This window comes from Leptosomus discolor, chromosome 8 (assembly GCF_034619465.1).
Source record: "Leptosomus discolor isolate bLepDis1 chromosome 8, bLepDis1.hap2, whole genome shotgun sequence".
Classification (NCBI taxonomy): domain Eukaryota; kingdom Metazoa; phylum Chordata; class Aves; order Leptosomiformes; family Leptosomidae; genus Leptosomus; species Leptosomus discolor.
The window spans coordinates 27,278,902-27,423,080 of record NC_141398.1 but is presented as its reverse complement, the minus strand read 5'-3'; the positions used below and the strand labels follow the sequence as shown (position 1 = coordinate 27,423,080).

General features: G+C 40.8%; 2 protein-coding genes across 2 annotated transcripts; both read right to left on the bottom strand.

The window, feature by feature from the left end:
* Window positions 1-23,161: 23,161 nt before the first annotated feature.
* TNFRSF11A (TNF receptor superfamily member 11a) lies at window positions 23,162-49,577 on the bottom strand. Its single transcript, XM_086469424.1, has 10 exons — window positions 49,518-49,577; window positions 36,859-36,940; window positions 36,295-36,420; window positions 35,602-35,745; window positions 33,694-33,787; window positions 33,229-33,323; window positions 32,243-32,350; window positions 30,293-30,345; window positions 27,780-28,623; window positions 23,162-23,541 (listed from the first exon to the last, which is right to left on the bottom strand). Exons 1-10 carry the CDS (start codon window positions 49,575-49,577, stop codon window positions 23,162-23,164), a joined length of 1,986 nt encoding a protein of 661 aa, XP_086325550.1.
* Window positions 49,578-58,596: 9,019 nt separating this feature from the next.
* Window positions 58,597-143,816, bottom strand: RELCH (RAB11 binding and LisH domain, coiled-coil and HEAT repeat containing). Its single transcript, XM_086469576.1, has 29 exons — window positions 143,306-143,816; window positions 125,771-125,860; window positions 116,263-116,334; window positions 116,099-116,154; window positions 115,875-115,988; window positions 113,793-113,996; window positions 113,610-113,701; window positions 112,330-112,638; window positions 107,875-107,950; window positions 107,382-107,477; window positions 99,298-99,410; window positions 94,744-94,834; window positions 89,894-89,965; window positions 88,957-89,097; window positions 88,069-88,233; window positions 87,071-87,218; window positions 84,633-84,789; window positions 83,941-84,064; window positions 82,838-82,886; window positions 82,321-82,400; window positions 81,371-81,477; window positions 80,674-80,773; window positions 76,542-76,624; window positions 75,567-75,630; window positions 73,877-74,015; window positions 72,847-72,963; window positions 71,732-71,820; window positions 67,151-67,221; window positions 58,597-60,385 (listed from the first exon to the last, which is right to left on the bottom strand). Exons 1-29 carry the CDS (start codon window positions 143,814-143,816, stop codon window positions 60,265-60,267), a joined length of 3,651 nt encoding a protein of 1,216 aa, XP_086325702.1. The 3' UTR covers window positions 58,597-60,264.
* Between the last annotated feature and the right edge of the window lie 363 nt (window positions 143,817-144,179).

Here is a 144,179-nt window from a genome sequence, read left to right as displayed (position 1 = left end):
AATTAAACTTCCTGCTGTTACAGAAATTCAATTTTAATGTACTGGTGAAAACTCAGCTAGAAAAGCAGTACAATTATTATTAACAGGTTAGTAAAAAATTCCTATGATACCACTAAATGTTTCACTTTTAGGTCAGAAACATGTTCAACTCACAACTTGACTGTCTGCTTCTGCTTGTTTAACACCAGCAATCTAATATCCTCTGACCTGGCTAATGAGGCTTTTTGTATGCAAATTCCCACGGTTCAAGTAAGAATGTGAAAGTGATGTGTAGTACACAGAGCCGGGCACACTTGAGCATAATGCATCATTGGGGAGAGTTGAAGCCGGAAGCCTCAGCACTAGCAGAGTTGGGTGTGGAAGGGGTCCATTGCCCCTTGGCTAGTGGGGCCGATAAGCAGGGTGCCTCGATCCCGGCCTCATGGCGAGTGGTGGGAGGGCCGCTGCTCCCAAGAAGGAGAAGGACGTGGGACCAGATGGCGGTTGTCTAGCTTGGCCATCCTCACCTCCCACAGCGGCTGCTCTCTCTGGCAGCATCCAGTCATTCCCATAGCAAGCCTGCTCTTAGCCTGGGATGCTTGTGTTCAGTTATTACATTGGATGTAGCTGAAGTTTTCCTGAGGAGCCCAAGCCACGGCACGGGAAGCACATATTTCACTTTGCAGTCCGGGCCAGAGTGGAGCAGGATTTCTCTGGCAGGAGAAGGCGGCAGTCATTTTGCCTCGGCCCGTCTGCTGGCTGGATGGCGAGGGGCGGTGGGAGAGCTCTGCAGAGAAACCCACAGGAATCTCCTCATGGAAAGCCTTTGGCCGCCTGAGACACTGAGCTCGAGCCCAGTCCCCTGGAAGTGAAAACAACTTCCTAACAGTTTCATAGCTGCCTTTGTGTTTATTTGTAAAGCACTTTGTGACAGGTGAGTTAACATTAACCCTGTTCCACAGACAGCAGAAGCAGACAGAGGTGTCCAAAAGCACCTGGCAAATTAATGGCAAAAATGTAAAGAGAAGCCAGGGCTTCTCATTCACAGGCCACATTAAAAAAAAAAAAAAAATTAGTGAAATCCATGGAAAGTAAGAAAAGTGCATTTGACTGTAGAAATGTTTTTGTAGGATCATTGTTTGAGCTGTGACTCCAGCTGATGTTAAGTCTGTGCACAGTCAGCAGCTTTGCAGTGAGCTCTATTTCCCTGAGGAACCACATCAAGAAGAGCCTTTTGGACAGAAGGAAATGTGGCTTAGATGCTGACAACCTGACTTTATTTCTTATTTCTGGGTCACTTAAGCTTTCAGAGGTCTATAACAATTAGCTTATAGGTTTCTAATGGCGTGGCAAGTCACTACATCTTCATTTTATCTAAGAGATGTAGAAGACAAGTTAATGGTCTGCTTTATTGTTCCTTGAAAAAAGGAGGAAAAAAGTATTTTATTCCATTTAAAAATACGAAGAGTCTCTTAAAATAGTATTTTATACAGTTTAAATAAGAGGTGGATTTATATCCTTGCTCAAAACCCCATAGCAAACAGCATGTACACACATACACACACCAAAACACCTGCATGATGATGCAGCAACCAACTCAACCCAAAATATCATCACCAATGGCTCTGAATTGTTCAGGGAAATCCTTTTCAGAATCACTTCTAGAAAAAGAGTCTGTGGCTGCTCTGCTTCTTTTATCATCACAGAAGAGTTTCGCTGTAGAGCGAACCACGCTTTATTATTTGTTGCACAGGTCCCCTGTGGCATCTCTTTACGTAGCCATCCTTGTTAATTTATATGAAGAGATACCACATTGCTCAACTTAACGGCACCCTCGCAGTATCAGAAATACGCCTGTAGAACTGAAGGAATAACTTCATTAGCTCAGCCAGCAGAGGGAACTGCTAATCAGCACTAATTGCTCACACAGGCCTAGTGTATATCCTACCAAGTTCCATAAATACCCAGTAAGTTACGATACTTCACGTTGCCTACTTTGTGTCAGACTGCAAATCACCCAGCCTATTTCAGCTCCATGATCTCCCCTCACAGCACTCGCCCAGGCCTTCATCTCCTCTCACCTAGACCGTATGGCTTTCTCCTGGAAGGAGGGCGAGCTCTGAAGCCAGTTTTGCACAATGGCATTTTTCTGTCTTTCTGATCAATTGAGTTCTCTGCTAAGTTCAAATACTGGCTAAAACACATGAAGTCTTTTTCCCCCCCATCTCCCAGGTATATTCTGCCAAAAAGCCATTGTACAAAGAGAGGGTTAAATCAGGCAGCTCATATTTAGCCACAGCTCAGCAAAGCCAGAGGCAAGTTTGACCCACACTGACTGGCTGTGTAACTGGGCTTCCAGCTTATACCAAAGTGCCACTGCTGGTGCCCCAGCAGGTACTGCTCGCAGCTTCCCACAGAGGAAACACACACACAAGGTGCAAAATACCCTTTGCTGTTATTGCTGCCCCTTCAGAAGCACTGTGGTTAACAGCTAATCAAGGTATCGTTTGTTTGCACCCCCTTCCCTGCCTCGCTCCAGGCTGAGCCAACGCACTTCACATCTTCCAACATAAAACACTTCCCAGTGATACCACTTTGCTTCCAAGAGGGCAAACCAGAGCAATTCCTTATGCCATTTGTGATAACAGTCCAACTTGCTTTATCCAGCGCTCATCCTGGATATGATGTTTCCACCACCACCAAAACATCCCATTTTCCCTGCAAAAGGTAAAATAAAAGGTGCTTGCAATACCTCCTCCCTGCTGACGGCTGTAGCTCCTGTGCTGACAGGAGCAGCCCCGGCAGCATACAGTCGCACCAGCTAGAGCAGGAAATGAAAAATCCTCTATCAAACTCAGGCAGTCCAAAGGGGATCCACCAGCTCAAGAGCAAGGAAGGTATGCGGCAGAAACCTCATTAAGCAGCTTCTGATGATCTCAGATCTTGGAGTTCGCTGGGTAATGAGAGGAGCTAAAGGCAGCTCTCTTATACCAGCCAGCTACCAGCCACCAGCGTCACCTTAATGGCCAGCGAGCAGCCCGAATGCGAGCTGTGTCAGCCACATCTCAGTTACAGAGGCCATACAGAAGCCCATATGGCAGCTCCCTGACACCTCATTTCCTGCACCTCAAACAGCATAAGAAAAGGCTTGGGTAGCTGAAGACCTGGCCTGCTGCATTCACATAAAGTCAGCAGGGGAGTCTCATTTGGAAGAATATAATGAATTAAACTGGAAGAGGTCCAGGATTCAAGTTACACTAATTATGGGTTTAAAATTAATGTAACACTAAACACCTGCTTCCTTCAATCCTGAGAAAGGTGCCTTAGAAGGGTGTTATGTCTAATTTATGCTTTTACAACCTTGAGGGGAAAGTGCTTTTACCATGTGAAATTAATTGCTTAGGAGCCCTCCCTGGGCCCTCCAATGGAAATTGGAGCCTTTGAAAAAAATGAGTGAAAAGACAACAACCATAAGATGAAAATCATGGTGGAATAAAGGCAGCACCTTTCAGAATTAATTTTACTTTTCCCTATAATACATCCATGGTTAGCTTAGTAGTTCTCCATCTGTTTAACCCCTCCTTTTCCATTACAATCTATTTTTAAAAAAACCCAAAACGTTACATGGCTCAGCTATTCCTTTTCCAGACTGGATTATTTCTCTTTTCTGTGTTTAAAACAAAACTAATGTAGGCACCCAAAAAGCTGTCAAAGCTCAGAGCTGATGAACCTCACCCAGCCTGCCCCATCTCGCACTCTTCAAGGGAGTCTCTCTCTCCCCTGGGGTCCCCGTGCAGCACAGCAGCCGCTCTCCTCCTCCAGGAACTTCCTAGCCAGGCACGGCTGGCATCAGCCAAGCACAGCCCTGCCTGTGCGTGCTACCTGGGAGCAGAAGCAAAGCCACCCGTACAGCGCTGCAGCTGGAGGAAAACTGTTTAGGGGGCCACATGCTCCAAAAAGCCCTTTGAGGGTTTCTGGGGACACCTCTGATTGCAGTCTGGTGATGCAGCTCCCACCCGTCGTGTAGCAAAGCGCACGTTCTTCTCCTGTGTGACCTGGCACGCAGGTGCCCCTCCGTCCATCACGTGGCTTCGTGGAAGGGCACGGAGGGGAGACATAACCATTCCTGCACACCCACCTTTGAAAGTTTTGTGACTTGTACACAGCCATGACACCTGGGAAATCAATTCCCTGAGGGACTGCCTTACAGCTTGTAAATATTAGTCACCCAGAGTAGTTATCCTAGAACAGTTGTGTTCATGTGTAGTCACTGTCATTCTCATTTCTTGCAGCAGCTTGTGCTTCCCACATTTCTGATGCCTCCCATGTGCTGTACCACACCTGCAGGGAGACTTATCCTGGTCTTCCAACTTTTTGGGCAACTTGGAGCAGCTGCTGCAAGAAACATTTTGCTTTTCTCTTTGCCAGCTCAGCAGGAGCCTTAATCAGGTGGGAACAGGGATTATCTGCCTAGTATTTTGAGTTTGACAATCTTAGCCCAGAAAATAGCAATACTGTTGATGTCTTAGAAGTCACCAGTACTTAGAAAGTGGCAACCACTCGGCTAACTTGCAAGCATTTTCTTACTCCACAAAAACAAAAAATGAGAAATCCTCCTTATTCTGTATGTGGATTTTTCTCAAACTGAATAAAATCAGGCCATTGCTTCTGGCTCTGCACTAATTGTAAACACCCCTTGCTCCCCACAGCTGCATCTCAATACGTTGTGGCCCCAGAAGTACACCCTTGATAAAGGGCCAAGTGGTCCCACAGCCATCACTCCAGGGGAAGGGGAGTGGGGAATCCCTCCCTTCCACCCCAGATGCCAGGATGTAGACAGCGCCAAACAGCTGAGGGAGTAGGGTGGGAACATACCAGCAGGTTTGATCAGAGGAGGCAGCAAATTACAGAGCCAAAAGGGAAACAGCCCTGAGTGGCTTATCTCAGGCAAAGTAGTTAAAACACTTAATTTTTGCACTAGATGCTATTTCAGTACCTTCGTCTGTAACATCTGGTTGCCTTAGATACATGAGGTAACTACGGCAACCAGATATAACAGGGAGAAGGATAAGAAATAGATCAATGTTACCGAATTTGGCAGCCTCTAAAATAGTAGAGTACTCTGTAAAGTAGAGGCACATGCAGAAGGTACAACAGCATTGTGGGGCAGCAAATGGCAAAGGTGGCCATTGCAGGAGGCTACCCTAGTGTTAGGCTGTATAGGCAGCGGGGTGCATTACCCTTTACATGTGCTTGCAGCAGGATTACTGGCCAGAAAGTACTAGCGATATTTGTGGTGCCCAAAGGAGGATGCCCAGTATTTGTACTGGAGCTATTTTCACAGTAAGCCATCCCATCCCCACCTCCATACCCACTCTGCCCCCGCCCAAAGAAAAAGGAAGGAACTGGAACATACAAGTTGTCCTCCCCAGTTTTCCAACTAGAGTGGGGATATATGAGGTGAAAAGATTGTGGTGAACAGAACCACTGTGAGCCTGAACACACTCACATCCTAAATATCACCACTTTAATGGCACAAGTGACACCATGCCTTGGTGATGTAATGTACTGTAGTGCCACAAAACCAATCAGACAATGATGCAGTTGTAATTTACTGATTATTTTGGTGCTTTTCAGAATAATTAATCTGTTAGAAGGGAAGCAGCTTTCAGGCTGTGTATGGTGAGTTGTCATACCTGTAGAAAGTCAAAGTGCACTGAAACATCCCAGTGACCTCTTTACTCTAGACAGTAGGGAGGAATGGGTGTTCCCAGATTTGAAAGTGAACTACCCAAGACTGCCAGAAAGACACGCTTATGCCCAGAATGTCAGTCTGACTTTTTCTGGCTTGCAGGAAAGGCTGTGTTAGTAAATCCTCATGAAAAGGTGGATCCGCATGCTGTCTTGAATATTTTTCACCAAGATTATTCCTACACAGAAATTTTCCCTACATAGCTAGGACAAAGCCTTCATTTCTTCAGCCTACTTTTTTGACTCAAAACTGCAGACATTTACAGAAGGAACCCAACATCACTGCTCCATCGGATGAATTTCATTAAAAATACCTGTAAGAGCAGGGTGTTACATAGCTAACCAGCCCCAGGTCTGCAAATGAAAGGCATTGTTCATTAATCCTGGCAACGCTGTCTTCCAAACCACAAAGGACGCTGCCTTATTATATTGCTTACATATGAAAACTGAGTGTCTAAACCAGAAGGTCCCCACCTTTTCACCTCAGCATGCTCCGTGAGTGAAGCCCACAGAGTTTCATTTTCCTTAGGCTGTTTCCCTCATTAAACAGGCTAGTTGGTAACTAACGTAAGGCTGTATTTTTTCCAGCAAATTGCCCTCCTGGAATTCTTTACCATTTATCTTCAGAGACATGAACTAGTTAGATGAACAGAAATTAAATTCGGTCTCAGTAAATGTAAACTAATACACACTAGAGGAGTAGTGGGAGCATTTTCAAGCACCTTAAGGGCTGTAAATTGACTACCTCAATTTCATAAAGCAACCCAAGTGGCAAAGGCTCAGTGAAAATTGTTGCTCAATAGGCAAAGATGCTGACAAGATACTAGGAAGTTTAAAGAAGGGCTGCAAGTTTAAAAAAAGAAAGTATTTTAAGACCATTTCAAATGGCCAAGCACTGGGTAAATTCAGGTATAATATTGTGTATTCACTGGCCAAAAGATTTCAGAAAAGGTATCACAAGGGTTTGGAGGAATTTAATAAAAAATAGCAAATAAACCTTTACAATCAAAGAGAGATTTGAAGGAGCAAGACTGTATTCTTTAAGAAGCAGAAAACTAGGATGTTACCTGAGGGCAAGCATGGGAAATGAGAAGTTGTCTGGAGAAGAGAGATCAGGAGCTTCTCCTTTTCCTTCTTTGTAATACAAATAGGGAATATTCAGCAAATTTAAAGATGCGAAGTGCGCAACATAAAAAGGGAAATACTTTTACACAGACCATGCAGTATAGATCCCTGAAGATTGCTGTGAAAGCAGGCTGGGAGGTTACTGCCTGGACACCCTTTCCTCTTCTGTACCTGCGCTGCAGTCCCTTGAAGGACCACACACTGGCTCCTTGGTCACCCCACATCACTGGCTGAAACCTGAATGCAAGCAGCCATGCAGCAAGATGTATGAGGTCTGGCAGCCAGGAGTTGGGGTACGTGCTCCACTCCGCTTCATTATGGAGTTGAAAGCCACCAACAAAGGGGTAGAAACAACTACGTCAGGATAAAGAGCTGCAGCTGCTGGCTCAGTGAACATAGGCAAGAGCTGCAAAACCTTAATCTACGGAGGAAGTATGAATGTCAAAACCAATCAGATTCAAGCAGCATTGCAAGTTGGGTGGGTAACCAGAACCCTCAGGGTTCACCTAAAGTAACTGATAGCAAATTTCTCTCTCTCTCCATGTAAATGCAAATAGGACTAAGCAGCAGGACCTCCTGAAAACACAGTAGCTTTGTCAGATACTTTCAAAAAAATTACGAACTTTTCCCACCCAATGGGCAACATACAGCCAGGACCTTTCAACAGCAGTGCAGCAAGCTCACCTCCACTGTCTGCTGTTCAGACACTATTACCTGGGCAGGGTTTCAAATGAGAGGGCAGGTAGAAGAGTGGGATCACACCACAAAGTGGAGCAAAGTCATTGTTTTGGGGGACACAATCCACCAGAACAGTGGTGTATCGCTGTGTTAAACAGTGATGTACATATGTTAAACCATGAGCATCACTATGTGTTAAATAGAAAACAGAGAAGCAACCTTAAGCCAGACAGAAATTTCTCAGAAGTGAATTAGCTTTTTACCTGTGTAGAAGTTCCTTTGTGAAAATTCAAACCCATCTTTAAATCTTTCTTCCCTGTAAAGCTGTTGGAGGCTATTCCCGCACCATCACCAGATTGCTATGTTAATGTAGTAGCCACTGAGGCAGCTGCAGACGACAGGTGAGGGCATGATGCCCACCATGGGCAGGAAGGGTAGAAGGGCTGTTAGCAAAGCATTTGTTTGGTGGAGGAACAACAGTTTCAGGTGAGGAAACTTTATGACTTTTACTCAGAAAGTAAAGTGCAGGCTTCAAATTTGTAAGACCTTTACAAGAGCATTTTTCTTGACATGTGCCAAAATTCATGTGATCCAGTCACATAAGCAGCGCTGCTAGGTGCAGAGCACCTAATGAATGGGAACATCATATTTGGGCTGCTTGCAGAATCCAGGAGCTCTGCACTGCACATATCTATGTTACTGTGTCAGCCTTAATACAGGATAAGCTGTTCTAATTGGACATTTGTGTAGGGAGGGAAAAGAGAGCATTCAAGTCTTGCTCTTTGCAGACACCTATCTTTCTCACTGGTAATCTGAAAAGCGACATTGATTCTTTTCTCTGTAGCAGAGCTATACAATTACTTCCTATTTACTGAGGGCTATGGCAAAAACTTTTGTGAAAAGAACCATAATTTTCACAGCTAATTTTAAAACAAGCATGAGGACAGACAGAAGACCCAAGTCTACTCAAAACTCAGTGAGCACAGTAGTATCCTACTGGGATGAGGATTTAAACCCTCTGTATGAGCTGTCTCTCAAGAAGCAGGGTGAAGTACAGCTATACCTCAGAGATTAGGGTTTTTTCTTTATAATGTCTGTCTACACTTAGCCTCTACTCAGGGCTAAAATATAACAGTCGCTTTATCACCCAACAACCCCCCACCAGCCAGGGAGGGGAATCAGGAAAAAGGAGAGCAGACCCACAGGTAGAAATGAAACAGATTTAATGGAACACCACCAATACCAACAGAGATATACAAAGTTATACTCAGCCAAATGAAAACAGTTATCACAACCAAGAGGAAAGCAGTTGTCAGGAGAAGCTAGAAGAGGAGCCAGAAGAACACCAGTAGAAATCCCACAGGAGCTCCCCCTCCTCAGCAAACCTTCCCCCTTTATAAAGACCATGACATGATGGGATGGGCTACACCTGTAGCTCACTCAGGTCAGCTGCCCTGGCTGACAAACTGCTGACAGCCTGCCTGGCATGGCTAGGCTGGGATTCTGTCCCAGCCAAACCAGGCCAGTGCCATACGCAGAGGTTTGAACACTGTGCCCACCTTTGGTCATTCCCTGATATTTGGGACATTAAACCCTGCTTTAGTCTACAGAGGCAAAAAAGCAGCCTGGACTTTGTGTGATGGGACCCCATTTTTACTAAACTGGATTAATGAGACTGGTTTGAACAGGAAGAAGCCAACTGATTTATTTTTTTTAAGTTACTAGGCATCAGAAACAGAATTGAAAAACCTCCTGTGGTGGTCTGCAGTGATAGCTGCATGGTCTCTGCACAAAACAGCCAGTGCATCAGAGCACGAGCGTGGTGGTATCTCTGGCAGTGCCCATGTGGACATGCCCCCTCTGCCCTTGCCAGAACAAGGGAGCCCCTAAATGCTGCAAGATGTGGCTGGTTCAGTGAGTGATTTAGGTGCTGTTGTTTGGTTTAACGGTGGCTTGCTGTAGAGAAAAAAAAGAGATAATGTGCTCTGAAACCAAGTGTGATGTAACCAAGTTGCACCTTTATGAGTGCTGCCCAATGCACTCCTGCCTCTTGGAGGACACACCTGAAGACCCAGTGCTGGGCACAACCACAACTATTGCTCCCTCCAGTGAAGTTTCTCCTCTTTTGGCAGACAGACTTCAGAAATGCTTGTCTTTCTGCAGGAGCACTGATCCTGTAGGCCATGCCAAACAGGGGCCTGCACAACTGCCAAAGGATGTGACAGCTTCACTCGCGCCAGAGAACCCCCTCTGGCCACCCCCCTGGCTCTCCACCTTCCTGAGCTAGGTCTCTTTGCCCTTTCTGACTTTAAAGCGTGCCACTGCACATGGTCATCTAAACCACTGTGTTTGGGTTGACTTCCCTGTTTGCTGCTTCTTGCTCCCAATAACTAATTCCTTGTCCTCTATAGTTAGTGGTCCTCAGCCTTTCATCTCCTCATCCATCAGGTACCTCACCTCTTCCTCTGCTTCCCCTGGTGCACCTGATGCCTCTCCCTCTGTCTCACTGTTTCTCCTGTTCTGTCAGACTCCTCCACAGCCACCAAGCACTTGAGGCTCACCAGCCTCCCATGAGACATCAAACACCTCACCCTCGGACGTCAAGGAGTTAGAAAGTGAGAAAAGATCCTCAGCAAGGAAATATTTCTGGTGCCTTTGTCTTTAAATCTATATGCATGTAACTTTGGTGAAAACAGAGAAAAAATTATTTCAGAATGAATGCATTTTTTTTTTAGGGTTTACTACAGGTATTTTATACATACTATTAATATTATTTATCAGCATTGCATTACAATATTCACTCTTTAATCAACAGCATGTAAAGCCTCTGCTTTGTTAAAAGCTATTGTAGGCAAAGCCAAGTCCTGTTGTGTTTCAATGAAGCTTGAATCTAAACACAAATATCCTATTATTTTTTAACACTGTGTGTGGTAGCTACTAGTGCAATGAAAGTCTACCAGTATATTACTAAGCTGCCAATATTTGTTTTAAAAATGTAAATTTTTACAGCAGCTGTGTTTACATTTCCATACTATTTTTTTTTGCGTCAATATGTAGTCTTTGCTCACAAATCAGAAATCTTATATTAATGCTTTCCTTTTTAGGATACATGTATACTCCTCATGTATAAGCTAAATTTTATCCGTACTTCGTATTTTATAGAAATGGCAATGGGAAAATGCACACAAGGGTATTCCATCTTTAATACTATAAATGTCATCATTCAGACTCAAAGATGCAGAGGTTATAGTAGATATTTCATAAATTGAATTTTTTTCTTGAGTTTATTATACAGAATACAGTTCTCACTTCAGGGAGTTATGTCCAGGTTAGACTCAACAAGCAAAAGGTAATTCCATATTGTAATTTTCAATACAGTGAATTTCAGGAATACATTTTCTCTTTTAAGGAAAGTTTTTTTCCAGAATGTCTAGTCTCAAAGGCAGCTCAGAAATGAGAAGACTTCTAGGAAGGGATTTCAAATAGAGGCAACTCTTGCCCCTGTATGACACAAGTCAGATAAGAAAGCTTTAATACTAGCACAAAACCGTCTTTGACTTCAAAGGTTTAATTTCTAGCTGGCACAGGACCGATAAAACCAATCATTTCCTCTTCAGACTTTATTTTCTGCTAATTGAATGTCTGTTCTTGTAAAGCATATTAGTGAGTGGCACACAGCGCTGGCTGCAGCCCAGCTCGCCAAGCTCATGAATTTATCCATTTGGTAAAATACATAATTATGCGCATTGTGTGCGCACAGCCCAAGGTCCTACTGACTCTGATGGCTGGTAAGATCTCATTTTAAGACCATCAGCCTTTGTAAGTTATTATTCCTCCTATTCCAATTTCAGTTATGTTACTTGTTGCAGCTGTTTATCCTCATTGGCTAAGTATTTCAAAGCAGCTTCAGGGATTTAGATACACGTTCTGGTTTATGCCTGTATTCTTTACATTTCCTTGAAGAATCATGGTTACCCTATTTATAGACCTTGTTAAACTCCGTGACAGCAACCTCTTGGGCTTTTGGCACAAAATCTATACATGTCACTTAAGGATTGGTCAATGGGTGAAATAGATTAAAAGATGTATTTGAAGAGCACGAGAATAATATATTCTTTATGTATGTAGTGGCCTGAAAAAAAGAATGCGGGCTTGAACTGTGGCAGTGGTGACTTAATTTAGACATTAGGAAGAATTATTTAGCAGTAGAGATAGTACCGTGTAGGACTACGTTGCTGTAGGATTCTGCACCGTTTGCATCTTCAGATTATTTTTAAGAGCAAGCTGGGTGACACAGTGTTTTACGCCCCGCTATGCCTCCCTTCAGGTTGGCTCTTCAGGACCCCTCCGCGGCCCTGCAGGTTCACACAGCCCGCAGAGAAGACGTCCGGTGCTGCGGTGAGGCGGGCTGAGGCGGTCATGGCCGAAGGCGGGCGGGAGGAGGTACAGCTTCAGACCAGCGGGCTGCTGGGCTCAGCCGGCTGGGCCCGGTTCCGCTCGCCCGTCAGGAAGCAAGCTCTCCCTCCCGCCCGCTGGCCGAGGCGATACCAACGGTGCTGCCCAGCGGCAAGGGCACAAGGCGCCGCAAGAGCTCGGCTGCCCCTCGGGACAGGCGCTTCCCGCCAAACCGACCGCCCCCCCCCCCCCCCCGCTCCTCTCGCCCTCTCTCCTCCCAGCGGGACCCGCAGCCACCGCCCTCACCACCGCGCACGCGCTGCCCTGGGGCCCCACCTAGCGGCTCCGCGCGCCGCGGGCGGCCCCCGGGAGGGACGGGGACGGAGCGCGGGGCAGGGACAGGGGATAGGGACACGGGCAGGGGCAGGGACCGGAAGCTCCCCAGGCCGGCCGGGGCAGCGGGCAGGGCGTTGGGGAGGGCGTGTGCGTGCGTGTTGGGGTGTGTGTGTATCTGACGCGGTGAACCTCACAGCCGCACAGAGTGCGCGTGTTGTGCTGACGTCAGAGGAGATGGAGTTTTTCTGTGGGTTTTTTTCCTTCTTGACGCAGCTTTCCTGCCTCCCAAACCCTGTTTTACGGGTGGAGGCTGGGGAAACAGAAGGGGGCCAGGGCCAGCAGAGCAACCTGTCATGGCAGAGTGGGAGGGCAGGCTGGACCCAGCACCGCTGGTGGCAGCAGCGACTCCAGGTTTGGGTCATTTTCAAATGACTGGCTCCCAGGTGGGCTGAGGGAGGTTGCAAAGGCTGGGGCTCAGTGAGCCGACCACAAGGTGCTGCCTTGTCTGCCCCTGGGCTGTAAGAGTCAGTCCCCTTCACACATTACAAGGATGGCCAAAGCAGTAGCTATCACCACAGGGCCTCAGGAGGGATTGCTTGGTTGATCCCAGCCTTGAGGAGTTACCCAAGTACTAAGCACAGTCTAATCTCCCGTGCATATGCATATACCTGGCTGCTAAAGGTGTTAGATACATCTACCCAATGGCAAAAAGCAATCAGCTTATTTCTGTACAGCACTATCAGCTGTATAGAAGCGTTTTCTTTGATCTTGCACACAGTCAGAAGTCCACAAGCAATTGTACACGATACTGGCAGTGCTCAGGATAGCTGGCATCCGCAGAGGCATTTTTCACGCACGCTGGCTGCAGGGAATACACACCACACCGGGACTTCTAAGTTTCCATTTTGATCACATCGCCTAAACATGAGAATGAGTCACGCACCATACTGAAAACCATGACCTTTGTATTTACACCAAAAAAGGAATGATAAGCTTAGGAGAGGGAAAGAAAAGTAGAGAGAAAAAAAGCCCAACACAACAACAAACCCAAGCATGTCTGTGCTGTTTGAAACGTAGTCAGCTGCTGTTACTCAGACACGAGCTGAAGTTGTTGCTGTGATTTGGTTTGCTTAGTGTGTCTGCATGAACTCCAAGGGACTCAAGTCAGTGGCACTGCAGTCGCTGCAGCAGGCATATTCTGGTCACAATAAAGCAGTGCAAAGCTATGTGTGTCCGTCCATCCAGTAAAGGAACCACTTGCATGTTTTATTTAGAAATACACTCCATCTTTACTTTAGGGCAATCCTGGCCTTTAGCCATCTCTAGCAAAAAAACCTGTGCTGTGAGGGAACAAAATGGTGGCATGGAAAAGTGCTTATTCTCAGAGTAACTGCTCAGCAAAACATGGAGATCCAAAAGCAAACGAGTCTCCAAGACTTTTAAAAATGGTTCACAGGACAGAATTCTTGAGTCTGTTTTTCCTCGTGTTCAGTCTTTTCCTAAAGAAGAACAAAAATACTTAACCAATTTCCCGTGTTTTTCATCAACAAAGCACCAGCTGCAAAATTTACTGCAGAGCAGATAAAAGTATATAGTGTGGTGGGCCTGAATGGGACCTGACAAAGAACATGCCTTTGAAGAGAATAAGACTGAAAGCGCATCAACATTTAAATATAGCAGGCTGGCCTGACTGACAAAACCTAAGCATTGAAGTGCGTTTATTTTTATGTGCTTCTCTTTATCATACTTGGAGCATCCTTTCAGACAAAGGGGACAAAATCCTTGCAATGATTATTTGTATAAGGGAAGATGATGAACTGGACAGGTTTCTAAGGTATCCACGAAGTGTTGCCCATCCAGCAGACAACTTGGATCCATGAGGTGAGAACGAAAAGAACTGAGGTTGCAGGAAACATTTATGAGCAGCCTGCTGAGACAATCATTAGAGCCACTTACATCCATCCCATCCTCTGCTACATTCAAAGGGTGTTCTCAGTAGGAAATTTGGCTGTGCACCAGCCAGCAGCTGCATTTTTAAGTGGACACTCCTGTTAAAGAAACATTTTCTGTGTTATAGCATGAGCTCCACCATCTGTTGTCTATCTCATTTATCACCAGCTAAGCTTGCAAGAAACCCAAGGAGAAACTGAAATGATGCCAAAAGCAAACATCCTTGGGGAAACAGTGTTTTGTATTTCCCACAGGGAGCAAGAACTTCTGTGCTTTAGAATGGCCTGCAATACTGAAAGAGAGAGAAATAAATGCTAGAACTCATCAAAGCAAAGAGAAGAAAGAAAGCAAGCTGCTTCAAAAAGGCTAAGTAATTGAGATCTGTACTGGCAGGCCTGCATGCTGAAAAACACCTTCTAAATCCTCATTTAAGGTGCTTCAAATAATTGAGACTTTGTTTAAATAGCCTGCCATGAAAATCCAGTGAAGATCAGTAGGAACAGCCTATTAGGGCAGCTGTTTCTGCATTTGAAATGGTTGGTCCTTATGTGCTGCCTTCTGATTTGTCTTCTGTGGCTGCCTATGGCAAAGTTAACTTCATTTGGTATACACTGGGGTTTTTTTTGAGAGAGAAACACACGGGGCTGATTTTGTCTGACAGAAAGCCTGGATCACTTGCCAGCTGTTTCTTGACCTGTGGGAGAGAGGGGACCCAGGTCTCACTAGGTGTGGTCGGTTTGACCCTGGCTGGATGCCAGGTGCCCATCAAAGCCACTCTGTCACTCTTTCTGCTCAACTGGACAGGGAAGAGGAAAATATAACAACAGGCTTGCGGGTCGAGATGAGGACATGGAGATCATTCAGCATTTACCATCATGGGCAAAACAGACTCGACTTGGGAAAAAAAAAAAGTATTTTATTACCAATCAACTCAGAGAGGAGTAATGAGAAATAAAACCAAATCTTAAAACACCTTCCTCCCCACCCTTCCCTTCTTTCCTGGGCTTACCTTTAGTCTTGATTTCTCTCCCTCCTCCCCCACAGTGGCACAGGGGGACAGGGAATGGGGGTTGTGGTCAGTTCATCACTCTATTGTTTCTGTCACTCCTTCCTCCTCAGGGAGAGGACTCCTCACACCCTTCCCCTGCTCCTGTGTGGGGTCCCTCTCACAGGAGACAGCCCTCCATGACTTTTCCAGCGTGAGTCCTTCCCACAGGTTCAGTTCTTCATGAACTGCTCCAATGTGGGTCTCCCTCATGGGGTGCAGTCCTTCAGGAACCGACTGCTCCAGCGTGAGCCTCCCCTCACAGGGTCTCTAGCAGCAAACCTGCTCCAAGGTGGGCTTCTCTCTCTCCATGGGCCACAGGTCCTGGCAGGAGCCTGCTCTGGTGCAGGCTTCCCATGGGTTCACAGCTTCCTTCAGGTGTCCACCTACTCCAGTGTGGGGTCCCTCCACGGGGAGTAGGCAGTCATCTGCTCCACCGCCCATGGGCTGCAGTGGGACAGCCTGCTTCACCGTGGTCTTCACCACAGGCCGCAGGGGAATCGCTGCTCCGGTGCCTGGAGCTTCTCCTCCCCCTCCTTCTTCACTGACCTTGGTGTCTGCAGAATGTTTCTCTCACATACTCTCACTTGTCTCTCCCGCTGCAATTACTGCTGCGCAACAGCTTTTTTCACTCTCTTAAATACATTATCACAGAAGCGAAAAATGCTGTCACTGATTGGCTCAGCCTTGGCCAGCGGCGGGTCCGTCTTAAAGCCGGCTGGCATTGGCTATATCAGACATAGGGGAAGCTTCTGGCAGCTTCTCACAGAAACCACCCCTGTAACCTCCCCGCTACCAAAACCTTGCCATGCAAACCCTTTATACTGAATTACACCTGGTGCTAAGTACTGGGCATGGCAAAGCCTCTGAGATGCTGCTGCCCACCTGGCCTCTGCTGGAGGGGCAGGGGTCCTCTCCAGCAGCAGCAGGTTGCTGTCTTCTCCCTGCCATCCCCTCAGGGCTGTGAGAAGAGGGAGCACGGCTCTTTCAACCTCTCTTCTTTGCACTGGCTCCAGCCCTTGCCTCTCACCCTCCCCTTCCTACAGATGGGAAACTTGAAGGCCCATCCCCAGCCATAAGGCAAAGGTTTCAGACCTATAACCAGACAAAGGCACAACAGTGGGAAACTTGCTGAAATGTTGGGTTTTTTCTGTCATTTTAGAGACTGGTTGAGGAAATAAGCTGTATTAGAACAAAAGCAACAGCTTGTAAGCTTTTGAGGAAAGACAGAAAAGGTGGAAGAGGAGAGGTTATGCTGTCTGTAAAAGTGTGTTTGAGGACATGGGTGAGAGGACAGGTCATCTGAGTGCCTTTGTGTCAAAATCAGAGGTGTCACCATCAAGGGAGTGCTTGTAGTGGGTGTCCTGGATGGATGACCTGATAGACAAAGAGAAACAGATGAAGTCTTCTTTGGACCACCATTGACAATGGCAGCCTTGGCTGCAGTGATAAGATCATAGAGTTTAACATCCTAAGGGGTGAGAAGAAAGTAAGTAGCAGAATAAAAGCCCAGAATTTCCTAAGAGCAGATTTTAACTTGGCCAGGGAGCTGTTAGGAGATGTCCCAGAAGAGTCTGCCTTGGAAGCCAAAGGGGTTCAGGAGTATTGGGAGACTTTCAGAGACAGTCTTCTCCAAGTATGAGAGCAGTCCATCCACCTAAGCAGGAAAAGGAGCCAGCACAGCAAGAAACCAGCCTGGTTGAAAAGTTAGCTACTGAGAGAACCGAGATGCAAAAAAGGAACATGAGAGAGATGGAAAAGGGAGCAGGCTTCCAAAGGGGAATGTATAAATACTGCTTGAGCATGCAGAGATGCAGAGAGAAAGGCTAAAGCCCAGCTGGAGCCCAAATTGGCAAGAAATGTCAAGACTAGCAAGAAAGTGCTAACACGCTGTATGTATGTATGTTAGAAAGGAGAAGGACAAGGAAAAGGTAGGTCCATGGCTGAGTGGGGTTGGCAAGTTAGTTACAAATAATAGAGAGAAACCTAAGATGTTGCTTCATGCCTTCTTTGCCTTGGTCTTCACAAGTAAGGTCAGCCTCCCAAGCCCCTACAGAAGCAATGGCGAAGCAAACAATGAACTGCTGACAGTGGGAGAGGGTTGACTTAGCCGAAGTATGTGTTGGCTTCTCCCAGTTGCATTCTTCTCCTTAATGCCTGGAAACAGCTTCCATGAGGACCCATTCCATAATTTTTCAAGGGACTCAAGTGAGGCTGATTCATCTGAAATTTCCCAGATCTTTTTTTCCCTTTTTGTAGATGAGTACAGTATTTGCCCTCTTCTAGTCAGCTGGGACTTCCCCTGTACGCCATGACCTGTCAAAGATGTTAAAGTGTGGCTTTGCAGTGACATTGGCCAACCCTCTTGGCAGCCTTGGATGCATTCTGCCAAGTCCCATTGACTTGATATGTCCAGCTTGTACAGGTGGTCCCCAATGCTCCTGAGCTCCTTTGCCCTCCATGGGAACCTTTCTAACAGTTTCCTGGGAAGTTGAAATCAGGAGCAATTTTGTGGATGATCATCTGCATATAATGTATAGAAATCTGAGACTGCCAATAGAAACATGATGCAATAGACCTGTCAACTTTGAGGCAAGTAAAAGCTAGTGCAATGCCCAAGGGCTGATCAAGTGGTCAGGCGGGCTAAGAAATGAGCCTGAAGAGCTGTGGTAATCCTCAGCCAAAACAAAGAAACCATAAGCCAGCTAGCTGAAAGAAGAAGAAAAAAAACAGAGTTAAAACACATCCAAGTGGACACTCTGGTATACTCATCTACTGCAACATGGTTCCTTAATGTTATGTTGTCATTGCCTGGTTCATAAGGCAGAGAGAATTGTAATAATGCATTTTTCTGTATGTTCGTGCTCACGTATTTTCACAAAAAACCCACAACAAGAGCGCTGGAGGGCCTGAAGGCAAGACCAGAGGGCTAGCAAACCTTGCTGTGGAGATGACACAGTCACTTAGCAGCCACAACCAGCTTTGATGCCTTGTAGAAGGAAAAACTGGGCAACCAGACAACCAGACTTACTGAAGTGAGAGTGATGGGAAAGGGAGGTATATGCTAGGCTCTGTCAAGAGGCGGGATCCTCATGGGGACCCCCTAGGGTACAAACACTGGATGACAGCTGAGGCCTTCAAAGGTACATGCAAAAACTGCACATTGCCAATCAAGGAGTGCAGCCTCAATTGCTGGGTAGAATGAGTTTGAAGGCATAACAAAGACTGAAAATAACATCTATTCAGCTCAAGTAAATCATCCCATACATGGTGAAAATGGGAAGGAAATAAGGTATAAAAACCGCTACAAGAACAAGAAAAAAGAAAGAAGAGAGAGGAATTTCTCCTGCACCATCTCCTCAGGTAAGGACACCATGCGTGATCAGCAACACCACTTAAACAACAGCAGTTCCTCTTCTGGATTTGGGGCGAGGAATGCTGCTTTTTGATTTGCTTCTTACAACTCTTTGCTAACATGGATTCAGCAATCATATGTAAAGTAGTACCTTTTATCATGGAATTGGGTTAAATAAACTGCTCTTTGTATTGTTTTCTGCTTCAGCCTTCCCACTCAACAAGGTGATTGGCACCGCAGCACAAAGGCAGAGTAAACTCATATGGCAGAGCTCCGAGGGAAATAATTTCTTGTATAGCAACAATTCACTCTTCATTCTGGAAATTAGGATTAGCACCAGGCAAGAAGAGAGAAGAAACACACTTTGTGACAATCTTCAGTCTGAAATGGGTCTTATTCCCATCAGCACTTGGGATCGCATGCCCCTTGCTTCAGCAGTGACTACGACTGCCACAAAATTACCTGTTTGATTTTTCTAGAGATACCACTGAGACTCAGCCAAGGTGAATGCAAATTGTTGACATATATCATTGTGGGCAACAGGGAGTGGGAATCCTCCCAGGCTGAAGGCTGCCAGGCAGAGGTCTCTGGTGCCTGCATCTCCAAGCGAGGGTGCTGTGAAGCAGTGCTGTGGGCAGGTTGCCCTAGCGTATGCCTTTCAGGTCAACATCAAAGTATTCCTGATGGACTGAAAAGGGCAACAGCTTTTCAGAAGGAGGTTTGAAAAACTAGCTTATACAGTTTGGAGTGGTTCAGCATTCCTTGCAAGAAACCTCAGACAACTTGGTCAAATATACTTCAATTTTCCAATGACTATTATTAAGTGTCTATTAATAATATATATTTCATACTCCAGGTGCAATACCGATACTTCCACACAAAGAATTTGCAGCCATTTTACAGTATCATGTGCTAGCAGAAGTGAATTCTGCAGTCATTGTAGATGGTATTTAAGGGTGGTGGTGAGGGGGCACTTCTGCCTAATTTGCATGGAGGTATATCTGATAAAACTATAGCTCTGTTAAATACCTGGTGACATCCTTCAGCAGGGTTCTGTTTTATAATAGACATGGGGGTGTCATTGCTGAGATACCATCAATATGATAAAAGGAAGGGAACCTGAATGGACAAGTAGAAATTACAACATTTTAGTGATGCTACTGCCAGGTATGCTGTAAGCCTTGCAGAGTGATTTCCAATCTCTGTGTGAACACATCGCAAAGTACACAGATTAACAGCAGTTATTGTCTATATTGATCTTGTATGCCACATTGTTTCCCATGGGGATAAGAAGGGCTCCTCCAGTGCCCTTGAGCAAAAGGTTGCTACTTGTTTTCCCATGGTTATATGCAAAATTACTGCTGCCCTTCCAGGCCTGAAGTGGCTGAGTTTCAAGAGCACCTAGTATATTTTTCATGGATAATACATGTTGTATTTCCTCAGACTGAAAGACTCGTAAAAGCGCATGCTGTGCAGGAGGAGACTTCAGGAATGAGTTGGAATTGGTGCCCAGGTCTCAGCAGTAAAGCATTACCACGCCAGATCTACGAAAGCTGTTGTTGCAGCGCATACTGGGGAAGGGAAGCACTTTTTGTTAAAACAATTCTACATACAAAAAATGTTACAAATGCCTATTTGTATTTTATATTCACATCTGATTATTATTTTGTCAAAATAAGCATAGGCATATAATAATGTATTTTTCTCCATTAATCTGAATTAAATCGTCACTTTTTCTCAAGTAGATCTTTAAGATTTTTATTATCATTAATTATGTGTATTACAGTAGCAGCCAGAAGCCTCCATATTAGTGCCCAATACATGGGGCCCTGTTGTACAAACAGTTGTTAAAAACCAGCCCCAGCTCCAAACTGATGACGAACGAAATCATGAGAATAAAGTAGTCCCTTTAGGGCCCATGTCTAAGCAGCCAGGCAGAGACCCAGGGAACATGCAGCATGCTGATGAGCGTGATATGGTTTCTTCACTTTTGGGTAGACTCTGGAGGAAGAAAAAGAATTGGATCTGTTGATGCATTGCGTTTCCTCTAAGGGAGCGCTGAGATCATTATGACCCATTTCTTCACGCTTGCTGATCATCCTAGTTTCAATCCTTGCTCAGTAGGATCCTGAAATTCAGCAAGTGAAAAGCGTGTCCTCACTGAGGACACATAGTAAAGCTCCCATTGTCTTCTCTGAAATCAGGATTTTGAGCCTGTGCTCTGGTGGCAGATACAAACCACAGGAAGAAAGAAGCTGCAGAGGGAGCATGAGGAGACAGACTTGCAGGCAGGTAGTTTACCCAGAGCTGAGCACAAGAATTCAGTCCCTCCTACCCTGTAAGAGGGGCTGGTTGAATGCTTTCCAGTGGGGCTGACATCCTGGATGAATGATTTCCAGGAAAATACAACTGAAAAAAAGAAGATGAAAATATCTGCACCACCTTGCATGAAGGTGATGGTGGCTCTGCTTCCTTGTCCTTATTGCACCAATGCCTAGGGGATACAGAATTAGGCCAGAAGAGGCTAGAAAGAGGTTGTAAAGGATCCAGCAGGAAAGACAAAAGAATACCACAGATGGGAGAGCCTCAGTTACATACCTTCGAAGGGGCAGAGGTAGCTTAGGCCATCACTGAATGGGACAACCTACCTGCCTAGCCAAGTCTGGGCTAGGATGGGCTGGTTTTCTGAAGGCCATGCAGAGGTGAAAGGGAGACTGGTTGTTCATGTGCCCTTTTTGCCAGCCACCCAAGAGAGAGTCTTGCACCTTTGTACTAAACTTTACATCCCACATATATAAATAATGCAGAATTATTCTCCTGAGAGGTGAAGGTGGCTGAGCCCATCCCTTTGTTTTATGGATGAGAAGCTCATCATGACACAGTGGCCACCCTGTCAGCTTTATAGGTGCTTCTCACCCGTAGAGCAGTACTATTGCAAACAGAGCAGCTACACAGTAAACCTCTCAGCTTTAAAAGCTCTCCAGGAAGGAACCCTCTCTACAAGAGACCTTTTCCATCAGGGCAGATAAGATCACACTAGCTAAGAGATCCCTTTGCTGTCTGGCAGGAAACAGAGCACTGACCCTCCTGAAGGCTCAAGTCTGAAGACAGCCTCCTGCAGCACTCACATGTGCAGGAGAATGTCAGAAAATTACCCCTTGTCAGGAAACAATTAAAAATGTTATCTTTTACCCTTGGGAGTTCCTTGAGGCTCTATTCCCTTCACCTTTCTCTCTGCAGTGGCTGCTGGAAGAGGCTGCAGGATATGGGACCTGAACCAAAGCCAACCGAGTAGCTGAGACTCCCTTCTAACTACAACTACTATTATTCTTTAAATCTGAACCTTTGATCCCCCTGTTTATCAGCTCTTAGTGTGACAGTGGCTACACTGATTTCATCTCAGACAGGCCGAGCTCTGGAAATAACTTCATGCTACCTAAGTAAAGCTCTGCTTACTGATGAAAATATCAGAGGGAATGACAAAATTTTTGGGGCAGATGAAGGAACGTGTGTTTGACCCTGATCAAATTCTTCATCTTTGGGTAAACTCTCCCTGCCCTGTCACTCAGGAAATGTCTGCAGCTGGTTATCATAGACCCTTCCTCCACCTGCTAGCAGCTCTGTGTCTTATGCTTCAGTGACATTATTCATGCAGCAGTGTGCTGGGCACATGTCACTCATCTTCAAGGGTTTGAATTCCTCTGGAGACATGCAGTAAGGCAGAGGTGAATCAGGGTCCAAACTATAAATGGTCTTTGCTCGGGATTAATCTGATATGCTTTTAACACATATCAGCTTTATTTTACCTGTTATCTTGTGCTTGAGGCAGCATTACACCTATCCATACCACAAGTTACTAAGGGGCTGACCAGGATCTTGGCCCTGGTGCTGGTTTGAGGCTGGAGTGTCTGATCCCTTGGGGAAAGACGGGAAGGGCTGACACCAGCTGCCGGATCACCACAGCGAGGCAAAGGTCAGCACCATACTCAGCATCAGAGGTGGCCGCTGCTTCCTTCCACCACCAGAGGCATCGAGGAGGCCCAAGACCCAGCAAAATGGGTGCAGCCTAGTTGCAAAAATGGGCAAAGCTCAGGGGACCCTTTCAGTGCGGTCCTCCGCTGTGTCAACCCTTCTTCAGGAGGACCCCGCGCGCCCAGCCAGCAATGCTCTCCTCCTTGCAAACTCCCCAACCCAAAGGATCTCCTCAATTCTGCTGCTTGCACGGGAGAGGTGACAGGGAGTGGGGGGCAGGCAGGGTCCTGCCACCCAGTGAGGAAGAGGAGAAAACCGTGCTGCTGCTTCTGCAATGGGGGCACAGCATGCCTGGCTTCACATGCGTATCTGTCCCCACTGGTAACCTCCTCAGCAAGAGCACCATCACTGGCGTGTGCACCACAAGGGTCCTTTCCAGCTGTTAAATTTCCCAGGAGACTCCAGGGGCAGCAACAGTCTCCGAATCTGTTGCAACACCCGGGATTGTGGCAGCCCCGTGGCAGCCCCACGCCCCCAGCATGGGCTGCCCATTGCAGCAAGGACACCGGCTCGCCTCAGTTCAACACTTTCTCTGAAAAGTGTCCCAGCTTGCCCTCCTCCTGCACGGGTTGCGAGGCCTGGCTGTGGCAGGGTGGGCCCCGCTCCTGGGCCAGGGGTCTGGCGGGCCACCGTGGCCCCCCGCTCGCCGGCGCCGGGCAGCCGCCCTGCAGCTCGGCACACTTCTCCTTGTAGTGCTGGGCGTTGCCGGCAAAAGTCTCGCAGCGGCTGAGGTTTTCCTCCTGCACGGGGCTGCCCACGTTCTCCTCGCTCGGCCCTGAGGCCGCTGCCCCCTCCTGGGAGTTTTGGCTAAGGTAGACAACAATGATGTCACCCTTGAAATTCATTACTTGTCCACTTGAGATAAAGGTGGAGTTGCTGTTTCCAGTTACATTTCCTGGGGAAGGAGGGAGGAGAAAAGAAGACACACGTGATTAATATTTTCCCCTCACGAGATGGATGCTTTATGGAGTGAACTTAATCCGCTGTGGTGGCTTTACTCTTGTTCCATTTTTTTTCCCCCCGTGACACGAGGATGATCTTATAAATCAATGCCTTCCACTGGACCTTTTCATTATTTCCATTTTTGCCTCCTCAGGATGAAGCCTGTCATCCACAGGGAGCCTGTCTGGAAGGCCTGGAAACATTTTCTCTCTCAATTGTGCTCTGGGAAGCAAGAGAGAGCACGACGATCTCATGCTCCCCATGCTGCCCGATGCACAAGCTGTGTCCAAATGCACAGCTGCCTCTGACCATGATTTGTGAGGAAATAGTTATTATTTCTAATTATGAGGGGGTTTTGAGTCGCAGGCATCACATTGTAGTTCTTTCCCCTTTGGTAAACAATCAGTCCTACTATGCGGGCTAGGTAGCAGGCATATTGAGTAAATACTGAAAGACTTAATGTCAGAGCATACAGTCACACAGTGTCCAAATGACATGGAGCTTATGCAATTATCTTATATTGTCCTGATCCTCCATGTAGGTACACTCTGATACTCACCTAGTGCACTCAGGGATTTACCTGGATAGAGGCTGACTCCAGTGAAGAGAGAGAGTCATAGCAACCTAATGGAGTTACAGTTTCAGTCAGTTTGCCTGCGGTTAAAGATTTTTCAGTATAAATTCAATCTTTCTGCCATTCAAGGACTGGGTCGCTGACTCAAGTGACAGAAGGACCAGGCTCTGGGAGTTAATAAACTTCCCTCAAAGCAGAAAGAAAATAACTGAGAGAAAACTTTCAACAACAAACTAACACACTTGTTAAAGTTTGAAAAATAAACAAACCGAAGTAACCAAGTTAAAAAAAAGTCTTCCTAGCCTCTCAACATTCTTCCTAAGAAATGTTTTTCCTGCTGTGCTTCACTTAATCATTACTTGCAGACTGATCTGACACCTTTGAGACATTTTGTGCCTTTCCTCATTGTGTTCCTCAACACTTAAGATATTCCCATTTTTCATTGCAGCTAAGCATGGCCCAGCCCAGATAAATGAATGCTGTTTTTCTAGTGGCCATGGGTGATGATTGCACATCAGCAACGGACACTGGGCTCCAGCTGTGCTGAGTTAGGACCTCTGCCATCTCATAACCAGGTCTGGGTAGCACTTGAGCATCTCTCTAATAGCCCCCTCAAGCAATCCTATTTATTTTAGCTAAACCACTGCATTGCTAGCTCTTTGCTTTCCTTCCAAGAGTTGTTGATTAACACGAGGTGTCAATAAGAGTTTTCTCTCTGGGATTTTTTTTCCCTGTCAGTTGCTTCTCCTGTGTTTGATTCTGTTCAGCTGTTTGCCATCAACAAAACTGTTAGGCATAATGGGAATACAAAAATAACTGTTTGCCTTTATACAGATTGCCCGTCACTTGCAAAAGGTACTGCAGAAAAGTTTTCCAGTGCTCAATATGAGATCAAGAATTTAGAAATATATGTGACAGTGGGGAGGGAGAAAAAAAAAAAAAAGGCAGGTTAACATGTTTACAATGTTTAGTTGAATGTGTCTGGCAAATCTTCACTGCTTTCCGAAGACACCGTGCTGAAAAAAAGGATATTTCAGGCCCAAAAGCACAGAAAATGGACACAACAGCTTCCTGGACCGCACTAAGCGATGTGCTTCCAATGTGGAAATTATAAGGGACACCTTCAAAGGATAAGGGAAGGCATCATTTTCTGCAACATTTCAGCCTTTTGATCTCTTCAGACTACCTGATGATATCAATTACAATGACAGATTAATTTTTGTGGCGATTATTCACTAAGAACTGGAACAGTGCAGGTGATTAGTTTTCTCTGAGCCATCTAATGGCCTCTAGGTGGTACAACTGTCTCTGCTGAACTGGGCTGGGTGGGAATCTGGAAGTGGAAGGCTCTGCAAAACTATTCCTATTTGTGAGTTACCTAAGTCTTCCTCACTCATGCTTTATGCTGTAGCCCTACACATGACTTGAGGTGATGATGAACCGACACTTCCTGTCCTGACTGCCTCCAGGCTTGAGGGGTTTGACACGAGTGCTTGAAGGCTTACCTCTGTCTCTGGTGGTGACCCCTGTAAGTGCCACCTGTACAAAGGTTTACTTTGGTCCTCTAGGGTTGTTTCACAGGGTGGACAGAGTTTGCAATTTCTGTTGTAATTTTGAATGTCAGGGAACTAAACCCAAAACTTCATGGAATTATCTATGGCCTTTTTCTTCCTATTTTCTCATCTACCCTCTTTTGTACCATTCTGTCCTAGCATGACTGTGTGCAAAGCCTCATGGCTTCAGTTGCTTTGAGAAGCTTTACAGAAAGTTGTTTTGCATGCATGTCTCTTCCGTCTGGGTGTTTCACAAGGCCCAGCAAAATGATCGATGCTGTTGCAGCTTCACGTGCAGCCCCAGTGTGGCTGGGGTGCTTCAATGTGGAAGCTATGGCTAAGCCCTGTCCCACTCCTTGTGCAACGAGGTGGTGCCAGCAGGCCACGGCCATTCTGCGGACAGAAAAACACCTCTGCCAGCAAGCCACATTACCTACAGATTAACTAACCCACACTCTCATACTGCCCACAGCTCAGTCAGTACCTTCTGAGTACCTTAGTTGTGTCTAAAAAATAGAAAATTAGGAACACAGTCTCTGTGCTCAGGTTTCACCAGATGGCACTATAGCATGTAGATACCTGTAGGCACAGACACAATTAAATAAACAATTATGCTGCAGATCTAAGATGGCAGTTTCTAGCATGTTGCTTGAATCCAAGCTCTCCTGTTTGCCCTGTTGTTCCTTAATATTTTCTCTTCCTCTTCATGTCAGATTTAGAAAGAAAAGCAGTACTTCTGAAGTGCCAAATACAACTAGACTTTCAGTTGTACCTCAGAGTCACCTTCCAACAACAACAAAAAAAGATAATCTGTGTTCTCTTTACTACTGCTGAATTTTTGTACAGACCAGGCAGTGAAACTGGTCAGGATTTCAGGAAACTGAAGCAGCATAGAGAGGATCTGCTCTTAGAAAGATGAACACTACACACTTTCAGATTCTCACATGGCATGCATGTTGAGAGAGGAAGGGCCTTCAAAAGTGTTGTTTTTTGGCTTTGGCAGACTGACAAGTATGTCTCCATAACAAACTTTAAGGTATGACACAGTTTTAAAGAAGGGCAACGGCTTTTGACTGCTGTGTGTATTACAGTAATACTTAGATGTCCCAGTCAAAACTAAGATCTCATTACGCTTAGCAGTGCATCAACATAAATAAAAATAGAGCATCTGACTTTAAGAGGTTATAATCTAAAATGACTAATAACACATGACGGGCAGATTGCAGACTTTTACACTGAAAAAAAGTCTGAGGGAGGAAGGTTTCATCCAGAAAAGGCTCATAACTTCCCTTCTGCTAGTTTTGCTTCAGTGATTTTTTTAACCCACTTTCATTTGACAATTTTGATATATTGACTCAGTTATTAAATTGATAGTCAATTATTAAATTGGCAACAGTGTTTCAGAGTTGTTTAGGAGACAGAGAACCTGTGTACGGAGGAACAATGTCTGTATTAAATTATTTTTAGGTGAATGCTTATATCCTAGAAAATTGAAACAAAGATAAAGAGTTAAAAGCAGAAAATTGGACATCATCCCTTAGACCCAGTCATGGCCACCAAGTTACAACTCCAGCTGGAGTTTCACTGACTGCCATATAAATGTAACTGGACTTAAACCTAATTGCAAAAATGTGTGTGTAGACTGTTGAATGGAAAATCATCTATCTGAGCATTAGGCATCCTTTCTTGACTCAGCCTCTAGGTCTCAATACTCTCCTCCCCCTATGTTTTCTCCAATACATGCATCTGCTGTCACCAAAATACTTCAGTAACAGAATTGCCTGGCCCCTGCAGTGACGGCCAGAAGATGGATTCTGCATTGCTGGTTAGTTCAGGGCAGGACAATGGTCGCTCACAGTGCTCATACTATTTGCAGCATTCACTACAAACCAAATGGCCTTACTATTTCTGTTTTGTTTTTCAGATTAGCTGCAGGGCATGTAAGTGAAAAGGCATCATTTTATTCTTCTCCCCTTCTCCTTGATCAGACCCTCTGAAAAATACTGAGCTAGCACAGACACTAATCCTATACGACTGTGCACAGGTCAAACCTAACGGGCTTACCAGATGCTGGAGGGAGGTCTGAAGTGCTACTGTTTGTCCCTGAAGGGCTTCTGTTTGTGTTCTGGTACTTCATGTTGGTACTATCCGAATGTGCATCTTCCATACCATGATCACTTGCTAGAGTGCTCTGACCAGCAGAGAGAAAATTCAAGCCACAAGTGCACTGTGCATAGGATCCAGTTTCTGGGGAGGTGGAGGCACTGTCAGCCACAGCACAACAGGGTTTGCTCCACTTTCTGGGAGATTCCCTGTATGAAATGCCACACCTCACACAGACCTTCTCTGAGTCATAGTTTGTTGCAAAACGATCTGTGTCTTTGTTGCCCGTTTCCTTCAGGCAACTGTGGGCATGTTGGCACGATTTCTGAAGAAGTTTGTCCATGGCAGTGCGTGCCCCATCTGTGTTGGAGGGTGAGTGAGAACCTTGAGACAGTGATATGTCCTCTGTGCTCCCAATCGCTGAAAAGTACCGATTCAAGCTGTCGTTCTCCCCTGCCTCCATCGGTTCTGAAAACGATGACATGGTTTTGCTGGCAGTCCGACTCAGTAAAGATAAATAATCAACGGTGTTGAGATCCTTATCCATGTATTCATCTTCTGTGGGAACTGGTGGGTAATGGTCATCATCAGTCTCAGTTACCACAGAAAACTCTTGGAGGCTCCCTCCCACCTCACACAGTGCTGTGCCAGGGCTTCTGTTCCTGCAAGGAGCGTGGCCGCTGGTGCAGCATGAGTTTCCAGGGGCAGGAGAGCCAGTGGGGTCCAGGAGACACGTGCCTTCAGAGGTCTCGGGGACAGCAGCATTTGTGATGTTCACTGTAACAAATGCATCTCGGGGAGGCTCCTGAAATAAATTCAAAATAAAAATGTGTTTAATAAATAGATCAGCAGAACATTATTTTCTAGACAATGGAACAGGCAGATCTCAGTTCTTTGGTGTGGAGCTGCTGAGGTTAAGCAGCACCACCATATTTGAGTCTTGAGGTGTATTTCTGTTCTGCTGTGGAACTGCGACTGGTGATGCTGAGCCCAGTGAGTATTCAGAAAATAATCTGGTGGTTGGGGCAGGGGGAATAACATTTAATTTTGGGAGACAACTATTCCTAGTTCTTAAGAGTTAATAAATCACTTAAGAGTTGATAAATCCAGAAGAGTCACTGGATTCTGCTTTCCTTATGGACCATCAGTAAGACTACCTAACTGTTTATAAGGGTTTGGAAACCCCTGATGTCTCTGAAGGTCTGTTGATCTGTGAAGGCCTTACTAGGAGCAGAATCTTTATTATGAGTAATGATCAAAGAAAGACATTGGGTTGATTCACAGGGCCCAAAACAAGCTAGAAAAAAAAAGAAGTCACATGGCCAAGGTTGCTTTAACCTGAAAAATGTTAGGACAGCAAATGCAAAGGCCCATGATGTCACGTTGCCAGTACTTGTCAACACAAAGCTATATTTTTTGGTTGCAGCTCCATAAAAAAGGGTTGGGAAATATTTCAAGGATTCCCTTCAGTTCGTGCAAGTTGTGCTGTAAAGATGGGTATTTGGGAACTGATACCTTTCATTTCTACCGTCTGTTCAGATCTTTCAGGATAGAAGAGAGAGTGTAAATGCTGCTGGCCACTAATTGCTGTTGATTCACTCCTCTGTCCCGGAGGATCTCAGCACCTGCCAATGCAGGAGGTTGCAGGAACACTTCTGAGACAGAAGAGGAACTGGCTGCTCAAAATGTGGGTTTGTTTGGTATGGATTTTTTTGTAGCAATGGAATTTGAGTTTTTCAACAGCTATGCTAGACAGAGCTCCTAGATGGGGTGGTGGGGACAGCGTGCACCCAGGACACCTTAGTCCACATCCACGGTGTGAAGCAGGCAGGGCACACAAGCTTGAACCTGTGCACCCATCTGAGTGTTTCCAGCATGGGATCTGGTGTTCTTTCAGAGCAAAACCTCTTGTAAGGTCTTGCTGTTTTCACATCCAAATGGGCAAGAAGGATTTCGGCAAGCACTAGAATTAAGGAATCTCACAGCCAGTTTCTTTAGCTGATGACTCTGTGCTTAATGCCTTGCATGTCTGGCATTCTTGGCATTGCCTCAAATCCAGGTTTCTTCCCTGTGAGGACTCTGGTATGTAAAAAGCTGCCAACTCAACTGAAAGTTTTTCCTGCTTTTAGGATTTAGACAGGCTCTCTCCTAAGCAGAGTCTCAGGTGTTCAGCAACTGGTGGGCTCATGTTTAACTTTCTCCTCATAAATATTTAATCATCACAAAGACTTTTACCAGTGTTAAAACTGTTTGAAACCAGACAGCAGGTTCAGAAACTATTTGAGAATGGTAATGTCATGTGCCTCACATTTACAGAAAACCAGACTGAAGAAGCCAAAGCTGCAAGCATTTTTTAAGGAACTCAAAACTTGTTTTCTAGCCAAACATTAACGTGGAGTCTACTTCAGGAGGGGTGTCAGGAATGCCATGAGGAAAATAAAACAAAAAGAAAATGCTAGCATCTTTGACTTTACCTTTGTTCCTTTTATTTGGCTACACACTTCGTTAGCCCAATTCTGTAGATCTGCTGCAGGGAAAACAAAAAGAGTAGCTGTAACATATAGCAGGCACTGAAGTTAGCCACAGACCTAAATACCCACAGTCATTCACAATCCACAATATCATATTAACTAAAAACCAGCGAGACTGTTTTTACTGACTATTCAAGTGTCCCCGTGTCGGTCTAGCTGAGGATTCATTGTAACTGGAACAGGGATATATTTCTGTGGAACAAATGTTTCCAAGCTCCTAAAATAGACCACGGTTAAACTGTGTTCCACATCAAATGGGGTTTCTTTCCTGGTCATATGTCACACCAAGCTATGACTGGCCCAATACCGACCCGCTTGCAGCCGTATAGTCTATTTCAAGAGAAGTCACATGGATGGCCCAAAGGCCATTCTCAGACAGGAGTGAGTAGCCTGGAGAGAAGAGAGTAAGCCACTGAAACTATGGGATGGCAGGCTCAAATACAGCATATTCCTCTTAATCGAGGTGTACTTAATTGGGACAGTCACTTAATTGGAGTATCTCCCAAACAAAAGCTTTAAGTCCAACAATGCTTAAAACGGTAAAGACTGTCATGATTAGAGTTAGCAATTCTTGTTTTCTGTTTAGACTTTCTGGCGATTTGTAGGGCTCAGGTCTCCTGTGCATTTGAAGCTCATGCTGGTTTTGTATGTCTGAAGATAGATCAGCTATGTAGCCACTGCCAATTCCCAGCAATGACTTTGTTCCTCTGATGTTGAGTCTGCATATTTACCACCAGTGCCCCCACCAAGCAGGCAGAGCTTCTTCCTGAGCCTGCAAGTCTCTGGGGCTCCAGTTAGCAGGATTTACCATGCAATGAAGAATTGTCACTGCAGAGCAGCAGGGCAACAGCAATTTCAAATAAAGAACATACCCCCCTAACCTGCTTTGCATCGTAAGTATTTGGTTTGCAAGGAAAGTCACCATTTCCTCCAGCCCATCCCAGGAATTCCAGATTTAGCACAACCCGTGTTTAGTGTGGCAGAGGCAGCCTGTTTCTAAAACACAGGCTGAAATACACTCTACAAGAGAGGATTGCTGCCTTGCCTTCCACTGCTCCCAAAACATTTCATAAATTGCTAGGGACTGGGAAAGGAAATGATGGAAAAACTACACTAGGAAAAGCTTTCCATGTTTAGGGTGAGAAAATAAAAGGTGAACAGAACAATAGGGGTGCGTCCTTAACTAAGGAGATCTGGGGCTTAACACAGAGTTGAGTAACTCTTGAAGGTATTTCCATTATATTGATAATATATTCAGCACTACATTCTTGTCCAGTATGCCTTTGCTAGAGTTTTTCTATTTTTCTACTTTTACTGTTTATTCTATTTCCTTTTAGTATTTCTTCCATTCCCCACCAGGACTTTGGCCTTCAGCTAAAAACATTGCCTCCATCATGTTTTCAACTACTTATCAGGCCTTTGTCTTGAAGTCCAAATTTTAACCTGTTCAGATGTAGGTTTCAGGGGACGAGGGAAAGCAGGAGGAAGGAGGTGGTGAAAGCCCCGTAAGTCTTTCCCTGCTTCCCTTTGGCCAAGGGGACTGCTGTGCCTCATGCTGCAGAGCAGCCATGCCGCTATAAAAGCCCCCAGCACCAGCCTCTTTCATCCACACAGCAGTTGCATCCACCCCAAGGGTGCTCACCCCACGGTGAGGGCTGCAGGGTGATACCAAGCAATATGCATTATGCATAAATGAAATATGCTGCCTGCCTAAAGGAAAGGAATTTGAAGCCCAGGTTTGCACTAGTTAAAGCATGTTGATATGAACAGATATAGGGACAGAACTTCCAAAATAACTCCCGAGTTTCTTAACCCACTGGTTACGCATGAAATCAGAGTGCACAGAGTACCATGCAGTTGTCACATTCATGAATACTGTTAGCTATCACATACCTGTCAGCTTTTTTCCCTTATTCTTGTAGTATACAATGAAGATGACAATGCCAATTAGTGCCACAAAAACCAAGATGACAATCAACACGTACAAGATCCTGTTTGTTCCTGCAGGATGTAAAAAAGATAGTGCCATCAACATGCAGCTTGTACTCGGCAATATAACAATCCTTGCTCATTTTACCTGCTTTTTACAGGAGAGGGGTTTTTTTCTTCCTATTTTATTTTCAGTTTCTATAATAAGGACAACAGCTCTAGCCCTCATGCAGTTCTGTGACAAGCAGTCTTACTGAAGGTACCTGGTACCGAGCCATTTCCGTAAAAAACAGTCGTGGTGTCTCAGAGAGGCGTGATCCAGTCATGCTCCTCTGAAAGTCCCCTTGCAAGCTGTCAGTAGCCCATGGGCTGTGCTTGCACTCCCTCAGGGGATGGAGAACATACATGTCTCTTGTGGAGACTATAGAATTCAGCTGGTAAAATTTGCCCTTTATCTCATGTTATGAAGGATCACTGCGTGCCAGGCAAGCAGCCTCCCTGGTACCATATCCACACCAGAGAAGGAAATGGGTGGTGGGCAAGAAGGGAGAGCTCCATTCAGTTGAGACCATATCCATTGCTGTAAAATAAGCTTGGAGAGAAGCTGCTAGCCTTTATACACATAATCTGTGTATGGAAATCAGCAGGCTGAAAAAATGAAAGAGCTGTAAATGTGATGGAGGTCATGGGTATAACAGCAATGCTGCTTGCCATGCAGTTTCAGTGGGAGGTGTAAAGCTCTGCTTAGAGGTGGACATGGGCCCTAGAGCTGCCAGGCTTAAAGTAATCTTTAAAGTTGGGATTTTCCAGGTGCGTGGTCTTGGTCTACAGCTGCTCCCCCTAGAGTGACCCACAATGGGAATGGAGTTAAGCCATCCAAAAACCTTAGTAAACACATCCCTCCTCCTCCCTGCTGCTTTCTAACAGATAATCTGTACAAGGACAGATACCTTCTTCCGATGGCTCAGGCATCTTCCGTTCTGCGCAAACTGCATCTGACTTGTCAGTCCCAGGCATGATTTCTGCCATTCCTAGAGCTGCGCAGCTAAAAAAGAAAGACAAAGAGGCTAGGTTCTCCAAGAAGCAGCTTGTTGTGGCTCCTACACTCATGCAGACTAATACTTTCTGTTATAACGTGCATTTCTCCTGCAGTTCTCCACCCTTAAGAACCTCAGACACCTTCTTTATTTTCAGCTGTGTCAGCTCAGCAGTTCTGTTGTTACTGCTGTCTCTTGCACACTCCAAGGAGAATTCAAGCTTCAGTGTGAAAATGCCTTTTTTTGCTACACAGCCAAGAGAGATGCTCTGTGTGCTCTGAGGACAGCATGAAACACCCCACTGAAAAATGCTTTCTCCCAAGCTTCTCCCTGTCTTCTGTCTGTCATGGTCCTTGTTTACAAGATACAGGGACTTACTTGGTCCAGGATTTACACTCGTCAGTGGATGAAGCAACCTTTGAGAAGTAGCCTCTGGGACATGGCATACACATTGTGTCCTTGTCTTGTTGCACTGTGTGTAGTAAAGGAAGAAAAACTTCATGGCTGAGTTTCTGTGCATTCCTTTCAGGTGAGGGGAAGATGACTATGTTCCCCACCCCCCCACCCCCCCCTGAAAGCTTCCCTGAAGAGAGAAAGATCTTAGATAATGTTAGAGCAGCAATGACAGTCATGTGTGAGCAGAAAGCGAGCATGTTAGTCTCACCTGAGCACTTCTCTACATGATCAAAATGAGAAATGACCAAGAGCCATTTGCAGTTATTGCAAAATAACACACAGCTATTATATCCTTCCCTTTCCATTAACTTCCATGTGTCGATGACATGCCACCAATTATGATGCTAACTGGTATTGCCACTTCTATGAAGCCACAGTAAACAAAATGCTGTATCAGGATTTGCTAGACTGGAGAAAAAATTGCACCACTGTGCTCCAGGCCCATGCAGCATTTCACAGAACCATAGAATGGTTTTGGTTGGAAAGGACCTTAAAGATCATCTAGTTCCACTCCCCCTGCCATGGGCAGGGACATCTCCCACTAGACCAGGTTGCTCCAAGCCACATCCAGCCTGGCCTTGAACACTGCCAGGGAGGGGGCAGCCACAGCTGCTCTGGGCAACCTGTGCCAGTGCCTCACCACCCTCACAGTGAAGAATTTTTTCCTTATATCTAATCTCAATCTCTCCTTTTTTAGTTTGAAACCGTTACCCCTCATCCTATCACTACCCTCCCTGACAGAGTCCCTCCCCACCTTTCCTGTAGGCCCCCTTTAAGTACTGGAAGGCCGCTATAAGGTCTCCCCAGAACCTTCTCTTCTCCAGGCTAAACAACCCCAACTCTCTCAGCCTGTTCTTACAGACGAGGTGCTCCAGCCCCCTGAACATCTTCATGACCCTCCTCTGGATCTGCTCAAGCAGGTCCATGTCTTTCTTACACTGGGGGGCCCAGAGCTGGATGCAGCACTGCAGGTGGGGTCTCACCAGAGCAGAGTAGAGGAGCAGAATCACCTCCCTCGACCTACTGGTCACGCTTCTTTTGATGTAGCCCAGGATGCAATTGGCTTTCTGGGTTGCAAGTACACATTGCCAGGGCATGTTCAGTTTTTCATCCACCAGCACCCCCAAGTTCTTCTCTGCAGGACTATTCCAAATTCACACATTGCCCAGCCTGTATTTTTGCTTGGGATTGCCCCGTGCCCTGATGTGCAGCTTTTTGGGGGTTTCTCATGCTTGGCACAGCTGTTCCCAGAGTTCATTACAGCTCAGCTTGACTGTCTCTATTTTCCACCCACAAAACCCCTGCATTTTGTTTTCAATAGACTTAAGACTAATTTAAAAGTCCGTAATAAATCTTTGTGTTATAAGTAATCTAAAACAGAATACTTGCACTACCTGAAAGTTGTTAATCACTTTTAACTTAAAATGGCAAAGTCATTGGACAAAAACTGATTTCAAATCATACCTCAGGAACAGTCCCCAATGGACTGCTTTCTCTGAATAATGGACTTAGTGACTCACAATCAGACACCTCAGTAAACATTAGAAATGCACTGAACACCTTGTGACTATCGTCATGTCTACGTGATACCTTGCAAAAGCCACTTGATCCAAAGTACTATTTAAACTACAGAGGTAGAAACCTTCAAAATGCAAATAGTCCAGGAGGGCTATATGTAGTAGTAATGGTAACTCAGATATGCACCTTCTGTTGACAGTCATCTGAGAGTCTAAAGTATCCTCTCTAATATCACAACCCACATGATGCTGGCCTCATCCTGAAGGCCTGAGCTGGCCAATTCACTTGGTACAGCCCCTTTCTGTATCTTACCAGGATTCTTGACTCCGAATCCTGGAGCACATATGGTATTTCGCTGACAGCAGTCACAGTCTTCATTCCAATGGTAGCCCATCGTACAAGCACATTGCCGTTGGAACGTGCTGTTCCCTGGGTTCACTTCTCTCAAAGCTTTACCTAAAAGAAAAAGCAGATGGGAGCAAAAATCTCTGTGATAATAAGCCTCAGGTTTATGAATCTCCTGTTCTACCTATTCACTTTGCTCGAATGTCAGATGAAAACCCATTCACATTAGAGGAAGTGTCATCTTTCAGGAAGCATGGGAGACCCTTGATGAGCACGGCGCTTGTCACTGATTGCACTCCTGAGCAGTACTTTTCCTTGTAGCTGCAGTAGAACATAAACAGAGCTTTTGCAAGGGTGAGACAAACATGTTAAGGGAAGTGAATGCCCAGTATGCTGGGCCAAAGGACAACCTTTAATATCCAGCTCACAGGAGTGAATGGCCCCAGTGAAGATAACGGTTATCAGCTGCATGGAGACCAGTCAGAGTGCTCAGCACAGCACAGAATTTCCGCTGTCTGGGGACCTCCCTCTCTGTGAGGCTCTTCGCAAGCCCAGCCTCCAGTGTTGGGTACCTGAACAAAGCAACTTCCCTATATCCACTTTCCCATTGTTGTGCTTAACTAATTTGGATTAAAAGGTTCTTCAGTATGAACAGCTCACCTTGATCACATATTTTATGTAGTAAGCATTTATCTTCTTCATTCCAGACATCCATGTACTCGTTTGGGCCACATGGCTTGCACACACTATCAGAAGTACCAGTGCATCTAGCAGACATATGCTTTCCTGTGAATGACAGAAGGACAAGTAGATCATTTGCAAGTTGTGCTCCAGCTGTCTAAGGAGCTTAGGGAAAGTAACAAGTTGGGCTAACACTGCTGTACTGCGGTGGACAATTATTTCTTCCTGCCACCTTTCCACTTCCTCAGTCCGGCCCCCACCGAGTGTGGCACTGAAACACCCGTGAAGCTTACAGCCTTGCTAATCAAGCTGCTTTCTGTCTCCTGCAGTGCTTAAGTGCTACCCCAACAAAATAACTGCTATGGCTTTTACTGAGGTCAGCACTCCTGCACTAGAAGGCACTCGTAAGCCTGAAGTCATGCACCTGCTTGGGTACGTGCCAGATTTAACAGGGTCACAAGAGCAATCTGCCTTACTAACCCACAGAGCTGTTTCTAATGAGCTTTTCAGTTATGAAGCAGGTACAGCCCAGAGCTCACATACCTGGCTCGCACTTTGTGCAGCACTGTCCAGAGTATTCATAGTGTTGTTCGCTTTCACACGGCGGAGTGATTTGTAGTGACAACTGGAACGGAGAAGGAGAGAAAGGACATGAGAACCAATACACCTGGAGAGCTTCAGACCTACCTAGTCACAGTGCTGGCAGAGGGGCGGAAAACTTTTCTTCTGTATAGCATTTTGGATAGCTAAGCAGTAAAAATTACCCAACATTTATGACTTCAAAGGCGCTTTGTGGGCACGCTAAGAATATGTACTTGATGCTGTACACACAGAGACTTGTAATATGGCCAGATAATAAATAAATAAATAACAATCTTGCAATTTGTCATGAACTTTTGGCCTGCTATATAACCTTTTCTTACAGTACTCTATTTGAAATCTATGACTTTAAAACAATTGTAAAGAAAAAATTGGCATAGACATACTTCTCTAGTCTCTCCCACAGATATGACCTCGGACCAAGACCCGGGCAACTGACAGTTTTAAAGTATAGCATTAAGCAAACAAGTAAGGTGAATGATTTATACTCCTGAAAAAGAAGAAGTTCCTAGCTTCCCACTGGGATACACAATGCTCCTGGCTAGCTCCAGAAAATACTGGTCTTCAAGTTTACAGCTTTTCATGGCTCCCACGGTGTCCTGCAGAAATGGTCTCATGGAACTGAGGCAGCCACGTAGAGAGGTGATACATTTGAGCCAACAGCTTTTTACTCCTCAAAAAACCAAACCAAACCGACACAAACCACCCCCCTGCCCCAACTACCTGAAACTCTTACATCAGGGGGCATCTGCAAAGTGGGTAGCAGTGTTGCCTCTAGCTCTTAGGGGCCTTCGCATCCCCTCCCTGCTCTCAGCTGCCCGTACACACAGTGGTCCTACCTGCAGCCCAGCACACGCAGCTCTCTCGGTCAGGCTTCGGGGCACGGCTTGTGCTGGGGATCCTGCCCAGCCAAGCACCATGCCCAGCCCCTCGCTGACCCTGCTTTCACTGCCCAGGAGTCTTCCAGCAGCAGCCCTCCAGGCAAACTCAACACCTTACAACCAGTTGTTGATCTTGCAATAGCTAAGATGATTCAAAATCTGGCCCATAGCAAGGAAACCTTCATTATTTGATACAGTTATTAAAATCTCCTTTACTTAGAGAAAGCTGCAATAAAGCTTCTGTTGCTGGTTGAAGGGAATTTTTGCCATCTAATAGCATATAACAGCCCTGTGCCTACTGATACTGGTTTCCATTCCTCCTCTTAGCATTCTCCCCTTGTTTTCTCCAAGTCTTTACTTCTCCTCTTTTCTCCTTTTCTAGTTTCAGCAATAGCAATCTCTTTAAATAGCAAATACTTTTCCCTAAGCACTTTGTCCTCTTCTAATGCTGGGAAGGGTCTTGTAATTCAAAGATGACCAGAAAGGTTTAAATTTTTCTTTAAAACTCCACCTTTTGGCTTGGAGTTTGAGCCATGAGTTGGTGCCTGACTTGTGTTTATCAAAACTGTGCTAGCTGTGTCTGGAACAGAATAAATACTTCAAGTCAGAGGTCTTGGGTTTCTATATTTTTGCCAGTTATAAACAACTTATAGCCATGTTTTTATCATTACAACAATCCCAGGTCAAATTAAGAGTCTAACCTTGCAAGAAATCTTCTGTTGTGTCATTGTTTCTTTGTCTCTTTCTTTGCATTCACTAGCAGTACCTTTCTCGTGATTAGATTACGGGTTTTTTGGAAGAAACTTTGCATTTCGTGTTTGCACAGGACCTCCCAAGAGGGGCACAGGATAACAATGAGTGTTGGCGAGGCAAAAGGTGATCTAGGAAATGGAAAGCCGGGCCAGGCTGGCAGCTGAACAGGGACACTGCTCAGTGTCCCAGGGGAAACACTGAAAGCACTCCTGTAATTGAAGGAGCTCCTTTTCAGGCGGTGTCTGCTAAAACACTAAGCTGGCCAGCATGAGGTTAAGGCAACGTTGCAGGACTCAGCAGCAGAGAGGAGGTCTCTTGAGTGACAGATTCCCTATTCCCAGCCATCCAAAAAGGCAACAAAAGTGATGAGACCAATAACAGGTCCAGTCACTCGCTTTTTGTCACAGAATGTCCTGTTCTTCCTTGTTTGCTCCAGTTTGATAGTTCCTCTTTAGAAGAAAAGATTAAAAAATTACTGAAGTGTCAAACAAGGGCAAAGTCATCCTTTTTAAGGAAGGGTATGCAAATCTGCTAAAGAGCATTCAGCCAAAGGGTCTGGAATAATTTCTGAGAATCACAACTCCGTCCGAGGTGAAGCAGCAATCCCTTGGCACTGAGGCTGGGGGAGCAGGCTAATTGCTTGGCCACCTTTTGGAAATCGTTCCATATCTGCGAGCTTTACTGTATACAGAGGGCTATTGTTACAGGATAACTCACAGCGGCGGCTGCATAAATCTACACTCTATGTCAATAAGTAATCTCTTCTGTGACTGTGTCCTTCCCCTTTTCACACAAGCCAGTGCATTCACACAGCTGCAATATTCCCTCCTTTGATTTATGCTCAAGGGTGTAAAGACAAGGCTCTCAGCGTCCATGTGCTAACCCCCACATGAGCCCAGCCTCCTCACAAAGGCAAGTGATTTTGGCCTGGTATGGACTGGCTGGACCTGCCGAGCATGCAAGCTGTGGGGAAAGAGGACAGGAAGGGAAACAACAGCAACATGGGGTTTTCTTAGGGTGGGAGCCAAATTTGGGCCCTTTTGCTAACATCGCCCTGTTGAAGTTGGGTTATCCCTCGTTGAAGCCTCTGCCAGGGGACCATGTGTGTCTCATCATCAATCTGTGTGTCAGCTTTCATTGGGGGCTGAGAAGTACCCGTGCTGCTGGCAGCATGATGATCTGATGCTTCGCCATCACCAGCACATTCCCGCCACAGCGTCCTTCCGAGACAGGGAAGTGCAATTCATTTCACAGATGAGGAACTCGCACCCAGAGGCCAGCTGCCTTTACGGAGGTGACAGGAAACCAAACCAAGTCTCCCAAGTCTCAAGTTCACCCCATAACCCCTGGAACATCCTTCCTCTCATCCGGTACTGGCCTGTGGGTCAGAGTGATTTGGACATCACCAAGTTCTTATTTAGAGAGAGAAGGGGCCGTGATGAATGAATAAAAAGGTGTCAACCACCTTGAAAGTGATTAAACAAGACAAAATCCAGCATGATCATTCCTTTAATGGTCTCGCTATTGACGAATCTGCACATTAAATCCCACCACCACATGCTAATGAATGCTTCAAAGAGCTCTAGATATCCTGTGTAAATTTAATTCGTCACTTAAAAAGTGTGCAAAGTGCACAGATTTGCACCAGTTCCTAAAAAGCCATTCAGCTTTCCCATTCAATTAACATTACCTCAGAACAAGTATATCTGTCAGGGGGAGTCCAGGGGAAGAAAGACAAACCTCCTCTGGGCTTGGTGGATCCAGTTCAGTAAAGCACGCCAACACGTGCTTACCTTCAACAAACACATGAGTAGCACTATTGACTTCTTTGGAAAAACAGGCATGCTCGTGTCAAGGTTTGCAGGAGGACTGCATTTTGGTGTCCAGCTGCAGGCACCCTTTTCAGCTTTTTTTTTTTTTTTCTTTTTTTTTTTTGCCTCTTTCTTGGAAAAGAATCTAAGCAAGAGTGTGCTTGTGCTAGTAGGGTCGGAGAGCTTTGGTGACTCAGAGCTACAAAGCACCACTGTGTTACTCAGACCTTGAAAAAACACACACACAGGTGCTTCTGAAGGGGGAACCAGCAGTATTCAGATTCCTGTCCTCAGGCTGAAGGAAATATTTATTCTTGGTGCCGCTGAGCAATCGGATGGCAGCAGAAGCTGTGTGTCATGGATGCTAAAATTACTTTCTCGCTCAGATAGACATTTCAGAGAAGATAGTGTTTCATGGGCCTCTTTCCTTTAAAAGAAAAAATCTGGAAGAACAAGCTCGGGGGTTTCCACAGTCTTTTTCCCATGTCACTGCTGAACAAGAACCTGAGACCTCAATGAGGATTGCTCATTAGCGATAATCCTAGTTTTGCAAAAATTGAGATGTAAAGGGACACGTCAAGGAGTAACTATCTTAAGATGACACCTTCTTGCTCAGTATAGTTGTTTCTGGAGAGTATTCAAGTTATATGTCATCATTTTACTGAGCAAAGCACATTTTTTTTCTCCATTTAGTATTACAGAATGAAAGTACCTATGGCAGAGACAACTAGTGTCTGTCCTGCCTTGCACACCACTTGTTCTTTATACTTTGGAGCCTGAGTTTTCAAGATCCTTAGACTTGCCTGCTGTAGAACTATAATATTTTTGTGGATTTTGGGCTTTATTTGCCTTCATCAAGAGGGGCTTTGACAAACATTTCCTGATCTGAAATAGCCCCTGCAAGCACAGCATCCTGGTATTCAGCTAGAACAGCCTCTGCAATTGTCTGCTGCTTTTTCTTCTTCAAATATGAGCCACTCCCTCTCCTTTCACAGGTATTGATTGTGTGCCCACAGCCTTCCAGCTTCCTACCTGACTTGAGTCAGCAGTATCACTAAGCAAAACCCAGATTTCTTCAGCTTGTTGCCAGTTTCAGAGGCTTGCCTAAAAAGTTATTTGAGAATAAAAATAGAATCTGGCTCTTGATGGGCACTGCTCCGTGGCTGGTGCTCCCAGGCACTCTATTGAGGCGCATAGTAGTAACGTGCACAGTGAACTACTCCAGAAATTTTTACAATTGTGAGTTTATAAGTGGAAAGAGGAGTCTTATGTTAAAGGATTAATCATAATCACAGGGACACTGAATGCAACTGTTCCTTCATAGGTGCAATGCAGGTTCCTTCATAGGAACAGTTGTCTTTGCTGATAAAAATTCAATCAAAGCAGCACACAAGTCACAGCTTTGCAATTCCAGTTATTTGCTTGCAGGTCTGTAATTCAACATGAAAATCTTAAAATGTGAATGAAATGCTTTTGGTGATGTCAACTTTCCAGTGACCAGTAAACCACATCACAGAACTACCACCACGTGGTAAAATATAGCCGGGAAATGGCAACAGCTAAAAACTAAATATTATTTCACTCTTAAAAATAGGTCCTTGAAACCCTGCTAGAGCCTGAATACCTAAAGAGGCCAGAAAGAACATGAGGGATAAACACGATAATAAAGAGGTCAAGAGAAAACTGTAACTTGCAGCCAGGCAGTGGGCAAACAGCAGTAGAAGCTCCATCCTGACTATTCCCCTTGCCCCTCTGTTTTAGCACGCAGCAAAAAGCAAACTCCTGAGTAACTGGTGCTGCTCCACCAATGGGAAGGACCATTCATCAATCTTAAACCCACCGGAGTTATTTCTAGCCAGCAGACTATGTGAGTGAGAAGTGCTGCGCTGACCACTCTTGCAGCAGGGCAGCGGGGGTAACGCAGACAGGAACCTCAGGTATATCAGATGGGAGATGGTGAAGGTGATAGATGGCAGGGCTGAAACAGCTACCAACCAAACCTGTGAATGAGCCAGCTTTCTTCTGTGGACTGAAAACTCTCCGTCACGTGCACAGCATTTGTCATTCAGAGAAAAAGTCATCTTTATACAACAACCAGAAGGGTGGACCTAATGTTTTTGTCAACTGGGTGGTCGGTAGCGTCTGCACATTGCCTGCACTTTGGTGCAAAACCTCATGCTTTAACTTATGTGTCCTCACTGCCATAGCAATTCAAAGACTAATAGCTACTAGGTAGAATATTTTAAAAATGAATCAGAAAGTAAAAGCCCAAAAGCTAACCAAACCACAATATTTAACAAAAAGGTGTGACAGCAAGACAACAGTCCATAACAAGCAGAAATAAAAACTGCAGAATAATGACATTACCAAAGCTAACACCGAGGCTTGTGAAAAGGCCCGCAAAGGCAAATCTCTTCTAGATTAAACAAGTGCAACAGCAGCGCTCCATAGGAAAGCTTAGCAGTCTCACTGCTCCCAGTACAGTCTCAATGACTCGCCATGAGTAACCCTACACCCATTCATGCTTAATTAAAATAAAAATAAAGCAGGCACACAGACAAAATCATTTATGGGGAGCACACATTTTAGTTCAGCAGATTATTTTTCTATGCTTCATCAAATGAAATCAAGTCTTAATGAAGAAACAACTGTGAGAGATTTCTTGGGCTGGGCTGTTTCTGGATGCCAAATTAGGAGTTCAATGGGGACAGTGCTTCAATACCTGTATGTTTATGTACCTTTTCCTTCCAGCATACCACCAGAGTGGAATATAACATATGAATCTTTTATAGCATGAGGCAAGACTCTGCAATCCTAGCTGAGCTGCTGGGGAGAATGAGAAAGCTTGTAGAGAATAGGGGAAGCCTGCTTTCACCACCTGGTGCTCTGCTTTGGCTTCCTTCTCCTGGATTTTAACATTGCACATGGAACAAATGCTGAATATTCTGCAGGCAGAATTATGAAGGGTAGTGGTAGGGCTGTAGCCCTTACTTTGGATGATGGCCATATGAGGGGATGCACCTAATGCCCACAGACCTTGGTTCTGCCTTGGTGTGAGTTACAGCAAGAATTGCATGATCGGATCTGCAGCTTCTCCATATGAGGGAATTGCTGCCTTTATTAAAGGACTCAGTACTAGGCTAAGAATTGGTTCATTTACACTTCAGGTGTCACCACAAGGAACCAGCTCTGCTGGGGACCATGGGCCAGTCAAGCCAGTGGAAATATTCCTCCCTGAACTGAACGGGCTTTGGCTCGTTTCCATAAGCAGCCTGTTTTACTACATGTGGTATTTCAGGGGACAATTTTTGTTTCTGTGAAAGCAGATTCAAGGAATCATCTCATCCTTGCTACTGAACAATGAAAAGTTACCGAAGAACATGATGCTCATAAGGCAAAACTATTCACTGTGGCAAAATAACATGCTCAAAATAGATTCCCTTGCGTGCTACATAAGCAAATTTTAGGACTTCATATGAACCTAGTAGCACATTTTTCCCTATCTGTATTCCAGATTAATGGGTTGCCTAACAAAACTTCACAGTATTTTTTTTCCATACAAGATTTTTTTTTCTTTTCCTTCCACTTTGACCACTGACTAAATATATTCTGTGCTCATCTGCAGTCACAAATGTTGTTCTTTGTCATTCTTGAACAGATCCTATATAGTTTTTTTTCTTTTGGAGTAGCCACAAAGTGGTGAGGGTGAATGACCTCATTTTTTTTTTCCCTCCTTGGCTAATTGGCTCTTGCAGGGTGGATTAAACCAGCCAGCTTGGCTCTTACCAAACACAGCCTTTCCTAGTCTTTTTTATCTAGACTTTAAGAGGGAAGCAGCCAGTGGGTTCTGCAGAGCCGAGTGGTGGCTCTGGGTCTCAGCTCTCTGCCTGCCTGCTGCACTGCCATTCTCTGCCGCAGACCCTGCTCCAGCCTCTCCTTTGGGGACATTGTGGGGAAGAGGTGGGGAGCCACCATGAATACATTTGGCCAAGCAGGGAGTGGAACGTGCCTTTGCCTCCAGCGGCGATGCTGGTGGGGTCATGGGCAGAAGAGAACCCTGAGAATAAGGGTGAGGGTCGGATGCTACACCTTGCATGGCAGCAGCTGGCTGGTGGGACATATCCGCTCCTTTCCTGGGCCCTCCTGGGTGCAGGCAGACCTCCCCATGACTTCAGTGGGAAATGGATGGGGCTCTATCCTGCAGTGATTAATGACTCTTTGGCTTTGTTTGCAGTCACGACATCCTAAGCGCTGTACAAACACCAAAAGAAAGCCAAGCCCTCAGCCCAGAGAACTCACGCCCTGAAAAGGCAAACAAAAAACATAACCATGGGAAGCACTGTGAAGAGCAGCCAAGGTGGCTGCATAGGTATGGGACAAAACCCAGGATGTCCTGGAGTGCTAAGTCTAAGTCAGCGTTGCTCCTCTGGTGCGGTGCTGAGCCCCCTGTGAGGCACCACATCACAAATATGATTGAGGTGACACACGAACAAAGGAAAATCAGGAAACTTGCATTTCCCTAGAGATGAAGCATCACGCCAAACCCTGCTGCCACGAGCAGAGACAACAGCAGACTGCCCTGGGTGCCAGCGCAGCCTGCTGAGCAGGATTCCCTGCTGCAGCCCATCACACAACTTTCAGCCATTGCTGCTCGTGGAGGTCTGACAACAATCTCTCTTCTCCTACATGAACTTTGGACCACTTTCAAAGAAGACTAAGTCATAAAAAGGGGCAAGTTCTTGCAGGCAGGCTATTGTGTTGTACGGACTGAAGCCTACCCAAGTCCATAGTGCAACCTGGTTAAATAGCACTTAATTTTCGTGTTGCATTTATAACACACAAATATTTGCCTTTGTGCTTTCCGTCGGTAATAATGAACCTTTCTTAGAGCAGCTGCTTCTCCGGGCAGGCAACACCAACCAATGTGCACTTGAACCAGAGGGTGAGCAGCTGCAGCAGAAGCCAGCGCCGCCTGGCAAGATGAGTTTCCATTGAAAGGAAGGGGGCAGCCTGTGCAAGAAGCATGGTTGCAGCTGAGTTCGGAATGAACCAGCCATCTCCATTTCCCTCTTCTGCCCGCTGCCCATCTCCAGTAAGCTAAACCAGCACCTGAAGCAACCACCTCTTCCCAGGTGTCCCGCACCTTTTCACTGCAGAGCAGCTCCTTGCAGCATGGGGCATGGGATGGAAGGAGGTCTGGATTCTGCAGTCACAGCACACAGTGGCAGGAAGCCTCCTGGCTCTAGTCACCACAAACACCTCCTGGAGACCCAGTCATACAGAGAATAAGTTGGCAGGGAGGAGCAGGAGGACTGCCTTGCAACAGGGATTACCTTTTTGTTGTGTCTACGCGTGTACCTAGTACAGCAGGGCCTTACACCTCTTGAACTCCAAGGGACGAGTGGCTAAATGTAGCAAAGTGACTCACTCAAATATGATCCCTCTAAATTGCATTAAGGTATAAATGCCAGAGGGCACCACTTTGAGGCTTTTGTGATTTTCTGTGCTGTAGTTATGCACACATCCCTTTTACCGTCTGCAGAGCAGTCAAATTACGTCCCTCTCTTCTGAGCTTGAAGGGGCTTGGGATGACAGTTACAGGCAATAGAAACAGATCCTTAGGGCCAAAGTTAATCTCTCTGCTTGACCTACATTTTTTTTTCTACCGGCACAGTATGAAGAAAGCCCTGTGGCATAAATTACATTGGTCATACCCTCCAGATGGCTGATAAGCTCTGAATTCTACTGACTTGTGAAATGTGGTGAAGGTTTGGTTTGGTCCCATTTGTGGGAAAGAAGAAATTACATCAAGAAGATGATGCTTAACATGAAAAGAGAAACAACAGAGGTTTCTTATGTTGTGGATCAGTTCAGTTTTATATGCATTATATTCCTTTTATATGAGATGCTGCAAGATTTTTCACATGTTCTGGGGGAAACTGCAAAGCAATGAAAAACTTTCCAATGTCCCTCGCATGAATGGTTCTGCATTTTGACAGGTGAAGTAATCGAATTACAGTGACATTGAACCCCATGCTGCTAACAACAGAATAAACCCAGGAGTTTAGATTTTGCTCTACTGAGTGATTCCTTTGGCCCTGATCAGAGGAGGAATACTGGACCAGGAGAGCCCATGATATGACACAGCACAGACACTTCTGTGCTCTTTCTTCCCCTCTCATCATAAGGGCTGTGTCATTTAGGAAGTTAAAAGATAATCTGTATTTTGGCCAAAAGTCTTCTATATTACAAAGAATTCCAGATGCTTGCAGAGAAAGCTTTCCCTATAAAGTAAATATTAGGGAGTAGAGGAAGAACCCATCCCATTGCCACACAAGGGAAGAAGACCCCTTGGTGTTAAACCAGGCAACTGTATTTGCAAATGAATGTTCTCACAGGCTCTAACTCCCATCTGATAGAAACATTTATGCTCTTCACCAGTGTTAAGCAAGGAAAGGGATGTGACTATTCTGTACAAAGAAGCTGAGCAGATCATGCCTCAGAAAGCAAAATACCATGTCCTCTGACAGGCACCCAAGACGAATCACTTGGAAAGATCATCTTGTGGCTGAAGCACAAGACAAGGAGGGCTGAGCTCTGCTCCCAGCAGTTCTGCTCCACGCTTGGTGTGTGACCTAGAGCAAGTTACGAATTCGCTCTTTCAGTTTCCTCTTTGTTGAAAATGATGACGATAATCATGTCTATTCTCAGAAGAATTACGAGTACTCGTTAACTTACATTTCCAAGCGTTTCTCATTCTTCAAAGGAAATACACTGCAAATATCACTGCCCTACCACTACCCCACCATGTTATCGACTCTAAACTAACACAAGCGCATCAAACAAACTTCAGCCCTACCACACTTATTCTCACAATTTTTTCCATCAGAAAATGGCATTCTTCTAAGAAACCGCTGTTCAAATCAGTCAAACAAAGGAGAACCTGTAAGGCTGGCTGGGAGCAGCACCTCTCCAGGCTTGCCTTGCTTTCATATTCTTGACCTGCAGGTTCTGTTGCAGACAGGACATTAGATTAATGGGCTCTTTGACAAAGTATGGCTTATCCTCTGTAAACTTACACTACAACTTTCCTGAAGCCCCCTCCTATTTTTTACTGCTACTTGTCCAAAGCATTGGATATGGAAAGTTGCATGCTGTGCAACCACTTACAGACTCAGAATTAAGCACGTGTTGAACGCAGTGGAAAGACTTTACACAGCAGCCACAAATAAATACAAGTTCCCTGTTTCGCATCTTCTGAAAGGCCATGAAATGAGAGGTAAGAAATAATGAGGAGCTCCTTCAGCTCCTCCTGGCTCCTACATCAGGGTATGTGAAACATGCTAGGAGCTGTGGCATGGAAATCTGAATTTCCAAGATTTGGTCAAGAGTGGGGCAGGTTCTAATCAATGAGAAGAGTCCAAAGGAAATAACTGCCCCAAACCCAAATGGCTCCAGAAGGAAGCAAATACGTAATGGTTCAGTGACCTGAAGCAAAGGTATGAAGAACATTGAGGTCTGCTCATCATGCTGCATTGATCATAGTCCTGAACACCAGGGCAGGAAAAAAAAAAAAAGACAGACACAGAGGATGCTGAGGAACAGGACAAACCACCTGAAAACTATGATGTAAAAATCACTTCTGAAATAGGCCAGCTCGTTCATATACATATGAGGACACCTGGAAAGTAGCAATTTAAGAGAAGCCTAAGGAGCAAGGGTGGACAGAATGAAACATATGTTTTAGAGGGGAAAAAAGGCCTGTGTGGTTTTAGGCAATATATTTAGGACCAGGGATCCAGAGGAAAGCACTATGTGGTCAGACATTAAATTGTAAGCTGTAGATAGCAGAGGGTTTTGTGTTTTGGTTTGGTTTTTTTATCTTTTTTCCTTGAAGCTGCACCTTGCTCTCAGGGAAACCAGCCATGGCCTGGTTACAGCACTATGTTGAGGGAAGCACTTAAAATCACATAACTAATCAAGGATAATGACACACAAAGAAATACTGGATGTTCAAATTAAAGAAACAGAAATGGTAGCAAGGCTGCCAAACACTGATTAATGGAGGAAATAAAATGCCTGTAGCATAGGATTTGCAAACAGCCTGTCTAGAAGGGTGTACATGACCCGAAGGGAGAGGAATTGTTTTTAAGCTGTATAACTAGAAAAAGCAAAGCAGGATTCTGCAGATTTAAACCACTGTAGGAAACTTGCCATTCACAAGGCTCAGCAAGAGCTGGCTGTAGAGAATAGCCTACACTGATCCCAACCGTAAGACACGCTGACCATTAGCCACCTGGCATTGCACGAAGCTGCAAAAAGAGCACGCTCTGTTTGCAAACAACCGCAGAGCCAAACCTCACTCAGATCTTTCCCCTTGAGAGGAAAGGGTGACCTGGGATTGGGGTTTGGTTCCCAGCTCTGCCGTGAGCAGCACGTGAACCTCCAAGCGAGTCACCTAGGTGGCCCGGGCCTCAGTCTTCCTTCCACTTGTGGCCCTGGGGTCACAAGGCTGTCCCACCTCCTGGGGCCGCTCAGGGGTTACCTACATTTGGGATGGCGGGAGGCGTCAGAGCCTGAGTGGGACCACACACACACCCCCCGCCGGGGCAGCTGAAAAGTTGTAGCTGGGCTGTGAAGACCATACACGCTCATCCCAAAATCTGAGGGACGAGTGTGCTCATGCTCTCTTGAATAAATCTGTTTGGTAGGGTGGAGTCTGCCTTATTTTTACTCTACATGCAAATTATATCCCTCAACAACCTCACTGCAAATATTTTCTGGTTTCTCACACCCTGCCCTGGGCAGGAGCAGGCTGTTTTCCCTGCAAATCTTCTGGCTTCCTTTGTAGCTTTGGGTTTGGACTATTTTGATTTTAAAGAAGTGAGAGAAGCTTGTGAGACAGGGTGAATTGCAGGGGAAAAAAAAAAAAACAACAACAAAAACCAAAACCCCAACACCAACCAACCAGAAGGAAAAAAAGGCAGGCGAAGCTGTTCTGCTAAACCCCGCTCTGCCAGCGCCGGTGCTGCAAGATGCCACCGGCTTCGACTTCGCCACCTCCTCTGAGCAACAGGCCAAGAAACAAACCTCCCCGGGTGAGATATAATACCCGCCTTCCCCCTGCTCCGGCACAGCCCTGGCAGCGCAGCCTTACCTGTTTGCCAGTGGCAGCGAGGCAAAGGAGAAGGAGCCAGCAGCCTGACGGGACGGGCATGGCTGGGTGTTCGTCTCTGCCTCCTCTTGTGGCTCCTTTTCCTGCCACCGAAGAGAAACTAGATCTTTCCAGCCAAGCCCCCACACCCCGGCAGCAGAGCGAGGCACATTTGACCTAGCTACTTCTCCTTCTTCCTTTCCTTCCTCTCAGCTACGAGGGGAGAAGAGAGAAGAAGAAGAAGAAGAGAGAAAAAAATAATTAAAAAAAAGAGCGCCTGGCTGTAGTTCCCACAGCATTTCCTCAGACTTGACATGCAGGTTTTTTTTTTTCCCTCTTCTTGTCCCTCCCTTTCCTTTCTCCACCCCCTTTTACAAGAATTTTAGTCACCATGCCCACGTCCCTCCTCCTGCCTGCTTTCCCGGTCCTTCTCGGCAGGGCCATCCATCCGACTGCCTCCCACCCTCTGCGCCCTCCCTTCCCAGCCCTCCTCTTACCGGGCGCCATCCCTCGCTGTGCATCTGCCCTGTAATCGCTGCCTTCTCCTCACCACCTCTGGGTATTGCCTTACGCTGCCAGAGGACATCTTGGGCCTCGGCCATGCCTCGAGCAACCTCCCACCTCACTCTCTGATCCACCCCCACACAACCACCCTCTGACCAGCACCTGCCCCTGGCACTGGGGGAAGCCTCCCATCCCGTCCCCTATCCCACCTCTGCTCCCATGTAAGAGCCCTGTGGGTGCCAGCCTCAGCGTTTTGGCACAGTTCGAGCCCCCCCCCCCCAAGATCTTAGCTTAGGCTGACGGCGGGCGCGTGGGATTGCTGCCAGAGGAAAGAAAAGGGGAAGATGTGCTTTTGGAGCTCTCCTAAAACACCCCACACTGTGCATGGGGTCAGTCCCTGCAGCCCAACTTGGGACAGTGCAAAGCAGCCTCTTGACCCCCAAAACAGACTCATTGCCAACACCAGTGACCTAGCAGCAATGCCTGGGCCAGCAAAAGAGGCTGCAGCTGGCAGTATGCCCTTCAAACCTGGCACAGCCCGCCATGCCCCTTGGCTCGCAAAGGCAGCAGGAATCCTCTGTGGTGGGCAGGGCATCACTGCTCAGCAGTGCCGATTTACGGGGGCTTTGGGTCTGGCAGAGCTGACTGTGTCATTACACCACCATCCCTGCCTCCCTGCGCTGTGAAACAAGGCAAGAGCTTGCTTCTGACTTGAGCGAATAAGGAAGTTGTTCTTTCACTTGTGTATTTAGATTTAACCCTTGACCAGGAAAAAAAAATTATTTATAAATTGCTCTATGTTTGCAAATAAATAAATAAATTCAAGCAAAAACCATGAAGAGGATATATATTTTTTTAAAAAAATCCTTTACCTGTGCTGCTGTGGTCCAGTTTCTGCTCAGAGGATTGATCCTGATAGTCAGGCAGCACTCGGGACAGAATGGCTGCCGTGTTTCCTGTAGCTAACGTGGAGGGCCTGCCTGCATGGCAAAATGAAGCTGCAACCTTCACTTCACCTCTACGTAGTGTCCAAGGGCCATAAACCCAGACCTTTTTAATCTTCCTGAAGTTCCTTTCAACACTGTGCTGGTTTTGGCTGGGATAGAGTTAATTTTCTTCCCAGTAGCTGGTATGGGGCTGTATTTTGGATTTGTGCTGGAAACAGAGTTGATAACTCAGCGATGTTTTAGCCATTGCAGAGCAGTGCTGACACAGAGCCAAGGCCTTTGCTGCTCTTCACACCGCCCCGTCAGCGAGTGGGCTGGGGGTGCACAAGCAGTTGGGAGGGGACAGAGCCGGGACAGCTGACCCCAGCTGACCAAAGGGACATCCCACAACATGTAACGTCACACTCAGCACATAAAGCTGGGGGAAGGAGGAGGAAGGGGGGGACGTTCGGAGTTATGGTGTTTGTCTTCCCAAGTGACTGTTACGTGTGACAGCGCCCTGCTGTCCTGGAGATGGCTGAGCACCTGCCTGCCGATGGGAAGCGGTGAATGAATTCCTTGTTTTGCTTTGTTTGCACGCGTGGCTTTTGCTTTACCTGTTAAACTGCCTTTATCTCAGCCCACGAGTTTGCTCACTTTTACCATTCCAGTTCTCTCCCTATCCCACCGGTGGGGGGTGAGCGAGTGGCTGGGTGGTGCTCAGTTGCTAGCTGGGATTAAACCATTACAAACACCACCCTCGATGTCCTCTGCAACTGCTGGGCCCTGCCTGATCTGTGCTCAAGCAGGTCTCAGTGCCCACATTCCCCTGCCTGGTCTCCAACTTGACATGGCTATTTGGGCACTGGTGGCCCCTACAGGGGTTTGATGCTCCACAACGGGCTATGGGGCATGACGTGTCTGGCTTAGGGCCAGAGGCTGGTCCTGTTGCCCATTCACCTCAAGAACAGCCAGGGCAAGGGACATGCTGATGGGTTTTAGCAAGCCATAGAGCTTGCAATTGCAGCATCAGAGGCCTGTTGACCTGCCAGAGGAGTCAGGGGTCTCAGCATACTTGGGCTGGACAGGCTACAGCTCTAGTACCGAACAGAGTTTGAGTTGGGGCTGAGGAGCAGGAGGGATGGCTGCGGCACCCAGCTTGCCCGGTGGGCAACACCTGCAAAGCTGACTTCACCAGGGGCTGGTGGGGTAACGTACGTGCCCAGCTGCTGGCAGCGGTGCTATTCCCTGTTGGTCCTGGAGGGAGCCTGGTGAGACAGTGGGGCAGCGCCAGGTGGAGATCCTTCTGCCAGGGCCACGTCCACCTGCCACTGAAAATTCGCAGCCCTGTGCCAGCCGGGGTGTTTTAAAACATTTGTATTTAAGGTACAAGGAAATGCTTCTTTTTAAACAGAACAGTCTGTTAAGTCTCTTCCCCTTTTCGCATTTAGCATAATACCAAGGCTGTAGGCTCTGTTATTTACCAGCTGCTCATTCTAACCACAGATTTACAGGAGCAAACTCACACTGCCATGAGCAGTTTGACATGTTACCAGCTCACTCAGAAGGTGCTGAGTAAAGGCTTTGAGGGCACTGAGTCAAGTCAAGCCCTGTTCAGCTCAGAGAAGCTGCAGACAAATCAGTACTGCACATCAGTGCGATTACTTTTGCATTCTCAGCCCTGATCCTGCCTGAAGTATTTCTTGTTCAGGCTGAATTTCTCTCATTTTCTACCACTACGTGAAAACAGTCTCTTTTTGAAAGGTCAGACATTTTTCTCTCAGTTAGATTTTACGTTTCTAAGCCAAAACCCACAGAAGCCACTACTGGGTGCTTTATAGTCTTAATTATGTATTGCAGTAGATTGTTAGAAACTGAAATGTGAATGCTTGAAAATATGAACTAGGGAACGTATAGCAGAAAGTGCTGTCAATGCGCTTACATTTATTGTGTATATCATTCTACGTAGCACAAGTAAAAACTAAAAATTTACACAAAAACTGGCCTGTCACATTTTTCTTTGACAGCAAAGGTTTATTCTGTTCTATTGTAGAACACCAGGTTTTCCACTACCTTTGCAAAACATCCATTTTTAATAAAACCAAAATGCTTGAAATCTGAAAGTTTCAAACTTACGGTGGCGTTTGGGTGTCTCCCATTTCTGCTCACTGCTGTGGCGTGCAAGCCTAAACTGGACTGGCCTTCAGGATGCTCTTTCTAGAGAAAAGAGATGGAAAACCATGTGCACCCTTAGAGGTGTGACAGCATCAAAACACTCCCCTGGAGAGTACCAGGATCCCTCCCCTGGCGAAGCCTGCCATGGAGAACAAACCGCAAGCATGGCTGACTGCTTCGCAGGTCTGTGCTCAGCACGGATCTCTTCTTGCCTCCTTCCTAGAGAAAAAAAAGTAGAAAGTACATACTACATAATATTTTAAAAGAACTACCACATTTAGTGTAATACTGCAAGTTTTGAAACTGCTTCAGCATCTTACACATCACTGTAAGAATACATCTTTTCCAGGAGCTTGGATAAATAGCAACTAACTCCCAGGCAAATCCCTGAATTTGACTCCCTTTTTTCTGAAACTTTAAACCTAAAAAGCAAAGACAAGGAATGGTTTGGTGGATACACCAGTCACCTGGGCATCTGAACAGCACCTCTCAGCTCACTTTCACCCGTGCCACTGAACTCCCCTGCCCCTTTACCTGCACAAGGGCCCCAGCCCCTCATGATGCCCCATTTCCCTGGGTGGGAGAACTGGGAGGCTGCATGTTAAACCTGGGTGTTCGAAACAACATGAAAGAAACCCATGCAGAGAAACAAAACTGAAAGGCACATGGTTGCACCCCAGGATGCCTTTTCTCACTGCACAGGAAAGCTGTGAAGGAACTTGTTCCCCTTCCTCTCACATACTGTCGAGGGTGGGGGGATAAGATGAAGGATTTGTTGGATGAAGGTCAATGTTTTTCTTCCACTAGATGTTGTAAAGGCTGGTTGGGGTTTTGGACTCAACTAAATACAGGCTTTGTAAATACGAGCACCTGTCTCTCAGCAGGTGAGCCGGAAAACCAGTGCATGTGCAATGCTAGAGCTCTACGAAAGAGCCCTCTAAATCAGGGGGATGCCTTGAGGGGCAGGTGGATCACAGTGGAGCTTATGGAGTATCAGCAACCATGCATAGAGCTCGTCATGGGACCTGGGAGAAAGGCTGCCTCATCACCTGCCACAAGGAGAGGGCTCTACGAGATCATCCAATACATGGAGGTTTCTCCACTGAGCTAAAGAGAAAAAAGGTAGAAAAATATTCACTTTTAGCACAGGGGGCTCAAATTTCAGTTGAGGTGTCTAGCTATTAAAATTAATCCATTAAAAATGTAATTTTTTTATTTAACAAAAAGCCCCAAATCATAGACAAAACCATGCTATCAACTTGAAACTGTTTTCTTCCTGTGAAATGCAAGTTTCCATAGCAGACTACGGTCCAATCTCCTTGAGATTTTCAAACACATTTTCAAGTATTTTTCATGACAGAGCAACTATAATGAAGCTCCTTGCTCACACTGGTGTGGTTACACAATACGCCTTTTACAATCCCACAAAAACTGTGCTGAATACCCGTCAAAAACCTGAAGTTGCAGCATTCAAACCTGCCACCGCTAACGTGTCGAATACCTGAAGTACGTGCAAGCGCACAGTGAACTGATCGGTTATCACCAACCACTGTGTCAATAACAATGCCAACGTACATCTGGAAAGAAATCCAACGTCATGGTGAATTTTTAACTTTGATTATTTGTTCATGCTCATAAGAGATACCAACCTAATGGCCTCCAAGGATTAAGTGATATATTCATCCTTAGGACAAGAGCAATGCCGGCACAAACCGTGGAGCTTGCTCCATCCTGCCTGGAGAGAAGTCCTTCAGGCTGGCAAACACCCACCAACCCCTCAGCAAGAGGACTGAGACCCTAAGTCCTTTGAAACACTGTGCAACACCCCGTTACCAGTTCCACAGTCACCCTGTCATTTTATCTAACAGCACATGTAATGATCTTGAACTTCTTTGAAAACTCACCTTAGTATTGAGAAGACGCTTGCACGTACTTCAGGTATTCGACACGTTAGCGGTGGCAGGTTTGAATGCTGCAACTTCAGGTTTTTGACGTGATGGATGTGATGTAAATGGTAGAGAATAAGGGGTGGATATTGTCCTGGTTTTGGCCAGGATAGAGTTAATTTTCTTCCCAGTAGCTGGTACAGTGCCGCGCTTCGGATTTAGTGTGAGAATAGTGTTGATAACACACTGATGTTTCAGCTGTTGCTAAGTAGTGCTTATCCTAAGGCAAGGACTTTCCAGTTTCCCATGTTTTGCTAATGTGTAGGCACACAAGAAGCTGGGAGGGAGCATGGCCAGGACAGCTGACCCGAACTAGCCAAAGGGATATTCCATACCATAGGATGCCATGGTCAGTGTACAAACTGGGGGGAGCTGGCCGGGCGGGATCACTGCTCAGGCATCACTCAGCAGGTGTGTTGTGCATCAATTGTCTTTTCTTAGGTTTTATTTCTCTCCCCTTTTGTTATCTTCCTTTTCATTACTATTATTATAACAACAACAGTAATAATATATTTTAGTTATTAAACTGTTCTTAACTCACAAGTTTTACTTTTTTTTTTTTTTTTTTTCAATTCTCCTCCCCAGCCCCCTGGGAGGGGGAGGCCCAAGCAGGCGGCTGCATGGTGCTCAGTTGCCAGCTGGGGTTAAACCATGACAACGACTCACACTTGGATCAATAGAGTGCGCTCATCCCTCAGCAAAGGACGAGGTCTAAATGACACCTTATTGCCTATTAAACTCTACAGCTGCTTCTTCCCTATTCCCACTTCCTTGCAGTATATTTGAAAGGAAGATATAACAGGCCCGGAGAATGACACGTGGGATGCACACGCTACAGCTGCTGTAACTTTAGGACTCCAGCACACTGCCTTCACCTCAGCTGCAACTGAAACTGAAGATTTCTTGCGTTTTGGGGAATGGGAAAAATCTCCATCAAAGCAGGACAAAGAGGAGCAGCACAAGGCCACAGTCAAAATAATTTTGGGTCACAGTGAGGACCACAGGCAATACCAGCGCTGGAAAAGGAACCAGACAGACCACCGGCACGGTGTTGGCCCTTTACGCCAGTTTGAGAGTCACCTTTTCAGGTCACTGACTTCTACAGTAGAGCTGCTCATGCTTTAAGTCTCCAGGAACTAGAAATCTTCAGCCTATGGAAGCCTTTCACTGCGTTGGAAGTATGGTGGAAGATCAAGCTCAGCGCGTAGTGCAGATGCCTCGAAAGCTACAGGCTGTTTGCCACTGACTTGCTTGTCTTTTACAAAAGCAGAATCATCTTTTCTAACAGATTACCTACATGCATGAAACCTGACCAGCATTAAACCCAAAGGCAGAAGACTTTTAGAAACAACTTCCCTGGAAAACAATTACTCATTCATGGTTACTCATCAAGATTGGTTATCGCATAATATATTAGCATACAGTACTAAAATCTGGGACTTGATTAGCGTACTTATTTAACAACAGCACTCCTCTATGCCCTTGTTGACCAATTTTACAGTCTATACAAATTAGCTACATATCTGAATGTGTTTGCTAGAAGTGCAGCCAAATGCACTCAGTAAACCACCAAACCAGTTTCCTTGAAGTCTCGTTGCCTGGCACCACGCTGCAACCCTGTAATTCATCAGCATTTACATCTGATGCAAGACATTCTGTGATTCTACCTGGGATCAATGCCATGCCAATCAGCTTGTTCTATCAGAGTATTCATGATTTTCTATCCCATGAAGCTTTGCTGGTACTTTGTGGTTTACTTAAATATCAACATCAGCAAGTTTCACATGGAAAATTATTCCAAAATGTTTTAATACACCTTTAGAAACTGCACTGATATGTAGAGCCGTTGACTCCATGAACAGAAAAATGCCATTTACACTGTCACAACACAAAGAACAGAAATATTCCACACTTCTGCTTTTTCTGCACCATTTTGAATCATCTCAGCATCCACATGTAGCAATGAATTCCCACAGTGTAAAACAAAAACTCCTCCTTGTTCTTCACAGCAGATCTTTTTCATGGATAGTTTTTATCTTTCGCTCTTAGCATTTTAATTTGCAAATATCAGCTTCCTCATTTCCTCTAGCCACTAATCTATTCAAAACCTGCATTTAGTTCTCCTCACCAGAACATACTTTTACATACAGCAATAGCAGCATTTTTTCTACTCTTGGTGTGAAAGGGGAGTGGAAGACACTGACACAGCTTTTCCTAAAGAGCCCCCTTTATCCACCCTGATTAGAAGATGGGAAAAGAGCAATTCGCCTCATTTATAATTTTAGAAAACAATCTATTTTGGAACAAAATATATAGATATTACCAGTCAGCCTTATGTTTAATCTACAGAAAACATATTTAGACCATTCAGGCAGCCACGTACCTTAAGAGCACAGGAGTCAAACCTTTAAAGAAAGATACTAAGATTCTGAAATTACACTAGGGGCAGCATGAAATCTTCAACATATCCCTACTTAAAGCCAACAAGTTGTGTAATTTCAGGCAGAGCTGAACACACATAGAGTTGTGTAATTTCTGTTTTTAAACAGAATCCTTATTTTGGAAAAATCATGAGCAACTGAAGATAACCCTTCAGGGATTAATTGCTTTCCATGTTGGATATCTAACTGTCTTTTGTTAATGAAGCATGTTTTCCCAAAAGGTTTACTTAACTTGTTTTGTAAACAACAAGAGGAAAAAATTAATTTAAAATATTCTGGTAACTCTTTTCTTTAAGAATTTTTCACTCCTCAATGCTACAGTGCCATAGCTAGAAGCAAAAAGAAAAAAAAACCTCACATAGAACAATTTCTTGCCGCCTTCTTGAAAATTTGTCAACACTTGGTAAACTAATAAAACATTTAAAAGAATTCCTGCAACCAACACATACTGAAATTTAGGAGACAAAACCCCTGAAGACAATGTGCATGAGGATGAAGTGGTAAGTAGTAAGATGCTGACTGGCAAAAGCTGAACTTTGCAAAGGGTCGGAGAGACTGGGCCTGGCTGGGCAAAGATGCTACGTTTATGCTAACAAACTAGAGCCTCATCCCACAACCACCCTTAGTTAAATTGCTGTCACAGTTTTTTGGCTTGAGCCAATCAGCATGCTGCCAAACACCGGCTGAAGTTCAGCGTGGGCTAGGAGCCATGCTCACAGGCAGCTGCCCTGCTTTGGAACGTAGGAGTTGAACCATAAAGTCATCTTGGTCTCATGACTACAGAGCTATCCTCTGGCACTGCAACTACTGGAACAGACATAGGAAAGAAAACAAAATTATCAAAAAAAAAAAAAGCAGCATGGCACAGGACAGGAGGAGACCCTGCATGACCATAGCAATAAAGCCAGAAGACTTGAAGCCAAAGTGAAACAGCCACATGGACATGGGAAATTTAGCAAGTTCAGTTTACCATCTGCTATGTAAGAAAAAAGTTAAGGCCAGAGACTTTCTGTGCATTAGACCACTCTCCTGTAACAGCTGCATTGATGTGATAATCTTTTTCAGAGAAGACTAGAAGTAACAAGACAAGGCAGGTATACAAAACTTTTTATTGACAACAGAACAATAGAGAGGAACGTCACCACTTCCCATTCCTCAGGAATGTCTCCATTTCACAGTCTGCTAAAAGTATACTTTCATGGCAACAAGCAACACGAAGGCATGGAGCTGTCTGTAATCTCAAGAAAAACGTTTCATCAGTGCAGCGAAAAGGGATCGACAGTGTGCAAGTGTGCAGCAGGCCCTGTCACAGCACAAACATGGCAGGCAACCGCATGTGCAGAGCCAACAGGCACAGACACGAACCAGTTAGAAGTCTCAAATTATCTCCACTAATTTCCATCTAAGAGTGCGACTCCATCCACAGTCTGTTTCAGAAGCAAATACTTTCTTCGCTCACTCCTTTTGCTTCCCCTGTCCTCACAGATGTTAATACTTCCAACTGAACAGTACTGAGTCCGAGAACACCTGAGCTTTTATATTTTGCTACCTCATACCAGTTCATGCATGCACTTGACTTTACTTTCAGAAGCTTACATTGACAAAAAGACAGAAAAAAAAAAAAGTGCTGCATAAGAATAAAAGTATTTAGTTGTTAATGCTTCCTTGCTAATAAAAATATTTGGTAGTTGAAGATACTCCTTGTAATGCCATTTTCATAAAGTATGTATGCATTCCTCTTCACATTTTAAAGAAAATGCAGGTCAAACTCTCTTAACATAGTTTCAAATACTCTGAAATTAAATTTGAACTGAGATTCAACCTAAACAACAAAATATCTTAATTTTAGCTTTCACAGTACACAGAACTGCACACTGACTGCAAGATGAAAGCACTCTTTCTCCTGCATGAGTTTCCTCTGCCTGCAGAACTGTACTGGGAACTGTGTTGCAGCGTATATATTTGTTAACATTTATTAATTTATCGTGTTTCTCCTTTACTGAGTGGATGTGCCTCTGGATGTGTAGACTGGTTGTTAAAGTGCCTTAAAATAAAACAAAAACCCCAACAAAAGAAAACATGCCTCAAAAAACCACAACAGATGTGAGAATTTTATCTGAAGGACTTTGTACAGCATTTACAATGTCAGCATAAAGCATCTGAAAAATGAGCATTCCCTGCAGACTGATGCAGTGCAACCAGTCTCGTACATTAGGTACTGCAATTCTTCTGGATTCAAGATGCACAATACTTGCAAAAACAATCCTAGAAGCACAGACAAATGCTGGTGGCTCTTCCTCTTCTTTTTAGAAACATAATAAAAAAATCTGCATTACTCTTTCATAATTTAAATACATAAGTAATCTCCACTTTTATTACTTCATGACAATTACTTCAAATTTACATTATTTTAAGTACCGTCATAATAGCTCCATGTATAATACAGATATTTGCTGATATCCTGTCAGAAAATAAAAAAACCTCTTCCACTATATAAAAAAAATTATGCTGGAAAGACAAGAACACAGAACAGGGACTTGGTACAGACTATGATTTCAGTTTTATACCAACCACAGTTAACCCAAAATTAACAGATACACAGCGATATTCAAAAGCAGTGCAAATATCTTTGGAGGTTAGAATAAAATTATACTACAAGAACATAAGACAGAAGAAATTAAAAGGCAAGTACTTCAAGTACAGGAACCAGTCTCTCTGAGGTCCATCTTAGTGTTAGCTGGGAGTTCCCTTTCCCATCTTACTTCTTCCTCTGAAACACGTTAGCCAACATTGCACCTGATGTAGTTAGCTGGCCCATTTTGTTCAGAAACTTGGTCTTTGTATCTTCACTCACAAGGCTTGCTGCAATCGACATTGAGCTAGGAAAGGAAAAAGTTTAGTGACATAACGCTACAAAAACATCGCCAACAAAACCCACCATGCTGTTATTTAATAAGCAACAGAACTGTCTTTGCATGTTAGAGGTTTCAAGATCACAAAAGACCAGCCCATCAAGGAGAACTGAAAAACCATCACCACCAAGCACACACACACACAGTTAAATGAATTATCATGCCTTCACAGTCCTAGTGAAGAGCTGTAAACTATTTTTGTGCACACAACATTTTACTGCCTTTAGAAGTCGCCACATCAGCATTTGTTAGCTATTTGGCAATTGCTGTAGTGACAAATACCTCTGTGAAAGACTGGCTTTACCTTCTCACTGGAAATGTCAATCTCATTTAACACAAGAACAACAGTACTGGTTCAGAGCAAGGATTTACCTAGGCCAAGTACCCTGCCTCCAACAGTCACCACTAGCAGACATGTACGGAAGAGCGAAAGCAAGGTAAGTACAAAACAGTGACCGCTTTGCTTAATTTCCAGCCCTCTTATTTTCCACTTATTTCCACCTGAGCAGAGTTTAAAATTGGTGTGGAGTGTCAATCTAGTAAGTCTTGATGAATCTTTATTTTACATTACTTGTTCAGCTTTCCTTCCACCCCCTTCTAAATGTCTCGTAAACCCCACATGGGGCACTGAGTCCTCCTAGGTCTACCCCTCGCTGGGTAAAGAGCTTTCTCCTCCTGGTTGTGGTGAATGTGACTCCTACTACTTTTGCTTGAGTGTTCCTACTTCACGTGTACTAGAGAAGACAATGGACAGTCCTCAGTTTTCACACAAACTTGACTAGAAGCAGTCAATGCTGAACCTCAAGATGCTACAACTTTGAACATGTTAAGAAATTATCCCAGTGCTGCAAAACTCACTGATTTTACTTTTTAAATTTACAACTTAACAGTGACCTCAACTTCAGATATATGTAACTGTTTAGCATAGTAGGAGTAACCTGTCTCAAGAGGGAGTGCAACAAGGGAAATGTGTGATAACAGGTATATTAATAAATATTCCATATTTCCTGTATTTGTAGTTAAAATGGCAAACATTTGTCAACATTAGACAGGGCCAATTTTACAAAACATCACCAGTGAAATTCTCCCTTGTGAGCTCAGCATGGACTCTGTGTTTCAAAATTATACCTAAGATCACAAGATCTGTCTTACTAGCACAGTCCAGCTTCCAGGAACTGACTTTTCAGTCTGCAAGGCTATAAACAGTTCTGTTAGACACTTCTGCACCAAGGCAGGTCAAGTTGAAGTTAACTCCAAATGCTTCAACGGAATTTGAATGATTTCTTCAAAGGTAGCAGGGATGCAGTCAGTATTTTTTCCCATTTCATACCACAAAGGTGCTTCGCAGTAATGAATTCTGGTTGTTTTTAAACAAAGTACTTGAAAAAACAAAAGGGAAGCTTCTCACGAAAGCTGTGCTGCGGATTTACAGCTGCTTAATTGCACCATAACTATATCCCCTCAAATGTATCCTCCATCCCTTCTGCTTTTTAAGCTGAAGGGAATCCCTGTCTTCTGCATTTCCACCGTGCCTAAGGGACCTAGATCCTTGAAGGGGCTTTAGCTATGCCTCACACAGCATACCTAACAACATCACACAGCACACTTTTAGGTTTTTCTTTCAGTACAACTCCTATTAATGGAACAGGTTGTTCAAAGTCAAATCAGCTCATTTTAAATCTTATTATTGGTTGGTATTTTCTGAAAGCTGTGTAAAGTTCCTCATTATCTAGTATTTAGTGTTTAAGCACTGTTTTATTGAAAGCATGATGTCTGAATTTTTAGTGAAGTTCAAAATTTTGAAAATTGTTGGGTTTGTTCAGCCTGGAGAAGAGAAGGCTCCAGGCAGTCTTTGTTGTGGCCTTTCAGTACTTAAAAGGGGGCCTACAGGAAAGGTGGGGGCAATCTTTTCAGCAGGGCCTGTTGTGATAGGACAAGGGGAAATGGTTTTCAACTAAAAGGAGGCAGATTTAGACTAGATATAAGGAAGAAATTTTTTACAGTGAGGGTAGTGAAACACTGGCACAGGCTGCCCAGAGTGGTGGTAGAAACCCCATCCCTGGGAACATTCAAGGTCAGGTTGGACAGGGCTCTGGGCAACCTGACTGAGCTAAAGGTGTCCCTGCTCACTGCAGGGGGGTTGGACTAGATGACCTTTAAAGGTCCCTTCCAGCCCAAACTACCCTATGATTCCATTAAAACCGACATCTAATTTTAAAGATAATAATCTTCATATTCTATTTAGCAGCCAGTGATGAAGATATATAGCTGTTTTGAAATGATTTATAAACTTTAAGTGAAATATTTCTTTCAGGCACAATCACATAGCCAAACATCTTTGGCTTGGTTGAACATCTACAGTCAACTAAGGAATCGCATATTTCCAGTTGATAAACTTAGCAGGTAGGTTACTACTACTGTAAGATGGATTTCTTGTGCAATTTCCCTTGATTTAACGATAAAGCACGGGCATATAAATTATGTAAATTACAGTTGATACTCACTATTAGCTGGCTATTAGAGCCTATGATGTGTCCTAGAGCTGTGGGTAACTAGGGAAAGTGATTTGGGAGATAGAGTACATTCCAAGCATTAGCAACATTAAGAAATTGCTCATTTCAGAAAAGAAAGCCTAGCAACTGGTGACAAACCTGTAGTTTTATGCAAATGGTGCTGTCATTAGTCTAATGATCCTGAATAAGCTTAAGAACCACCACAAAAAGTTAAACTGGCTTTCAAAACAGTTTTGGGGGATATCAGCCATCCGATTTTAAAAACTAAAAATTAATAACAGGAGTGTCTAGAAGTTCGTGTGTTCTAATGTTACGTTACTGTAAATAGAAAGATAATCCACACTTGACATACATAAAAGTTTAAATATGCCCCCAAAGTACTATTACTGTACAAACTGAACATTTAAACACAACAATAAAAGCAATATGAAATCAAATAATTTAAGTCTCATGTCTTTAAAAAGTAATGGGAGAACCCAACAAGGCAATAACATATCTTGTTCAAAACAAGTAGTCCTATAGAAAAGTCCATGCATTTACTCTTTATTTAAGAATGAAACCAAAACCCAACCCACAAAAATAATATCTAAACATCAAGTTTTTGACCAGTGTCTAGATGAAGTACATGACACACAGAGTTCTGCCTGGTTTATGGTGAAGCTTTAGGCCAAACCAAACATTGATGCAGGACATTTTATAAAAATCAGTTTGTAATGTAAGTTGTTACTCATATGATTGAAATAAACATTTTCTTCAGCAATTAGCAAGTTAACAAAAGTGGCTATCCAATATTTAGAAAGACAAAGTTTAATCTTTTAAAAAACCTATTTCTGTAGCCCTGTATTTTTTTCTAATAGTATGTGGCAAAACCAAGATAACCAACAGCACCTTACGATTGCTTTTGCATCCAGTTTTATTTTTGTGCATGTATCCTCATGGTGTTAAAAATCAGTAATTTATCTCCTGGTTTCATTTAAATCCTTCGTCAAATATATCTTTAACACTGAAATTAGGAACTGAAATTGGCAAGGGCTTAGCAAGAAAAAGGAGATACTCATGTATATGAAAAGGTAATTTCTTCAGTGGTAAAACATTTCATGTTAATTTTGTACAGTAAAACATCGCAACCATAGCCTGACTTGGAATAAGAAAGCGGAAGGCTAATTAAAGAACAAAGCAACACATTGCGAAGACTTATCCTTTTCAAATCTTACAGTTTTCAGCAGTTGCATTCTAAAAGAAAATACACTGGATGTCGTATTGTGTTTGCTTTTATCTATTTCTGCAATGGCTTTATAGGACTAACTGTGATTTCAAAATATTTTCCTAAGAGGGATTTTAAGTAATAAAGACCTCTTGTGTTTAGGTTAATGTGTCTGCACTGACACAAGCTAAAGCAAGGTATGCCTAAATCCTACATGAAATAACAGTTGATCACTCAAACTCTAGCCATGCAGAGAACAGCTTTGATGAACTAAATAGGTTCAAACACTTGAGAGGCAAAAGCAAACATTTAAAAAAAAATAATTAAAAATCCTGTGCAACTGAGGAGCACCACGTCAGAATTAGGAAGAGCTCAAAGGAATTTTGTTTCATAACCTTAGGTTTCACAGTTCAGTTAATAACAGGTAAGATAACAAAAAACCCTCAGGTTAAGGTTAATGGTGTTCTTTAGAGACCAGTCTGATATTGCATACACTTGCTGCATTCTGGGAGAGAAAAAAAAATTCTTTCAGAATATGTTTGCCTTAGAAGGAATCAATTTCATATTTTCCAATGATCTCTTGTAAAATGCTGTCAAGAAGCCTCTCAGGAAGTGATAGACTAATTTACTTCAGAAACACATTTATCAGACATAATATATAAACTAAGACTTTTTCGACACATATACGGCTTTTATTTTTTTCTTTACATAGTCAGAGTCTGAGGTGGTGGCTTTTTTATTGCACAAAGAACTAAAATGAAAAAAGAATAGTGGTTAGTCTGTGGATTAGAAAAAGAGTCCATAAAGCCCATGCAGGGATGCCCATGTATGCACCTGATCCTAATGAATCAAGTTGTCAGTCAAAATACTAAGTCATTGCTTATGTGGAGAGATGTCCTTGCACACACTGGTTGGCAGAGTCCACAGCAATTGCTTAGCATCGCATGTGCAAGGAGTCTGCTGTTAATTCTGCCTTATCACAATTACCTATTGGGTATCTACTACACAAGGTAGATAATACAGGGAAGACCTTGATAAAACTAATGCTCTACTTGCAAAAAGTAAGATGGGTCTAATAGGGCAACTAGCAAGTTTCTGTCTTGCCAAGAATCACTACTGGTAGGTTGTTTTTTGAAGATACAGCTGGCTTAAGTGCTAACCTTTAGTACAACCAAAGGCAAGCTAAGCATTCACCGTTCCTTAAAAATAAAAAGCAAATACACAGCTGCTGAAGAATCTGAAGGGTACAGGAAGGGGATGGGTGTTCAGAGTATGGCTATGGGAGGGGACACACAGGTATGCATGTCAGAAAGCTCCATTTAAGAGAAGGCAGAAAGGATAAGGGCAAAAGTACAAAGCTTGAGGAAGTAACATAGTGAAGCCCTGGGAAAAAACAACAGCATAAATGAATGCATTTGTTGGTTCTTGACTGACTGGCTATTTATGTTGCAAGCAAGGAGATATGCCTGTGGAGTGATTAAGTCAGATAAACCTGTTCTTATTCTGTGAATAATTAATATGTCAAAGAAATACCTATTTCACCATGAAAATAGCCACTCAACTGGAAGACAGTCAGTACAGTCCCTACCTCATAATATTGCCATGTGAACAGGAAGAGGAAAGGTGACTGACAATGCGGTCTTCAGGTCTTTAAGGTTTTGGATTTATTCTCCCTTAGACAGGGCTTCTATATGACTAGACAGAAGCAACTACCTTATTAGAACAGATACACTACAGATTGTGATTTGTTGTAGAACCCGGACATTTTTAGTCTTAAAATTATTTCGCTACCAAAGTCAAATGTTCATTTCTAGTACCCCTTTAAGAGTTGACCTGATGCTCATGTCTCAAATGGATTCAGTTCTTACTACACTCCACTCACTCATCAACACCAGTAAAGAGGCTAATTACCACTCGTAAAGCCTGAGATATTTTATTTTGTGCAGAAGAGACTGCTTTTTCATGCCATGTCTCTTCTGTTCAATTCTTGTACACCCCTTCTATTTTGGTTTTCTCAAACTACCAGTCGCTTCCAGCATTTTGCCTGAGCTCTTTCAAGAAGAAAACTCTTCAGTTTGTTACAGGTATGGAAGCATGGCATAAACAAGTTTCAGTAATTGTCTTGATTCCCACGGCAAGGTATCAGGACTGAGGAGAGATTTTCTTTTTCAGATACCTACTGTTTCTTCTCAAACTCTTCCTGGCAACACTGCTAAGGATTTATTGAGTTATATAGTAGTCCGTGAGAAGGTACCTGCTGGTATGCCATTCCAGCAACAAGCAGGCAAAACAACACATATGCCTCATCATAATGATGCTTAGCTTTCCAAATTTGGGTCTGTTAGCTTTTTTTGTTATCAGGAGCCACACATATATGATACCACCTCTAGCACACGAGGTGAATTGATGCATAAACACCATGTGTCTGATGCCTCACTGCACAGCTGGCTTTACTGTGTGTTTGTAGAATGGGTGTTTTACTGAAGTGCAATATAGGTGGCATTTTCCCAAAGCCAACATATTTACTAAACAGCGTATTCATGCAGGTGGGTCCGTTTATACACTGGAGAAACTTTTCTCGTCTGGACTTGTCACACACAAGCAAAGCCAGAAGCCAGCAGCAGACCATTAGCCTGATCAGAGCAGTTCCTTCAGCCTGCAGGCTGCCCCATGAAATAGGGTTGCAAGGTACGTGCCACATCTATTGCTCTAAGCACTTAGGCCAGGCACTACCTGCTTTCGCAGATCCAGGACAGAAATTCAATTACTGCTTTAAATGGATAAATAATTAAGAACAAAGTGTTGTGGGAAAATTTCATTGCTATGATTAAAAAAACCCCGTGTTGTTGTGTATTTTACACTTGAGACAGAAGCAATCACAAACTGAAATAAAGCTCTTAAAATTTGCTTTCAAATACAGAATATGTCAGTGTTTCTAGTCACAAGCCTTAGACACCATTATGGAATACACTCTTACGCTGGAGGCATTGAAAAAAAGAGAAGTGGAAATCTTACCCCTGTGGTTCTTGGACGGTCTTATTTTCCACTTTCTGTTCACACTCTTTTATCATGGAGGTTAAAATAACCTAAGATACATAAGGAAGAGATATACATGACATTTTTTCTTTTACATTAACATTTCACAAGAAATCTACTCTGCAACTAATTCTGACGTTAGCAGAACTGTTTAAAAAGGTTCTCTGTTGTTTTTCAAGTGCATTTAAATTCCAGCTATCTGGTAATGCCTTGTGGCTAGAAACAACAAAATCATTCAAGATACTTTTAGGAAGAAAATGTTTTTGAAATAGTTACAGGAGTTCAAGACTCACTCCTGCTTCCCCTGGCTTTTTAAAGTATAGCTAAAGCAAATTCACTTCTGTGACACACCTCCTTACTTTCCTTTTTTCAAACAATACTTTCATTTATTAGCAATTAACTTTGACATACGTGCATCTTCCCTCTATTTTCCTTTAGAGAGTTTTGAAGTACCTTTTAAAATTTGTCTTTATCATTATGCGTGAAAAAAAGCAAGGAAAGAAAAAGAAGTGTGATGGCATCCTGAGACAATATCTTAACAGAAAGGAAGTGCTAAAGCAAACTTGGTATCATTTCACTGGTGTCTTCCAGGGTTTCTATGAATCAAGGTATTTTTCTTTACTTAAGCAACTGCAGCATTAAAGGTTTCTGCAGAGAATTTAAGACTAGAAATACTCCCACACTGACATTTTACATTTCTCCAGCACACCAAAAATAAAGGGCTGAGTCCCAATAGTAGGCTTTGAAAGAAATCATACAATTCATGGGACAGGTATATAACTTCCTGCCCACAACAGTATTGTTTTAACACATTAAGACAAAAGCACATGAAACACTTAGGCAAAACAGTTGCAATGCAGAGATCGAAACTATAAACATACATATACACCCACTGCATAAATGGAAACTTTCTCTGCTCACAGCTCAGGAGAAAGCTAAGCACTTTTGAGACGCTAAACTTAAAATCTCAAAGCTACAAGCAACTAAAATGAGTAGCATCTTACCAAAACCTGAACATATACAATAAAGGAAACCCCCCCTAATTTCAGTCTCTAAAATCAGATCAGTCATTAATGGTTACTACCAAGGGATGACTATTTTTAAATGTATTCATATACAAAAAAAAGCTGGTTTCTGTCAAATCGCTATTAGGGAGCACAAAACACTCTTTGAAACCATTTATCACACTGATAAGACATGGCCCAGTCTGCAGATCTGTGGAACTGTGCACTCTATTTCTCCAAAAGTATTACTTCAACATTTGAAACACTTTGGGCAGCAGTTGTTATACACCCTTGAATGTTTCAGAAAGCAGCATTCAAACCTGCATACGAGTCTAACAGGACCGCAACTCTTACTGCTAAATTTGCTGTCCTTCATTTGCATAAAATATTACGCAAGTACTTAAACTGAAGAGTACAGAGGTACAAAAGAAATGCATTCAGAATTCCAGTGAAAAAGCAAATTTTTCCTTCTGTATCAGAAGAAAACGTAAATTTCTAAGTGCAGCAGCCATAATTTTTGTTACTTGGCATTTCTACCTGCGCATTGGAGCACTCGTACATTTTGTACATCTATCTAAATCCACATGTTTCAAATACTAACAATATGAAATCTTGATCAAGAGGAAGAATAATTCAGCAAGGACTCAGAATCATTTGAATACTGGGATGGAGCCCCCATCCATTGCACAGCTCCTTCCCGGAAGGCTGCATAATTCTTGGATGAAGTGGAGCAATTCTCTCTTCCCCAAAATAAATTCTTCCTTCTCTCTACCCCCCACCCTTAAAGTTCAGGGTAAAACAGAGGAAAGGCATAAATATAGTATCATATGGCAATTTTACATTATGATATTGCGCACACCACTCACACCTATTCCTTTGGGTTCTCTTTCTTTGGTCATAGGACTAAATACAAAATCATTTACACCTCCTTTAAGAGAAGTATTTTAGAGATGTAACCATATTTAGAGACATTTAAGAGACATAACATGTGCTTAAGTATTATAAACAATACTGCAGATGGACTAAATATTTTTATCAAGTACTGATTAAATCTCACTATCATGCAACTCAAAATCCAATTAATTTGAAAAGAAATAGAAGGTAAGTGGAGAAGGGAAAAGAAGGCACTTGACATGGAGTTAGAGATGCTGGCAAAACATCTGAAATGTCTGCACAAGTTGAAATGTTCACTTTAAAGATGAGAAGGTCTGGCTTAAATGCCCAAATTGCACTTTTGTTTATACGAATGAAAAGAAAGCAAATATGAGGGAAAAGTGGTAAATGCTTCCTGACAGGATCACAAGCCAATTCACAAACGTTACATTTCCAAGATGAGCACAAACTCTGTACTGATGCTAGAGCCACAAGAGCTAAGGCTCTGTGAACGACAAAACGTGTTTTGTAACTGATAAGCCATCTGAATCGTAAATAACACCACAGTGACCACAATAATGAGAAAAGGGTTAATTCTGTTTACACAAATGTCTAACTGCTTGAAAGAGTAAATCACATTTACTTCAGAAAACGTAATTTTAAGACAGAAGGCTTCAAAGACAGACATTAGAACTAACTGGGCCTCAGAGGTCTCTATGATGGTGCCTACAAACATCCTGTTGCAGCAAGGAGCTGACTAAGGACCAGATTACCATTTCTACAGTAAGAGCTGCAGTGAGTGTTCTAACCCACTGGAGCAGGAGTAAATATTTTTAAATTTATGTTTTTCTCTGGCTAAAAGATAAAGCATTTGGCATCATGCCTGAAGCCAATTAATCACAGCGATGCAGAATTTGGTAAAGGGGGACTGAGAGCTGTCTTTACTTATTTATTTTTAATCCTATTTAAGCCCTCAATTCCTTCTCTGGCTACAAGACAAACTCAACCAAATAAGCTCCTTTGTTCTAATTAAGGGCACCTTTTGAAGTGACTACACCCTCAAACCTTGGAGGCTGCACTAACTACTACATGAAAATTAAGTATTAGTATTTGTATCAGTTATCCCATTAGTGGATATGATAGAACAAAGAAAACTAAACTAAATCCCACTACTCTTCCTTCTGACTCAGCCTTCTGAAGTCAGATTCCTTTAGGTCTCAAATTAATTCACCTCCAGTTCCATGTACTGTAAATTACATAAAATAATATAGTTAATATACAGAAAATAAAAGAATGCGACTATAAGCTATCAGACTGAAAATATAACTGGAGGAAGGGACTTTGTTACCACGTATAAGAACTTAGAACTCCTAGAGAATATAGTCATCTCATTTAAGTCACTTTTGCAAACATAAGGAAAAGTTAACTATGTTTCTCAAGTACAAAGTAACCCATGAAAGTGCAGTATTAACCTTCGAAAAGCAGAAAGATATTCATTTGTACATTTTGATTAAATCTTTTCCTCCATCACTAGAAATGTTCATACTCTCAAGATTTTCCCAACACGCAACTAAACTACATCTCTCTTTTCAGCTACTGACTTAACATCTATGTCTTTCAATCTCTGCTACTGTTCATCATTTTCAAGTATTTACAAAAAAGCCCACAGACATATGGTAAAGATTTTCAAGTTTCTCAAGTCAGCTTCTCCTGCTAACTCTTCTCTTTTGTTACTTTCTGTAAGCTCCTTCTACCAGAGAAGATCTTGTTAGGTACCACGTTGTCCTGTCTGCTTATTATAATCTGCTTTTTACAATTCACAAAAATCACAGAACAGTTGAGGTGGGAAGGGACCTCTAGAGCCCATCTGGTCCAACCCCCCTGCTCAAGCAGGGTCACCTACAGCTGGTAGCCCAGGACCATGTCCAGATGGCTTTTGAGTATCTGCATGGATGGAGACTCCACCACCGCTCTGGGCAACCTGTGCCAGTGATTGGTCACCCTCACGGTACGCAAAGTGTTTCCTGATGTTCAGAGGGAACCTCCTGGGTTTCAGCTGTGCCCATTGCCTCTGGTCCTGTCACTGGGCACCACTGAGAAGAGCCTGGCTCCATCCTCTTTGTATCCTCTCTTCAGGTATTTATACATACTGTTACAATCGCCACTAAGCCTGCTCTTCTCCAGGCTGAACAGCCCCAGCTCTCTCAGCCTCTCCTCCTATGAGCAGTGCTCCAGGCCCTTCATCAACTGCATGGTCCTTCACTGGACTCTCTCCAGTAGCCTCATGCTTCTGTACTGGGGAGCCCAGAAGTGAACACACTAATCCAGAAATGAAGTGCACCCCATGTATTTCAGGACTACACTTTCCTCATCCTTGCCCATAATTTCTCTCCTACACTCCATCAATTTTTATCTGCATTCAAGGCCAAGTTGGATGAGGCTTTGAGCAACCTGGTCTAATGAGAGGTGTCCCTGCCCATGGCCGGGTGGTTGGAACTAGATGGTCTTTAAGGTCCCTTCCAACCCAAACCATTCTATGGTTCTATGATATCGTGGCCATTGACCTCAGTGTATCCTTGTTTTGATGAAAAGACAGATAGTAAAAGCATTTCCTTTTTCTTGAGTCTACATTTCAAATTTTGCTGCCACCTGCATCTCATACTCAGTAAACACAGCTACTCACCTCATGCTCTGGCGAGAGATGTTCCATGTCAGTTCGTAAACACTTAAGTCCTGGTAAAAAGTGATTGACCATTAAATCCTCTGAAATAACTAAAAACCAGGTTGTTAAGGTATTATACGGATTGTCTTCTGAAGCTATGCAATTTTTTTCCTTTCTTCTAATAATGTTATTCTACTGAACACAGGGACAAGCCAAGGCAGCAAAACCCAAAAAAACGGAACAGCATTTGCCACTTCATGACTAATAAACAAGAAAAAAGATCTTAAATATATTTAACTTCATATATTTCATACGCCCATACCATTCTTCTCATATTTTTTTCTTACTTTACTGCTTAAGATCAAGTGCTTTGTTTTTGTAGCTATTTTGGGTTTTTTTCTGAAGAATCTATCAGTTCCACTGTATCGGGTCTGGCTGAGATGGAGTCAATTTTCCCCATAGCAGCCCTCACAATGCTGTGCTTTGCATTGGTAGCTAGAAAGGTGTTGATAACCCACCAGTGTTTTGGCTACTGCTGAGCAGTGTCGCACAGCACCAAGGTGTCTCTCCATTTCCCACTCACCCGGCAGGCTGGGGGTGGGCAAGACCTTGGGAGGGGACATTGCCAGGGCAGCTGACCCAAACTGACCAAAGGGATATTCCATATCATGTGTCACCTGCTCAGCAGTAAAAGCTAAGAGAACAGAGTAGGAGGGACGACATATATTATGACAAAGTTTGTCTTCTGGAGTGACTGCTACGTGTGCTGAAGCCCTGCTCCCCGGGAAGTGGCTGGACATCACCTGCGGATGGGAAGTACAGAATAAATCTTTTGTTTTCCTTCGCTTCTGCACACAGCTTTTGCTTTATTAAACTGCCTTTTTCTTGACCCACGAGTTTTTTCCATCTTATTTTCTCCCCACCCTGTCCTGCTGAGGAGGGGAGTGATAGAGCAGCTCGGTGGGCAGTGGATGTCCAGCCAAGGTCAACCCACCACATCCACCTTCTGGGAAAACCTCTTTATACTGAGTAGATCAAGTTTTAGATGACAATCAAAGACAAACTTAGTTATTTCTCAAGCATTAAACTTCTACCCCCACCAGAGAATCAGCTAAACTTCCCCTAAAAAAGGATACAACAACAGGAAAGAGCACTGTAGGCTTCAAACAGGTGGGTAGCGATATCCAGTCTCTTCGAATCCACAGATTGCTGGTTGTTGACCAAGGCTAACTTATGCAAGTGTGGAATAACAACTGTAAAAGTAAATACCGGAATAAGTATTTCAAATTGCTTTCCGTAGACTTGCTTAGCACTAAACAGTTGCTAAGTGGCAATCGCAGGCATCTGAAGCATCACACATCAGTGGGGAGTAAGAACTACAAATAATGGCTTTTGATGGGACTGCCCTTGCGGATTTAACCGATCAACTTGAAATAAAAATGTGGTAACACCACCTAAAATAAAAAGGTACCTTAGAGTACCTTTGAAATTGTAACAGTTTACAGGAAATATTCTGCAACTTTATTACTCTCCTGCTGTTAAAGCTGTCTAAAATATGCTTCTACTTTATAAATACAGCTGCCGTGAGAAATCTTCACTGACTGTAGAGGAAGGCTATCTAACAAGTTTAGCCTGCTAAACTAGACACCTGCCAGCTGGGAGCTGGGATTGCTTGTCATGTTTGTTTACAAATATCTTTAAGACAATTGACTTTGCTCCTCTATGTGCTTTACACTTCAAGGCCATGAAAAAAAGCCGTTTTGTTAATCTGGGACTTACTTGCACTTAAGATGTGTGAAATACTTGAAATTTATATGCCAGCAGGGGGTGAAGGAATAGGGGAGGGCGGAAGATGAAGGCATTTTACATGTCAAGTTATTAAAAAAAGATGACTTCAAGTTTGCTCTGCAGCAAAGTGAGCAGTCCCCTCTGGCTCTGAAATCATTCATCATGTGTGCTCTATACACACACACACACCAGTGTTAGGTAAACTGAAAATTATATCAGCAAAGTCTTAAAATACTCGGAACATAGCAAACTCTGAAAACAAAGGTTTTAATTAAACTTTTTGTAAAGACAAAAAAAAAATCAATAAAAGCAGCATACTATTAGCTTAGCTTTGGGACAGAAAGAGGAAGACTGCACCTTCTCAATGATGCAACTTACATTCATCTCTAAATCTGGGCTCAGCATTAGGTCCAACTCTTCCAAATGTTTTTATGATTTCTGTATGTAGAGAATGTTGGTCTTGATATTGAGGGTCCTCCAGGAAAGATGCCAGCTGCATTTTTACCCTTTCCAGAAGCTTAAATATTCCCAGAAAAAAGTACACAAAAGAATGAAGATGCTAGAAACTGTAATGGTCAGTTCAGAGCATGTCTATAGTCTTCCATATTTCAGACGATAAACCTGGGACCTTTTGTTAATCTACAATTTTTTCTGACAGGATGTTCCAAACTCTTCAATGCAGCTCTACATTTTAAAGATTCTTAACAGTGTTTTAATCTGATCTATCTTTAACTGTAGACAGGTGCTTCCATATAGCTGGTCTCTCCTCAGTTTCCTTGGTTTTGATACTCGCATTTTTTACCTGCTATTAAAATTTCTCTCTTATTAATAATATTTTTGGAGTTTTCCTGTTTTATTACAAATTAATTAACATTATTTTTATTATAAAGTATCGCATTTAGTATGCTGAAAAATTTTCTGCAAAAGATGCAAAAGTAAGCATTGTAAAATCAATGGAACTAAAAAGATTTCTTCAACAAATGGCTGGAAAATCTGAAAATATAGACATGTCTAAGATGATGTAAGTACTTAATTTGCATTCAAAGGTGTAAAAATTACATTTTTTGCTACATTTTGGAAGGAGGTATCACCTCTGTACTCTAAGGCTTATTATAATTACTGCAATGGATACAGTAATTTTTGTGTGGTAACAAAACAGTATTCTTCCCAAACTGATTATAGGTGTGCATTCCAAGCTACAAAATTGTAACATCCATCTTCCAAGCACTTGTGAGTCATCACTGACTTCTCACATTTCCTCAAACACATTCTTTTAGAATATGTTGAAATTACAGGAAGAATGCAAGATCTACAAAAAGTTGCAAGGATTTTAAGAAGAAATTTGTTTGTACAGTTATAATATATATAAAATACAGTATTTCTACTGCTTACAGCAGAATTCTGGGTGTCTTTTTCAGATCTGTGATCTATTACCAAAGTTTCATCATTCAAAAGACAAGTAAGAATTGCATATCTGTATTATCCTCAAGGATTACTTCAGTTATGTCACTACAATGACTTTTAATGCCATCTTGGACACCATGGGCTAAACCAGCAGGTGTGACAAGAACTACAGGTGACTTGTGCCCTTCTAAAGTAGTTGGAAGCCAAGCAGGATACCCTAAAGCATCTAAAATGGTACAATATGCTTATGTGGAGGTAACTGAATCCCACCATGACTTTCTGGTTAGCATTTTAAAGGAAAGCTATTTTATTTGGAAATAACAGAGTTGGATTTCTCAACTGTAAAAACATTTTGAGCATGGGATTTCCCATCTTCTAGCACAGGCCTCCTCCTCTACATATGTTTTTCTTTGTTTATGTGTGGTTTGATATTTATAAGGATATTTATAAGGAAACGTCTTCATTAGTTAAGAGAGTGTTAGTTTATTTCCAAAAAAAAAAAAGACTATTGCAAAACTGGAAAGCATTTTGGAAGAGTAGCAAAGGAAGAAATAATTTATAAACTGCTTCCCCCCCCATTCATTAATAAATTACTGGATTTCTGGATTTATAAAACAACCACTTCTTATGGTACAAAACAACAGCCTAACAACAGGCTTCTTACCTCCCTCTGAGTAACAGTTTCCATGATGGTCCCAAAAGCAGGAATTGTTGCAATCCTTACTGAACTATAACAGAAAAATAGAGTCTTTAAGATATACTAAACATTAAGAATAAAATTAATTAAAAATAAAGCAAAATTAAAAAATTAGTACTTTAAGTTACATTAGTTTCTAGCAATGACGAAACAAAAAAGCAGACCAGGAAAAAGACAGACAGGATTAACTCAAGGTCTCAATCTGAAACTCACAATTCAGGATCACTGGACAAGGTAACAAGGGCCGGAGCAACCCGCTTGTCAACTAAGGCTTCACTCATGCCTCGAAGAGTCAGCTGTAAACCAGTCAACATGCAATAAAAAACGGTTTGGTAAACTTGAAGAACTAGGTTAGCTGTGACTGAGGATGGGCAGGCAGACTCTTGGGGTTTTTCTTGGTTTAGTCACCCACACAAGACATTAAAAGGATTAAGACTCTATTCATGCTCTAGCATTTATCATAACAACCTGTTACTGAGATTAGCAAAGCATCCCTCCTTAGCTTGAAAGAAATATCACATCAGAATGTCCAAGAAATGAAGTACTGCAGTTGTCTATTAGAAATTATATACAGCCAAATCTATTCTGCATTTCAGTAATACAGATCATATTTAATTTTGCAGTAGTAAAGCTGATAGCACATATTAATATCCAGCTTTCTGCTAGAAATTATGTAAGCACTCAGAACTGAGAAAATGATTAAATATAAAAACCCATAAAAATCAAATTACATTTATTTACGTTTTCTATTTAAAGTTTATTCAGCAATTTTATCCAGTTTCATTCTAGGTGTTGCAGTATTTGCAGATAAATGATTTAAAAGTTAATTTGTTCAAATGTAATTCAATTTTTGTTCAGCTAGAATAAGAAATAGAACTGATGGTTATTTCTTCCTAAGTATTAAGAGGGATACTAGGTATGTAAGACAGTCAGGAAACTTACATTTCAGGGTCACTGGAGAGAGTAATGAGAGCAGGAACAACTCTCTGAGCTACTAGAGTTTCATGTACCCCCTTCACCAACAGCTGAGTGGTCAGAGCAGGGGGGCATCACAGGTGATGCACGGAAAGAGCGAGCACAGTATCATGGGAAGAAGAACGGCACAACCAATAAAGAGAAAAAAACACAAAAAGCAAACCAAAATTAGAAGCTAAGCCAATACTGCTACACTAGTCCTTCATATATGCAAAGACTTGAAGAAAGCTGAAGTGGTCTGGCAATCAGCACAAACCTGACAAATTCAACAATATGATGATGTTTTCTCTATTTTCAGCTATTCAAAAACTTGACCTCTCAAAAGTTTAGCAAGTAATTATGTATTACACTTCAAGTACTAATATAATATGTATTATAATTATACATATAATGACATAAAATTAAGTACTAAACCAACGCCAATTTGAGTTTGACAGTTTAATCTAAAGGGTGTTCCTAACTCGGTGGAATGCTATTTATTATAGAAAGTGGCTGTCACATGCAAAATACTTGTCTTCAGCTAGGCCAAATGCATGTAGTTTTCTGCACTGAGTGATACCTTTCAGACCTTCCATAGTGTGACAAACAGCACCTTCTCAGATGCCACTAAGCTTCCCTCAGTCATTCAAGACTATTTTAGATTTAACCACCATCCAGGCAGTACATATGCAAAACTTCCGAAGCTTCCCTTGGTGGCCTATGCAGGTAGAAAATGGAGAATCCTTGGATTATTCATGAAATGTATTTCACCAAGTCTTTTCGCAAACAAAGATTATAGTTGTTGCAATACATCCCAAATGTTAAAAACTGAGATCACAGCAAAATTTATTACCCATAAATACATGGAAATTGTTTGAATTCAGATGTTCTCAGGTGATTTTTTTGTTACATTACTCATGTAGCTATACAGAAGCATACATCTGCTGCATATGTAGCAGATGCCCTTTACATGTTTTCTACATATGAAAACCTACTAATTTTCAAAAATGAAAAGTTCCAAACTTTCTCCATATTCAGCAAAATTTTTTTTTGTCTGCATTAATAAAAAAGGGAAAAGACTTGATATTTTCATTTTGTATCTCATGTAAGGAAGTCTGCATATATTTGCTGGTTTTAGGAGATAAACATAAAAAGCTTATCAGTAGTTTCTGTGTGAAATTTGAAATGTCTTTTTAATATTTAGCTATATTCTGATTACTCAAATTACATCACGAACACGAATTAAATTCTATGCTTTCCCCCCCAGCAGTGTAATAAGAGAACACTTAAGATCTACTTGGCATAGGGAAAGCAGTAGCTGTCGGTACACCATGCAGCACTAAAAGCAGGCAATATGTACTCCCTCTAACCGAAGGTTTTACGTTCTGCTATTTGTTTGAGCACTCTTCTTTACTGACCCTGAACTTAAAACGAAGTAAATTGTGAAAGATTGGAAGGAACTCGGCTTTCCAGAAGCCTTCTATACAAAGCAGTGATTTTTATTAAGCAATATTTGTGTCTGCACGTATGTATGGGCATGCACAGGTGCACACCGGCACTGAACATCTTGTGGCCTAATAACCGAAGAAGGCAGAATGGGGAGAGAATTGTTAAGCTGTGTAAGAACTCATCATTATTGCTGCAAAGCACCTGGAGGGGGAAAGCTGCAACTTCCTATACTTATTATTCAGAAAGTATTAGGAACGTCAGTTCAGCTAGTACATTTTAACATTAATATATTTCATGATTATTTACAGTGGCAACAACTTGAAGTGCTGATGTGTTGAGCTTACGGGCTACTCTTCACACAGCTGTTAAGGACATAGCTCACTGTTTGACTACAATGATCTTACTCTCAAACAGACTTGCCAACATTCCCATTGATTAAAATATTGAATGCTTACTAGATTCAATTTTGAGCAAATAGGGACCTGACTTTTCTTTACCAATCAAAATTTTGAGAAAAGCTTGGAGGTAATGTAGGTTTTGGAAAAAAAAAAAGCTTGGGATGTGTATAATGAGCAAACAATTTAGAATGATCTTAGCTTTTTGACTATGTGGGCTGCCACATTTCTCCTTATGGTAAAGCATGGCAAAAAGCATCATTCTGTCTACAGAAAATAAAATACGCTTTGTAATTCAAGTGTTATTCTGAAGAGAAGCGTTCCTAGCCTTGAACCTAAACAGACCAACAAAGCTTATAATTCAACTATGTGCTTCATGTTCAAACCAGTAGCCATCAAATCCCTTTGCATCAACATTCAAATGGGAAACCACTGACTGAAAATGTTAACACAGAAGCAACAGAAACAGCTGGATGGGCAAAAGAGAGAAGGGGTGGAATGTCTCACAATCACTTCTGTGTCCTTCCAATCCTTAACAGACTGTAAAGGTTTCGTTATGCAGTCTGGCCGGCCCAAATCGTGGAGCACACTGTGCTGCTCTACGGACCACTGTGCTGCTCAGAATCTTTACAGTTCTCATATAGCTGTCCTGCTGGTGATGTACTCCTTATCTTACTATCCGATCCCTGGGCTTTGCTATTCAGCAGCCTCTGAAATGTCAGAAATTCCTGGAATGAAGGAATCTTCCAAAAGTAAACCCAACTATTATCACCTCTTTAACACCAGTGACTTCCCAAATTTACACATTGCCATGTATAAATATGAATGCTATGGCTAGCAAGGAAGTGGTAATATGATTCTATTTTCAAATGAGAAAAATGTCTGCAACAAAGTTGCTTATGCTTTAGTAAAAACTGAAGTATACTAGGAAACAGTCAAATAGCATGCAGGACCACCTAAAAATAATCAACATGCAGTTGGATTTGAAAAGAAACTGCAGCCAAGACAACAGCCTGTTGTAACTGAGATCCTTCACATGTTTGGCTAATGCTTATTAAAAAAAATCTTTATTATTCCAAATATAAAATGTAAGCAATGTTCTTGTTAGATTAAAGAAACAAACAATGCAAAAAATATTTGAAGGGTGACCAGAAATTGCCATCTCCTTTTTAAAGGAAGAGGGGGGGTGGGTAGGGAACAAAACAAAAACGACAAGGTTGGTTGGATGTTTTCAACTGACGTCTCGCGGATATGTCTTACAGTGGTTGTTTAGTGCTTTATCTGCAATGACTTGGAGAGGTGCAGCAACAGAAGAACACTAACGGTTATGTCAAGTGCGCTTTCTTCCAAAGGAGACTTGAGATTTGGTTTTGCAAATGGATACAAGGTGGCAGGTTCAGCTAGAGGTCCGCTGCAAAGCTATCCAACTGAGTTAATGTAGAAGAGACAAAACAGTGTGACTAGAAATACGTCTAACAAGCAAAAAAAAAGTAACCTCTTTGTTTAGCAAGCGGAGTACGTCCCAGAGTTTTTGTATTTGCCTTCTTTAATTAACACTAGACGAAACAAAGGCATCATGTGGAAACAGAAGCAAACTTCTTAGTTAAATGTAACAGTCTTTAGCCTGAACAGATTTATAGATGTTAAGGGAAAGATGGAGCTGTCACTGTGTGGCAAGTAAAGGAATCGTAGCTTATTTTTGTTTTTACAAAAAATACAAAATTGGTTAAAAGTATGTTTTTACCACCATATTTGATGCCAATGGAAACTAGTTTGAATTACAACGCAAGTTCATACAGAAAAAGTTTTGAGAACTAGTAATTTGTGAATTAGGCTACTGGTGATGTGTTGAATAGCAAAAGCAAATGTTACAACTCAGAGAGGTGCTTGTTTATGCACAGACCTAAGCAAACACACATGACTGATTCTGGTTTAAACAGAGTTTAGTAGTGAGATGTGCTTTCATCATTAGGAAACGTTTTTCAGCATGGAAAAATCAGAATGCAACAATCAAGTCAGCAGCAGATCAAAGAACACATACAGTTACTACTGAAACATCTTGCAATTGGCTAATGACAAATTGCTTAACGAAAGACGGGCTGTTGAACAGAGAACAGATATGGAAACAACTGCACAACCACCGCCTGCTCCATCACACAGTACACAACTTTAAGCCATCTGTAATTTTTAAGAATGTTGCAACATTATCTGAATCACTGTTTTTAAAAATAAACTCAAGTTTTAAAAAGCTATAAAAAAGTTTGGGTAACACTTACCTCAAACATTCTAGCAGCTGTACATCGAACAAGAGCAGAAGTATGGACAACTCCATACCACAAGACAGTTAATAGCAGCTCATGATAAGCTGGGTTTGCACTAAAAGAAAACAGTTGGGCAATCAAACAAACAAACAAACAACAAAATAACCAAACCTACTCCTAAATCCTGAATATGCTCTTTGCCTGCAAAATGTAGTCTGAGGAATCCATTGCTGAACAAAACTAGAACTCCAACATGTATCCTTTCTGAAGGTTATGTAATATTTACCTCATTCTAAAGGACAGGCAACGTGCTGCTGTCTAGAAAATGTTGCATTTGGCAGTTCATATTTTTATAAAAAACTTTAAGAATATAATTTTTAATATACTATAACACTCAACTGAATGCAAAAATATATCTAGAAGACATCATAATAGCATGGAAAATACAAAATGAATTTCCATTTTATTCTCAATGACTGGTTTTTGTGGGTTTGTCTCGGTTTTGGTGTTTCTTTTTTTACACCTCACAATTTTTTTACCACTACATTTTTAATCTAGAGATTAAGTTTTGTGAAATACCAAGGAAAAAAAGCATGTATACTCTTTATTCACCCGAAGTATCACTGTTACTAAAATTACAGCCAGATTAGCGGCTTTTAATAAAAACCTTTAATATAATTAGATCTAGTCAACTCTGACATATATTCTTTACCCCAGTTCCACAAAGGAAGCTTTCAGGCTATCAAGAGGAGCATGGGATAGTGAAAGCATGGTCATTACATCTTCTAAGAATCCAACTAACAGCTTGCGGTCTTCTTCCTGAAATAAGAGCACATGTTGAATGTAGCAGAAGTACTGCTGCAGTTGTGATGGCCTACAACTACGGGAGAGACAAACTATGAACGAGAACAAACTAGATTTAGCCTTTCATCTTATGAACTTCAAAACTCTGGTTTAAGAACAAGAACCTTTCAAAGCAAACACAGGAAGAGACTGTATTTTATCAGCTAAGCACATGTGCATGAATTACCCAAATTGTTTTACTACAGAAACTTTCAAGAAGAGTACTTAAGCACTTCCGTGGCTCTGGACATTTTGTGATTGCTCACAGTCCACTAAACATATGTGAGACAATGAAGTATTTATTTTTTCCTGGAAGCTATGCATACCTCAGTCTGTAACTTCTGGTTACTGGAGGATTATGGAGTGTTTATCTTAGAACTAGGTAACACTTAAAATTTTAAGACTCCAACTATTCCCCAAATGGCGATTTCCCTGCTTATCTGTTTCAGTAAATTCTGTAAAATTATGTTTGCAAGGGCCACTTAAACGGCCAAGAACCCATTTATGGAATATCATTAGTATTTCTGATAGAGGCACATGGCAGCTGTCAATGTCAAAGTTAGCAGCAGTGAAGATGCCAGGTGTCATTTTAAGATTTACTGAATGCAAGTTTTAACAACGATGACTGTCATCTAAATGTAGCAGACAACACAACTAGAAAACTTTGCTTTTATATGTGTTTACAGCTGCCCACTTATCTATCCATCTTCAAAGCACAAAAGCACGGTAAGTTTTCAAAGAAAGCAGTGAGGATTTTTTGGTAGAATAAATTGTACATATTACGATACATTTAACAAAGAAACAGAAAACCAAACCTACCTGAATATAACACGTAAGGACCCCTGTTGCATAGATGGGAACTGTGGCTTTTGTTAGCACTCCGTTACCTGCTGTGGAATCTAATGAAACACAGTGATGAATTTAGGTTTTATATATACATATACGTGTATATGTGTGTGTGTGTATTGTGTATGTATACACTATGTACTTTCCATATATATGGTAGACTTAGCTGTGTATTGCAAGTATTAAATATATTCACCTTTTTCTATATATATGAAGAATCTATATACATATATATGCACATATACACGCACACATGTGCTAAAAGAATGCTCAAGTGGTATTTGGATTTGAGGTATTTTGTACTTTACACAAACACACCACCTACAACTTCAGAGTTCCACTCAGATTAAGATTAGATTTTCAGCATTTCAGAAAGATGACAAATTTGAAAACTGCAGTCTGAAAACACTATTTAAAGAAGAGATTGACTTTTTTTTTTCCAGTTGCAGTTAAGATCAATTTTTATTCATTTGAGTAAAAAGCTACTTACCTATGTTTTCCTCAGACAGCCTTAAGATTTCCTGGAACTGTGGTTTTACCTATACGAAGCATGATGAATCCCATGTAAGAAAACTTGTTACCAGTGTCAATTAACTTAGGAAAAAATAAAGAATAAAATAAAAAAACGAACAAAAAATAGGACGTTTTGAAGGTACAGAAAGAAAAAAAACTTTAAAAAGCATAGCCAGCTTTTGCAAAAATTGAAAGTATGACATAAAAATGTAACAACTTCTATTGAGTACCCACACTGAGGTAGCAATATTTAGCACTGCTGATACGAAAAGTTGAAGTCTCTTGGCAATACGCTTAGTTGGGCTTTAGGGTTTGCAGTTTTACCAAGCTATGTGCTAAAAAAAAAAAAAAGTTTTACATCTTTGCTATCCATGAAGTGCTCTCTTCCAAAATATAGCTGTGATAATCAGTCTCAGAACAATTTTACAGAAGCAACGGTTCTGAAGGTAACTTACAGAAGAGGCTTTTAAGACCAGAGATTGGTTTTAATCTCCCCTCTGGAGGCAGCCCATAATAGTAACCCTGTTTTGCAATTTTGTCTTTAGATAACCCTCTCATGTTTTATAATTTTTCTTTAAAATATTTTAAAACTATATTCAGAAGGGTTTTTTTTTTTGAGAAAAATTGCATATTTCCTTGATAAAAGTGTTTAGATATCATCTATAGAAAATATTTTGGGTAGGGAAAGCATTAATTTTAAGCTTCCAATCAAGTACAGGCTAGAGTACTTACATACACCACAAACACTGAATAGTGTGCTGTTCTGAAGAAAGAAAGTGGTTAAATCACTAGAACCAGGATTATTTCTGCCACTGTTTATGCCATTCACAAAGCAAATACGAAAAATATAGCTTAAAAAAAAATCCTTGTTGGGCAAGATAAGACAGTGATTCCAAAATGGTCAAAAAAAGAGGAATCAAAAAGATTCAAATAGAGGTTTAAATGTACCAATGGAAAAGCATCAGTATGACATGCAAATATAAATGGTCACAGAGTGCGAGTATACGGACACACCATAAATATGGAGAATATATATTATCAATGTACTATTTGTGCAGAATATTTAAGGTAATATCTTACCTTAGCATTTGTAAAAATTTTCCCAAATGTCCTACAAAGTCTCCAGAAAAATCTAGAGAACTCATGGACACAGGCAGTTGATGCTACATTGATCTTGCCAACTATTTCTATAAGCTGTGGTAGCCTAAAAATCCGGAAACAAAAGGATATTAAACACTACTCTGACCTTTTTTTTCTCTCCAGTCCCACTCATATAGATTTACTGTTTATATTAATAAATATATATATGCACACACAGCACTATCGGTTCTAATAAAATTATATACACGTTCTGTACAATTCCTGACCCTTGAAGAACATAAGGGCTTAAATACCAGAAAAGTCTGACCTATGTTTTCAAACATCTGTTACTGCAGAACAGTGTATTTCATGAGATACTCAAAATACAACAATCTTACTTCACCAGAGCATTTACTATACTAGTGCAGAGACATAAGAAACAACTTTTTGGAGCAAGTAGTTACCTACACATTCTGCTAGATAGTTGATATTGTATGAGTAAAATCAAAAGTCAATTCAGTATGAAAATTAAAATGGCTAAAAAAAATTCAACCTTTTCCTCTTTAATAATTCTTAAACACCATCATACTTAAAGCGCTTATGTTTAATAATTGTTAAACATAATCATGCTTAAGAACTATTAATTTTGACACATTTTAAAATTAGGAATCATAAGATACAAATTAACTCACAGTTGATTGACTACCCATAGCAAAGTCTCCCAGCCTGTGGTACCCTCATGTTCTAGCTGATAGTCATACAGTTGCAACAACATTGCTAATTGTTCACGGCTTCCAATGATGATGGCCACATCCTGAAGAGGCGATACGGGTCGCGGAAATCTAGTGACTGTAACAGCAGAGAACAAGTGATCATGAACAAAGAAAATGAAGATACCTTGGAGGTGATGCCAGTAAAGATAGTTAAGCCTGAAACTCTTTAGTGCCTTTGTGTAAGGTTATCAAATTGGTTTTTAGAAATCAGTAGGTTAAATCCATCTCTGAAGAGATTACATAACCCTCACTTAAAAAGAGAAAATGCTGGCACAGAGACATGATGGAATTATCATCACCACCACGGCTTCACAAAGGGCAGTCTTGCCTGACCAACCTAGTGGCCCTCTATGATGGAATGACTACATCAGTGGACAAGGGAAGAGCTACAGATTTTGGATCTGGACTGCTGTAAGGCCTTTGACACAGTCCCCCACAACATCCTTCTCTCTAAATTGGAGAAATAGGGATTTGATGGATAGACTGTTCAGTGGATAAGGAACTGGCTGGAGAGTAGCGGTCAATGGCTCAATGACCAGATGGAGATTGGTGGCAAGTGGTGTCCCTCAGGGCTCTGTACTCGGACTGTAGTTTTCAACATGCCCCACACCCTCCCCCAACTCCTTAATTATGTGAATTGTCAGAAGAGAATAATTTACATGTAAAAAAGCAAGATTTCGCAAAAATTCTAGACCATTCAATTATCTGAGGATTCAAAGTCTACTGTCAAGCATATCTAAAATTATTCAGCAACGGAGTTAAGCAACAAGAACAACATCTTGCCTACTGCAAAATTCAAGAAGGCAAGCTTGCAGCTCCTGCAGTGCTCCTGGATTAGTGAAAGTACATAAGATTTTTTTCCACCGCTTTTGTGTGGAGGTAGAAACTGTCAGACTAGGCTGAAATCTGAAATTTTAAAATTCTTTATTTAAGCAGTAGCCACCTAGGGGAAAAAGTGCTCATCTTTTTGACATCATCAAGTCAGCTGAACAAGTTTTACCACAGCACATTTCCAAATTCTCCTTTACAGTTCTTAGCCTTTCTTTGCATCTTCACACACAGCACCATTATCAGCATCTGGCAGTCATTACCTATAATATCTTTAAAAAGTATTTGTAACAGGAGAAATATTCTGCAGGCTAGGATTGATGATCTAAGTATACCTTCACTATGACGCCATTCAGTCTGCTAAGATATTGTATAGACACATAACAGATAGTGAAACTTCTGTGCTAGGCTATATTTTTCCCACTTCATAGTTTTTTTTATTTGTAAGAATTAACTGACACCGAAGCCAGCCTTCTTGAGCTATTATTGACTATTAGGGGAAATGAATTCCTCATCAACCTTTAGGAAGTCCAATTAAGGACTGGTTTGCTTTCTCAAAAGCTTCTTTTAAGAAGTAAAGAGAAATAACGAGAGACGAAATAAGAACTTTCTTTGATGATAATCAGGTCTCTCAAGTGTAAAAATGAGTGGAAAAAAGGAAACATTACTTAAGGATCTGTTAAGGGAGACCAATATGAAAAAAACATTTAAGAGGAAAACCATAAGGCAAAACTGTATTTTTTTTTTCTCCACAATTCATGTTGGGTATTAGGATAACTAAGTATTTCATTGCAAGACTCTCATTTGATTACAGAAAGCTATGTCACTGGGTAGAAAGATGCCATTTTGCCTGTAACAGTGCTAAATAAACAGAAAAAAATCCAAAAGGATAACATTTAGTTCTCCTTTATTCTACTGGTAATCGGTTCGTCAATACTCATGACCTACATATTTCTTCTGCATCAATACGTTGATACCCGAAATTAGTTAACTATCTTACAAGGGTTCATGTCAGACTGATTTCTCTCATAGGAATAAAGTAGGAGCAGAGGAAGGAAACAAATAGAAAGATGTTTTTTCCTGAAAAGTGAAAAACAGAACGAAGTCATGACAAGTCAAGACAAATCTTCCTATGCTGGAATCTGCCTTTAAAAAAAAACCCAAATTATTCTCTCTGTCAACTCAGCATCACTAAAGAAAGAAAATTCACACCATGACAGAGGTTCATTGAATTTCCTTCTCTGTACTTGCCACATATGAAAATACAACATGAAGAACAGGTGGATTAGAAAAAAAGGCTTAGGGACATAAACTTAAATCATTATCATACAGACAGGGTGCTATAAAAATCTAAAGTCTACACACAGATTCTGCAACTTATGTTTATGTAGTAACCTGAAATACAAATCCCAACTAAATGTGGACTATTTCCTGAAATCCTTCCTTTGCAGTTAGTAGCGATTTGAGATTTCTCACTGAATTATACTTACGTTTATAAAAGTTTCACATATCAGAAATCAATCATTTACCTTCTATTTGTGGTACTTCTCCCTGAAGTTTAGCCTTGCTTGTGAAAGGTGCATTCTGTAGCACCAGTGCAAACAGTGAAGGAATCAAGGACTGCAGAGCAGACAGATACATGTGGAGCTTATGTTCATCTAAGCCATGTTCTCCTTCCTGAAACAAACAGGACATTTACTTAAAGTTTCTGGTTTGGATGATCTGTTGCTTAAGCATGTAGTCCCTGGCAAAAGACCAACACATCTGTGATGAGCTTCTACACAGAGACACTAATTATATAGCAATTTATCCTAACCACAAGCTTACTTTGTTTCACCATCCATATCCCCTTGTCACCCTTAAGTCAGTGCTACTTAAAGGATGCAAGTTTTTAGCATTTAGTAGTTCATGTTGATGAACACACCAATATTCTGAAAGAATGTTTTTCAGGACATTTTGGAAGTGTGAATCGTCGGTCTCTGAGACCAAAGCATCTAAGAATTGAATAAACTAGATGCTTGTACTCTGAAAACAAGCATCTTGATTAAGTGTGTTAAATAGTTATGAGATACCCTATTTTCCAGAAATCTACCAAACCAAGTGTGCATACTGGCTCATAATTGCAAATGACCTAACTAAACCACTCTAGTCTACTTATTTTTTTGGTTTAATAAATATTGCACTTTATTAAAAACTACATTACATGACACTTAAAAACAATTTAAACATAGGGCAAACATACTCAGAAAAACATATCATCTGCTCACAGTCCCAAGTAAGCATTTTCTGAACTGCACTTTGATTATTGGGCTATAAAGCAAAACATTGTTAAAGGATAATATGTTCAGGTTTTGGTGGTGGTGGTTTTTTCCTTCTTCCAAAGGACAAGTAAAAGTTACAGAGTTACAAGAAGAATCTCCAGAAAATCTTTCCCCCATAGAACATCAAGTATTTACATTTCTGTATTTTTTATATGTAATAAAGATATAAAGAAAATTCTCCAATGGAGAAACAGTTGAAAACATACCCTGAGCAATTTTTCAATTTTATTAAGCAGTGTAGGTATAAGATGGAACTGTAAATTTCCCAATTCTGTTGTCCAGGCAGCGTAAGCAGGTAAAAATACCTGATGTGTTGCACTAACTACACGTTCTGAAGGGTCTCCTAAAGCTGAAAGCAGCAGTTCAAAGCCCTGGCAAAAGACAATGAAGAATGTAACAACTTTCATAAAATTTATGCTAAGGTTTCATACATAAAACATGCAGACTGTTTCTAGAAACAGATGATATCAGATATCTAGAAAAAGATGATAATCGATTTTTAAAACTTTACACTAATAAAAATAAAACAAGGTAGCAAGTAGTACATGGAGGCCTTTCAACAGATAATCCCACCACATCTACAAAGGTAAACAGTAGGTGGTTCAATGGTCCTGCTAGTATTTCTCTACAGTTATCAAAATCAACACAAACACATTTTACCACTCTGTCTTCAAAAACTCAAAGACAGGATTAGAAGTCTTCATTTTCACTGATCTGAAACACTGTCAGGTGGTTATTAAGTTGAACTACAAGTAGGCTTTGTTGCAGTAGACAAATCTCTGTTAGCAAGTCATGATATCAAATGGGCTAATAGTATCAGGTGGGCAATGATGTGGTATGTTCTTGGATGGAAATGATGAATTATTAGAGAAGCTTCTGTACAAGGCTTATACCTGAGGTTCTAATGATACTTGTAAGTATATGTTTTCTTTTTGTTCTTGCTGATACAGTATAATCAAGATTCATACAAACTATAAAAATTTTTAAAGTGTCTGGAAAGATTCAATAAAAATACACGATATTGTGCATCTCCCTATTCACGAAATAGTTACAGAAGACATTTTTATACATACAGAACCCAAACCAAATTATACCTGTTGATATTTGTCTGGATCATCAATATATCCCATAATGATGCCAAGGCTTTTGATCACAGCTTCTCGTACCAAATCTGCCTTATCTTCCATTAGCATCTGCTGCAGCATGGAAAGTACTAACGAACTACGAATTTCTTTCTGTTTGTAAACAAGAAACATACTTGTTAAATCCATTGAAACAAGAAACATGGCTTTACATCAATTTTTATAAATAATTGGCACTTTATTAGTACTCATGAATTCCTTTCTCCAGCCATAGATCCTTTTATGAATATTGCACATTCAGTTTTCACAACAGAATGTGAATGAATATAAAATATCAGTAGCCTCATTAGAGAGGCCTTTGTCCCACTAAGCACAGAACTCAGGTCCTTTAATTCATATGGAACCAAAAATAATTACAGCAAAAACATACTACAGACCTAGACTTGAATCTTTAATCACTGCATTGCTAAATTGAAGAAGTGGGTTTTTAATTTGGTTAATTTTCCTTTTTTCTTTGAAACTTCAAATTCTAGTTTGCCACTGACTTAATTTCGCTGCTTCTGACTGGCAGCACTCTTCCTGTAACATTCCACAGTGTCTGAAGAACTCCGTTATTGGATGCAAATTATTTTTTTCAGAGATTATTTCCTTAATTGGTCCTAGCTATCCTTGCTTTGTCTTTACTGAAACAAAGATGATTTTGTTAGAACATACAGTTTTTAAAAACATTTTATAGCTAGATTGGCCTGTATTCCTTTATAATAAGCTCTCTCCTCAATGTGGTTTATTGAATCTCACATGTGTGACACAAAGTAGAAGACAATGTGACTGTCTACACATTACATACACACTTGAGAATATTTAAAATGACAAAAGATGTTTACATTATGCAACAGATTTTCACCCTGCTTTCGCCAGCAAAGTATTCAGAGTCAGTATGAATACTTACTGGAAGGTAAGGTGCTAGAGCTCCACAAGATTCTGCTACCAGTAGCCGTCTCTCTGGGTATTTGTGGTTGATCTGGTAAAGAGAAAAAGAATGGCTATTTGCTTGGCACTAATCAGTATTCAAAATGTGGTTAGAACAAACTGCGACGGAAGGATACGTCTGCACCTTTTAAATAAACACTGCCTGTGCCTGCAGAAGTTGCATGTGGGTACTAAGCAGCCTCAAATTCTTGCACTGAGGCATAATGGCCAGGCAGATACCACCTTCTCTAGTTGTCCTACAAAACAGAGCTTACGATAAGAGAAGAACTGAAGAAGCATGTATGTATATGCAGTAAAAAGGGTGGAAAGCAGCATATAGGCTGCTGTAATCTAAAGAATATGAGAAACTTGTGAACTGGTATGTCATGAAATATTTTGTCTTGCGTTGCCCTTCAGCAGCACTGTTCCTCTAAGAACTACACAAGTGCCCTCTAGTGCTCTGAGCTAACCAGCGTAGCATAGCTGCCTAGGTCTTGCTGAGCAACTGGGGTCAAAAGACAACACACATACTAAGCCAAAAGGTACCTGCATGTTATCGAAGTTCTGCTCCCAAGTCCAGCATAAACACATCATGCCTCTAAAATATGACTGAAAACCGCTCCAATTCCCAAGAACCTCTTGATTCTGTACTACCTCCCCTTTCCACTCAAAGGCTATTCAAAAATTCTGCTGTACAAATTCGACATTTCGAAACAAAGCTGGCATCTTGGTGGAGTCACCTTTAATGGCCAGTGTAATGGCTGTGTAATAAAATGTGGTATTTTTCAACACACTTTGTGAATAAAAAAAGTTAGGGTAAAATGGCGAGAGGGAAATGTGAATAGTTTGATCCTGTCTGATAAAATAGGATATGCATGTGGCACGACTCTCTTTCTCTCTTGCTATGCAGTGTATAGCCCTGGCAAGACTTTCCATCTTACCACAGAAAAGACCAAGGTACACACTACCTTCTTTGTCTTGGTCTTTACTGGAAAGACTTGCCTTCGGTCATCTGAGTTTCCTAAAACCCATGCCAAAGTCTGGAGCATGGAAGACTTACCTCTGCCAGAGAATTATAAGGTTAGGAAACATTTAAACAAATTGGACATACATGAGGTCTGTGGGCCCTGACGGGAATGCATCCAAACACTGAGGGAGCTGGCTGATGTCATTGCAAGACCACTCTCGACAATCAGCAATATGTTATGGCAGTAGGGGAGCTTCCTGAGGACTAGAAGAAAGCAGATGTCACTGCTATCTTCAGGAAGGGCAAGACAGAGGATCCAGTGAAACAGAGGTCAGTCTGCCTCATATCAGTTCCTGGTGTTGGAGCAATTAATCCTGGAAAGCATTTCCAAACATATGAAGGACAAGATGGTTGGGAATAGTCAGCATGTATTTATGTAGGAAGAACCATACATGACCAACTGATGATAGCTTTCCGAGACGACTGGCTCAGTGAACAAGGGCAGAGCAGTCAACATTGTTTATCTTGACTTAAGCAAGACTTTCGATACTGTTTCCCATAACATCCTCATTCATAAACTGATGAAGTCTGAATTAGGTAAGAACAGTGAGGTGGACGGAAAACTCGCTGAACTAATCACAGGTTCAAAGAGTTGCAGCTGGAGGGCAGTCCCCAGCAGTGCACTCCAAGGGTTGATTCTGGGGCCAACAACGAAGATGTTATACATCTTCATTAATGACCTGGATGTCAAGACAGAATGCACCTCAACAGGTATGCAGATGACACAGAACTGGAAGAAGCTGTTGATACACGCAGATGGTTGTACTGGCATTCAGAGGCACCTCAACAAGCTGGAGAAATGGGCAGATATGACCCATATGAAGTCCAAGACAGGGAAATGCAAAGTCCTGAACCTGAGCAGATATAATTCCTATGTACCAGTACCGACTGGGGGCCAACTGTCTGGAAAGCAGCTCAGCAGAGAAGGACCTGGAGGGCCTGACAGATACCAAGCAGAGCCAGCAATGCACTCCTTGCAGCAAGATGAATGATATCCTGGGAAGCACTACGATAAGCATCACCAGCAGGTAAAGAAAATGATTATCCCTCTTTACTCAGCACTGGTGAGACCACATCTGGAGTCCTGTGTACAGTTCTAGGTTTCCCAGCTACAGAAACAAAGATGTATTGGAGCAAGTCCAGCAGAGATATATAAAGATGATTAAAAGAGAGGAGTATCTGATATATGGAGGAAGGCTGAGACGCTGGGATTCTTTGGTCTTGAGAAGAGTGAGCTCAGGAGAGATCTTATCCACATGTATAAATATCTGTACCTATTTGCAGAGAGGTAAGTCACACAGAGGTACCCAAAGAAAGGACAAGAGGAAATGAAATACAGGAAATTCTGTATTACTGTGAGGGTGGCCAAACCTTGGAACACATTGCCCAGAGATGTTATAGAGCTTCCATCCTCAGACATATTCAAAACCAGACTAGACTCGGTCTTGACCTACCTGCTCTAGTTGACTCTGTTTTAAGCAAGGGGCTTGGACTACAAGATGTTCAAAGGTCCCTTCCAACCTCAACCATTCCATGATTCTTTCAATTCTACTGGCTTAGGAGAAACTCCAAATGAAGACATAGTAATATGTCAACTTTGGACAACTTCTTACCTCGACATTATTTCCACAGCACACTGAACAATGGTACATGACCACTGACATAGTATTAATGTCTTTAACTTTCTCCCTGTTCTGATCTAAAATCACCAAGAACTCTCTCAAGAATGAAGTGTGGCAAAGATAATTTGAAAGATACTTAAAGGACAAATCATGAGCATCAGGACCACGCTGAAGTCTCAAGCATGGGAGAACACTCTTTGAGTGTGTCTATCATTATTTTGCTTTCAGTCTTCAGAAGGACACCTGCAGTATTCTGTTGGAAGTATGGCGATTTCGCAGATAAAAAACAGTATGGGCACGCAACAGGCTGCTTTAATACCTATAGTATCTTTGACTTATGTGCCACCTTTCCACGTGTAAATTCCCTACTAGTAACAGACACTTTGCCTTCTGGAGCTCTGCCTACCTGAGGGAAACAGCAAAGACTGTTTCAACTGTTTTAAGTGGACTGGCAAGACAATATAAATATCACCCCTTATACTGCAAAGACATACTGATGCACTGCAGGAAAAAAAAATACTCAAATTTCCACAAGGTTTGTGTTCAGGCAAGAACTTGGAAACTTAAATCGAACCATAAAATGTTTATTACCATTTCTTTTCCTTTTGTCTTTAATAAGCAGTAGTACTATTTTGGAAGCCAATTAACTGGTCACTAGTTCTGAGGGAACCTTTAGCATTCACAGAGTCTTGATCTAAACTCAGATGAGCCAGCTACCAAATCATACCTGCAAAGAGCAGGTAGAGATATCACACAGACTAGCCTGGTAACTCTGAGCTCCAGAACACGTGGATGAAAATGCTGAATCTTCTGAGCGTCAAGTCCTTTGCATCCGTAAATAGATTCTGGTGGGAAACTAACCGCATGAACATTTTTATGACTAAAGCATCTCCTGAGAAAAGGTAGAAAGTTATGTTTATTTTTGAGTTCCTTCTACAAACTCAACCTTTTGACAATGAGATTCAGCTGGTATTTTGCCAGAGAAAATAATGACCTGGTTTCAGTACTGCAAACAAAGTCTGGCAAACTGCATTAAGTAAATGCATAATGACATATGGCTTGCCAGCCTGATATGCAGCACTGTTACAGTTGGACTTGTTTCTCTTCTGCATCAGCAATTAGCAAGAAACTTGTATGATGAAGATGCACTCTTACCGAGGTGAGACTTTTTTTTTAAACACTTTAAATTTTATGAGAAGAACTAAGAAAACAAAATGTGGTTTATTTTGTGTTCAACTACTATCACCATGAGTCCTTCATTTAATCAATAGATGCACTGTTCATACATATAAGCACAAATGCTGCGCAAGACATTTCTACTGTCAGAAAGCATTAAGATTATTAAAGCTTGGACTTCATTGTGAAACACAGATGGCTGCAAGAAACGACAATTATCAGACCAGAAAGACTGTGCCACCAAAGTAAGCATTACCACTCTGGCATGGCTTAGTTATTCACTGTCTTTTAGCCAGTGATGAACTCCCTTTTCTTTATTATAGTAGGAAAATACCACGCATTTTCACCTCAACTCACGTTACTCTGCTTCTATGCCTCAGATGAAACAGTAAGAGCATTTCAGTCTGCTTGTTCAGTTCTTTCTGTTAATGAGTATCTGTGGGAAACATCACCGTGATTCTATAAGTCACATGTAAACTTCAGGCTGGTCCTACAGGTGTAAAATCATGCCCATCTACAGGGAACTTCTTACTACTTTGATCTTTAATTTTCTGTTTAAAAATTTAAGCTTGCTGAAGTATAGACACTGCTCTAGGGACTTAATGCAATACAAAAATCAGCAAATGAAATCTTTGAATGAAAATGGACTTCCAACAGTCTGGAAATTACAGAACAAATAACAAAGGCACCTACCAAGCAATAAGTTAGGTAACACTGCTGATGAAAATGTGCACATCTATGTTTCAACACAACAAACATATGCAGGTAATGAGAAGACTCCAGATATTCTCCGTTAAATTTTCTGCTTCCGAGTTCTTTTTAATGTTATACAAAAGTATATATATAATGAGGACAAAGAACATCCAAATATCTTTCTGAAAAATACTTTGAACTGCCATTCACTGAAAACCAAAACCAAAACAACCTCCCCCTCAAACAAATAAGACTCCACACTTATGAATTTTTAACTAATTTTTCAGTGTAAAGCACAAAATAATCAGTTACCTGTTCCCAACACTGTGGTAAAAGCTCAGCTTCTACACGTGTTGGTCCAACATGTCGGGCAAATGCCACACATCCAGTCAGTATCATCTGTCTGAAAACATCAATTTAAAGCTTTAATCTGTTTATAAAGTTCTATAATATATAGAATATACTCTTTAAGTTAGGAAAAGCAGATGCTATCAGGCAACAGGTAATTGTCCACAGCCAAAATTTCACACCACACACACTGACTTAAAGGCTAAATCGCCTGAGATTGGGAAACTGACTAAATCCTCATTTAATTCTTATTACTGAATTCAATGATTCATCATGCAGTAAAAGGATCTAAATTACTTAATACTATCACACTATCACCATTGTAGTCAAGTACACATACTGCTTTTATTTAGAAGCATTCGTGAGATTTAATGAACTTTGTTCAAACAAAGGAACTTAATTCTTTTACGATATGGTTTTGCAACATTCTAACATGCAAGTTACTGTCACCTCTCCCCAAATACTGGACTTTACTCTTGTCAGAAACCTTCTAAAGTCCACTATAAAAGTGAGGCAATTGATCAATCAGTAATATCTACAATCACCTGAGTAATTTGTATTTATATGCTTGCATTTCTTAACTTTCCTCAAAGTTTCCAAGAAATCAGTGCTGTTCCATCAATTTTATAGGCACAGATATATTTACTGATTGAAATTTATAATTTCAATAAAACTGCATGTAACTGTCATTCGTGATATTCTAGCTTATAATATTTAATAAGCATTTATCTTGCTAAGATTTTTTGGACTTCTAACTATTTCTCCTATTAATAGGATTGGAATGACACCAACTATGCATGCAATTCACCAGTTCTACTTACTTTTAGTGCTTACATCAACACTTAAATAACCAGTTTCAAACAATAACATGTGGACAAGAGACACTCATTTTATCACCTCCACAGTAAGATTAGGACACCATTGAGAATTTGTTCATTATTACTTTGTGGAAAGTAAGCCAGAATTAATGTTACTGCTCTAGTGTCATGTCTAAACTCCTAAATATTTACTGCCACTAACAGTGCACCCTTAAGGTTGAAAGGCAGAGATTCTGCTGGTTATTTCTTAACCAGTTATACAATATACTCCATCAAAAATAGACTCATTCACTTTCAGAATCTTTTCAAGAAGAAACAGTCTATTAGAAAGATTTTTTTCCGCCAGCATTCTTTAGGCCAACAATCAGAGTAAGCTCTTTGGTTTTGTGTTGTAGTTTTTGGTTTGGTTCCCTCCGGCCCCATGCACAGAGAACTAGACCTTTGATCAAGGTAAAAACGTTGGGGGCAAACAAAAACGCAATGATTAGATAAGCCTCAAGAAATCAACAGCTGATATGTGATAGCAATATGGAGACAAAAGCCTGTAGTAACTCCGAGTTCCACAACAAACAAAATAGTAGTTTGAATGCCCATTTTTGGTTGTACGCACTGCACCTAATCACAGAACTGGGCAACAGAACATACTTTTATAAGATATTAAAAAAGCAAATAGTGGAATACAATAATCACTTGAAATCTTCTGCGTTAGAAATGAGGAAAACAACAAAAAAACTTTTTAAAAAATCAAACCTTTTCAAAAATGTTCCATGAAATCTCAAAACTAACTCAGATTTCCTTTTGCCTTGCCTATGAAGTAGAGAAATTTAAGATATTGCAAAAATATTAAGAAATAATGTTTTAAATGTTCTGTTGTAACCATCTTAAAAGTATATGACAACAGTCAGTATTTCAGGGGAAGGAAAGATTGTAAGGCTCTCAATACCAAGTCATTGAAACAAAAAACGTTAATCTAAGCTGTTGCAAAAATTGCAGTCTAGGCTGGATATGGGAAAAACTTCTCCTTATTGTCATAAAGATCTCTTTTGTAACACGCTTTCCTCCAAGAGCTCTCTCCAGGTTATGCACTTGATCGCTTAGGCAGGAACATAAAAGCAAATCAGTATAATTCAGCAGAGCACTAGTTTGCTTCATCAGTACAGAAACCAAAGTGAAATCAAGAACCAGACTAGAGGAACAAGGCAGAAGTTACAGCAGAACAGACATAATTTAACACTTCTAAACTCTTTCGAGAGATTTTAGAAAGTGACTGCATGCACAGATAACCAATTCAATCTTATATTACACAGTTCAAGCTTCTTTTGTCACTCCTAAATGTTATATTGAATACTTACTAGAGTTTTCCTTAATATATCAGCAAGTCATGTGTGTTCTGTAAGAGGTGGTGCCACATGATCGATGACAAGTCATACTAGATACACTAAGCTTAATGTTCTTTAGCTTCTTTTCATTAAAAGTGCTGCTTCTGGGTACATTACTTGGAAATACTCAAGAGTTCACATTCTGAACTATGTTTTAACCTTGTCCTAAAAGGCCCCAACATTAATCTGATCCCTTCATGGCTCCTTAGCTTCCAAAACCAACATAATTAAGTAGTTTAAGTAAAGCTAACACGTATTTGTTCCTTTGCAGAAGAGAATTTGATAGACATTTTGAGAAGTTGAATAGTACACTAATGAGCAAAGCCTTGAGGATAGAAGTAGCCTTGTTAAATATAATGTTAGTATACAAGACTATGGCAATATGCTATATCTGCATGCACCAAAGTCTCTCAAGTGGGCAAGAAGTGCAATACAGGCTTTCTGCATAACTGTTGACATGCTTTACAAGGTCAAATATTTGAAGTAAAATACTTATTTTAATGGGCTCTATTAGAAATGCAATGTCACTTTTCAGTCTCTTATTTTAACAAATTAAAAAAAATCAACTTGTTAACAACGGCTACTTTAACACATAACATAGGCCAGTATTGTAGGTATTCAGTATAGCAGAAAGTAAACAAATAACAAACAAGATCATGAATACCATTGCTCCGGTGACTAAAACTAAATGTCTTTGCTTACTTCACATTGCACGAGACTGCTAAAATATTACTTATTTAGATAAAAACAAGCATGCATAGTACACTTCCACACAAATATATAACTATAAAAACCTGACTGAAATTCTGAATATCTATTTTCTATCAATTTTTATTCAGAATCTCTTTTATTTGATGTAATTTTATTTATTCTTCAGTCAGGCAATACAGCCACTTTAAAACAGATTATTATTTTTATGTATGGAAATGTATATTACATATATACACACATGTTTTGTCCTGGAGGTTATGGCAGAACATTCTTCCCAAATTTCTGATGAAAACGAGTTATTTTTAGATATAAATCTCTAACTCACAACAAAGAATAAACAACTTAAAGGAAAAAGCAGCTTGGATTTTCTTCTTTGCTGCTGGAAAAGACACACCTAACTGCAGCTAAGCAGGCATATGAAAAGTTTACTTCATAGGCCACCAATCCTGTGACAAATTAACTACAAGAGACTACAAGCAAGATGTAACTTCCTTCCCCCCTCAACCACGAAATAATTTTAGCTTAGCAATCTGCATGGAACATTCAAAAAATTTTAGATAGCGGTAAACATTTCAGAAGCAAATTTCTAATGAATCTGAAGTAGAGAAAGGACTGCATCTTTTTGCAATTTCAATGGGCGTGGTGCCACTGTGCTACAAGTTGCTTTTATTTAATTATGCACTTTTTTGTCTCCAAAGCCATCTCTTTCAGTGGTAGCTCATCTCTAAATTTTGCCATGGGAACAATTTAGAAAGACACCAGAACACTTCAGTTTCAGAGAACCTTCAAAAGAAATGCTTTCTGTCTATTTCATAAGCCCTATTTTGTCTGAAGACAGACTAGAGCAACAATAGATACAGATGCTTTACAAAACATCTCTAATAAAAATAATCAAAGTGCTACAGGTCAAATATGAAAAATCTTTCCACAGTCAGAGAAGGAAACATACCAGCTAGGGTACTGTCTTTCAACCTTAAGGATATTCTTATCAAAATCAGTACAAAGCCAGATTTCCTGAGACTAAGGAAGAACTAAATTTATAAAACAAAGTAAAAAGTATGCTTTGTTTCAAAACCTTACCCAAAATAAAAGAAAGCTCTTAACACTTATCAGAACTAAATCACTGCTTCAGTCTTCTGAACTTTTTATTGCTACCATACTACTGAACTGTAAGTAGGAAGAGTACTATTTTCTCATATCATTTTCCCCAACTAAACATGGTAGTTACCTTACAAACATATAGATCACCAAGATACACTAAGACAGAGGTTAAAAAAAAGCTGTTTTGATTTATCAACCATTCCTATGAATTATGATCTTAAAGCTCATTTTAACAAACTGTTTCAGTTCATCTTTAAACAAAAAAGGAACTGAAATGTTACACTGCAGCTTATCAAGCACTTTCTTACATTTCAGTAACTGGAAAGTATATGTCATGGAAATGGAAAGTCCTGAAGTCCACACAACTTTGTCAACACTATACCAGCAAAATATCAGCTTAAGTGAAACTTGGTTAAAATCATCCAGCAATATGCAGTTTCTATTAGTTCTGCTTCTTTGACAAAGAAAAAAGTTCCTTCTTGTCCCGCAACACACAAACGCAAACACACCTTTGCTCATCATCTGGTCGTTTGATCAAATTGAACAGTATGTGTAGAAGCTGATCTCTCTCTTTGGGTTCAGGATGGAGGCAGGCTGTACACAGTATGAGTGGGATCAATTCCTAAAAAGTTGTGGGTAGGGGAAAACCAAACAAAGTAAAAATGCTTTGGGCATATATTCATTCATGGAAAAAGAAACTAAGAAGATAAATCTAGCCGCATTAACATCAAAACAGTTATAGAAGATGTTTTAGAGTCTTGATCTCTTATTAAGTGACCTGAAAAAAGGGAAGTTCTACAAAAGTTAGAATTATTTTCCTGCTAGGAAATATCAGGGGAGAACCAGCACATAAAATAAAAAGCTCTGCAAAAATTACAGTTAACATATGCAGGTCACCTGTAACCAGAATTAGAGGACAATCATAGTTTAAACTGTCTTCACTACCTACTGATCTGAAGCAAGCTCCACAGACAACTATGGAACAAAGTTCCTATGGAAAAAGCTATTTCTAATGCCATGGAGTTAAAGATTAAAACTTTCAATTAAGCATGCGCACAGTTTTGTGCACAAGTTTGAATAAGCACTGAGAAGCATACAACGGTAATGGCGACTGCATTTTGTGTTGACTGAGAATTATATGATTTTTTTAAAGGTTTGTTGGTTTTTTTTAATAAAGAGGCAATATCAGAAGCTGAATTTTCTTTTTAGAGCAATTAAGTTCTCTTAAGGAACAAACTACCAAGAAAATACTGTGTAAAACATTAACTGAAAGAAGATACAAGGCTGTTCACAATAGTGAAGACCTCCTCCTTTCTAAACATGCCTTTCAAAGCTCATGGTATTCATTCCCGGAAGAAACAAATGTTTCTAAAACATGGACTGGAAGTCCCTTGATCTTGTTGACGTGAGCCTTTACTCCAAATGAACTTGGAAGCCACACAATTTCTTGGCAATTTAATATCTTAGGGATGGAAACATCACACTGGGAGGCTGGGGGAAAAGAACAAGACAAACCCAGATGTCTGCAGAGAAAACACAGGCAAGTAATCTGGAGACTTCTGCTCCTACCTGCTGCATACTTTTGAGCCACTTTCAGCAGACAACCTTTTTGTGAATTAGTAAGTTGTGACAAACAAGCCGATGACAGTGTGAAACACTTCTGAAGTTACTAGGAAAGATTATACAAAACCTGGAAAAATCTAGTTATTTCTAATAAATTTGCAGGGAGGTGACAATTTCTTCTTCCAGACATTCAAAGTGACCTACTCATGAGTGTAAACCTATTAAACAAGGTGGACACGTGGAAACAACATTAAAGACGCCCTCACTGCTCAACTTGTATTTTCCTAAACAGCAAGTGCTATGTTTATCTTAAACACAGAACAATACTCTATTTTAGAGCAGTGCCTAAGCTGGTCAACTCCTGATAAACTTTTGTTTTCACTTCACAAGAATTCTACTCAGCGTGCTATTTTTTCCTGCTGAAGATGACTGAGAGACAGCCTAAAATGTATTTTAACATTCTGGAAGACATTTTGGCAATATTTAACCCAATTATGGCACATATTAGGGAATTTATGATGTGACAGAGAAATGAACGTGGAAATATCCTACCCATCGCTTAAAAAAAACCCCTGAAAGTACAGAAGGAGAAACAAGAAATATATCTAAACAATTTGGACATTTCTATTTCTCAATATTTTAAAGTGAGCTAGCCTTTGGGTTTGTTTTTAAATAACTGAAGCACAATGCAAAATAACATGAAAAGAAAACCTGTATTAAAGACACTTTACAAATTACATTGCACAAAGGGCTAAACTTCCTTCAGCTGAAAGCTCCTTTCCCTCTAGAATTCGCATGTTAGATTTGATTTTTTGTATGCTTAACATTGGTTTTGCCCATTTAAAGTTCTGAGAAGGCAGGGGGCTAAACTGCCTTTTTTTTTTTTACTTCACAGAAGCTTTTTCTCTCCTGTGAATACTGTTTTAATTCAAAAATATTTGAAAAAATACTATAAAAATAAAAAAACCTGCCACTCTAAATACCACTACTTATACATTAAGCTAATGTCTTTTAAGGAATAAATCAGACTGCCATTTGTAGATACACAACATAATTACTAACTTCACCATAAAGAATACAACTCACGGAAAAACCTTTATATCAAAAAAACCCGTGTTACTTTACTGAGATCAAACTTTCTGAAATCTACCCCAAGTTCACATCATACACCCGCTCTTGCAATTATTCTTAAATAGTCCTTATAAAGAAATTTTTTTTAAAAAAAAATATACTCCATGAAATGTGACATGTATATTTTTAATGACCTGGTGGTTTTACTCCACCTGTTGAAACCATCACACTGACTTCACTTTCCTAGTGCATCTGAGTACCTTCTCAAAAATCTCAACTGCTCACTCAGAACTACCGCTAGATTTCGAAACAGTGCCATGAACTTTTTTATTTTTAAAGCTTCTTTTCAAATTGAAGGAAGTTAACAAAGTTGTCTTTTTCCAGCTGAGTCTGTATGAAAGGAAAACATCTCCAAATATTCACCTGGATACTACTACCTTGTGCATGAAAGGCTAACGAGTAACCTAACACCATTGACATGGGGCAGGTACAAGGCTGGTTCTTTACCTTGCAGAAAGCTGGGTATTATAGCTGAAGGAATTAGCTGTATTTTCTTGTCCATTGGTCACATTCTTTCATGCATACTATGGGAGAAGAGAGTGTTCTCTGCATCGCTGCACCAGTGCTTCTACAGTTCCTTCTATTAAGGGGAGCGGAGAAAGAGTGAGAAATATTGAACAGTGTTTCATGTGCTCCCTATAGACTTAATGGACAGGAAGATAAAACTGGAGGTGAAAGGAACTTTCTGTGGGACAAGAACAACGAAACTGCTCTCCTAGATGGACAAAACAGGTGAAGTGAAGTCTCCTGAAGACTTAAAAGGGGACAGATTCTTCCCAGGATATTCAGGATGATTAAGAACAAAAAACAACCTACAGGCAGCTTTGTGTTTGTCCCTTCCTGTTGCTAAGGGCAACTTAAATGTAGCCTTGTTTAACAAATCTCAGATTTTTCATTCTCAAAAACAGTAGAGAAATGCCATAGAAAGTGGTAATTTTCCAATAAAACACATAATATTAGCATTTGGCTGTTTAAATTCAATAGAAAAGTTCATAACATTGTTATGGATACTGCATATAATTATTAATAATCAATAAGAGGACTTCCAGTGCTATTTGAAACACTGCCTTCCTTGAGAAGGAATACCACTTGTGCTGATAGCCATAAAGCAAGAATGCAGATTTTTAAAAAACCAACAATCCTCCGTCTATTTTAATTGGGATCCTCCCTAAACGTCCCGTTCATCCCCACGTCCCTCTTTTCCCTTTTGCCTCTCTGACTTAGGAAAACTCGATTAGTGCATGTTGGTGTTAGTCAATAACACCAGGAGGAGTGACTTTCAGAATGGTGATACTGTCTCCCCACTAGATACCAAGCAGGCTGCCATCATAACATCATCAGCACTTGCAGTCTGATGAAATAAAACATCATGTGTCAGAGGTCTCACCTCCACTACTGAAAAAGCAAGTTTATTCCTGAGGCAGTTTATATCTGTGAGCTATCCAGACACAGAACAGAGAGAAAAAAGCTATTTTGTTTTTACTGTGAGATAAACTATGTACAGGCGAGCGATGGACAAGGCTATGAAGCACAGGAGAACTGAAACAGCCCGTCTTCTCTGTTCTACATCTGCCTAACTGTCCACATAAGTCTCTCCAAAGCAAAACTCTCTTTTTCACCATAGGAACAACACGGTCTGTTATCTTTGAACAGGATTCACTATTTGAGCTGATCCAAGTTCTCAATAAAGGCAACATTTACATGGGCATATGGAGCAGCTCTTCATGATGATCAAAAGACGACAGATTTTTTAAGAAGTGGATTCACCTCAACTATACACAAAACAGTTCCTCCTACATATTAGAAGTATTAACATAAAATATTAATTGAGGTTTTTTAAAATGCATCCTATAGCAAGTATACGTCTATTTTGCTGACAATTTTCTTACCAGGTAGTGATGAATTTTCTACCCGTGTTGTTACCTTTCATTATTATTTTTTTCTTTAACATTCTAACAAAAGTCTTCTATATCTTAGTTTCTCTCACTAATTAGTGTCTTCTTGTTGGAGAGTTCATAAGCAAAATAATTATCTCAAAGAATAAATTTAATTAGTGTTAAGTGTCAAGACTGGTTACTTCAATAGCTTAGGATAGTAATCTTTCTATTCTTTCAAATATTAATGTAATAATATGGCAAACAGGTCACAACATACTATATAAACCCAGATGATGTTCTGATCGATTTTGTAAATGTGTTCCTTTTAATCTTCCCTAATACTCAATGCTTACATTGTGAACCAATGCTATGTTAAAATTCTTCTGTAACTTTGTCTCTGACAATCAGCAAATGAAACACTCTTACCTGCAGCAACTGAAATAGCTACAGGTCCCAACAAACTACTGATGTAGTCTCTCGCGCAAGAATGTATTTCAAGTTCAGTATTCATCCTCTTAGTTTTAAAATGAAAAAATATTTATTTAATCATAGCATTAATACATGACTCAGAACTTAATGCTACTCATCTTACTAATATTAAAATTACAACTGAAAAATATTTATTTAATCATAGCATTAATACATGACTCAGAACTTCGTGCTACTCATCTTAGTAATATTAAAATTACAACTAATTACATTTCATGGGATGAGACTATTATTCCAGGACCCAAATTAAGCCTCTTGTAGATCCCAAAGGGATGCTTTTACATAAGAATCAATGCAGATATGGGTGTGAAAAAAGTTTGTACTACTATGCTCATATCTACTGTTTATCTGGAAAGCTGCATACAAAACTATTGTGATAAAACTAGTAATGGCAATCCATTAATAAACATTAAATTCAACTCCTTGCATCCACACCTTATGTTATGTTGAAAGACAACAGCTTTCTGGCCACATGAAAAGGATACTTTATGAGATTGAGCTATTTCATTCTAAGAAAACTACACTAGCCCCTCGTATCCAGAAAAGGGAACTAAAGGACGTAAAATAAAAAAATGGATATGTCTCTTTATGTTTGGGGGTAATCTCACCCCCAAACAAAAAAAGCCCCCCAAACTAAAACCGCCACCACATGTAAACCAGAAAAGAACAAGCGAACAGGCTGTGGTCAACACTATCCCTGTTTTTCAGAAACACAATCTATAGAAGCCTACCACAATCTAAGTTTTACAGAGTAACAGAAAGTATTTTAATTGTTCATTTAAATTTTTCTATTCTCCCCTAGTCTGTGAAATAGAAACAGTCATTTAGAAGATACTGATGGCTGACAATTTTCACACCCAGGAACTCAAACTTGTATACCTTCACCCATATCCAATCAGAATGATATCTGCTTGACACAGCCACTGGAAACAGCCACCTAAATATACTGCCAACCTCTGACACAGCATTGTTCATTTTTTAACAAAGCCACTATTTTCTGGCTTTTAAAACACAAGACTGAGACGAAAACTGGCAGTAAGATATTCAGCTCCACTGTGCTTTAAGAGACAGCTACCTACAAAAAATGCCAGAGAATGAAAGTGCCTTGGTGATGTCTACGTATAGTTACTACATGTTAACGTGAACAACTTTAAATCTACAGCATTACTTTCTTCTAGCAGAGTCAGGAATGGCACCCATTCAGAGTTTGCATATCATCATCTTCACCTCAACTTTATACAGAAATAAGAGCAAAACACTATTTTTAACATATTGAACTCTACAAAAATAACATTTTTTCAGTATAAAAATTTAGTGGTGCAGATTTAGTCAAGTATTACTGTCACGATTTTGCTAAGTTTGCATAACAACCCTGGAATAACAGGTGACATGGAAGGTATAAATGATTAAATAAAAGTGTTTCTTGATTAAGAACAAGAGTAACAAGATCCTGATACTAAGCCAAAATGTTTATTCTGGCCCAAACTCCGCTAGAGGACTACGTACTGTGGAAGTTGTACATGCAAACCAGGCTACCCCTGTTATCTGACAAAAAGACACTGATCTTGACATTTTACACCTAAGTGTGAGAAATCAGTAGCGCACTGATCAGTTATCACAAAAATTTTAAGATTGTTTTTCTCTAACATGAAAGCGTATAAGACAACATTTTCAGCTTGAGATTTTGCAACCAATTTCAACATGACAGGTGCTTAAAGAACAAAGACAGGTACTTTAGGGTGTCATCACAAAATTGTGTTTAATTCTCATATCTAACACACTGACAAGTGTAAGATCTTAAATACTACTGCTGTATCTTTTCAGAGCAGAGTGGTGACCACTTTGCATTATAACCTGAACCTGTTACATATCTTCCTCAAATTAGTGATCTCTGGGTGTGGTTTTATACCACTTCTCTGCAAAATTGTGTTAAGACTCTCATGATAAGGTTCTTTTTTGGACAAGACCCAAAGTTGTATTAATAAATATTAACAGATGGTCTACCCAAGCATTCCTTCAAATTCCACGCCTACATCTGAAAGAACATTACAATGGTTATAGCAATGGGTGGTAACAGAAAAACTATTTTTAAACCTAATTTCAATTCTTGGAACATTAAGCATCCCATGCAATCCAGTTACACAACTCTCACTTGTGGCTTTTTCAATCAAACTGAAACAGATGATTTTTTTAAGGCAAAAATACATATAATCAAACATAATTTGAACTGTAAAACAAAATAAGTGGGAAATAGCCTAAAAGGTCACAAAAATATTAAATGCATTACACAGATTATGCTACAAGCTGTGAAAAGAAGCCAAAATACCACATCCTGCCAAGCATAGGGAAGGAAAGGAATAAATAAGAAATCAGAAATTAAGCACTGATCCAGGAACATTCAAAGAATTATTCTGAAAGACTATTAACAGAACCATTTCCAGAGCACCCAGTTAACACTCTCCGCTCCCTCAGAATAAAAACAAACCCTTTTATAAAGTTTTGAGACTTTCAAAACATGGTACATCTCAAACTCACGGTGTCAACTGCTGATAATTACTTGAATGTTACAATATTTTAGATTATAGGATCAGTACAAATTTCTTCAGGGTTTTTCAAAGCCTTAAAATGAATTTATGCAATATGCACTACTAAGTCTACCATACTGTAGGTCCCCTCAACAAGGACTAAAGCTTACTCAAAAAGCTATGCTACTTCAAACCCTTTATTTTGGTGTCAACTATAAGGCCACCGGATTTTTGTTTGTTTGTTTTTGTTTGGGTTGGTTTTTTTGTTTGTTTGGTTTTGTTTTTTTTTTTTTAACACACATTTGGTAATGTGCAATATTTACAACAACATAATACAAAAGCACTATTTTTTTTTCTGTCTTCAATCAGTCTTCTACTCTACATAGCATGAAAGATTATGTAAAACACCATCTTCATTTACATTCAAAATAAACATTATATTTTCATAATTTTATTTAGCCTCATTTTAAATTTAAGGAAAACGTATAAGCAAGATTGCTCATTTTCTTACGAAGGGATGTTTTTGATGAACCTTATCTTGGCTGATACACGGACCTTCTAGAAGACGACAGTAGAATAAATTTTTTTGTTGAAGTACATAGTGCTGCAAAAGAACCTGAACATCAATCCTTATTAAAACTGAAAGGTAAAATAAACCAAATTTAATGTTTGAACTTATATCCTCTGCTTTTTGTAACACACATTAACCATGGTCTTCTCTAAGAAAAACATTTGTGCTCCCACAAACAGATGGACCTACAGTAACAGTTAGTCTTGCTGAATGCTAACGAGTGCCTTAAGCAAAGGAAGAAATATTAGGGTACCATGCAGGTTCACTGAACTCACCTGACAGAGGTGTAAAACCATTTTCTAGGAGCAGAGATGCATGCACAAAAGTAAGAACATGACTGCAAGTAATAGACTTCTATGAAATTAGACACAACATCTTCAAAATGAACAAGAAAACATCCTGGTAAAAATAAAGAGCAAAATTTCAGGGTTCCTCACCTCTCGCTTTGCAAGCAGCACATTAGGAACAATATGAGGCAGGCAACGTCCCAACATTAACATGACACTTTTTTCACTGTCTGCAATTCGAGATACCTAGAAAACAAAGTTGTTTGTTTGGTTTTATAAATGAAGAACAGGAACAGAAAAACATCCTTTCAAAGGAGTAATAAGAAGTGCAGCAGGCTGATCACTTACCAGAAAATATTTAATTTAGTCATACAGATTAAGCTGTAAAATTTTTGATCTGGCAGTAATTTCAAAAGCATGAATCCACTTGTAGAGACTCAAAACTTCCCAGTACTTACATATCTATCACTAGGTTTCATATTTAAGCTAAAATCTGAAAGCATATCCTTATTTCTTAAGTTTCATGCACAGAAATTTATGTCTCCATATACGTTAGTAAGTCTCGTTTCAGAGTAATTACTGCTTAACTATTGCTGCCATGCAGAATAAGGACCTTCTAGTTTATGTCAACTGGGAAATATACCTCTGATCCCAAACGGCTGTCTGCTGACATCCGACAGAAAGACAGTAGTGCTTGATGGAAAGCTGGTGACAATTTCCTGAAATATTGTCAAAAAGGGTGGGGGGGGAAAGCATGAATCAGAAAGGTGGCTGAACAAGTCCTTTCACTGCAGTTTAATCAGCTAGGTAAAATGACATTCTGAAAGCATGTTTTAAGCAAAGCATATTGCAGAAGTTTTTGTTGAAAATTATCTTTGACTTTTACAGTGTTTAGTTTGTAACAAGAAAAAAAGTGGGTGTCCTAATTAACAAGTTACTTTTAGTTCCGAAAAATGTAACATCTTTCAAACTGCTGCACAAACAAAAATACGATTAAAGCACGAAGAAAAGGAAGCTTTAGTAATACAAGAGGAAGCACACTATTATGCAAACGGAGGGGGGGTGGGGGGGTGGTGGTGAGGGGCAGAAATCACAAGAACAGTATTTTTGCTTAATGCTCTGATTCTGCACATTGCATGAAGATATTTGAGTAGTCAGTCAGTCACAAGCTTCAGGATTAAATATAGATTGCTGAACTGCCACTTTGGGATCTAAATGTTGGATTCAAATGTATAGCAAGAACCTCAAAACTAACCTTGAATTGCCGCCTAATCCCTTATGTAGATGTGCATCTACAGAAGTACTGCCTCATGGCCATGCACAGCTGAGCTACTCAAAGCCTTAAGCATACAAATAAAACCCTAATAAGAGTCTCAAAACAACCTTGTCCAAGGAGGATAATTCAGCAGAAATGTTCTCAGAAAACAGTTACTGGATGGACCATTACGTAAACCAGGCAAGCAGCTGCAGCACCATCCTATTTTCCCCAGTAATGACAACTCCCTCCACCTTATCTGAGGCCTGTATCTAGATGCTAATGTAACACTGCCTCATCCTCTACGCTTAAAAAGGAAAAAGAACATTTGTCTTTCAAAACATGCACAGAAAGCATCTCATCCTATATTATCATCTGCTGTTTGAATCCTTTAATGACACTATATCAGTTTAAGGGAGGAAGCAATTCCTACTCCTTATATGGAAAGCGGTATCACCTTTCAACTCTTAAAAACACTCTTTTGTGCACCCAAGCACACAAAACCCTATGCACATGCAATCACATGTATGGACATATACATTTTTATCTAACAGATTGAAACATCACACTATTTACAGTAAATACATCATTATTTACCCTTTTCTAACCAAAAAAAAAGCACATTAAGAATCTAAGTTCCTACTTAAAATTGTTTAAACTAATCCAGGAGGATATGGAGAAATACACTAGAGTAGCTTTCCTCTTCTGACTATTTGCAAAGTATGGTAAATAAGAATTTGTTTATTACTTAAAATCAAGTTTCCTTCTTCAGTCTGGGTTTTTAAAACATGTTTTAAGTTTTAATGAAGTAAGTTTGTTTTAATTCAAATCAGCTTGGTTTTGTGCAAGTTACTAAAAAAAGTTACTAAACCACTCTGATGGTAGCCAGTTTTAAAGGACCTCTGTGTAACAATATGTTAGTCCTTATTCTGTAGAAGTATTCTTGAACGACAGATTCACAGGCTCTACTCAAGGCTTTAAGATCTGTTCACACTGGGAGAACAGAAGCAAGCATTGCAAAGCAGTGGCTGAACATTAAGAGAGCGGAAAGCCTTGGCCAGCCCTTTGCCCAGGCTGTCCTTCACCTCGTCATGCGTTCTGCAGAATGTCAGATCTTTCCCCACTTGAAACCTTAATTACAATCCTACGTCAGGGTAATGGTCTATCCCCATTTTGCAGAGACTGAAAACTAAGTGTGACAACATGTCACTGAATTTCCCTGTGGGTTAATTAACAGCAAGCTCTGGGCAGCATGGAGCCCATTATGACTGCTGGCTATATTTAGAATCAAGAAAGCTTCTCCTTGATGAAGTCTAGTAAAATCCTTGATGGCTATGCTGGACAGAAATGATGACAGACCCAGGTCTCTTGCACATAAATCAGTGGAAAGTCTTTTCAAGGGCCAGCAGATGCCAGTAGTGAAGATGTTCAACTATAAGAAAGCATGATGAATACATAAACCCCACACTGCTATTCTATTCCATGTAACATTGGAACAAGAGAGTCAATTTACTGAAAAAGTCAGGAGTGACTGCTGTATATAGAAAACACCTTCTATTTGGTGCAAACTACCAAACACTCAAATTGAATAAATACATGTGGTACAGTATTTAAATGGCTGCTACTGCTTTCTACTGCAGTCTGTTAGACCAGGCATTTTTCCAAAGATGGCCATGTCCTCGTTTACGGGTATGCACAGACAGCTGCTCTGAGTGCAGTCACACAAAGCAGGCTCACTTTCCATCTGGGAAAGATTTATGCCAAGAATTCACTCTCTAGCTACAGTAATAAAAATCTTGCCTTTTAGCACAGAGTCTTAGTTTTTAATACCTCTTCATACATTCTGAAGAAATTGTAGTAATAGTCTTCTACAAACAACCTCCGCTGGACTGAAATAAATAAGTATCCAGCACTTCCATCATACTGCTTCTCCCACAGATCTCAAAATACTTAACAAATAATATAATTCTTAATGAAAAAATTTACTGCATTATTACAAACCAAGTGCATAATCCAGGATGAAAATTTAGTGATACAAATCTATAAAATACTGTATCAGATATGGTTTCCTTTGATCCTTCACTGACATGTTAAGCCCAAAACTCAGTACAAAAATAGCTACATATTACACACGCATTACTTATTTCTGCATTTGAGGGGACTTCTGCAGTTAACTCAATGTGGATTCAAGGCTTTATTCAATTACTTTTCAAATAAATGCACATGAAGTTATAGTTAAAAGAGCTGTGAGCAGCAAACCAAATTCTGTTTCTCTAGAGACTACTGTCATGAATCCCACTGGAGACCTTCATAGTTCCTTCCTCACTCAGTCATCTCATTCTATTTTGATTCCCATCCTCACTATCGCCAAACTACCAATCCAATATTCATACACTTAATGCCTCCCAGCACTCCCGATTACTCTGAGCAAAAAGAAACTTGAAACAAGCCACAGATGAAAGCAGGTAGACAAGTTTATAGTAATTGATATGCAACAGCTATAAGTTTTGACTATTACATAGTCTAGATATTCAGCTAAGATATGAAAGAAATTTAAAAAAAAAATCTGGAAAGCTTAAATGGAATCACTGCAAGTTTACCAGAAAAATCTAAGCTGAGTCTTACTTTCGTATTGAACACTAGTATATTCAACTAGGAGAGAATATATTTGTAGTATGACTAAGGTACTGCATTCAGAAACCAGAAGTCTTTCCTCCTGTTCAATTCTAAAGTTAACATATCACGGAAAAAGTGCCCCTGCCCCTACGACTCAGTGCAAGTAGTTCAGGAAATCCAGAGGAAAGAGGATACTTAGGGCTTGCAGGATAAGATAATTACTAGCAGGGGTGGCAACTTCTTTTTCCTCCTCCCCCCCGCCAGCTTGTATTTATTTTCTGTCTGCAGAGACTAACACACATAGATCTACTTGGTATTTTCAAATGGAAGATAATTCTAGAAACATATTACTGTATCACCACCAGCAAAAGAATGCTAAAGGAATTGACAAAATACAATGCAGAATGGCTACCTGCTCCCCTAGGAACAGCAACGGTAAGCCCATAAGGTGAGCTACTTGGGCATCTTCATCCCCAATGGTAATTTAAGAAGTTGTACATACTCTCATTAAGTTTGTGGTCTGTGTTACTCCTGATGGCTACACTGGTTTCTCTATTACATAATGAACATGTTACTTGCCCTCTTCACTAAAACGTTGAGTAGACTGGAGAGGCTTTCCCAAGCACGCTCAGACACACAAACTCAGTCTCCATGTAATAACAGAACATACTTTAATTAAAAGAATCATAGGTACCCAGTGAAGACTTGCCCCAAATTCAAAACCCAAAAAGCAGAATGTCATCAGATACCCTTTCTGTTCATAAAAAAAAAAAATCATACAGCTCTCAGAGTCTAAGGGAGTTACACACACCTACATAGGAAAACTAAAAAATTTCCCAACCACTCTTCAAACAGAAGAGATTTCATTTTGAAATCAAAATTTAAAAGACAATGGAAACATCCTGTACTCCCATTCACCATTCTGATTTTAGCTTTTTTTGTTGTTGTTGCAAGAAACGGGATTGGTTTTAGAAACAAGTAGGAGATTAAAAGAAACCCTTATACTTAATACTAAGAATGAAGGTTTGTCAAATGCACTCATTCCTAAAAAGATGAGGAACAATATGAAAATATCAGCATTGTACCCTAAAGGTATGTTAAGTCTCTTATTTGCATTCAAAATACAAATGATCTATGAATTCTGCAGAATTTTACTATCAGAAAAATATCTATCCACTTTACACGAATTTTTAATTAAAGCATTCCAGTTTAAAACTTATCACTAACCTATTGGGTTTATCAAAGTGGACTGCAGCTTTAGTTGATGGAGCACAAGAGGATAATTTCTCTATTTCTTTACGGGGCACAGAATTTAGCGTATCGTCTTTAGAAGTCCTTGAATCCACATCAGCTGATAAAGAAAGGCTTGTTTCCTCAGTGTTCCCATGTTTATCATCATTCTCAGAGCTCTTGATATCCAAGTACCGTCCATTGTCCTCTGAGACTGTGAGAGGCACTTGTTTTAAAGGAGGATGAGGAGCTACACCATAAACCGTAGACACAGCAAAGTTTTCATTCTTGAGAAAATCTATTTCACTAAAAAAGAAAAGTAAAGAATGAAATATTTTTGTAGCTTTCATGAGAAGGTTGCTGGAATCATAAGACTGAAGCACAGAAATAAGGACAACATACTGAAGAGCTCCCTCTTCAACTCCAGTATGTTCAAATATTCCTTTAACAGAAATAACTTATATCATACAAGCTGTTCAAATGAGCACTACTTTAAGGGAGTTCCTTAGTCAATAATTAGTAGTAGAAAAAATGTTGCAGTCTGAGTGAGCAAATCAATGAAATTAAGTGCATAACAATAGTGTTATCTGGTCCTGGCTGAAATCTGAGCACTGAGACACAAATTGTCATGAGACAGAACTCTGAGTGTCATGGTTTGAGGCTGGGCAAAACTTAGAATACTGTAGTGGTGAATTAATATAAGCTGTCCCACCTGGCTTTGAAATGGTAATTATGCAAGTCAATAAAGTCACTTAAAAATTATGCACTTGACCATATCTTGTATTGGTGTATCTCTTCAAAGGACTGATATCTTATAGCTTACAGAATCTTTTCTTGTTGTTAAAGAAACTGTCATTTCTACTAGTCTAGCTCTGTAGAAATAAAACCTGTGTTGAAATAAGTTGTTAAAACAAACATCTTTCTAACAGTGTTTGCAAGCTGTACACACCATAGTGCTAAGGAGCGAAATAAAGCTGTTTGAATAGAAAACCTACACAAAACACATCAGAACTGATTCTGTTTTCAAAGCAAATAAAGTTGCACTGAAATAACAAAACTGATTACAAAATTAAGTGATGTAGGTAATAAATGGGAAATAGTCAGTTTGAAGTCTCTTTCTTTTTCCAAATCAAATATCATGTATTAAAAAGGAAAGACTTCCCTGCTTTGAAGAACTCGTAGTAGTTTAAGTTGTGTGTTTTCATATATGTGCTAGAAAAACACTGAGAAGTTATTCCAACATTTATCAGCAGTCGAGCAGATTGATAAGTACATACCTCTCAAGTCTTTGGATTTGTTCCATCAAAGACCATTTCTCACTGTTTAACACACTAATTTGATCTTCTAATTTTTGCACTATTAAACATTGCTAAACACAAGACAGAAACAAAAGAGTTTAGTACAATAAAGTTAAGTAGTACTGCAAACAGCTGAAACATTTCTTCTTTGCAGTCTCTTACTTCTATTGACTGTGGTGCTGTTTCAAATACAGGGACGCTCCCAAGTATAGGAGTAGCAGCCTCTAACTCATCATCTTCTACACCAACCGATACATCCACCATATCTCTTGCAGTAACATGATGGTTTCCAAAGTCTCGATAGAGTTGTAACAGCTCAGGAGGTTTTGGAATGTTCAATCCTACATCATCCCAAAGTTCAAAATCCTTCAAAGGAATAAAAGAAACTAAAGCACACAATATACTTCCTTTTATTTTCATTTCTCTTCCTCATTTGACTGCAGGTCATACAACAGCAAAATAATTGTGTCAAGATTGCATTGTAGTAAAGTAGATAAAAGCTTAAATCAGATAGTAAGAAACAAAAGCAGAAAAAGGATCCATTTCATGACCCAAAGCAGTTTCACCCTAAAGGGAGCTCTAGGTAATGTACTAAAGAGAGGACCTTCCAAAAACACACAGATCACAACTTATGTTTTTTTCTGGGAAAGTGAACACTTCTCAGAATCAGATAGAATGTTGATCAAATTCTAGCAGAAGCCAGTGCAGCTGATAGAAGTCTTTCTACTGATAGGGGTATTGTTTTTTTCCTGTCTCATTCACAAGTACAGGTGTAATTTTCCAGAAGCAGACACTCAGGTAGCTCTGTAGATGACTGACAGATGGGGTGCATATTCTCAGTGAAATCTGGATATAATTAATTACCAAATTATTCGTGCAGAGGTGTAAACAATACTAGGCTCTCCTGTCTCAAACCATTACTGTATGTCCTTCCTTCGCTCATTGACATGTTACCATCCTATCATTACAAGATTATTCCACACCCATATATAAAAATAAGCACGCGCACTGTTATACAGAAGATGTGATCATCTCTTTAATGACATTAAATTTCAAAATTTTTTTAAACTTTTTTCCTACTGTTCACAATTTTCACTGTATTTTTCCCATAGTCTGTTTACACACATTTATTTGAAGAAAGATTCTTTTCTGAAAGAATGATGTGAATAATCTAGAAAGAAATGTGCATTCTATATGGTAATTACAATATGTTCATATTTACTTTTTAGAATTAAGAACTTTCACAGTGGGTTTGTTTTTTTTTTGCTAATTGTCTCACAACACAAAACATTTTCTGTTGAGAACATATAAAAAGTAAGGATAAATTATTCATCTTTTCTCTTTTTGGAGCTTTATTCTCACAAGTATTTGTATAAAGCCTAGCATTGTTAAACTCAAATCTTAAGTGGATGATCCAGAAATTTTATTTGACAATACATTTTCCTTACAAATTAGGATATGAAATTGTAGGAAAAATAAAGGAGGACTAGTTATGGATACAACTCGTTGAAATTCAATATTTAATTCTTCTGGCAATGTTCTAGTTTTGTGCTGAATATATACTGGATGTTCTGTTCACATAGTAACAGTCAGAATGTAATTATAACCTTCCAAACACTGAAGACATTAAAGATATTTTTCCCATAAAATGCAAGCCAATAGGGACATAAAACTGATCATCTTAAGAAAAATGCATCAAAACATAGCTATGTTTCAAAATATCTAAGATAAAACCTTATTACTGAGAGCTTCTCCAAGACTGTATTCAATGCCACAGTACAATTAAGTACAGTCGTACACATATATATGCCCTAGAGAAGACAAACAATGAGTATATTGTATATCCTGCACAAATCAAGTGAGTATGATTTACGAAAAGATTACATTCAAAATTTTACTACATCCAGATCCTTAAGTTCATCTGAAAGGGTGTTCATTAGAATCCAGGAAAGTCTGTAAGTACCTATAACTCACAGTATTTTTCTTCTTGTTTTGCTTCCTTTAAAGAATGCAAGCATTCTGTCTCCTTCCTACAAATTTTGGGAAAATACACCTCAAAGTGCTTGCATTTTCAAACCATGCTTTATATATGAAAATGCTCACTAACATATTTAACTCTTAGAATACTCTTATGTATGAAGTGAACTACATGCACAGGAAATATCATTTAAGTTCACTTGAGTTTATGACAAGATCAGAATACAGAAAGCAGTCATGTAAAAAAGCCACAAAAAAAAACTTTACCTGATCATGATTTTCATCTGAAAATGTTATAGATGTAAGCTTGTAACTATTCTTCAATAAAAATTCATTAACTAGGAAGTTTAGAGCTCTTTTCTCAAGAGGTCTGATTGGCTCCTGGAAAAAAAGAAAACAATGCACTACATCCTTGGTTCATCTTCCTTCCAACTACAGAAGCGTATCAGTCTTAAAGTCCATGCAAAGCTCAGCTATCACCAGCCACCTACCTGAATTTCAGGACTTGATTTATAATTTTTTCGTTCCTGCAAAGGAACTTCATTTTCTGGGGAGGAAAAAAAAGTAACTAAATTTTACTCTTTCACACAGGATGAGCTCAGCTACTTCTACATTGTTCAAAGTAGAGACTTAAGAAAAGGTTTATGTACACCACCTGCAGCCTGAGTCAGGTTGGCTCGGAGGGCCTGTATGGTCTCCTTGGCTTTCCGTAGTTCAAACTCCAGGACTGGACAGGGATTTGGATTAAACACACACAGGCATCCAACCAAGGCAAGGGAAACAAAAATAAAATATAAAAAGCAAGGATGGGTGTGAAAAAAAAATATACAGTTTGTATTAAACAGAAAACATGCAATCTTTATGGAACTTATGAATACATGCAGCAGAGTTGGTCTGAAAGCAAACTGGTGAACATTTTCCATAGTTTTATTTGCCTTAAATTAGCTAAATCAAAATTTCAAGCTGTCTGACAAGGACTTGCTGTAGGACTTTGGGGTCTTTTTTTTCTTCCTTGCTTTTAACTACATATTACTGGGAAATGCTTGTTATTCCTTCTCCACTCTTACAATCCGCTGATACTGTCAAACCTTTAGATTTCTTGGGGCAAGGGGAGTATGCAGGCAGAGGACAGACCTAAACAAAGCAAATACATGCTGGCAGCAGAGGAAGCTGTCTCCATGTAGCAAAGCTTAAACCATGAAGTGAATGTACTGTCCCATTGAGAGTGCAGGTTTTTTTCAAAAATAAAATTACACACTGAAATTTCAGTAGTTTAAATGGCAGAACTTGAAACAACTTATTTTGCTACTAAGAATAATCTTGCTTTAAATCTCTATTTAAAAATAGTGGAGTTTTAAGAATACACTAGAGTTGATGAAGATTTCTAATTTAGTTGACTACATTTAAGAGATGCACAAGACCAAAAAAAGGCAAAATACGCAGCTCTCCTATTGTACTTACAGAGAGGCTTGAAACAAAAATGTCTTTCCTCCATTATTCTTAAAAGTTTCCAGGGATTCTAGACTATACAACACTTTCAATGATCTAGAATCAGCTTTAGAGATTCAAAAATATGTAATTCTAGCTGCTGTTATCACCTGCTCCACCTACACCCATCCCCTGGTCACTGTTATGTGTTTCTCATGTTGAAATGTTTCCTCCAAAAAGTGCCCATAGTGCTTTGCTTGCACTGGAATTTATGTGTTTTGATGTTAAGGTCATATGCATACTGTTGCTTCAAATTTTAAAACCCTGTACCTCTGCAAAACATATAGTAAATGTTCTTTTTACAGCCATTTACAGTTAGAGCATCTAAGGGAACCTATTTAAGGAATTATCCTATAATTACATGCATTTTATTAATTCTCAGATTAATCTAATCACACTTAAATATACAGTTCTGAGAAAGGATTCTTGTACTTAACTAGAAGAGACAAGCACAGAACAGCTACCATACTGAAGTGTTAACTAATCTAAATAGATTATCTAACATTTACTTTATTCCCATGTAAAATTTAAAATGTTGTAGCTCCTTTTAAAAAAATATTAATGAGATTTTTAATCATTGCCTGGAAACCATTTAACATGGCATTTTGAAATATTTACAGAGGACAATGCATGGCAGAAAATCTGCAGTGCCTCCTGCTTCTAAAGAAATGCTACTGAAGACTACAAATAAAGCTGTTTCCTCTTTTGAGCATCTGTTACTAAGATTATTTTGATAATTAGCACACATGGAAAAAAAAGATTCACTCAGTTTGCATTTATCCATAAAAACTGAAGGAGTTACTACAGTACACCACATTTGCTACATGAAAGTAACTTGTTTGATGCACAGAATTTTACTGCAGCAATACAAAAGTGCAACTGAGGATACAATGAATAAAATATGTAAAATCTCTCTAGTATTCAGCAATGCTGATCTGCAAATACTTCTGTGCAACAAAGTTAGAAAATGCTCTTGTAGTAAAGTGTCTAATAATTTTAGCACTTCCTTGCATTTGAGTTACTAATTCAGAGTTACGTTTCTAAGTTGTAAGCTACTAATTTGTAAGTTTTTGAAAATTATAAAGAATTCAAATTAAGTAATTCTGATGGAAATGGCTATGTGCTAACATTTTATTCTTGTAAAATATTTTCAAAGACCAGAACAGTTGCAGATCAGGAGTGCCCTGCACTAGAATGATATAAATAATAAAAAAAAAGTTAGAAAAACAACACAAACTAGAAAAACTTAGGAATCCCATTAAGGAAAATAGGAATAAGACATATCTGAAGGCATAGAAAGCCATAAAACTCATGTCAGACAAACCCATGTCAGACGGCAAGAATTCATTTTTAGTGAACTGTCACGATGCTGAAAATTCTTAGAAGCCATTAGGACTTTACCCATTCAACCTCATAAGAAGATTACTCTGCTGCATGTTTCTCTGTATACAGTAGAAGATTCTGGACATAGTATATTCGAGACGTTGTCGCTTCACAGCATGTCACAACAGTCACATAATCCTTCTGCAACACAGCATTGTTACAGTTGTACCTCATATCCTAGTCTTATTAATGCCACCATTGTACTGCCACCATACAAACCTTGATGCACCTAAGTCAATCAAATTTAGCTTTTATTTGGAAAATTTTGTTTGCAGGGCTTTTTTATATAAGCATAAATATTTGCAAATAGCTACAACATAATTTCAGTCAAATTTTATATTATGGTTAAAAGCTCTTTATTTTAGAAGCTATACTGAAATGCAATCTTCTGCCAACAAACGTAATGATTTTTAACTCAACATGTCTACTGAAATCAACACTGGAAATCCCTATTTGTTGATGATATGACATTCTCTTGAATAAAGCAAGCAACCTCTAATCCTTTTCTTTCTAAGCACTGTCAAGTACTGACTTTTAAAATAAGTGACCTGACCTCTCTCTCCCCCTCTCCTTCAGTTGTAAAGCTTATGTGCCTTACAGAATTTGAGACTTCAAAAGCATTGATAAAGCCAGCTGAAGTTTAACTTCATGCTTGACTGAACTGATAACATGTATAACTCAACATAGTACTTGATGAAAGGAGCTGACATTCCTTAAGAACAATGCACAGAAGACTTTTGCTGCAGACAGCCTAGGAAGGAGAGAATCAAATTGATTCTCCTCTACATCAGGAAAGCAGAGAACAGAAATTTAGAGTTCCAAGGCTGGTTAATCTTCCTACAAGAAAAAGGCATTTCTGAACAATCTGTTTCGCCTTGTGGCAGAAAACTGTTCTGATTTTAAGTGTCTCTCTGCTTTTTCTTTTTATAAAGAACTCAAATCACTACAGCTACCATTCTGAAAAAAAACTACTTAAGACTTAAAAACGGCTGAACCTTTCAAGCAAGCAACAAAGCATCAGACGAAGATTTTGAGATTCTCAATTTTTAAACGTTTCCATTTTCATTCAGCTAATCTAATACACCTTAAGAGAGAAATGCGTATCAGGAACGGATTCTCTGCTCAGCTTCAGAATTTAAAACTGAAGCTTTCTCAAGGATCTTATTCTGTTCACCCACATTTAATGAAACCATGAGTTACTGAACCATAGATTGAGAAGTTAGCTTGTGATTTGGTATATTGAACAAGTTGAGATCTATAAGAACAGCACTCTTGTTGGGTCAAGGCCAAAAAGTTGAAGAAATAAACAGTACTTTTAAAAATTTTCAGTACTTGCTTTTGTATAAGCAGTATTTTTTCCCATTATACTAGAATATCACACTCTATGTATGAATTATCTTGTCAGGCTCTGCATACTTCAGTATAAAGCACTTCTGACAATAGTAACAAGGTAGCTTTATGTTGTGAAGCCACTATATGCCATTCTGGCATTTTCTTTTAGAAGTAGCTCTCCTCTGAAGCACCAAGGGCCACCTGTGCTTATTTAACTTCCCTCAAATTTGCACATACTGTTACAAGTTGTGTTGTTGTTTGTTTCTTAATAGTCATTTCAAATTCTTCCTCCTTGTAAACGTAGAACTCTAGATGTCCTAAATTATGCCCTCTACAACACGTATGACCTCCCATTACATTTGATGAATTTGTTGATACATTTTGAGCCAATCAGAAGAAATTTAAATTCTCTGACTGTAGCTACTATTATGATATACTTCAAGACTTGGGGTTTCTTAATTCCCACTTCCCCAATACAAGTCCTAAGAAGAAAAGAAGTGACAATATTTACAGCATGAAACATTTCAGGACATAACACAGAGAGACCTGAACCAGAAAGTTGTACTTCACCACGAGATGACTATCAAGCTACAAAAATTATGATTATGGTTTCACTAAGGGCAAACAGTTCCTGACAAATTTGGTGGCTGCCTAGAATGGGGTTACAGCATTGGCTGATAAGGGAAGAGCAACCGATGTCATCTACCTGGACTCGTGCAAAGGATTTGACACTCCTTGATTGACATGCTTGTCTCTAAATTGGAGACACATGGATTAGATGGATGGACCACTCGGTGGATCGGGAATTAGCTGGATGGTTGCACTCAAAGAGCCACGGTCAACAGCTTGATGTTTGAGTTGAGACCAGAGACAAGTGGCCTTCATCAAGGGTTGGTAGTGGGACTGGTGCTGTTTAACATCTTTGTCAGTGACCTGGACAACAGGGTTGAGTGCACCCTCAGCAAGTTTGGTGATGACACCAAGCTGTGTGGTGAGGTCAACACACCAGAGGGAAGGGAGGCCACCCAGAGGAATGATTGACAGGCTGGAGAAGTGGGCCTGTGCAAACCTCATGAAGTTCAACAAGGCCAAGTACAAGGTCCTGCACCCGGGTCGGGGCAATCCCCAGTATCAGTACAGACTGGGTGATGAAGAGATCAAAAGCAGTGCTGCAGAGAAGGACTTGGGGGTGCTGGTGGACAAAAGGCTGAATATGACCCAGCAATGTGCGCTCACAGTCCAGAAAGCCAGTTGCATCCTGGGCTGCATCAAAGGAAGTGTGGCCAGCAGGTCGAGGGAGGGCATTCTCCCCCTCTACTTTGTTCTGGGGAGACCCCACCTGCAGTGCTGTATCCAGCTCTGGGGCTCCCAGCACAAGACAGACTCGTCTTGTGCTCGAGCAGGTCCAGAGGAGGGTCGTGAAGATGATCAGGGGGCTGGAGCACCTCCTCTATGAGGTCAGGCTGAGAGAGTTGGGGTTGTTCAGCTTGGAGATGAGAAGGCTCCAGGCAGACCTTGTAGCGGCCTTCCAGTACTTAAAGGGGGGCCTACAGGAAAGGTGGGGAGGGATCCTATCAGGGAGGGTAGTGATAGGGTGAGGGGTAACGGTTTCAAACCAAAAAAGGGGAGATTGAGATTAGATATAAGGAAAAAATTCTTTACTGTGAGGGTGGTGAGGCACTGGCACAGGCTGCCCAGAGCAGCTGTGGCTGCCCCCCTCCCTGGCAGTGTTCAAGGTCAGGCTGGATGGGGCTTGGAGCAACCTGGTCTAGTCCCTGTCCATGGTCTTAGATGGTCTTTAAGGTCCCTTCTAACCCAAACTGTTCTATGATCAGCGTAAGAGTTCATAAGCAAACTAACAGAGAATTTATTCTAACAGTGGGAAGTCAAGACTCGACTCATTAGCCTCATTAATGCTTTTAAGTTAATGAGACAGGACCAGGTACAGAGAAGACCTGAACTACAGCAGACTTGTCTTCAGGTTCAAGAGAGACTTGGAGACTATCAACATGGAAGGAAATTAAGGAGGCTTACAACTTCTTAACACGGTTTAAGACAGGAAATGGGAAGACAAAACCAGACTCACTTCCAGGATGAACAAACTGATCACACAATGTTAGTAACTGATTGTTGTGTTACAGATGCTTTTTGTGTTTTGTTTTCGTTTTGGTTGTTTGTTGGTTTTTTTAAGATTCTTTTCTGGTATTGATTGCACACAAGTAATAGGACTACTAAAAAATATTTTTAAAAAATTCTATGAAAAGCAGAAGATGCAAACCTAAGTCTAGATTAATGAAATCCTCATAAATAATCAAGTGGTTTTTGAACTTCTCTTCCCTTCAAATCCTCACAGGGACAGTATTTTATTCTGCTAATCAGAGGTACATAGTCTACCCAGAAATTAATGCAAATGCAGGGAGGTGAGAGGACACAAATGATTGAAGTTGAGTTTGATTATGAGAATTAATTTTATTATCATTAAAAACACAGCATTGTGTTTCTAAAATTATCAGATGCACAGAACAGTAGATGTCAAAGGCAGGTTAGCAATACTAAACATTTTGAATTATGGAAAGTAGGGGTTTTAGATCACAAACATATTCATACATACAGTCAATTTAAAATGTGGCAGAAGATTCGGTTCCTTAGACCAAATGTCAGATGACCTATTTACACCAAATGCTGTGGGTATTTGACTAAGTCAGGTGTACTCTTATTCCACAGGAACGGAACAAGTTTCCCATTCTCTGGCTGTTTTATGGAAATTAATATTTGGAGGAGGTTTACTAAGCCTAATAAATCCTTCGGTACTGACTTTATCTTAGCATCAACTGTTTCAGCACTTCATACATGAATTTAGATTCAAGACTCCTTAGTCTTAGAAAACAAATTGTATCCATCTAGTAAATTGCAAGCTCTAGGGATGCATATATTTTTTCAAACTCTTTGGGGATTACAAATATACTATCTAACTTGTTACACAGCTCTCTATATTTATATTAAGATCAGGTAGATAAGGAAGAAAATTGATGTTTTCTAAATTGCAGTTAGTTTTGTCATGCTCAGCCGCATCCTAACTGGGTTTTGTGACTTGCATCTTTTCAGTCAAGCTGATAAGAACATCATAGAAGAGACTCACTTAGCTTCCTTTCATCAAATTTACCAAGCGACAGATTTCCTTTGATCAGATTTCCCAACTCTTCAAAACATGTTTGCTTCTAGGCCAAATTTTGATTCTAACGCCAGATGGAATGAACTGGGCTAACGGATCTGAAATACTGAAATCCATCTCAAACAAGAGTCAATTTATTTCCAGGAATTTTTGTACTGGTAAAATGAAAAATATGGCAGCCAAGTCTAACACCATCCATAACGGAAAAACCAGAAACGTGATGGCTTTGAATGGTATACATGCCCATTTTTTGATTTGGTGCTTTCTGACATTGCCACGGTATAAAAGGATTCATAACTGCATATGTTATAGCTTCAGTTTTTAAGCCCTTCTGACTCTGGGCCAGTTACTTTTAGTGACTGATGTGCATTTATTTCCTGCCCTTCATTTGACATTTGACCAGGGAATTGATATAGAAATCATGAGTTCTGTCCAAACAGTAAAAAACCAACAATAACAGCATGAGAAAGGCATTTACAAAAAGAAACTATTCAAACCTCACTCTGAGAACTATCAAAAGAAAATACGATTATCAGATCATGGCCTCAAGCTTTCACAACAGATTACAATTTTAACTCCCAAGCATCAAAGCTCTTCACTGAGAAGAAAGAATATGAGAAGAAATGAGCAGGATGGATTTCCAGTTATGTTTCAAAGTGCATTTGCAGCTAAGAACTACTTCAAAAGCAGAAGTGTTAAGCCAGAGTTTGCTCAAAGGAGGAACCGGATATGAAGAGTTTTTGAAACCTCTACTGACATAATTTTTTTATGTCCAAATTAACTACTTACCTGTTTTCTGAAGTTTATTGCTTCGGTAGATTGTTTTAAACAGAATTGAGGCAAAAGATTTTAAACAATTATAACTGAACCAGAACTTAAAGTAGAAATAGGATATTTTGGAAAACCTGGGAGTCTTTACAAATATCCAGATATCTGGTCTTGCTTTGTTCAAGTTATGTCACTTTTAACAACTCTTCTAAAGGAACACAAAAATGTAAATATACTGCTATATAACTTCCTTGTCTATTACATATGACAGTGGTCAATTAATATACTGTAATCTTAAAAAAAATCTCTATTTTAGGATGTACTTAATTAGATTTAATGTTTATGATATAGTAATTTCATACTGAAGTAATCAATGTTTTGCCATTAATGTTCCATTGGAAGATTTATGGTTCTACTGAATGTCAATTCTGACCGGTCTTTACTTTCTATAAGCATCACTAATCCAATTCAGTTACGAAAGACAGCTCCAAGCAAAGATCAAGCTAGCTCTGTCAGTAATACTATTGCCAAGAAATATTGACTAGAAACAGGAAAAATCTACCAAGGTAATGAAAAAATTAAAATATTCAGAATTTGTTTGTTTCTTCCTTGTATTCCAGGACACAATTCAGAAATACTTGTGTTCCTTAAACACACTTCGTTTAGAAGATTAGCTGTGTATTTACAACTATTGTCTCCTTGAAACTGACTACATATATCAAAAAAAGACAGTAATTAAACAGTAATAAGAATCTGGAAGTTTCCACACGAATGGAGAACAGTAAGTACCTATAGTTCCAAACTAGAGCACCAAAACACCTGAATTTGCTTCATATCCATGAATTTAATCCAGCCCTTTACCTCCGAAACACTGTCCACGTAAGAAAAATGAGATTTTCCCAACACTTCTGTTTCTTCTCTCTGGGTCAATACTGGTTGCCATTTCAGACTGACCAAGAGAGGAAACTGAAGAATCAAGATTCTTTACAGAACTATGTTTCAACAGCCTTTTCCTTGCTTAAGAACATAACAATGTTTCTGCTAGGATGCAGTGTGGTGGTTCAGAGCAGAGACAACAGCATGGAAGAGAGACATAGCAGCTTGCAGTGTTTCAGGTTTCATAAAACTAAACTATGTGAACACAGGTCACAGCATTAATATCATGAGCTCATGAAGGTTGTCAAACAGTATTAACTGACAAGTAGTAAACAGTTCTGTAGCAGTTTCTAGAGAGCTTTCATCGGTTTCTCTACAGAAGCTGTGAATAATTTCATATCCGAACTTAGAAAAAAGCCTGGATTAGAGAAATATGGTTCACATGCAAAAGAGACTATTGTACTTATAAAATTCAAATATAAGATAAAAGCAGTCTCTGCCTTTGGTATCTCATAAATCCGGAAATTAAAAATGCCACAGGGTCCTAAGTTCAGAACAACTGCAAGACGCAAAAACCCCTGTCACTTCTTTGAAACAACCTTATACAATCAAGAAATCAAATGGGAGAGATGAAAAGCACTACAATTAAGATCTGTAGCAAAGATTTATGGAATCGAGAAATTCCCAAATTTACGCTGGGTTTGGTAATGCTCATTTGATCTACACATAAGGTATATTTAAGAGATGTCTTGCTACAGATCTTTACATCAGAAAGCTATCACTCATAGTGACTACTATACAGATTACTACATAGAATACTTTAGCATATGTTTCAGCAAAACAGTAGTAGTCAGTAGGCAACGTCAAGTCCTATTGTCAAAACCTGGGCACAATTTTCAAGTATACTGCTTGCTTCTATCCTGGTGACATCTGGAATCATACAGAAGTACACCTGCCTGAATATTTACAGTACTTATAGTAGAAGTGTCTGAAAAGTAATTATTATATCATTAAGTGACTAGTTAAACCACCACAGTGAAATCTTATCTTCAGGAATGTTCATTTGAACGTACTTATACTAGAAACAACAAGTCACAATGGTAAAGTTAGCAGTCTGTGATTTCTAAATCACACAAAAACTTACCTGCTACTCTTTCGTCTGTTTCCCTATTGCCATCATCAGAGTATCTTGCAAAATCTAAGGAATCAAGAGTACTGATGCTTCCGGCACGATCTTAAGGGTGGAGGGGAAAAAAAAAAAAAAAGGTATCAGAAAAAAAATCCTGAAAAGTTGCCTGGCTTTGATAGAAGTCAAAACATCTTGTCATTTCAGAAACTATAAATCAAGGGCTAAGCAAGTGTTCTGCAAGACTGAAATTTTACTGCATTTTCTAAAAGTCTATCTCTAAGTAAAGAGCATGTCAGTAGATTTTAAAAAAATACAGCTTTACAGCAAATTCAGTGAGCAGACACTAAGATATTCCCCCTTGCTCCCCCCCAAAAGGCAGCATTTCTACCCTGTCCACAGCAGCGGAGGAGCAGTGCAGCACTTCCCCTTTTCACAAGGGTCAGGGTCCTTTGCTTGGACACACAGGTGAGCACCCACAAGAGACCAGAGGTACAAACTGTTCTGCCACAAGTTTCAAGCAGTTCAGTTCCCATTTTACAGAAACCTGAAACTGACCCAAATACGCTACTTCCTTTTCCCTTTTTTAGTCTTTTAAGGTGTGTTAACATGACCAAATACTTTTCTACGCATCTCCTGACCTAGGCATTAACTTCAGTACATACCCACTTAATACAACATTTACCAAGGAATGCATTACCTAACAAAATTCAAGCAAAGCAAGTACAGTTCATCCTATTGCAGGTATAACATTCACACTCCAGAATTAAATTATTAATTTAAAAAAATTCCAGAAATTCAGTAACCAGAATAAAGTTTTAATCTGAGCTTGACATTTTTCACTTCAGAGAAATAAAAAAATAAAATCAAACAAAATGCAATTTCTATAATTTCAAGTCTGTTGACACACATTCACCTTTTTATTAGAAAAATGCACAAAGGAATCACTCAGTGACAGAACCCAAAATAAATAGAACATGTTCCTAACACAACTGAACATGCAGAAATTATATTAAGTAACTTATTATCTTTCCCATCCTTTTGAAATTAATTTCTAGGTAGCACTTCAGAAATAATTTTAATTACATTAGAACCATTGTCACATTAACAAAGAAGAAATTATATAGAGCTGTCAAAAAACCTTATAACTGTCAGTGGAAACAGAAGCAATTTCATCACTTGTCAGTCAAATTCTGTCGTGACTTACATCACTGAAAGTATTTAAATCATAGAATAGTTTGGGCTGGAAGGGACCTTTAAAGCTCATCTAGTCCAACCCCCCCGCAGTGAGCAGGGACATCTTTAGCTCGATCAGGTTGCACAGAGCCTTGTCCAACCTGGCCTTGAACACTGCCAGAGAAGGGCCAGCCACAACTTCTCTGGGCAACCTGTGCCAGCGCCTCACCACCCTCACAGTGAAGAATTTCTACCTAACAGTTAACTTCAATTTCCCCTCTTTCAGTTTGAAACAGTCACCACTCGTCCTATCACCACACTCCCTGATAAAGAGTCCCTCCCCACCTTTCCTGTAGGCCCCCTTCAAGTACTGGAAGGCTGCTAGAAGGTCTCCCCAGAGCCTTCTCTTCTCTGGGCTGAACAATCCCAACTCCCTCAGTCTGTTCTCACAGGGGAGGTGCTCCAGCCCCCTGATCATTCTTGTGGCCCTCCTCTGGACCCGCTTGAGCAGGTCCATGTCTTCCTTGTGCTGGGGGCCCCAGAGCTGGATACAGCACTGCAGGTGGGGTCTCACCAGAGCAAAGCATGGAGGAAGAATCACCTCCCTCAACCTGCTCGTCATGCTTCTCCCCGCACTCCTCACCCAATTCTGCATTATGTCAAAATAGAAAATTCATTACTTTTTTTATACTTTTGAGCCCAAGTTGTCCCTTAAGGTCTTGTGACACTCTCTCTATATACAGGCAAGCACTAGACTGAAATGAGAACACGCGGATTGAGACTGATTAAAGCATTTACACTCACCTGAAAAGCTATGGAGAATACTAAATTTGCCAACTCTAGCTGAGTTACACAGTATCAAAACTAAAGAGCCTGGCAATCCTAACTTGTCTGTTTTATAGACATAAAGCATATGATAGTATACAGTTTATATTTAATCACAATTTTTCCCCGTTACACGCAATGAAATAGACTGTTGCTCCTCAACAAGTCTCTATTCAGTATTTAGTTTTAAAACTCACTGTTAATTTCCAGGTTCTGGTCTTATCTACTACATTTTTTCCAGATATTAACCTGATCTAATAATTCTCTCTACGTTGTTCTATGGCATTTAGCAGCATAGCACATCATCTTTTTACAGCCTCTTTGCAAAATGGATCGCTGTGAAAATAAACCAGATTTTATATACAGGGAACCACACTTAGAGTGGTTAAGTTCAAAAGTAAACATGTATTTTGCATGCACAGTGTCAAAGTCTTCAGAACCAACTTTTCAAAACACCTAACAACTTCTTAAGTACTTCTCCAATTTATTTCATTGGGAGCTGCATGATCAAATTCAAGACTTGAGTTAAAGAAATGGACAACAACCAAATACAGATCTCAATGAAAAGCTGATGCGTAAGAAAAGTGACCCAGTCTCATATATAGCATTGCTACGACAAGAGCAGAAATACAACTCTGTTTCCTTCTGCAGTCTTGATATGTTCACAGCTTTTTTTTTTTTTTTTTCTTTCTCTTATGAAGCAGGTAACAGCGAAACAATGATCAGTTTTTCAGGTCAAGTCAACCACATCATAATTACTGAGGCATCCACAGCCGTAAGCAACAAAACCTTTTTCATATGACTAGTGGCACGCTTTAGAGGCAAAGGCTCTCCACCCACAACTGATAACAACAAACGAAGCCATAAAACACAAACTTATTTGCCAAAGCAGCCAGTAACTTCTTGAAAAAAATCAGTTCTCTAGGAAAAAGCAGGGAGTAATCAAAGTCTGTATCAGGATGTACACAACAGAAGCCATTTAAGGTCATACCAGCAGCTGTAAATCCAACAATTCACAATTCCTAACCAGAGAATATCAATCAGTTTTACAACCTCAACGGCCCTTACAGAAACTAAATAAAACCATGGGTTTTTATGATTTTAATGCCCAGAAACTGCCTTAATCATCACATCTACATGCACGGCAGCAATTTGTAGGGTTGAAACTTGTACATTCACCATTTAGATTTGTCCATATCATTACAGTGTTCATGATAACAGCAAACATCTGACACACTCTTTACATCTAGGTTGGCATTATAAAGACATACATATAACTGGATTCAGAGTGAGTAAAACAAATGTACCGAGAAACACCCACCTCATAGCCTGTTTCTTGCTACCGTTATTTCCCTCTCCCAGTAATGCTGACCCTCCTTCCCATTACAGAAGTATCTGCCCCAGTTATCATCATTCCCCAAGCATGCTGTCATTACTAAACCAAGCCAACTGGGTGCTAGAAGTCATCATGTCCACAGTGTCCAATTTGAAGGTAAGGTTTAAAATGAAAACTGTCTTTATGTATCACACTGGTGGAACCTGAATCTACCCAGAGAACTGCATACAGCTATCCAAATAAATGTCAAAGGAAATTAAATGGGAACAGAGACAACTGTATACACACAAAGGCTGAACAGTATCTTCTCAATTGAGTGTCCCACTAGATGATACATATTGCAGAACTCAATCAAGCTGGGAAATTATGGCTTCCATAACACAACTTTGAATAATGTAACAAGACTTCTACCACTACTTTGCTATGGGATACTGCCTTTAAAATATGTGGTGTGGCTACAGAAGCAGTTCCAGCTGTTAAGGTAAGAGGCCACCGGTGCTGAAGCATTTCAGCTGAGACCTCTCCTGGACAAACTCGCTTCACAGGCATCAATGAATCATCAGTGCTATGGTTATTCCCTGCCAAGTCCCAGCTACAGGGAAAGCCCAGTCACAGACACTGCTGCACTGCCACAGCTCTCACCGAAGCGGATGTTTCAAGCAGCAGGAAAGGAAGCGATGTGGGAGCTGCTCCCTCTGCATTCAGTGCTGGTATAGCTACTTGCTTCTGCTGCCCACCTGGAAAGACAGAGTTCCACCACGGCCAAGCTAGGCAAGGTCCACAGGGCAGCTCCACCCCCTTGTAGTCATCCTGCAAAGCTTGTCATGCCACATGGACCTTGCCTGTCTTGGCTACACTGCAGTCTCTGCCCTGAGAGGCAGCAAAAGGACCTGCTGATTCTATCAAGTGCTGCAGCAGCACTAGTCACCTGGATCTTGCCCCGCTGGGACTAGGCAAGATGAATTTTGGAGCCGTTATTGAACAACATATTGAAGCTTCTCAAGGACCAGAGCCAAGCACTGCACAGGAACTTAGTGGGTTTAAACAGCAAACAGGGATTTCTAATAAAGCCTACTAAGGTAACGGCCATGGGATAACAAGGTGAGAAGAGAAAGCTAAATGAAAGAGTTAATTGAAAATATTGCCCAGGAAGGTGAGGGCTGGCAAGCCTGCCAGATATCACCAACAGTAGACTCGTGGCACACAGGCGCTGCCCAGCAGGGCTGTGCCAGATTGCCCAAAGCTGAACAGTGGCAGGCCTGCCCCATTGCTTCACCTACCTAACAAGTCACTGTGGGGGTACCTGTACCTGTTGCCTCACTCCTTACCACCATCTTCATAGGCAGTCATCAGTAGAGATTTTTCTCCTAATACTAATGCCATCATCCAGAAAATTACAGAATAACATCTTATAACCTGAAATTTTATGCTTCCATAAAGAATGTACCCGCTCAACAGAGGATCAGAGGGTGAAAATGGTCCCTCCCTGCTGGCAACGCAACTGCCTCATTCACCAGGAAAACGAGCAGGGCTGTTTGAAGGAGAGGAATCAGCAAGGGAAGGGCTGTGCTCAGCCAAGTAGCTCACCTGAGGAATGTGAAACATCACCATTTTTCTGAGGTACAAATAGCTGTACTCCAGCACACTGAGTGGAAGTATTTCAACTAAAGCATTCAGAAAAGATAACTACTTTCTGAACTAAAACGGGGAAAAGAAAAAAAAACACCAAACTTTTTTAGGAAAACAACATATATTTCCTCACTTTGTTGTTTTAATAAAAAAATAAAAATCTTAAGATTTAATTGGCAAAGAATAATCAAATCAAAATCTTGCAGGGGAAACCACTAAAAAGTAGTAAGCTTTGGCTGAATTATGCTTCTTTTCTAGAAAAAAACCCCAGTGTGACAGCAGTGGGAAGCCATTCTGCTGTCATGATATGCATATTCTTACCAAAAGTCATCTCTGCATGGATTTTATATTTCTTTCTCAAGTATTCAGAGTTAAACACTTCTCTCTCTAATCGGCAATTCCTTTTCAGCAAAAGCTTTCTTAGTGAATAGTGAAAAGAATAATTGCTGACAGTTTCATGTTTCAGAAATATGGTAAAGCAACATAACAAGAACAGCTCTGACAAGCAGGTACAAACAACTCCAGAAAGCCTATCACTGCACTATGGAACAAACGAGCACCACAGGTGCATAGAAAACAAGTGAAATAGGCTCAGGCTTTTCATAGCTCATATTAACAAAATGCCATGTGATAGACTGGGACAGTAAAGGACAGCCTGTGTATAGTTCTTGTCTCTTACCTCTACCACTGGAAAAGGATCAACAAAATCAGAAAGCTGGGATTCATATTTGATACTCAAAACTAAGAAGTTTTTTTAATCCATTTGTTGAAAAAGGCAATGGTTTTAATTTCATTTGTGAAGTTAAAAATCAGGTTCACCACTACGTTTTGCTTATTAACTTATACAAGCTTTTAAAATATTGCTTCATTCCAGGCAAAATAAATTTTAATTCCTTTCTTCTTCCCAGAACGGTCATTTGTATGACACACAGATTTCTGCTGACAGCTTCTGTTCCCTAGGCACATTCAGCTCTTTCACTGGAAAGTGAGTAAAACCATGTAAGAAGAAAAGTTAAAAAAATAATCTCAAAATGAAGTGATACATCCTATTTCACTGACATATGTAATATAGAAGGGGTTAAGCTTCATTCACTCTGATGGCAAAACCAGTTTATTTTTACCAGGTCACCTAAAGGGACACCAAGAGGGACTATATTAGCTGCGGTTTCACAGTACATGAATTAAGTAGAAACAAGTTGCAGTCTTCTACAAAAACACATTATTAATAACCTCTACATGAGCATTACACTGTAAACCAGCTAAAAACATAGACAAACCAAGCAATACTACCACTTGATAAAAAGGCTCAAGAAAAAGATCTGTTGAATTTCTAAGATCTTTTAGAAGCTATTTGAATTTACTTTGGAAACACCTAAATTGATTTTAAGAATTACTAGTTGGTAAAGCAGCCAATAAGTTGTCATATTTTCTCTACGATCACAGGAAACCATATCATCAAACCATACTAACAATTAACCAAATGGAGCATCTTTCTTCCTCGAAATTCAAGGAGAAGTAATAACAATACTACACTTGTACAATACAAATTCATTTTGCATCTGTAAGTGTTCACTTGTACTGAAAAATACCCATAAACCTGAAACAAGACTGTTGCCGTATTTTAAACTGATGAGTGAAATAGCTGGCTAATCACATTTTAAACTGATCAGAAAAATAACTGACTACTGGAAATTTGGGTTTCATTAGCATCCATGTGGAACAAGACGCAGTGCAAAGTGAATCCTTCCCAATCAAGATCAAAGGAGTTTTCCACTGGATATTCCATATACTAGGAAAAAATCTTTCCCAGTGTAAGACATGCATTATGTGAATTATATGGTTATATAATTCACAAACAAAAGACCCGGAGGCAGACAGATCACACATATTAGAGGAAGAAAGAACCTTTTTTGGAGATAATAAAAGTGTATTAGTCTAGATAATAACTTACACCTATCATGCTATTACAGAACCATCACCTAGACTCTTCAGGAATCCATCCTCGCACATCACTATTTGGAGAAGAAAAAGCAAACGCTAGTTTGCATTAAAAAAAAGAAATCAAAAACCACTCTTTGAAGACATTATACCTGCTTGTTTAATGGTTCTACCTGTCATTTACTGTAGTCTTACCGAACAGGAATGATACATACAACAGGCTTGAAAAAAACTGTTACGGAACACTGTTCATGCCACTGGACACAGCAAAAGATCTATATAGAGAATTCTGAATATTTATCCCAGCAGAGCTCCAAAAGTTCTGCTTCTAGAAGCATGGACTTTTTTTTTTTCTTTTTTTTTTTTACTTTAGAAAAGTTAAAATGTTTTAACATTGGTGTTAGAAGTATCACACAATCAACTTGATCCGCCAGAAGTAATTTTATTTGATAATAATAACTCTCTTCACTGAATATAAATTTTCACTACACAGGATTTCACTAGGGAGAAACCTTAACAAGGCCTCTCAGTTCAGTCCCAGGTACAACTCTACTTGCAAACCATCTCAGGTTAATGCCTTCTAGCTTCTCCTGAATAAAAACAGACATTGGAAGTTATGTTAGTGAATGACTAAGGCCATCAAAAAGTATTCCTTAGGACCACCGTCTTGACAGCTGTACCTACAAAAGAAAAAAAAACCCAATAGGACTCCAGGATGCAGTTCTCTGCAGCGGTAGAAATAAGTTGCACTTCATTCTTGATCTGATAATCAAAAATTTGTTTTGTAGAACATTACTAAAACAGGGAATTGCTAAGGTTTAATTTTCTTACGAGCTAAAAAATGATAATTCAATCAACAGACATGCTAAACCTTAATACAGAGCAGTAAATTAGACTTCAAATGTTATGAACTACCATACAATGAAAGTAGCTGGGTACTATAGACATCGGAAAAACATGTAATTACAGCTGTATGTGAGAGAATTCAAGCAAAACTTCGAGATACTTTCTCAGATCCATGAAAAGTAAGAAGTGAATGCAAATTAAGAAGCTAGTGCAACGTTTTTCAACCTACAACCAATGGACTATTACTAAGACAAGCTTTAAGATAATGAAGGATATAGTTCCATGTAACTTTAGAAACCCAGAAGTTTTTCCTGATCAGTTGTGCTATTGTTACGAGTTGCTCTCCCTCCTCCCAACATACACATACAACCCTTCTTGCATGGAGGAACCTCTGATGGAAAAATTTCCATTCAAAAGAAAATCATGTCATAAGGAGATCAAAGCTGAAACTTTAAGGGGTCTGCAAATCAAAGGTTGGGCAAAAACCTTCATATACATCTGGAAAGGACAAGAGTACAACATATTTTATAGGGTACAGCTTATCTTTACATTAGGACATCCAACCTAATTTTTGTTCAAAGAGATACAGACAAACCAGCAAGTACTCTGAGAAGTTTCCTTAGGAACTATTCAGGTCTGCCATTTTTTTCCTTCCCCCCCCCCCCCCGTGCTACAGGTACAATAAAAGACCTGTTGAAGTTCGGTCCTAAGGAATATATATTTTAGCTCTCTTTCTGTTGGCAGTAAAGAAATCAGCAAACTGGGTATTTTACCCACCTTAATTATTCAAGACCTAGAGTAAACTAGCCCTTATGGACATGCAACAGAAGGCCTGCTCTCTAGTTCTAGAGATACTAGTCTGGAAAAGCACGTTCTAGAATAACTTGCATTTTCAGCTGTCCTGCACAATATCACAGGCACAAAACAGCAGAAGCCAAGGAAACTTCGGACAGAGACTATGGGAGAAAGAATAAACTTCCTCTTGTATTAACTTGCACATGCTTAAGCCCCATATTAGTACTGAACTGCACCTATGAGTATGTGGATAAACCAACTGGCAGGAGGGACAGCATTCACAGAAGATTTGGAATAATGTAAACATCTGAAGAGCTTTAATGGGTCCTTTCTACATTAAATCAAAGAATCAGATATCATTAATACTTTAACAAGTGATCATCAATTCGCAGTTTGGTTTTGTGGCTGCATTATGAAATAGATACGTTGTGCAAAACATATGAATAAATGAACTAAACTATTTAATTCCCCATAAATGATACTGCAAATTTCTTTAAGCCTTACCAAATTTCACAAGACAACTCTGGAGCAAAATTACTTTAAGAAGTCTTAAATGGCTGCTGCATTTAAAACTTCTGATACATTTCAACTTGTTCCAAGCTTACCAATACTGGAACAGCCACCAAAGCAAACTTGATCCATGGCAGCAGATATCTGATCTAGCATAACACCTTTATGGTAGAAACAGGCTTACGTATACATTTTTTAAACCAATTTGAACTTGCAGAGTAAATTTTACCAGATTAACACATTCCACATCACTATGCCAAATGAGACGGAACTAAGAGCCTTAAAGTAATTCATTGCAGCAGGCACTAAATTGTAAGCACCTAACCTATCAACCTTGTTTTGCAACTACAAGTGCCTCTTCTGCTCTCTCCCAGATGTTCTTACTCAATAAGACCTCCTGAATTTTCAAATTTGGTATGTTTTGAAAAGAAGACTCGGACAATCACCAAATGGAAAGGAAAGTAAAATCACTAGAATAAAATTAACTTGCAAGCTGTCAGAGCAATTCACTTACAAATTAGCTAGAACAGGCATTCAGGATGATCAGTTAACACTAGTCCATGATGGGCAACTCAAACCAGATTGAAAATAGACAATCAATACACTTACCTACTTCATATTACTAACAAGCTACGAAAGATTCATAGAAAGTATATGGTAGTAAAAACCCTAAAGCTACTTGGAAAAAAAATAACCTATGCTTGCTGGCCAAGACAGCTGAAAAAAATCCCCACAAACAACCACCAGGTATGTAAAACAAACACTTTGCAGACACACTGCAGTAAAATATATAACCCTCACTCCCATGACAGGCATACAGCAGAAGCTCACAAGAAAGATGAAATTACAAGTAGAAAATAGATCTTGCACTCTAGTACAGAAATAACACACACTCACTAAATCAGGTTATGATACAGATGCACCTGAGCTGATCTCATGGAGAGCCATACCACTAACATACTGTTTTGTGGGGGCTTCCTGCACAGACAGGCAGTATCCAAATTAGTCAAGTTGGAAAGAATTAAGCTGTCCCTGCACAAAGCCATTTGAATGTTGCTACAGTGAACACTGAGGTCCAGGTGCATATGACCTTGGGGAACGCATCAAACCCAGCTTGGCTCCCTACGTACGTGCTGCAGTGTGCTTGAGCTACCAGAGCTTCCCAAAATGAAAATGCTATGGGAGAAGTACAGCACGGAGGTACTTCTTCCAGCACAAGACCCCAGCTGGCTTCAGCAGAAATCACAAAGCATCAACAGCATCAAATTTACTCCATATGCTCGGCATTGCAGCACTGTATTTCCCAAACTGTACCAATTAACTTGCACTAGAAGGATTTTTCCATTCTTTGCAGTAACCCCCAGACATAAAGCAAAATTGTATCCATCTAGTCCTTAAATGACTGTCTTTGCTGAGGGACTACCTAAAGAGTATAGATAATATCCATCTTAATTCTCAAGCATTGTTTTCTCAGTTTTCTTCATATTTCAATTCTAGTATGTTTCCCTTTCCCCGATTTCTACATTTATCTCAGGACAGTAGTAAACTTTCCAGTTAAGTTTTAACAATGTGTGTCCACACAGATTTTAGAAAAAATTAAAAATATTTTAAAAAAATAAATTAAAACTTAGCAACTAGAGACTGAAGCACCTCTCCTATGAGGAGAGGCTGAGAGAGCTGGGGCTGTTCAGCCTGGAGAAGAACAGGCTCAGAGGCACCTCATGAATGTGTATAAATACATGAAGGGAGGGTGCAAAGAGGATGGAGCCAGCCACTTCTTGGTGGTGCCCAGTGACAGGACCAGAAGCAAATGAAACCCAGGAGGTTCCCTCTGAACATCAGGAAACACTTTGCCTACCATGAGGGTGACCAAGCACTGGCACAGGTTGCCCAGAGGGGTGGTGGAGTCTCCATCCATGCAGACACTCAAAAGCCATCTGGACATGGTCCTGGGCTACCGGCTGTAGGTGACCCTGCTTGAGCAGGGGGGTTGGACCAGATGGGCTCCAGAGGTCCCTTCCCACCTCAGCCATTGTGTGATTTTGTGATTATTTTTGCCACGATTTCTCGCACTCCAACAGTTTTGTCAGATGACAAAACAGCTGATAGCTCTCAATCCCCTCCAACATCAAACCAAGATGAAAAAGTACTTGTTATATAAATAAAAAATTCTTATTCTGCGAGTTTTTATGTAACAGTATTTCCTTCAATTCAATAGCAGAGTAATCAGTTGCATCACTATCAAGCAGCGTTATATTGCAGGAAGGGGGAAAGTAAATTGCCTCTTTCCCGTGGTGCACCACGGGAAAGAGTCAGTATTTCTCAAGGGCTTTTTCAGCTTGGTCTTAAAAAAAAAACCAAAGCCTTCACAACTTTTTTTTTTTTTAACTCTTTGCCCAACAAACCTGATATAATTTGTGCTATCTCTCAAGGCCTACAACTTCTACTGAACTACTCAAAGTTTTAGCCTATGCTAGAGGAGAATTCAACTCAGTTTCTCAAACCTGCATCTTTACAATACACTAGAAAACCAAATACAAGTAATACATTGAAGATAAAGACTTACAACTTTGAACAGACTACAGCATAAGGTTTTATGACTTATCTTTATATACCGATAGGAAAGAGACCTCTAATGCTGTATTTCAAATAACTCAGAATTTGTAACAAATCTTAATTTAGTTTGAAAGTACAAGAACTTTGTGAAAAAGATTAGTTTTCCCTATTTTAATTAATTCTGAGTTTCTAAAACATAGAAGTCCAACATCTACAAATTTTAAATTAACAGATATGGACTGCACATACAGATCAGTTTCCAACACAGCTGATATCAATATCTACTTGATCATGACTTGCTTGCAAACACTAGACAATTTTTTTTATATCAGATAATGACTCTCGTATAAAATTTCCAGCAAGCACTCCCTCAACTGAACAGAATTTATGAGTCATATCTTCAGTTAAGAAAAAGATAATTCTCAGAGGAAGAAAAGCTATAGGAAATTCGATACAACATACGGAATTGAAATTATTAACAGAGGAGCTTAAAAGAAGCTTCCAATGGTTGGTTCTGAAATCTTACTGCTTTTTCCCTTCTTCCCCCCACCCCTTCCCACCTCTCCGAATCTCTTCTTTCCCTGTTAGCAAACCTGTCAGGAGGAAACGTGTGCTGCTTCAGCACAAAGCCTGCTCACTCTGCTGAAGCTTTCAACCAAGGAATGGTTGAACTCAAACATAACTGAACTAGCTACAGTGCCTATATACAGAGGTTCACTTCTGCCTTCCCTAACATAGAAAAGTAACAGTAACTCTGGCACAGGAACAGAACAGAAAATCAAGACTAAAGGAGCTAAATTCCCTGTAGCATCTCTGTAAATATCTTAAGAGAACAAGAGCACACAAATAAGTTACAAGGCAAATATAACGTGGACATATAGCATACTTGCTATTCAGTGACAACTTGGTATTTTTGCCTGCCTAGTACTAGTGGCTACTAGTCTGTCTGTCTTTGCCCATCAATGTCATGCTTATCTCATGCTACCTCGTCTCGTTATTTCTTTGTGCAGTTACACCTTTACGGGGACTAACCTGTCTTCTGAATTATCTACCATTACATCCCAAGTCATCCCAGCACAAGTATCAGCCAAAGCTTAAACTATCCACTCATCCATCAGAAACAGCTTCCAGCAGACCTGGTTTCACGCACCGGACAACTCCAACAGCTGCAGAAGTCTTAAACCGAGAAGCGCTCAACTATAAAGTGCATCTCACCGAAAACTTGCCAGAAATACCAGTGTCAGTAAAATGGAGGGAAGTTGAAAGCAACACAACAACAACAAAACACCTAACAAACAAAGAACTACTCATTAGAACAACAGAATTTGTATTCTTCCCAATTTCCTATTTTGTTTACACTGTCATTTAAGCTGACATACAACGTACAGTTCTGACGTAGCCCTGTTCTGCTATATACTCACACAAAACAAAAATCTGGTGAAACACTGATCATGACAAGGGCCTGCAGATAGTCACAATGTCTGTAACTCCAGATTGAGAGCTGTTATCAAGACACCCTGCCCACATTTAGCCTGTACCCAGGGCTAAACTATAACAGTCACTCTGTCACCCCTACAACCCCTCACCAGCCAGGGAGGGGAATCAGGAAAGCAGAGGAGACCCATGTGTAAAAGCAAAGACAGATTTAATGAAATAGCACCAGTACCAACAAAGGTTATACTCAGACAGTGTTATACTCAGACAAACAAATATGCAGCAGCCACAATCAAACAGGCAAGCAGTCCACGGGAACAGGGAGAAGCCAGAGGGGGAGCAGAAGGAACCCCAGCATGAACCCCACAGGAGCTCCTTCTCCTCAGCAAACCGTCCCCCTTTATAATGCCCATGACATTATGGGATGGGCTACACCTGTAGCTCACTCAGGTCAGCTGCCCTGGCTGATTCGAGCCTGCTAACAGCCTGCCTGGCATGGCTGGGCTGGGATTCTGTCCCAGCCAAACCAGAACACACCCCTTTCTCACAAAAGCATAATCAATATGCTCTACCCACATGGCTTTTTCCAGTAGGACCCATCTGAATCTTAAAGGCTACATGCAAAACCAGAGAGATACTTCAAAATAATCTGAAACAAACAAATAAAAAAGAATCCTAAATCATAAACAAAGCCAAGAGCTTAGGATGAAGAAGCAGCAATACTTTATATTCTTGTACTCACGGATTAGCTTAACATAACTGGAATCATGTCCCCAGAAAGTTATAAATAACTTATTTTGTAAATAACTAGAAACAAGTCACCTCCTTAAAAACATAAATGTAACGTAAATGTTCAAATCCCTTCTTTCCAATTTTCATTAAAGCTATTTCAAATTTTGAGAATGTTGCATTTTTGTAGCCATAAAGAAAAAATAAATTGTAGATTTTAAGACTAAAGCTAATTCTAACATTTGAGGTTTGGGAACAGGGATGAGACATTTGAGACACAGTTTTATCTCTAAATTTCAAGTCTCAATTTGTACTGTACTTCCTTATGCAAATATGAGAGTGAAGGGGACACAAATTTAAATTTAATATGTAGGTGCTAACCAAAGCCTTGTAAAAGATCCAGAACACTGTATGAAGGAGGGACTTTCAAACTATACCACTCACACAAGTAGTATTAGAAAAGTGGTATCAAAATGGTCTAGCAGATGTGGAGCTATTGCTATTGAAACCAAGCTGTCGTAGAAGTTTGGGAACATCTAGCAGAGATAGGGGACACAAAGGACGACTATACACAAGCGCAGTGCATCTAAAGGTACAGTGTTGACTTCTTCACAAAGTGAATTTGCTTCAAACTAGAAAAGCAAAGTTGCTAGACACAACACACATTTCCATATTTTTCATTACAATCTATCTTAATCTCTGTTTGCAGCTATGACATTACTGCTGCTGGAAAATGGAAGGAGTTTTTTTTGCAAAAAGCTAAGAAATCCTAGTCACCTGACTATCATTTGCTTTTGTAACCAAGTGCTCTAAAGCATGGTTCAAAGACAAAACAGCTTCTAAGTCACTAGCTGACCACATGATGCTAGTTGCTTAAATCCTATGATACTTGATTAAAATCTCTTTATAGCAGTCCATAAAGAGAAAGATAAGAAAAACCGAAAGGAATTCCAACATGCACTCATAGTTTAGTTTGCGTAAAAGGATTCGAGACGTGCCAATGAACACTTGCACTGAAGTTCTCCCATTCTGTATAAGAACACGCAGTACGAAAGCTTTCCATTGCTCTGTGGAAATCCTCAGGCAGCATTCCAGACATACTTCACATTCAGCAAGAATTGCCAGTCACAAGTTTTCTGCATCCACTCAAATTATCAAAAACCTCAGTGTAAAACCATAGAAATCCATCTAACTTGGGGCAGGGAGGAGCAGGTGCAAAGCTAGTGCTAAGAAGAAATTCTGACTTTTGATATCAACAGAAATACTTTTTTTTAATCCGACCACATTAAGAATTTTTTTTCACTGAAGCATAAAATTCAAGTGACCTTGAAATGATAATCACACCAAAGTCCACTACTTTCTACATCAATAGTTTCTATGAAGAAAATGATTGGCTTATTCTCAAATACCTTTCAGCATGTTAAAGCAAGAGAAAGTATCTGCGCTACTCTCACATACACTCTCTGCAAGCCTCCACATGAGGAGCCATGAATTAGGGCATAACAGACCAGACCTCTCAACAAAACGGAACTTCTTGACTAACTCAGGAAACTACTGAGACTTACTGTTAGATCTGACCTGTGGCTTAGTCCTCTACCTAAATCCAACATTACCAGATGTTTAAGAGGGAAATAAAAAGATCTCTTGCAAAGACCTTCTAATTTTCAGCCCATCAGAGTCTTCTGCAATCTACTTTTTAACATTTGGAAATTGGCATAAATTCAGAGGCATGGGACTGTCAGCTCCTGTTGACACTAACCAGAATCAGGCTGAACAGCATTGTCACAATTGCTAGCTCAATGCTAGGCTCCAGACTACAAGAAAGTCTGATGTCAATAAGTTCAAAACTCTACTTGAGGTATACACAAATAATTTTTCTTTCATTGTTCTGGATCTGCCACCTTTCAATGTCACTCAATGTGAACTGGCTTTTGAATCACTGTTGAGACAAAAAAATCCTTTGAAAAGCACAGTCTAATCTGTTGTAGATATCAGATTTCAAGACACACTTAACCTTTAACCTAAGGTCTAGCGTGATACTTACTTTAGTACAACTCAGTATTTTTAAACTGCTCCAAAATAAGTTTCAGTCCCCCCTCCTCTCCCTCTCCCCCCATCCCTTCCCCCCCTTTTTAATAGTGATGTCCCACCGTCATCTATCATTCAGCAGGTCAGCACAATTTAAGGTGTTCTCATGTAAGTGTACATTGATGTAGGACTGCAAGAAGTCATTTTTTTAGCATGCATAACATCACAGTTACACAGGCTGCCATTTTTCTAATTCTGCTGGAGTACGTACATTACCAATAACTAGAAACAACATATGTAAACAAAGAAAAGAGAATGTTTAATCAATTGGATGAATTGACCATAATACCCCAAGGAGGCTGCTTTTAACGAAACAGAAATTTATATCAGTTTGAAGCCTTGAAGCATGAGTTTTTCCAACATGCACCAATCTTGTCATGAAGAAGACCACACTGAGGCTCTCAGTTGGACAAAATCAAGTATGAAATTCTAAATATTTGTAAACAAGATAACCAGAATATAAGCAATACAGCATGAATTAAAAAGCCATACAATTTTGAAAAGATATTGAAAAGCAGTAATAAGTTGAAAGTTTAGATGTCTCCTATTATTCCAGCCATCTAGATACTACTAGTTATTTCCAAATTTTAACTGCATGTCTTTACAAGATTACAAACTTCTTTTAAAACAAACAAAAATACAGGATTATTTACAAAATCCCTTTAGGTGTCTTAGAACACACATTACACATAAATCAGTCTTTCAAATGCCTACTAACCACAACTCTGTTAATTTCAATACCTTCCCATGAGTTGATTAAGTCCTCAAATGTAAGATGGCTCAGCAGCTTCTCTCTCTCTCAAAGTCACTTCCATAAGCTACCTTCTTTTTAGAGCTCTACGTTTCTTGACAGTAATATTGATAAGACACACAAGTAATTTTGTTCTAAGCCACCTACTTTACTACTAAAACTCAAAAGCTTTTAAGGCCAGCTATGTGACGAGTTTCCAAATACCTGCACCACTTTTTCTCCCAAAAGCTACACTAACCCAGTATATTTATCATTCCCCAACTCATCCCAAAATGGTTAGCCAAAGACTGCAGGGCACTTGGTAAACACGCCAGCATTAACTATAGGAAACACTGTATTAGTTGTGCACGACCTGTGTCACTCAGAGCTATCCTTGAATAACTTCACCATTCCAATGCATCAGCAGAAATAACACGCTGGCTCCTGACACCCCATTTTTGACAATTTTTAGGCTTTAAGGGTAGCAACCATGGCTTAACCCTCAACACTTTCTCCTGGCAGCATACTATTTATCTCTTGACAGTAAGTACTAAAGAAGGCACAAGAAACCCCGAGACGGCTAAAGATTAAGGCTGAAATTTCTATCCCTCACATTTCTTCCACGTTTGACAAGACACATGACCTTCACGGGGAGACTGAGGCTCGACAAGATACATGAGCGGAACCAGGGTAACATCGGTCCCGGCACCCCATCTTCTCAGCCCCCAGCTGCCTCGCTCCTACAGCCTCCCCCAGTCCAACACGCAGGACGTTACGGGAAACAAGAAGCGATGGAAAGCGCTTTCCCAGCCGCCCAGCTTCCCCAGCGACAGACACCGGCAAGGACCGCACGGTGAGACACTCCCGCCCAGCCCCGTGCGCCCAGCGGCGGCTGCCACCGCTCCCCAGAGCCCCCTCCTGCACCGCCCCCGACCCGACCACCCTCCCTCGAGTCACTTACTGAGCTGCCCGGACCCAGGCTCCCTGCCGCCTGCTCCCCCGAGCACGTTGCCGCCCAGGGCCCCGCCGGCGGGCGGCGTGCCGCTCTGTCGCTCGAAGTTGCCCGGGTTGGAGAAAAAATCGCGGAGCCGGGGCAGCTCCCGGCCGCTCTCCAGCAGCTCCGTGTGCAGCTCCAGCGCCGTCAGTAAGAACTGGTCTCGCAGAAGCTGCGCCGCTATCGCGTCCATCGACACCCGCGGCGGTTCCCCCGCGGCGGAGCCCGAGCCGCTCCCGCCGCCCGCCCCCGCACCGCCGCCAGCATCGCCGGGCGCCGCCGCCCGCAAACCCGGCAGCTCCTCGGGGCTCCCCGTGGCTGCCGCCGTCTCCTGCTGCTGCTGCGGGTATACCAGCCCGCCCGGTTCATTGCTGCTGCTGCTACCGCCGCCGCCGCCGGGCCTGGACTCCTCGGGCTCGTCCTCCTCGGAGTCGCTGAGGAAGGGGTTCACGCTGCTGCCCCCGCCCGCCGCCGCCATCTTACAGCCTGACACGGCGCGACCGCTGCCAAGGCGCTACCTCAGCAAAGCCTGCGCGGAACGGCCACAGCTGCTTCTAGCGCGGCCGGGGCCGCTGCCAGCGCCCTGAGCTGCTGCGGGCGCTGCCGCTGGCGGCAACAGCGACCCCCTCCCGCCGCCGCCTCCCCCTCCTCGGCCGCCTCCCACCGGCCCCACTGCCGCTTCCGGGCCCCAGCTCTCGCGAGCGCTCCCCCAGCCAACCGGCGCCCAGACCCTTCCCCACGCAGGCGCCGCGCCCGCCCCCTCCGCACGGGACGCGGGTGGTAGCTTGGGGCGGGTCCTGAGGGAGCGGGAGGTGCCTTGTGAAGGAGCGGGGGCTTGAGG

Coding starts and splice junctions, on each gene's coding strand:
- TNFRSF11A (XM_086469424.1), bottom strand. CDS start 49,577: ATGCCCGTCCCGTCAGGCTGCTGGCTCCTTCTCCTTTGCCTCGCTGCC. Junction 32,351..33,228: donor GCCTGAGCCATCGGAAGAAG/GTATCTGTCCTT, acceptor TACATCCTGCAG/GAACAAACAGGATCTTGTAC. Junction 23,542..27,779: donor AGACCTCCCTCCAGCATCTG/GTAAGCCCGTTA, acceptor CTCCTTCCCCAG/GAAATGTAACTGGAAACAGC.
- RELCH (XM_086469576.1), bottom strand. CDS start 143,816: ATGGCGGCGGCGGGCGGGGGCAGCAGCGTGAACCCCTTCCTCAGCGAC. Junction 112,639..113,609: donor CAAATCCAAAGACTTGAGAG/GTATGTACTTAT, acceptor TTTCTTTTTTAG/TGAAATAGATTTTCTCAAGA. Junction 76,625..80,673: donor CAGCTGCTAGAATGTTTGAG/GTAAGTGTTACC, acceptor CTGACCACTCAG/CTGTTGGTGAAGGGGGTACA.